Genomic DNA, 144,179 nt, shown 5'->3' with positions numbered 1-144,179 from the left:
GTTCAAGGAGGGCTTTTTCAACATAGGTCATACTACTACCGCTTTCAGGCAGGATGGAACCCTGCATTGGTGGAGGAAGGCATTAACCACTTACCCATTTGGCCAGTTCCCCTCTGGCTCTTTTTATGAGCCAGGAAGAACAAGGATCTAGCATACATGTGGTGGCTCATACCTCTCCAAGGAACCTGTCCACATCCTCAGGGTGTACAAATTGAAAATTATCCAATAACACTGGACAAGCAGGTGCCAAAGTTACATCCACTGCGTCTGTATCAACTATAGCATCCAAATCAAAGCAGATCCAAGCAATTTTGGCTGCAATGTGCTGGGCAAATTGTTCACAGCAGGCTGCCGACAGGTCTGAATTTTCCTCTTGGGGGCCAGTGTGTAAAAGGCCCCTGACCACCTGGAACAGCTCCACTGGACGGCTCTTTGCAGATGCAATAGTAGCATGAAAAAATAGGTTTTTCATGCTCGAGTTGCCACAGAGTAGGCTTTCAAATAGGCTCTCACCTGTGTTCGGTTGGACTCACTCTGAGTTTTCCACCAACGTTGCTCTATTCACCATCTCACTCATTTCATCGCCACCAGCTCCCTAGAAAACCAGGGGGCTGGTGCGGCTGCACTTCGTGAGAGAGGACACTCAGGAGTGATCGTATCCACCACCCTGGTCATTCCCCCATTCCAGAGATTGACCAGGGCTTCTACAGAATCGCCTGCCGAGGCAACAGGAAAATCCCCAAGAGCCATCAGGAAACCATTCAGCCTCCTGGGGCGGACCATCTTATTCGGTCCTCCATGCCTGCAGAGGTTTTGAGTGCCAGCAAGTCTAAAGCCCACCAGGTAGTGAACTGTCTATGACAACGGAACTATAGAAAGTTCCTCCACTCCATCCAACACAGAAAACAAGGTCCAGAGTGTGCCCAACAGCATGGGTGGGGCCAGATACCATTTGGGACAGACTCATGGTTGTCATGGCAGACAGAAATCCTGACAGGGCAGCCTCAGCATAGATATTGAAATCCCCCAGAACAACAAGCTGGGTGGACTCCAACCCCAACCCCGAGACTACCCCGGCTAGCTCAGGAAGGGAGACTGTTGAACAGTGGGCTGGACGGTACACCAACAGAATCCCTATTCTGTCCCAGGCACCCACCCACATTCGAACCCCACAGACTGTGGGACAGGGCACCTGGTCAGGGGGATGGAATCCCAATAGACCACTGCCACTCCACCTCCCAGCCCCCAGGCCTTACCTGTTGCTGGACAGAGAACCCTGGTGGGCAAACCTGAGAGAGGATAACACACCCACCCAGCTTCATCCAGCCAGGTCTCTGTGATGCAGGTAAGGTCAGCATGCTCATCTAGGATCTAGTCCTGAAGAGCAGGTTTTTTTTCCATTCACCGACCTGGCATTTACCAGCAGTAATTTCAACCCAGGGGTCTGTTGCCAGGACCATCCAGGTTATTTGAATTTGGAGACAGTTTAGGGACAGTCCGCACCCTGTTGCTGTTCCCTCTCTTCTTAGGGTGTAACTGTCTTCCCTCTCCATCTCTACCTCTGCCCTGTATAAAATACCTGCATATGGGAAACAATTTGTTTCACTGAAGGTGTAATGGGTGGGAATAGGATACATCTGTCCCAAATAGTCATAAACAATTGACAAACACACTTCAGCCCTATTCGAGCATTCTTTGCCTGGAACTAATCAACATGCCAGGAAGTGGGCTGCTCCGGCCCGGCGACTCCCAGACTCCTAGTCATCGGCGTCCGCCCATGAAGGCTGACTTTCTGAAGAGGAGACGCCTTCTGTGTTCATGGAGCTCGAATGACACGAGTGGTGCAGGACTAATGCACTCCCTTTCCTCGCATCTTTACTGTAGGAAATGAAAGGGTTAATTGAGTTTTAAGATGCCCTTTGTGCTTTCTGTAGGCCCTGCAAGAGGAAGTAGCTGACTCACACATCCCAGAGAGATGTGGAATGGCAGGGAAGGGGGATGGGATTAGGTAAAGGTATCCTGTTTAGAAATGTATCCCACTCCTCTCGTACACAGATTGTGTAAATGTATCCCACCCCCTTTATCCCACCCCCTTTTCTGTTTGTTGTCAGCTGACCTCATGTGAATAAAAGTTGTGTGCAAGCTCTGATCAGGGTCCGACCCTGTTCAAGTCGCACCTCAGTATACTGATACGTGGTGTCCTCTGCAGTGTTTTCTACGCTCGTCTTTCATACCTAAGGTCAGGGACAAGAACCTGCCATATTTCTAACAATTTCTGGTGCCGTGACTCGGATCCGTCCCTGAGCGGGCTGCGGTAGTCCAAAGCTGCGAAGGCACGGTGGAAGAGAAGTCGCGACCGGCTGAGTTCAGCTGTCTCTCCAACGTGGGACCGTGCTTCGGAGCTCTGTAGAACCCGCTGGTCGGAGACGGGCTAGGCTCGAGCCACTGCAGACGCACCTTAAGGGTCGGTCCCAGACGGATGGAGTGAACAATATGCCCAGTGAGTGTGTTTTGTTAGAAACACCAGAGCACCTAGAGGAGGGGGGGAACTCACTTGTGTCGTGTGTGTATGAAGGACAAAAGGAGGACTTTTCGGAGAAAGTCCCACGGTCCGCCTGAAGGTGGAGTTCCGAGCCGCGGTTCCTCAATTACAAGCTGAAAGGCGGATTGAGGCCGGTGAAGAACGAAGTGATTAAAGTGTTTGTGTGAGTGTTTGTGTGAGTTCTAGGACCCCTATAAAAGGATGGGTGGTTCACAGTCCCATCAAGGGGGGGATCCACGCCCTTACAGTGTTGTTTGAAGAATTTTAAGGCTTTTTGTGGTGATTATGGTGTTAAGATGAAAAAAGGATAGGTTAGAACAACTATGTACTAGAGAATGGCCAGTATTGTGTCCTTCTTGGCCAAAAGGGGGTTCTTTCTCCCCAGCACTTGTTAGCGCTGTTCATGTTATAGTGACAGACGCAGGGAGACTAGATCAATTTCCTTATATCGATTCCTTGGCAGACTGTGGTCACCTCTAAGCCACCACCCAAATGGGTGTTTGCCTGCAACCCTGTTATGGTGATCCGTAGAATAAAACCTCAGGAAGAATCATTGAAACATTCTGTGAAAAAGGAAGTGTTTCAGCAAGGAGAAGATGATGATCTTGTGCCTACTCCATATACTATGCCCACGGCCCCCATGGCATCCGCGTCAGGAGAGTGAATCTCTCGCTAGTACCCACTGCCCCACATGGCATGACTCCCAAATGCTCCTTAATTCTTCCCTGCCGGAGATTAAGTCCACAATATTGGCAAGAGCAAGAGTGCAGTTTCTGTCCGGGAAGCCTGGGACCACTGAAAATGAAATTACAGCTGCCCTTCCTACACAAGACCCTGGTTGGGACGTGAATAGTGATGCAGGAAGAGAAAGGCAGCAGAGATATTTTTCTCTGCTACTAGAAGGAATGCGAAAGTCAGCCAGGAAAGCCCCGAATCTCAGTAAGGCCCTTGATATCAGGCAGGAGAAGAATGAGACTCCAGCTGCCTTTTTGGAAAGGCCGAAAACAGGGTTCGAGGAATATACGGACCTTGATAAGAGCCTACCAGAGAATTTGCGTTTAATGACTATGCAATTTATCGGGCAGGCTGCCCCAGATATTCAGAGAAAGCTCCAAAAGACTCCGGGAGCTCTGAGATTGCCCCTGCTGGCCTTACTAGAGATAGCAAGGGGGGTGTTTGAGAGAAGAGAACTGTGAATATGATAGCGGCATTTTAGAAGGAAGGAGAGGGGCAGAAGAAGGGACCAGGTGAATTGTGAAGAAGTCCTTGAGATGTTTGTGGATGGATCCAGCTTTGTTAAAGATGGACAGAGATATACCGGATGTGCTGTAATCATGATTAAACCCGCTCAAAAGTACCTGGAGAAATTGCCCAGTAAATATTCAGCTCAAGCAGCTGAGTTAGTGGCATTAATGAGAGCCCTTGAACTTGGAAAGGGGCAAGAAGTGAACATTTATACAGACAGTTTGTATGCATTTGGGGTTTGCCACGCCCATGCTAGACTTTGGTCCACTCGGGGGTTTGTGTCTTCAAATGGACAGCCTGTACAACCCCAGAGTTTGCTAGAACAACTGCTTTTGGCTGTTAAGCTTCCAGAAAAAGTCTCCATAATGCATGTGCGGGCACACGAGAAGAGCACTGATCCATACCTTCGAAAAGGAAACCAGCTAGCAGATGAGACGGCGCAGGAGGCCGCTAGAAGAAGAGCTGACTGTGACGGACCTCCCAGAAGGATGGAAGGGGCTCCCAGATAGAAGAATTTGTATTCCAGAGGCCTTAGTACACCCCCTTGCTGTAATGATTCATGCCCAGTTGGGGCACCCGGGAATGACAGCCCTGATTGAATATGTTAAAAGGCAAATGTTTTGCCCAGGGATCACCATAGCAGCGAAGCGGGTCACCCAGAGTTGTCAAGTATGTCAGAAGGCTGGACCTTCTGCAAAGGAAGTGCCACCAGGTGGTCGGCCGCTTGCATATTACCCTTTCCAACGAGTGCAAATTGATTTTGCTGAGCTCCCGCCCTCCAAGGGATATAAATATCTTTTAGTTATTGTTTGCCAGCTTACGGGGTGGGTAGAAGCGTTTCCCTGTAGAAACTGTACAGCTCGCATTGTGGTTGTTAAACTGTTACAAGAGATTGTCCCCAGGTATAGAGTATCTGAATGTTTAGAGAGTGACCTAGAGTCTCATTTTACTTCAAAAGTAACACAGGCTTTTGCACAAGCTTTGCAAATTGAGTGGAAGTTGCATGCACCCTGGAGGCCTCAGGCCTCAGGGCAGGTTGAGAGAATGAATAGGACTCTGAAGAGCACATTGCAAAAATTACAAATAGAACTTCAGATGTCTTGGGTAGATGCATTACCTATAGCCCTCACCAAAGCACGGGTTATGCCACGAAGAGGAATTGGAGTGTCTCCCTTTGAGATGCTTTTTGGATTTCCACCCCCCCATTCCCCGGCCACATTCATTAGGAGTTACATAGGAGATAAGAGACAGCCAATTACGAGAACATTTAACTGGCCTTCAGTTATGTCTTTTACAGCTTCGAAAATATGCAGTGACCCGGCAGACGCTTCCCTTAGACGCCCCACTGCATCGGTTCCAGCCCGGAGACCAAGTGTGGCTGAAAAAGTGGAATAAAACAACTTTGGGGTTATCTTGGGAAGGGCCATATATAGTTGGACTGGTCACACGTGCTTGTGTAAAACTCATTGGGTCAAATGAATGGACACATTGTAATAGATTAAAACCATACATCCCTGAGGACACCAACGTAGGTCCCCCTGCCGCAGTACCGGAAGCCGACAGGGGTCCCACACAAGAAGCCAGCAAGGAAAAGGCATATACCTCGAAACATCTTGGGAGCTAAGCTTAAAATCTGTACTTATAGACAATAATACACGAGAAGAATACACTGCAATACCCCCGTGAGAGTAAAAGAAATGAGACGTCACATCATTTTAAAGAGGAAGTGAGTCTCAAAGGGGGGATTGTAGGAAATGAAAGGGTTAATTGAGTTTTAAGATGCCCTTTGTGCTTTCTGTAGACCCTGCAAGAGGAAGTAGCTGACTCACACATCCCAGAGAGATGTGGAATGGCAGGGAAGGGGGATGGGATTAGGTAAAGGTATCCTGTTTAGAAATGTATCCCACTCCTCTCGTACACAGATTGTGTAAATGTATCCCACCCCCTTTTCTGTTTGTTGTCAGCTGACCTCATGTGAATAAAAGTTGTGTGCAAGCTCTGATCAGGGTCCGACCCTGTTCAAGTCGCACCTCAGTATACTGATACGTGGTGTCCTCTGCAGTGTTTTCTACGCTCGTCTTTCATACCTAAGGTCAGGGACAAGAACCTGCCATATTTCTAACAATTTCTAACCCTATATGTAAAATGGCTGAATAGGTTTAGTCTTTCCTGTTAACTGCATCAGGAGCCCCAACACTGAGGCTGAAGAGTTTGACAGAAGTCCCATGAAGGAGTGCAACAACCCTGTTTCTTCCTTCCTTGCAAAAGGAGCGACTTACTATAGCAGTGCATCCTGCCCTCATCCATACTAATTGCACACATTGGTAAAATTACTTATGAACATTCTTAATGCTTTGTCTAATTTAGCAGTTATTGTCTGGTTTCATTCTAATATTAATTGTATTGATCATGTATCTAGCATATGAGTGCTTAAGATGTTATTCAGCCAATGAACCCCAAATTACCTACTGCGTTAAAATAATTCTGTTAGCCAAGGAGGGGCTAGTTACTTATTACCTCTACTTTTGCCTACTGCTCCAAAGGATGTAGGAGCAGGTTTTTAACCCTTATTTGAGGTGAACCTTTGTATTTCTCAATTCCAGTCTAATTACTGATTAGAAATAGTTATCCACTGGCTGTTGCACACTTCCCAAATGTTCCAATATAGTTCTCAGCTCAAAAAAAGTATCAAAATACATTTAGATATGTGTATTTTGTGAGAAAATATAATTAGAACACCATTTTCAGAAGGAGAAAATATGTCTAAAAATACATATTTGAGTACATCATGAAATGCGGATTTAAACAAAAATATTTGGAGATTAATGTGAAAACAAAAAGGAACAAATGTGACCATGCAAAAGTGACACCGTCTTCCCATCGCTATGACCAGCCATTAAAAGATGTTTGGTGAGGGTTTTTTACCCCGAAGCTGAAGATGCTGGGGTGGGGGTGGGGGAGGTAAGTGGGTAGAAAGTGGGGGAGGAGGAAGGAACCTGAGTACAGAGGAAAGAGAGAGAGAGAACAGGAGTATGTGTGAAGAGGGAGGGTGAAGCAATGTGGGGGACAGACGGAGAGGGAAAGCAAAGAATGTTTACTCCTTCCTTCCTTCTTTCCTTCTTTCTTTCTTTATTTCTTTCCTCCCCGCTACAATCCCTTGCAGGTCCCCACTTACCCTCCACATTCCCAATGTAATAAAAACATTTAAAACATTAAAAGTACAATTTCTACAAAAAATGACTGAATGCTCTATATTTGTACTTGAAATGTTAAAGTGTAACCAAAATATTTGTAACAATATATTCTAAGCCTATTTACAAGATTTGTAATAATCCTATATATGTCTACTCAGAAGTAAGTTCCACTGAGTTCAGTGGGGCTTACTCCCAGGTGGGCGGGTGTAGGATTTCAGCCTTAATATAATTTAATATATACCATGAATCACTTTTTAAAGGTGCTTGTTGATAATCACATTGTTAAATAAAGATTTCCCACCCACTCCCTCACTGCAAGGACAAAAGAGCAGACACCGTGTCTTAAATAATCTCTTTTCATAAATTGCCTGGTGGAATAGAGAATAGCAGTAGTCCAAATGGGTTTGGCATCAAAGGCTGGGCTCAATTAAGTGTACCAGAGGATGTATCTCAGTCCTGTGATGTATCAGTGCCAATACAAACATGGAACATCTGAAAACTGTGGCCAGCAGCATATTTTCTAAACCAATGTAGAACCTTTTTGTCACAAGATTCCTCCCTTGGCACCTTTTGAAAATGCACTAACAGCACCCAAACAGATAACCATGTGAATTTCTTTTTCCAATTTTTGCTCTTTCAAAACTGACTAAATTTATTCACAGTAAGGTAAATATTTTTAATGTTTTACTCTGGTTTTAATCCTAGAATAAATCAACCTCCAAGAAAGACAATGAAGATGTCAGATTGTCCTTGAGAAAAGACTGGTATGTCTTGTCATGCTTAGACATGAACAGCAAAATGTCTTTATTATAACCAATAGAAACTTTGGAGTGCATGGCCCGCCTCCCTATTAGGCTATGGAGCCCGCCTTCAATCCTAATGAGGCACAATAAGTAGATTATGAAATGCCTTTTTGTTTTGCTAAGTAGCAGCTTTTCTTTGGAGTGCATCACAAAGGTGTGTCGCTCCACTGGGACCTTTGTGAGAGATCTGCTGATTTGTTCTGTATAGCTGAGCACTGGGGGGTGACGGGGCGAGGGGGGCAAGGCGGGTGCTGGAGCAGCCTATGTTAGACCCTTCAAGAGAGTCTCTTTAACCATTGTATTCTGGGCAATAAAGCTGTCACTGGCTGCTACATGTAAATGTCCCCTGCCTTTGCTTCTGCTCTCAACCTTTTGTAGCCCTGGGAACCTGCTGGCACCTGGGACATTTGTGGTGACCTGAAACATTTCCAAGTTTGATTCACACAAATTAAACAACTCTTACTGGGCCTGAGTGCAAGATCTCCATGTTGGTGCCTTTCCCCACCCCAAAATGGGCTCTCAACAAAAATGTATTCAGACACATGTATTCTGGGACTTCACACTGCACAGCTAGTTCTTAAACACGGACTTCTGGAATGAGTGCTAAAGAGCCTCTCTGCTTTGTTTTGGTTTTCAAATATTGCCACCTGTCAGACTAGTTGGCAGTGGGGTTTCATCTTTGAAGCCAATGGAGGAATTGCTTTATTATCTTTCACAACGCTCTAACAATAGTGCAGAGAACGACCTCAAAAAAACCCAAACCCTTATGTGGACCTTCTCATGGCAAGGGATTTTGGAATGAAAACTGGCCGCCCTGAGAAGATGAACTTTAGGCTCGGGGCAGGGAGGGGGGTTAATTAATGTTTGATGGCACTTTTTAAGTTGTGAAGCTTTTGCTTATGACTTCAGGGGTGCACAGATGGCCTTCAAGCCCTTTATCATGCCCCCCTAAGACTGCAAGCCACTGCCATGAAAACCACCACCCAAAAATATGCCCTCAATTGTTGCCTCTACTGGCAGCACTGAGGAATTGATCAGGGCCTAATCTACACCAAGCAGGATACTGCAGTATGAAAGGAAGTAGTATATAAAAGGCAGGAGCCACACCAAACAGGACATAGCAGTATGAAAGCAGTATAGGGTATGTGTCAATGGGCCCCAACAGTTGTCAGGGCTAGGGTGACCATATTTTGGAAACCAAAAAGGAGGACAATATGCCTGCCCCCAAGGGGGCATGCCCACCAATATGTCCAGCCCCCAAGAGGGCATGCCCACCCAAACATGGCCTTGGTCACATGTCTGATTTCACAGCACACAATTAAGACAAACCTGCTCTACATAACATCTTAATGTTAAAATCACTGGAATAAAGAACAAGTGAGACATTCAATGTATCTGGAATTAACTTCACTCATTCCTGCTTTTGCTGTACTTTGAAACTTTTGCTATACTCTGTGTGATATGGTCTCCCCTTCCCTCAAATATCTTTGATTGCAAATCCTTCACTGGATGACCATAGTCTCACCTTTCCTAACATTTAACACTCTTTCCCCCATTACCTTTCTCATATCTGTACTCACAGATTCAGCATATTGATACCACTGAACAAATGAAGCAGTTGACAAGTACAGAAAAATCTAGTACAACAAACAAGCAAACAAGCATTCAGGAAGAGTATAAACTACTATTCCCCTGCAAACATTAGCCATGGAACAAAATGGACTAAAGGCTAGCACCTCTTAGCTTGTTTCAACTTCAACGAGACATAACAGTCAAAAACAACCAAGAAAAACACACCTACCTCATTGACATAGCAATAACTAATGACAAAAATGTTGCAGAAAAAGAAGAGGAAAAGAGAGAAGAATATACACCACTGGCTATGGAAGTTAAAGAACTATGGCAACAGGGGAAAGTTACAAATATTCCGTTAGTCACATCAGTCACCAGCATCACATCATTTTTTTTATTTTACTTTTTACAGAAAACCTTCAAAAATTAGGCCTACCGAAATATATCCACACCAATATCCAGAAAGCACTCATACTTAAAACATGTTCAATAGTCAGGAAATTTCTGAATCAGTAAAAGACAGAATGTGTTGGCAAAGCCCATCATGTTCACTGAGAAAAACCACCACAAGTAAGAAAAGACAGATGATGATAATGATGATGATGAAGAAGAAGAAGAAGAAGAAGAAGAAGAAGAAGAAGAAGAAGAAGAAGAAGAAGAAGAAGAAGAAGAAGAAGAAGGGGGGCAACCCTGTTAATTTTTTGAAGGATTTTTTTAAGAAGGATGAACAATTATCAGCAATTGTTACAAACTATATGTCATCCCAATTATATCAAACAAATTAGAGAGGAAGGTCTATGGGTCAAAATGCATTATTAAAAAAATGAATTACTATCTTCTAGCACTAGCTAGAGATCCACTTCTTCCTTTGCACTACCAAGCAAAAAGATACAAATAACTCAAGCAAGCGAGCCAAACCACAAAGCACAGAGGAAGGCTAAAAACAACTATCTATATCTATGTTTGGAAAGAATTTCCTTCATGACTCAAAATTCCTGATCCCAAGAATTCCTGATCCCCAGCAAAGGTTTTAGGAAGTCTCACTCACATTGGCATAGGTTGAGCTATTTTGCTGGTCACAATTTTCATCAGTAGAACTGCAATGGAAATAGCTTAATGGAAATGTCTTTATAACTTTTAACAATTTTACTTTGGGCTTTCAGTCTTCAGAAACTGCAGGTGGATATGAAATAACTAACAATTACAGGAGAAGTGAAAAAACCCTTCTCCACCCCCATCCCCACCAAGCCTATCAGCACAAGAGCTAACAGAACCAAAAAAAAAAATCAGTGAATTTATTGGGAAAACTTAGGAAACTTCAAAGCGGTTCTGTGATTTGGATCACTGCTTCAGTATGCTGAATTATCCTTGTCATTTTATGAGGGGGATATGAATTAATGCTATAGATCCTTCAAGATGCCAAAAGGTGTGCAACTCTATGCTTTATAGCTGCTTAAAGTTAACTTAAATCATAATACCATCCTGAGTGCAGCATACAATAGCACAAAAGAGAATGCAAGGAGATACTTGGCCAGATCTACACCAAGCAGAATAAAACACTTTGAAAACGGTTTGAAAACTGCGTAACAGTAGTTACAACAGTTGTCACTACTGTTACAAACCATTTTAAAGCAGGAGTGTAGATCCTGCCAAGCACACTTTTCAACAATCACCACCGTTGCCACCACACTCTCCCAGCTTCCATGTTAACAGCAGAAAGCTTATCATGTGGAATGATGTTATTCTCAAACTCTAGGGGGAAAGGTAGGATTCATGAAATCCACAAACTCTGTCCCTGGACTCCCCCTGATTTTATCCAACCCGTAGCAGTGGAGGGAGCTGGGTGTTAGGCCCCTGTCTAATTTGAGCACTGCTTTTCTACTGTTATAAATCATATTGATTAATGACATTAAATGTGGTTCTCTTTCCCAAATACTAGTGGCCTGATTGCATATATTCTATGCAAGGGTAATAATGTTTCCCCTCTGCTAGAAATGCCTCACCTAATTACTCTGCCTGTTTAACAAGGTATGCTTAAAAAAAGAAAAAAAACACTGACAAATTGCAGCTCAGCGTACTGTAGCAGCAAGCCACCACTTCCATGTGAGCCAGCCACAGTTTCTCTCCCATTGGCTCTGTCTGAGGCTAAACTGGCAAACAAAGGCTGCAACCCAATAATCCTTCCCTGGAAGTAACTCCCATTGAACTCAATGCCTCTGACTTCTGAGTAGATATGCACAGGATTGCACTGCACATACTTGGAGAGATAATTCTCAGTCAACAGATATATGCATCACACTGAAAAACAACTTTCTTCCCTTCAACTTTACTGTCTTTTAAAAATCCCAAAGGAATTAATAGCATGATGATATTATTTTTTTAAAAAAATTAACTTACTGGGTGGCTAGTCGAGAAGGAACTGCTGCACACAGACAACTTGGGGCTTCCTTCTTCTCTGGCAGCCTTCTTGCTTTCTAGGTTGGGTGCCAAGGAGGAGGATGTGTTCCAGTCCTCCTCCACCCCTTCAGATGTGCAATGGGAGAACCTGGGAGCAAGAGGGAAATGTCCCCTGCGCAAAGATCCAGGCAAGCTTCTTCTCAGTCTTCTTTCTGGCAATGGGAGATGTGGGGAAGCAGAAGCAAGGGTCGCCAGCCTATCCCACGCAGAGACCCAGTAGGAAACATGTCCTCCCATCACCTCCCCTGGACTGATCTGGGCCAGGAAAAGGGCCAGAGCAGCACTGGAAGGGGGTGGAGGACGCATTTCTTGCCATGGCGGAAACACGTCTTCCAAGCCCCTCATCCACGCCAATTTGGGCATTTTCTTGGCCTGCATGATCGCATCCAGCAAGAAAAGGGCCAGAGTGGTGCAGGGAGGGGGTGGAGGATGCGTTTCTGGCTGCACTAGAAACGCATCTTCCAAGCCCCTCCCCTGTGCCAATTTGGGCGTTTTCTTGGCCTGCGCAATCACGCTGGCCAAGAAAAGGGCCAGAGTGGTGCTGGGAAGGGGTGGAGAACGCATTTCTGGTGGTGCTGGAAATGCATCTTCCAAGCCCTCCCCTGCGCTGCTCTGGGCATTTTCTTGGCCTGTGCAATCATGCTGGGCAAGAAAATGCCCAGAGTGGCCAAGGAGATCACAAATACTGGACATTTTAATAAATCATTACATTTCCTCCCAGATGCTGGATTTCCTCCCTGTTTCCGGACTTGTCCGGGGGAAACTGAACGGATGGTCACCCTCGTCAGTGCACTTCAATACCACTATAAAGCAGCAGTGTGACATCTGCCTTTTATATACTGCTTTCATAGTGCAATATCCTGCTTGGTGTAGATGAGGCCCAGGTCAAGGTTGCTGGGGTAGGGGGGAGACTGCAGCCTCCTCCCATCCCCAGTGACACCAAAGCAGCCCAGACTGCTGTTTTCCTGCTGCTAATGGTAGCAGTAAAGCAATTGAGATCACTGGGGATGATCTCCTTCCTCCCCCATGGACCCTGTAGCAGATGAGATTGCTGCTTCACGCTGCTAGTGATGGTGCAAAAGCAGTAGTTCCCATAGGGTCAATACAGGTGGCATGAAAGCTCATCAGGGTGGTGGGGTGGGGAGGGAGCCTCCTCCCCCATCTAGGCATTGATGGTTTCACATGGCCAGTAGTGACACAGAAGCAGTGATCTGGAAACCTATGTGTGTGTGTGCATGACTGCATCTCTTCACCTCCCCCTGAAACACCGTGTTTGTATGTGCACCTCTCTCAGTGTGTGTGTGTGTGTGTACGCCCACAAGTATGTGCATGTGTGTATGCCACTCCTGGACACCACCACCACCACCCCACAACACTACATGTGACCCTCAGGGCTGAAAAGCAAAAATGTTGTGCACCCCTGATTTAGAAGGAATTTATCTCCCAAGTGGGGATCACAGCAGATGGAAGGGTGGGGAGGAAGGAGGCTGTCTTACCCCCCTGCCCAGTGCATGCCCTTTCCCTCCTCCCTGCAAACCTCTGCCAGTTCACTTGACTCTGTTGGTTGCCACCAGCACAAAGAGACTGGAAGCTCTCTGGGCTGGAGGACCAAAGCAGGCATAAAAAAATGTTTAGCCTTTGCTAGAAAACAGCCTTCCAGGCTAAGACATCAGCACTTGCTGAAGACAGACAGCCTCTAACAATGGAGTGGATACCCTTGTCAAAGAGGGGCTGCAGGGGCTAACCACACCCACTCCCACTATAATTGGGAGCTTATTAGTAAGACTAACACCTGAGTAGGACTACATTGAGCCCTGGAAGTGTAGCACATCAGGGATAGAAGGCAGGACCCCTTCTTTTGTACCACCCTCCAGACTACAACTCCCACCATCTCATAGCACTAGGGTCATGCCTGGGGGTGATGGGAGTTGTAGTCCAACACACATGGAAGACACTGGGCTGGGAAAAGCTCCGGCTGTTCTACACATTCATGTGGTGCATAGCATTGTCATACCATACCTCTCGCAGAGTACACAATAGTCTGCCTCTCAGACTCAAATCACCATGATTAGTAGGAAAATCAGTGTTTAAAGTTAAGCTAAAATTCAAATCCTTGGCCACTGGAGCTAATAAGAAGATAATCAAGTCATATCTTCTCCACTTTGAAATATGTCTTGTAACCAGAATACACACGTACGTAAGAATTTTGGGGCACCTGGGATTTTACAGTTATTTTCCTATGGATGTGCTAGTTCCCTCATGCTGAGATTCATACCGCACAGTAGATTGCAGTGTTTTCTTGGATGGAGACAACCTGGTTTGTTTTAATCAGTTACTGTTGAGTAAATACAAATATCTGCAGCCACCAGAGCAAATAAGAGGGTGGGGGATTGGCAGCGAGGAGCTGTTTGAATGTTGAGACCATCTGTCCAGTCCTGAAAAAAAAGAATTCTCATTTGCCATGCATGCTAATTAGAGCCATGATTGGCTCAGCTGTCACCTCTGTAGAGCGGGATCACCCAAGCACAATTGAATGTAGCCCCCTGTATGTTTATCAAAGCACATGTTTTAGACATTGCTGTTAGGCACACCAAGATGGGTCTTAACCGTACCTTCCCCACCCCACCCCCAATCCTACCTCTAAACTTAATTAAGTTCAGATGCGATCTGAACTGTTTGCTCAAGTGTCTTTCCCTTTAATACACTTAAAATTACTTATTTCCATCAATAGTCTGCATTTATTTCTGTCCCTTGATGTTTATGCAGGAGGTGTGAGTTTGAAAATATGTCTTTGGTCAGCTCGGGCTCTCACTGTGATTGGGTTTGCATGATTACCATTCCCCACCATAGGTGCCTTATTTAAACCTCACTGGGTTGTGCTGCATGGTAGTGGTCATTCTGAATATTCAACCCCTGATGGGGAGTTGCCATGGTTTATCATGTCGTCCATTCTTGGGAAGCAGGGGTGGTTTGAGGGTTAAACAACCCTCAAATAACCACACAACAAACCATGTTATTTGAGGGTTGTGTAACTTAAATAAACTGGCGGGCTGCACTGATCCTGTGTAACAGCACAATGCCTTCATTCAGACTAAATTCCTGCTCTTAGAAGAACATAATTTATTAAATTAAAATGAAGCCAGGACAAGTTTGTTTTCTTCTTCTGTTCTGGCAGCCATGTTCTCTGAAATAACTTCCCAACAACATTCTTCCCTCCCCAATTTGACCCTAGAGAACTATATCCTATGGTACCCTTTCAATGATAGTTGGTGCATATGCTTAGTGTGGCCTGGAACTGAAGGCTGAAATTTCTGTCTATCTCTCCATCCCAAATACTGTGGGCTGGAAGTCATAGAATCATAGAATGATAGAATAGCAGAGTTGGAAGGGGCCTACAAGGCCATCGAGTCCAACCCCCTGCTCAATGCAGGAATCCACGCTAAAGCATCCCTGACAGATGGTTGTCCAGCTGCTTCTTGAAGGCCTCTAGTGTGGGAGAGGCCACACTAGTCGTTGCCCTCATGCCCTTGCTTGGTAGCTCTTCAGAGGAATTTGGCTTGCTGTTATTTAAAGCAGAGTGCTGGACTAGATGTAGCCAAGATATTTGCCCAAATGGACAAACTGCATTCAAGCCAGAGGGAGGAGGATGTCTGAACCCCAAGCATGAAACCTTGCTGTAGTATCCATTCTACAAAAGCCAAAGTAATCAGTCTGACAGACAAATGACTTGTCCAGGCAGAGGTGGGCCTTGACTCTCACCCATGTCCCACCTCAATAGTTTCTCCTTACTATTATATCATCCCAATATTTGTTGCAATGCCATGGTAAGCTGTACACTGAATTGCTTTCCCCCAACCCCATCTACTTTGAAGGAAAAAAAAGCAAATTCTGGAAGGTGCACAAAGCAATGCTGCTGCTGCGTGCATTATTCTTCATACAATGCTCAATTAACTTGAGGAAATCATTGCCACAAGATGGACATTACTTTAGATAAATTCATAGATGAAGGATAAAAGTCTTTCAAAGGCCATTACCAATGATAGGTAAAGGAACAGCGGCTGTATAACTCTAATACAAGATGTCAAGGTCAATCAGGGATGGCCATGGCTTCATGCCCAGAATATTTATTATTTATTTTATTTATTTATTACATTTATATACCGCCCCACAGCCGAAGCTCTCTGGGCAGTTCACAAAAGTTAAAAACAGTAAACATTAAAAAGTATACAAAATTTAAAACCATCAGAAACATAAAAACAACAGTATTAAAACAAGAGAATCCATTTTAAAAAACAGTTCTGGGGTCCATTAAAAAACAAACTTAGTGTTGTTAAATGCTCTTAAATGCCTGGGAGAAGAGAAAAGTCTTGACCTGGCGCCTGAAAGATAACAGTGTTGGCGCCAGGCGAGCCTCATCAGGGAGATCATTCCACAGTCGGGGGGCCACCACTGAAAAGGCCCTCTCCCTTGTTGCCTATACTGGCCTCTGTTAGAAACAGAATGCTGGACAAGATAGACCTCGTTCTGACTACTTAGGAGGGACTTTTTAATGTGATTGATTGATTACATTTCTATACTGCCCAATAGCCAAAGCTCTCTTGGCAGTTAAGAACCACAACTGAACCCAATTATTGCTCCCCTGCCCTATAGACGTGGAAAATATTTTTCCTCTTTACACATTCATTTCTCTCCCAGATTCCACCTTGCCACTGAATACACCTTTCAGAAGTTAATTTTCCTGTGCAGGGTATTTCTCACAACATTCCCCTCTCCAAAAAACAATTCTCCCCCAGAATCCACTCTTAATTATTTCTTTGGCTTCCCTTCCTCTAAAATACTGTTTTGGGTGGGAGAGGAAGGGGCAGTTTAGATGCCACTACTTGGTCCAGACCACACTTCCAGGGGAAAGGGGGGGAAGGAAGTAGGGGCTGGGAACAGGTCCTCTCCGTGGATTTAATGGGAACAGCAAACGGCAAAGAGGAAATTTTATTTCTATTACAGGTTCTCTTCAAAGCTTTCAGAAATGCAGCCAACAGAGACACAGAAATTGAACAGGAGAAGCTTTCCCTGGAATGCTGATGAAATGATGCAGAAAACTTCACTTGCTTAATAACTGTGGGCTTTGCTAGATGAGGGGTTAGCCCAGGCTGATACCCGGGATCACCCCTGTGCATCCAGATGATGCACAGGGGATCCCGGGTTTAGGCAGGGGTCAACTCTTCCTTGCCCCAGGGTAATGGGCTCCACTTGTAGCCTGGTATTTCCGCAGTCCCAGGCTGAGCCTGGGACCGCGGAAGGTCTAGCCCATTCCACGGCTTTTCCCAGCTATGTGGCTTACTCGCGCATAGCTGGGAAAGGCCGCGCAGGGGGAGATATCACGGCCAGGGGGAGAGATCACGGCCGGGGGTGGGAGATCACAGCTGGGGGGGAGATCGTGGCCAGGGGGGAGATGGGGGCAGAGGGGGAGATTGTGGCTGGGGGGGAGATGGGGCAGAGGGGAGCGGGAAAACTTTTTTTTTTAAGTTACCTTTGTCGATCATGCGCTCCTGCACACCCGGCCCTTTAAAAATGAAAAAAAATGGTGGGTGCAACGGGGCTTTCCTTTAGCCCGTCGCATCTGATGTATAGACTGGGGCGACAGCCCACACCAGTTGCAGCGCAGGCTCGCCCCTCCTCCCGACCGGACTTTCAGGTAGGTCTAGCAAAGGCCTGTGTTTCCAACTGCTCTTAAATACGCAAAAATAAATAAAAGGTGGCAACCATAGTGAGCAATTTAGTCCAGTTTTACTCCACGTAGTGGGCCTCTTGAAGGCAAATGTGTCAATAAATGCACAACAGCTTGGTTTGTATTTCAAAGAAAAACTTATTTCAATGGAAATAATATTGAGATATGAAGACTTGTTTACAGCTTTGCTCTTGGTAATAGCTTCATAATGCAGGCCACTGTTGACAGTTTGCTTTGAAAACTCACTTGCTTACATAAATACGCTCCAGTCAGTTATTATTTGCTTTTTAAACTTTTGTTCCCAATATAACTTATTATTAAACATCCCCTTTCATTAGAAAATGTTGTCTGGAATATTTGTATGTCTCCAAAGGATAAATACAGGATTTTTCTCTCTCTCAAAGAGTGATTCATTTATTCAAGCCTTCAACTTTTGACCTGGACTTTAAAATAGTCACTATGACTGGCTGAATTATGCAGTGAAAATAAATTAGCCTATAAATGTATCTGTTCTGCATGTGAAATGTTTGTTACATTTTAGGCCACGTTCATTTGATATCAGCTCACGATATTTTACAACAACAGCCTACTTGAAACATGCCATGGAAGACATGGCGGCCATCAACATGACATCCACAAGGTGAGGTTTCCACATGGGGGCAATAATGTTTTGAGTTCTTTTCCCGCAAGTTCAGCACATTCCCTGGGAGATGATTCTAGAGGTGCTTCTAGCTGTCTTCTGAACTTAGATATTTCTCATCTAGGAAGTCAGCTAGTACCTCACACAAATGTTCCGTGGCTGTTCATGATAGGAACAATCTTAGGGGAAATCTTGCTGTGTTTTTCTCTATAGATTTTCTACAATGCCAAAATGGAGTCTCCTTGGCAGACCTCAGGGATTTGTTGCCTGACAGAGGAGGCAGGACTGCTTAACATGACAATAAATTCATCTTTGTCCAAGTCAATGAATTTCAGGATCCAGATGAAACTCAACACAATGATTTCAAGAAACTACCATTCCTAAATTTTCAGAAAGTGATTGTCCTGCACAATTGTGCACAAAATACATTAATGACCAAATTTCCAGCATGACATTAGTTCATACAGTGAACACACCTCACTCCTGACCTATGTGTGTTCACTCAACTTTCTGTACAGTTCCTTCACTCATAAAAATTGTACATGTTTAGCCACTGGACATGTAGTATGGGACCCTCAAAAAGTAGGGTCTCTGACCACTTAAAAGGTGTTGACATGTGTACAGTCTGTATGCACAAAAGGCACCTCAGAAAATCCACATGTCCACGTTCAATGTATGTGCATTTGTTGTGTTAGCAGTGCTTTATGTCACCAAGTAAATCTATACACTTTGCCTTAATGGGAAACTCTGGTTGTCTTCCAGATACATATTTCCAAAGGAAAACAATTACCTAACCCCTTTGCTTATGATGTTTCAGTAGTATACTGTAATTTATTCTTTTAGCGAGACGAAGATAATATAGCCTTTCCTTACTACTTTAGAACATGTGGAGGCATGCAAAAGTGCCACCCCATTACTTAAGGCCAATGTTGGTTGGTGGCCCCACTTCTGTCTGCTCTCTTTACTTTCATTAACAAAACTAGGCTCATGGCTCAAATTTGGCCCAAGGCGATAATCATTCCAATTTATAAAAAAGGTGTAAATCTGACCGTTCTAATCATAGTCCAATAAACCTGCTATCAATGGAAAAATAATTTATTTTTACTAAATAAGAGAATCAGCTTGAGACAGAAAACATTTTGCATGAGGAACAAGCAGGATTTAGAAAGGACTGTTCTAACATGGATCATTGTTTTATTCTTTCACTTCTGGGGGGAAAACATTCTATTTCTATCAGTAGCCTTTGCAGATCTTAAACTGGCTTTCAATCTGATGGCTAGAGAGAAGCTATGGCATAAGATAATGACTATGAGCACCATCACACCTCCTTCTTTTCCCCACTTTGAGTCCTCTGTTTCCCCCTCCCTTTCCTTAGCCAGTCAAGCGCTGGGGCACTTTCATGTCTGTGCTTTGTTGGGCTATTTCATCTCATGTAGCTTTCCACCTGTATCGCTACTATGCTGGTGAAATCTCCCACCTCGCCCCCTACATGTTCTCCTTCCTCCTGCAGTTAATATATACAATAGTATGGTAGCCTGAAACTGAAATTACGGTAAAACAACACACTATGCTTTCCCCTAAGATCATATCAAACAACATAAGTGAAGAGAAAGTATTACAATTCGTTTTTGGAGAAGTTTGTGATCAATGTTGGCATGGCAATGGGAAGCCAACATTGTTCTGGTCAGGAAACCTTGACATGCCTACTCAGGAGTAAGAACCATAGAGTCCGGGCACAGGTGGCGATGGCCTTGCTCTCCTTCTCCATGGGGTGTTCACGGTTGAGCAGTTGTGTGGAGAACCGCCCTGCTCTCCTCTTTTGTCAGTGAGACCACCCTTCGACACACACACATACCCAACAAAAAATGGGATGGTCCAATATAGTGCAAGGACAGCAATACACAGGGTGAAGGAGTGGCTTTATTGCGCACAGAGGGGAAAAACTGGACTTTTCCTGCTCCAAAATAAGATGGAAAGGGGAGGGGAAGAGGCGAGATGAGCGCAGGACAAGGATGACATCTTGTGAGTACCACGATGCAAAACCACATACCAGGCATGGTGAGAGTGAGATAAATCACTTGTGTGATGGAGCTCTATATCAATTGATAAAAGGTTGTTTTATCTCACACAACAATCATATTTGGAAACTTCCATACAAAATTGATATGGAGGCCTTATTTCCAATTTTATTACATCACATAGAGAAGCTAGACATGGGTGTATTCTAGCTCCTCTTTTTTAAAACCTCTAAAGACACAATCCTACGCATGTTTAGACAGGCGTGCTGGCTTGGAGTTGTAGGACTTTTTCCTGTCTAAAGAAGCATAGGATTGTGCCCTAAATCACTGATCGTGCTCTGCCTTAACTCCCTTGAATTTCATATATCAAAATTTGCAGAAACAAGGGTGTCTCTACTACTTTATGCAGGTCTCTTCTCTCAAATTCATTTATGGACAGCAATCCTCAGGTTACCCCCACCCACCCACCCATCCTAGCTGCCATGGTGGCTCCTCTTCCAAAGTAACTGTGACATTGGAAGAAGGTTGTGTAGTATGAAAAGTCATAGAAAAGGGTGTGTGACAGTGGGCAGCGAGAGATAGTGGGAAGAGGACAGGCGTGGATCTACTACTACAGGGTAAGTCAGCTAGGTGAGCTGAGACGCCTTTCTAGTTGAAAGTTATTTTTAATGCCTCTGTCATTCTACTTATCCTGCCTGGCTCTTGCTGGAAAGACTTTGGATGAGGATTGTGTTCTAAAGTAATTTTCTAACTATGGTAAGAATGAAGCTTTTTCAATTAATTATGATAAGATCAAAATTTAGTATTTTCAAAACATAATAATAAATATTATTGTGGTCCTAGGAAAACAAGGATCCATGAAATCAAAAAGGGATCCTCGAGATTTCATATGATTTTTAAAGAGAACACCCACAAAACCACCATCCAATCACAGAGTACATTTGTCTCCATGGCCTGAAACAGAAAAACCACAGATCCACCACTCATGGGTGCCGCCACAGCACAAAAACATGGATCCGAGGCAGGGATCGTCATGATTTTCACGTAGAAAATACCCCAAATCACAATCTAATCACAGAGCATATCAGCCTCCATGGACTGAACCAGAAAAAACTGGGATCCACCACTCATTGGTGGTGCAGCTACAGTGCAAAAACATGGATCTGCGGTAGGAATCCCCAGGCTTTCTACATTGATAATACCCCCAAACTACCATGAAATCAAAAAGCGCATCTGCCTCTACAGGCTGAACCAGAAAAATCAGGAATCCATCATTCATGGGTGCCTCCACAGTGCAAAAACATGGATCCGAGGCAGAAATCCTCTTGATTTCATATGATTTCTATAGAGCAGTGCCACTCCCCAAAGTGCAGTCCAATTACAGAGCACAACTGCCTCCATGGACTGAACCAGAAGACTCATGTATCCACTACTCGTCGCCATCTCCACAGTGCAAAACTGTGAGTTTATCTGCCTCTATGGTTTGTACCAGAAAACTCCAGGATCCGCCACTGTGGGTGCCTCCACAGTGCAAAAAACGTGGATTCAAGGCAGGGACCTTCTTGATTTCCTATGATTTTTATGGAGCAAACTCCCCAAATAACAACCAAATCACAGAGCACAAATGCCTCCACAGGCTGAACAAGAGAAATCAGTCTGTGGAAACAGATGTGCTTATCTGATCTGCTGGTATTTTGGAGTATTTTATTTTTAAAAAATCATGAGGATCCCTGCCTCAGACCCCAGTTTTGTTTTTGTTTTGTTTTTTGCAGTGGCCACACCCTCAAATGGCAGATCGCTGATTCTTCTGATACTGGCTGTGGAGGCAGATAAGCTGTGTGACTGGATTGTGGTTTGAGGGATTTGCTGTGTAAAAGTCATATGAAATCATATGATGATAAATTCCACAGTCCATGCATGGTGTGAAGAAGTACTTCCTTTTATCTGCCCTGAATGTCTCGCTGATCAGCTTCATGGGATGACTTAAACTAGGTTCTAGTATTATAATAGAGGGAGAAAAAAGTGTCGTTATCCAGTTTCTCTACACCATCTGTACTCCTCTACAATGTCTCCCTGTACCTGCCTTTTTTTTCTTAGCTAAACAGTCCCAATGTAACCTTGTTGTAAGTAAAGTACACCTTCCAAGGAGCACTTTTTTTTTAACCTGTGCAATCATATTGCTAGACATTCCTGTCTCCCCTTAGTTGCATTTTTTCTAAGCCAAACAGTCCCTGATATTGCATCCTTTCTTATAGAAAAAATTCTCCAGGCCCTTCATCATTTCGGCTGCCCTTTCTTGCATCTTTCCCAACATTTATCTGCTGTGACATAAATAAATCTTCCAATGCAACACACCTGTAAATAGCCTCAGGTCATCTCTGGTTACACCCTCTTGCCTACTGTGTGTGTGTGGGGGGGTCATTTTAAATTCTTATTACTGCCATCCAATCTCCAACTGTTAATCATCTATCAAATGTTCTTTGACATGTGCTCTGTGATTGGACTGTGGTTTGGGGGATTTTCCCTGTAAAGATCATGGGGATCCCTGCAGATTCCTGTCTCAAATCTAATTTTTTGCAATCTGGTGGCACCCATGAGTGACAGATCCATGAGTCCATGGAGGTTGATGTGCATTGTGATTTGATTGTTGTTTGGGGGGGGGGGGGTGCTCTGCAAAAATCATATGAAATTAAGAGGATCCCTGCCCCAGGTGGGGCTGGGCCAGCAGGGGTACAACTCAGGGGTCTGGGCCAATGAACACAACCCTGCTTTCCATCTCATGTGATGGTAGTTGTGTAAGTGATCAATGACTGAACAGGGCTCTAATGACTAAACTTTATAGCAACATGAATTAATCCAGAAATAACAAAAACGGTCCTAGGGTTGGAATCAGGAGAAATAATTTGGGCTAAATCATGGAAATCTAAATATTTTCTCTGAATGTCAGCAAGGAAATACAAGGGCTGCTTTACCAAAGAAGTGTTTTAGTCCTTAAAACCCTTGCTTTGTGACCTTGTCTAATTATGTATTGTTTTTACACACAAACTAAATCTGATTTCTTTACTGAAAGAGGTAACATCTTACATGTAAGATTTTAAAAAAATATGGTGCAAGGCAGTGGAGAATCAGGCTTTGTATGTTTTCAAAAGATAAAGCATACCAGTCCAAATTGATTGCAGATAAACACTGTAAGTTGTACAGAGACGAAGGTGCAGCTCTGAAATTTCCCTGAGGTAACTGCAAACTGTTTGATGCTGAATGTTTCAGTAACCAGGGCCACCCAGCATTCCATTGATTTTTCAAAGCGTTGGTAATGCTTACAGAGTAGAATTATCCAGACTCAAGAGGTTAACATACCTTCTAACCATTCTTACAGTGTGTCACTGGGTTAAATGTACACAATATTTAAGATATACTTTATCACATCGTCCTTCCCTTCTTTTTAAACAGTTCCTGCTTATATAGCACAGTGTGTGTGTGTGTGTGTGTGTGTGTGTGTGTGTGTAGAGAGAGAGAGGGAGCAGGAGCAAAGGCACATATGGAGAGGAGTGGTGAGGAGAGAATTTACAGGATTTCTGGATTTTGTTAACAGCCTTCCTACATTTCCCCCATGTATTTGACCAGTGCCATGCTTCCTGCTGAGGACCTGGGGTCTGGCAGACCTTCTTTAGTAGGGAGTTCCACATGTCAGCACTCCCTTATAGGAAACCTTGCTGCATTTCCATCCACAGATTAACACCATGCCAAGATAGAAACTCAAGCAGGGACGGGAGAACCAGGGATATTTGCATTCATTGAAATTCGCAGAACTTCGCTTTACAGCTTGGTCCAGCTTATTCCCATTGTTGATTATGTTGTGTTTTTTGGTTCATTTGAAAGAGGAAAAGTGCACATTTCAAACAGAAGTGTGCACTTTTGTGTTGCACACTTTCCCCAATTGACTAAAGCATGAAAGTGTGTGTGTGTGTGTGTGTGTGTTTAAAATGTGCATTTCAATATATATATATGAATTTTTCTAACGTGATTGCAAGTTTGGGAATATGCACACTTTTTTTAACAAAAAATGCACTTCTGTTCATGATCAGGGTAGTGAATAGGCCAAGTTCAGATTATTTGCAAGCATAAACGAGATTTTCATACGTCCCTAGCAGCGACTCCTCTGCAGACCTCAGTGGGTGACAGGTTTGTGGAACAGCAGAGAGGGCAAGGCAGGCCAACATGGGAATGACGTCATCTATGCATTATTGAATTTGATGGTGGAACCACACTGCGAGCCCTTCCACTGGGCTTGCAGCTGAGCCACAGTCATAGTTAGACCCCTCTCCATGAGGCCGTAAACTTTCCAGGCTGTTGTTATTAATTTTTAAATGTAGAGTACTTATATACCACCTTTTAACAAAAAGTTCTCAAACTAGTTTACATACTAAACCTGGTCAGCGATTAAACCTTTTAAAAATATCTTCTGGAGTTTTCACAAGAGTTTCACAAGCACTCTTCGGCCACAGCTAGACCTAAGGTTTATCCTGGGATCATCCAGGGTTCGCCCCTGCCTGAGCATTGGATCCCCTGTGTCACCTAGATGAACAGATTTGACCCCTGGACAATCCAGAGATAAACCTTAGGCCTAAGGCTACAGCCCAAGTCTCCTTTGTTATAGAACACCTGGATAAGGCTATTGTCTGTGACAATTCTATGTCAAGCTTATCATGTGGACTGAGCTCCTAGCAATGACCAGGAGCAGGTCCACAGCACTGGCCTCATGCATAAACCCAAAGGCCTACTTGGAACCACTTCACCTCCTGACAGAGAGGAATTTATTGTCTTGATTCAAGCATAAACAGCTTCACATCTTGCACCGTGAGCACTTGGCCCCACTGTTGATTACACACAGAGATGCATCCGATGAAGTGGGCTTGTCCATGAAAGTTTATGCTGAATAAAGCTGTTTGTCTTTAAGGAGCCAAATGTTTCTTTGTTGTTTTTCTTTCACTGTATTGTGCAGTGGGGAAGTATTATTATTATATTATTATTATTATTATTTATTTATATAGCATAGCAGTGTGTATTGAAATCTGTCCACATGCAAAGCTGACTGGAGTCTTTCTGCATCTGTGCTATTATTGCCAACACCATGAAGTCTGCTCCAGCTTCTTATGTCTGTGTAGTAGGTGGGGTAGCATTGTGGAGATGGGTTCCCAATCGCCATGCATGGATTGGCATGCCTGCTACTTGCTGTGCCAGTCTGGTGTGAGTCAGTGGGGTTGCCGTGGATCCTAGAGGAGTGTCTATCAGAGGGGCTATGTTACTTGGTATGCTGTCATTTTCTTCCCAACATTTCTGCTGGAAGTGCTTAGGATGCCAGCTAAGCATTATGCCAGCACGAACTAGCTGCTGGGATGGCAGGCTGATAGGACTGGGCTGTTAGTCAATTAATTTGTTGGGGGGGGATTTTAATTGGTGGGGTTGCAAATTAATGGCAGCAAAACCATTGTAAATGGGGCAGATCACCCACCACATCACAGCAGTTTCTTTCTTTCTTTCTTTTTTAATTTCTTACCTGTTGATTTTAACAGGAGAGAAAATAATTTCAAGTTGGCTTTGGTGTGTAGCCTGGAACTCTGACCCCTCAGGCTGCCTCCACCCCATTCTTGGGGAGCCCCATTTGGGGCCCACCAGCAGCAGAAGTGCTGTTGGCAGTAGATCTATGCCTGCTGAACGTCCCATGGGGGTACCAAGGGGCCACGGGAGGGGTGTGTGTGTGTGTGTGTGTGTGTGTGTGTGTGAGAGAGAGAGAGAGAGAGAGAGAGAGAGAGAGAGAGAGAGAGAGAGAGATTGGGACAGAGACAAAGAGAGGGATCACTAGGGGAAGGGAATGCCCCCCACTGACATTGCTCTTCTCCACTGGAGGGGAACTCCCTAACCATTTCCAACCAGCAGATTTGGGGGTTAGGATTGCTTTGTCACATTTATTTTTGAATCTACTTTGTTTCTGGAGTATTACCATAATAGGGGATGAAAAATAAAATATTAAAGATTACCATTCCTTCTATCAATGTTTGCTTATTAAGTTGTAAGTTATTGTACACCTCCATCAGCATGTTCAGTAGCTTTAGTAACAGCATGTTTATATAAATTTGGTTAAAAGGTTGATTATTAATCAAATAAACATTTTTAGTTCTTTGCCACCCCTAATTATAGGTAGGACAAGGCACTTTTAAATTAAGGTTTCCGGAATTAAAACAGATGGATTCAGTTGAATTACCTCTGAACTCTTCTAATCTTTTAGGGTTTCCAATGTAATTTGGATTTTATTTGAATTCTGTACGTTTGAATTTGAAGAGTATGTCTTTCAATTATATATTATCCCTAAATACCATTTCTGTTTCTTAAAGATGCATTTGTTGCTAAGTTTTTGGTTTCATTCTCATGGTCCAGTTTATTTCATTCCTTTTCTTGCCCCAGAACACATATTACAATGTTTATATTTGGGAGACATGGAACTTATGTGAAAGAATAAACGTGTACGAAGATAGTCAAGGAGTAGATTATCTGCAGAACCTGCTTCTGAAACCCACCACAAGCAGCACCATAGATATTTGTGTTCATTTTGGTATGCATATGCAAATCCACGGAGGCTTCTCAGCTGCTGTTCATTACTAGAGTCCATCCTTCTTTTGAGTCTGAAGTAGAAAATAGATTTCTGTATTCAAAGAAGTTGCTGACATCTTGAATTCATAAACCAAGCAGCAGCACACTTCTGGTATCTGAGGGTGGCCTCTTAAGAACCAATTTTTTAAACACCAGATCAATCTATTCACAGTGCTGGAGTGTAAGATATGTGCATAGATTATATGCATTCAGAATGGCAGCATAGAGTTAGCATAGGAATATCAAAGCAAGGTATAGGTCATAGGCCACAAATTAAGACCAAATCGTTACAGACTTTAGGGCCTAAGGTTTATCCCGGGATCATCCCAGGGTCGTCCCTGCCTGCTCCTGAGATCCCCTGTGTGTCATTCACATGAACAGGGATGACCCTGGGACGATCCTGGGATAAACTTTAGGTCTAGCTAAGGCCTAGGTTAGCATAAGTTAGGACAAGGAAGTAAGTGAGCATATGTAATGGGGACTGGAAATGTTGCAAAACGGGAACCTATGAAATTACAAAGGATGGGATCTGGCAATCTTTTAGATAGGACAAGGTATAAGAACATAACAGATGGTATGGCAACATTGGTAGAAAACAACAGTTCCTTGAAGGTGGTGAAGGAAGGAGGAAGGTATGGGGAGGTGAGAATAGACAGAGATAAAATCAGGGCAGTGACCAATCACTGATTGAAATGGACAACATTAAAGGATGTTACATTTTCTGCCTCCCAAACTGCACAAGGGAGAGTTCTCCATACAAAGAATGCCTCGCTGTCGAGGCTCTTCATTGGGACATTCCATTCCTTTTGGAATGGCCAGCAAGACCTCCTCTGAAGATCTTTAATGTCATCTGGGTGTATATAAGAGAAGGCAGCTTGCTAGATATCCTGGTCCCAAGTTGTTTAGGGCTTTATAGGATAATAACATAACCTTGTAAGATGACAGTGAACAATCAGGGAACAGACCTGGAGCTGTGCAGGTGTGGGAATGAGGTGCCAAAAGGAATGCATTGACCACTGTAGCTTATCAATTTGGAATATCATGGTTTATATTTCTGTTATTGTGGTGATTATAGTTATATTAAATTTGGGTTCCCCCCATTATATTAATTTTATTTCTCTGTGACAACCTGTGTAAGTTACTTTGAGACTGCCTTCTGCAGTGAGAAGTGACAACATAAATTTAATAAATAATGTTTTCCTAATCCTGGTCAAACTGGTTCTTCTTGTCCTTCATTTATTAATTTGGGATAATCTGTTGGGAATCTTACAGAACTCAGTGAGACTTACTTAGGATAGGATAGTACTCCCGACGAATTGTGTGAGTATAGCACAGCAGGAGATTATATATTTTAATTGTGGAAAAAATTACATCCTAGCTTCAAAATATGTCAGTATAATGGTGTGTGTGTGTGTGAGTAACAAGCCTGGTGCCATCGAAGTATTTTTGTAACATTTTAGTTCACAGATAATATTTTAAAAAGCACTTGGTGAAAAGGCTAGAATCGTTCAGCAGCAAAGGTTCTACTCAGAAATGTGATCCACTGATTTCATGTCGTGAGTTCAGCACTATCATACTATTAGATACGGAGTCCCGTCTCAGCCCAAGAACAAAATTGTAACAGCACCAATAAACACCTGTGATGTCCAGAGTCAACACTTGCTGTGGCTTTTTCTCATTGCAATGGGAAGTATATATAACTCTGAATTATTATTTTCAAATCCATTTCATTTCCAAATAAAATGGTTAGCCCAGTAAAATAATGATTACTGAGAGAAATGGCTTTTTGCATCGCTAGCCGTCACATTTCTCTTAGAAGGAGAACTCGCCCACAACGCCCCCTGTTTCCAAGATGCAGCTATCCATTTCCGGAAGTACCGATGTTCTGGTTAATCCAGAAGTTTGGGCATTTTGCATAGCCGTGCGTTGGGAGCTGGCTCGGAACTCGGCGCTTCAGAAGTGCTTCCAGAGAAGCGTGTCGCGCGGAGGAAGCCACGCTCTCGCCAGCCCAGCCCAGCCCCGGCTCGGGCAGGGTGCTCCCGACGGCAGCAGCCCCACCGTCCAACCCAGGGTGCGTCCCGGAGGAGAAGAGCCTGCCCAGAGGCGCCTGAGCCCCGAGGGAGGCGCCAGCTGACCCGGCGCAGGCAGCCAGCGGGCCGGGATCCTGGCGACAGGGCGCCGAGCCACGTGCTGCGGGCCTGGGCGTGGGATCTCTCGCTCAGCCCGACGCCGTCCATCCCCAAGAGCGCGCGGGCTGGTCTGGAAAGCTTCGGAAGGCGGCGGCGGCGGCTCTCCCGCTGCGCTGCGCTGCGCTGGCGCCCAGGGAAAAGCCCGAAGGGGCGCTCGACCAGCGGGGCTTCCCCTTCGCGGCTCTCAAGGTAGGCTCGCCTGGGATGAGCCGCCGCCGCCCTCTCCGGGTCGGGGCGGGGGCCCCTGCTTCGGCTGCGGGGTGCCGGGCGAGAGGATGGGCCTCCCCTTCGCTGCTGGGGACCGTTCGCCTGCCGCCCCGCCCCTGAGTAAGGCGGGGCCGACCGGCAGGCAAGCGAGGCTGCAGCCACAGCCTTTGCCCAGAAGGGTTTGAGCAGCGGCACCGGAGAGCGGCGGGGTTGCAGGTAGGTGCAGCGCCCGGGGCCGGCTGCTCGCGGCGGGTGCGGGGGAGGGGGTCCCCGCCGAGCCCAGGGGCCGCGCCCCCCGCCCGACCTTTCGGGACCCTTGGCTGGAGCCGCTTCAACCCCCCCGCGAGGGACCGTGGCTGCTCTTCGTCCTGCCCAGGAGGAGGAGCAGGAGCCCGCAGGACTTTCGCGGTCCAGGGTGATGGACGCGGCGGCCGGGGGAGGGGGCTCAACGGACGGGCTCTTTGGGTGTCCCTGGACTTGCCGCCCGGATTCTCGTCCTCTCCGCCGCCCTCGTAACCTAGGAAGGACGCCTGACTTCCCCGGCTGGGTCGCAACACGGTTGCAGGGGTTGGGTTCATAAAGAGGTTTAAGCTCGCCTTGGCGCCGTGCGGCCACCCTCAACAGGTGCGCGCCTGTCTGTTTGCTTGCCTCCCTTGCAGCGCGCAGCGCACAGCGCACCGCTTCGTGGGGCAGAAGGCAGAAGCGAGAGACGCCGGCTCCCGGGGAAGCATGCGTCCGGAGGATGGCTGACGCTGGCCCAGACGGCGCTGCAGCCGCTCCCCCGGGCTGGCTTTCCCGAAGCGAGAGCAGAGGAATGAACGCGGTGTGGGGGGCATTGGCCTGCATGTTCCTGGTGGCGACTGTCAGCGGTCTTCCAGCAGCCACGTTGCCTATCTCAGACGCTGAAGACAGGTTCCCAAGAGAGCCGGCAGGTAAGGAAGGTCATGGCACTGGAGGGCTTCGTCTGTCATCTCTCCTAGTTCAGGCCTGCTGTGGGCCCTGCGCTTTCTTGCCAACATGGTTCACTGGCGACCTTAGCGTATGCCCAGGGCCCCGACCTCTGCCACCTGCCTTTGCAGCCTGGTGCTCTGTCAAGCAAGCATGCTGTTAGAGCGAAAGGCAGCTGAGGAAACGCTCCCTGTTTAGTGGCTAATCTACAATTTTAACTGCTGCTACTGTTCGCTTTCTTCACATCCTGCCTTCATATTATACCTGTTTCCATGGGGGGGGGGGATTTGTGTTACATTTGGGGTTGATTACACCCTAATGCAATTGCTTATAGGTATAACTATTTGGTGATAATGAGATACCATGCAGCGAATGAATATTGTCAATAGGGTTTTAGTTAGTATATGGTAAACGCTGTGTTACCACATAATATGGGAACAGGCTTTGGGTGTTCGATTGCCTGAAATAGAAGATTTGGACTTCAGCTCGTAACTTTGCTGTTCAGATTAGTCGGAGGCCTTTGCGCTTTCCTTTCAAATGGCAGGGCAGCCGCCTCTCCTCTCCAACAATGCAGTTCAGTGTTACGAATGTGTTCGCTTTCCCTGCTATTTCTTCAGTGGAGATAAAACTGTGGCTGTTCCCCTCTGCTCTACCCTTGTGCTGTTCCTATATTCTTTTGTATGGTATAAAGTAATTGAGGATGCAGCCTTTGAAAAACAGACTGTTGCCTATGAAAGGTCATTCTACAATAATGGTAGTCCTTATGGTGCCACAGGTCGGTTAGTTGTTTTTGTTACTAACATAGCTATTTCTCTGGAATTTGTTCTCTCAAAATGCACAGTCCCAACTATTTGTTTTCAAAAGGGCAGAATAGTTCCTCTCTTGCACTATCTTTGTGCCGTGCTTTCCCTGAGATGCTTGCAAACTATGCATCAGAAGTATTTCAACACCAAACTACCACTGGCCGAAGGCAAACCCTCCAATAAATAGGAGCACTTCTAGCTGTTGTTTCAGCAGTCAACAAATGGCGTAATAATGTAACTTGTGTGTCTTCCTGAAGATCGTGGGTATTCAGGCAACACAAATATAATATCTGCTTATTAAAAATGTTGTCTACTTTTGAAACTTTAAAATCCTGACTTGGAAGCATACAAGACCTTCCCTTAATTCAAGCCCATTTTCTGATCTGTGTTTTGTGGTGTGGTATCTTTCAGTCTGAGACTGTATTGAAAGCCAGAGGGAGATAAAATTGTATTTGTGTTCTTGGGGAACTAGAAATTGAACTAAGGTATTGCTGCTAAATGTTTTAAATATTCAACTGTTTCCATTTATTATGAGATTAGTTTTTTTTAGAGTTACAAACTCATTGTGGAAAGTTGCTTAAATTGTGAATATACTAGAACGTTCATTAAAATCTTTCTTTTTTCCCTTCATCGGTAAACCGTAATAATTAGAAGAAAAGTTAATGTATGCCATTTGCACACAAGAGCTATTTGCAGTGGGGCAGAGGAAAGTCAATATAGAAAACTGCTTTTATCCTAATATTCCTCACCTGGTATCTGAGGAATCCTAAAGCACACTTCCATGGAGCAAGCCCTATTGAACTCAGGAAAACCTATTTAGTGAACCTACATTCATTGTGCAATGCTACCCATTTATTTGAAAAACAGAGAAGACCAGTAATTGAAGGTAGAACTTTCTTTTACGAAACTTCTATCCATGTCAAGTTTTCATTGTTTCAGATTGAAACATATTTGCCAAAAATATGACAGTGAAGATAAATGTGATTCATAGGAGACTATATCTATAATTCAACCAGATAAATGGTGTGTGTGTTTTAAATCAAATAATAAAATGCTAGATTCTCCTTGTAAATTGGCTAATTTTTCCATGATCAGATTAGTTCAATTATGAAGCAGTATCTCAGCAGCTTCATCAATGTAGATGAATTTTGTATATAAAAGTAAAACTAGTAGCTTGTTTTGTAGAACATACCAGGAATTTACTAATATAATTTGTTGTTGTTGTTTTAATGTAGTATAACATATTCCTCTCTCCTAGTGAGCTATAGTTGTTCAGAGTTGCTCAGGTTTATCAGGGCTCTTTTTAATGAAGTCGTATCATTCAGTAAGGTTTTTGTAATTCAGCCAGCAATTCTGTATACCATTTGACAAAAGTAGGACTTGCTTTAGGACAGGACTACAAGTGACCCTGCTCTCTCATATTGCTGCTACTTTTGGAAACATTGACTGCTGTTGTTCAGGAATACGCGCTTGAATGCTATACTGTTTTTCAGCATGTTAAGATAGGAGGGCCAATGAATTTGTCTTAAATTAAATCTATAGAATCTATAATGACTTTGCTGGAAATAATATCTTTCATTTTTTTTTTATTCCTAAAGAAGACAGCTGTCAACTTCTATGAACTCAGTGCCAAAGATCTCACAGCTTTATGGATTCAAAGGGGCTCTTCATGCAATATGTTGTGTTTTTTAAGTGTACACTTGCAAATGCAGCAAACAGTACAAATTGGCTGTGGTTCATTGCCAAGTATGGCAATGAGTTTACTGCAGTGCAATATGTAAAATGGCTGCATCTGAGTACATCTGTTACACTCCAAATGTTCTCATTTGGGGATGAGGTTTGCTGGAAGAAGTGTACTTTCTTTCCAAGAAATTTGCCTAAAATTGGGGATATAAGAGTGTGCATAAGCTGGTATAGCCCCACCAGAATAAATCACAACAAATGGATTCAATCCTTAAGGAAGAAAAATTCCTAAACAGAATTCACATTTGTTTCAGTTGTTTATAACACTTAGCAACACAGGCAGGATTTCTCTCCATTAATAAGGCTATTAAAGCATTTTGGTGCATATGTGTTTTGGCACAGAAGGATGGCAAGTAGACTTTTAAAAGCTGGCTTGTGGTATTTAACTGGTCATTCCCAATTTTTGAATGAAATAAAGATATTGAAGTTATCTTTGAGAAAAGTTCTTTTGAATGACTTGTATAAAGAAGACAGATATCCAGTGCCAAGCATAACACAAAGGTTTACTTTTAAATCTGTAAATTGCACAGTCACCAGAAAACACTTTCTCCTGGTCAAATGGACGATGGGATTTTGGTTCATTACTGAGGGTTGTTGTTCAGCAGCTTTTGCATTTAACAGTCCAAGACCTTATTTTCCATAAAGGGGCTTGGAGGCATTTTTCCCTAGTGATCTAATTCTCCACACGGGGCTGTGAAGGTTGTAACAGCTACTGCCTTGTGCTTCTGCTCAGCTACATAAAACACACATTGAAAGGAGGCATTCTGGAGGAATGTGTATGTTTGCTAATATGAATACTAGCTATTAGTGGAGGTGGTACAAATTCTAACATCTCTACAGGGAGGTGTTCTGCTGCTAGCGGGAAGAAGGCAGATGGTGGGCTTGTTGCTGAATAGACTCCAAACCGAAAATGCTGGGGCCTCATCAAGGCTGAATTTCTCTCCTCTTCTTTTTCTCAGGACTGCTGCAAGAAGAACAATGTCATTTATTTATTTTTATGAATGAAAGTGGAGAGGCAAGACAGAATTGACCATGTATGTCATTCACTAGCAATGGCAGAGATGATTAGGGAGGTCAGTGAACTCTTTTGCACCCTTGAACATGTGGTCACTCTATTCAGCAGCTACAGAATAGATGTTGGGATAAAAAAGCTCCTGCAATTTGCATTCGTATTCAAATAAAGATATTACTTAGTACGATTGGTGAATGTCAAGTAGTGCTAACTGTGTTGTTAGACAACAGACAGACAGAAATAGCAGTGGCACATTTTAAGATGTCCATAAGGTGTTCTGTTCCAATCACACTGTGACTTCTAAGCACCTATTTTTAAATCTCTTGTATAGAAAGATCCCATTGCCCTATAATGAAGCAAAGTCACACACACACACATATTAAATGTTCTGAACCTGTGCTTGAGATGGAATTTGTTACTTTGCAGCTATAAGCATCTATAATGTGTAAAGAACAACAAACACTTGTGGGAGAGGGTGAACCATTTGAACCATATGTTTGTTTTATTTGAAATAGTTGTACCTCAGCCTTCAGGCCATGGGCATTCAACAGCTTTAGGGTAGTTTAAAAAGCAATAAATATATATAATATTTTTAGACCAGTACAAAATAACATTTTAAAATATCAGTGTTGTACTGGGATTAAAAGAACAACCCCTAAAAGTGTAAAAAAAAGAAAGAAAGAAAGAAAGACAGTGGTGGGTAGAAATCCCTGTGAGGATTAAACGAGAACTGATTTGGACACTAAAACAAGTTAGCTTCCGTTTCATCTGTAATGTGCAGAGTGGGGGAGGGGGTGCTTGTGGGCAGCAAGACTTTGGGAGTCGTGGAGCACTCTGTGTGAGGCAGAAACAAGAACTGCTTCTTTCTCCTCTTGTTGTAATGGCAGAATTGGTCAAGGGGCGCTGGGTGTTCCCATGTGGTTTGGATGCCACAATAACCCAACCTTCCCCAACCTGGCACCCTTCAGATGTGTTGAATACAGTTCCCATAATCCCCAGCCAGTGAGCACATCTTGAGTGTGCCAGGTTGGGGAAGGATGCAATAAACCATGGTTTATCGTGACAGGAATTAGCTACAATGGTTGTTAGGAGAGAATTGAAAGTTTCCCTTCTGTTTTTAATTAACCACAGTTTGTTAAGTCTGAACTCTGGCAGACAGTGGTTATATGTAACTGTAGTTTGTTTCAAACAAGCCAGCTTCAAACCAGGGTTTTGGGCTGTCTTCTGTTAATTTCAGTGGAGATTGTGCAAAGGCATGGGTAGTAGCAGCAGCACTTGGGAAAGCAAAAGGACTCATCCAGAATTTTACATTTTGAGCAGACTTATTCTTGGGCTTTTAAAAAGTATTATATTTAACAGTCACAACTATATTTTCTGTTATGGGATTCTGTGCATTTACTGTACAAAGAAAAGATAAAATGTGGCATACAAACCTTAAGAATTGAAATTACTACTGAATTTCTGTAGTGAGTTTAGTTTGTACACGTGATCATAACGGGGACATGCTTTAAAGATGCTATAAATCACTTTCTTTATAAAACAGGATAACTTTGACATTATAATTGGAACCTCACAATTTTGTAACATGCTGTTGTGTCTTGTGAACAAGATTTGTAATCTTGCTGCTTTAATTATTCTTTTTGGAGCACTTTTTCTTAAAACCACTTCTAATTACATTTTTTGGTTGTTGAAAGACAACATCAGCGTTCCCCAACCTGGTGTGCTCCAGCTGTGTTGGATACAATTCCCACCATCCCCAGTCAGCATGACAAATGGCATTGATTGGCTGAGCTGGTATGGGTGGCATGGAACGTTCCAGTGACTTGAGAAACAAAACTGTCACACATTCATAACTTGAGTTCTGTGAGAAGAGATAGCTGTCAGTTTGCCTGAGGTCTGTGCCTCATACAGGTCTGTGGAAGGAGGAGCTGTGTGTGTCAAGGGAGGGACTATAAAAGGCGGTCCCAAAAGGTAGTGAACCTAATTTGCAAAGGGCAAAGTGCCTGAAGGAAAGGATCTGGGCAAGTAGTGGAGTGAAATAAAAGTTCCTGATGGAAGGGCAGATAGGGAGTCAAAAGCTTTGGGGATTATGAAGTAGGGACCCCGAGGGAGCTTCTGAGAAGGATGTATAGAAGGCAGAAGCCACAGCCAGCATAATTATGCCAATAAACTTGGATGGCCAAGCGGTACATGTTGGTTTGAACTAACCCGCCAGTTCTTTGAATGCAAGCTTCTAGTGTTAATGGATCAAAACCTCACAAGGTGTTGACAACAGTTGTTTTGAGACAGAGGGCAGCTACTGCCTTATTTACCAGCTTAATTTTGAGTGGCTGTATAAAAATGTATTGGTCTCATCCTAATGGATCCCGTTTCCCTCTTTTCCCTCATCCCTTTTTTCTTTTGTCATGTTTTTTTAGATTGTAGGATGTTCTTTTAGATAGCCTATGGGCAGCAACTGCCTTCATTTTTATTGATCTTCTGTAAGCCACTCTGGCAGCGCTTTTGGCTGAAGGGCGGGGTAAAAAGACTTTAAATAAACACATAATTGAAGTGAGTTATCTTGGGATGGTGCGAATGCTACATTTTCCAGTCTGCCTCAAGCTGGCGCTGTTCAGGAAAGGGTCCTAAGTGGCAGGTGTGCTATTCTAAATGCTATGAAGAATGCTTTAAATGTCAATACCAGCACTTTGAATTGGGCCCGGACCTGGACTGGCAGTCAATGAAGTTGTAAAAGGACTGGCGTAATGTGATCTCGCCGGCCAGTCCCTGTTAGTAAACGGGCTGCCTTTGAAAACGGTCCGGAAGCTTCAGCTGGTACAAAACAGGGCAGCCCGTTTAATAACAGGGACTGGCCGGCAAGATCACATTACGCCAGTCCTTTTACAACTTCATTGACTGCCAGTCCAGGTCCGGGCCCGATTCAAAGTGCTGGTATTGACATTTAAAGCCCTAAACGGTTTGGGGCCAGGTTATTTGAAGGAACGCCTCCTCCCATATGTACCTGCCCGGACCTTAAGATCATCTACAGGGGCCCTTCTCCGTGAGTCCGTGCCAAAGGAAGTGAGGCAGGTGGCTACTAGGAGGAGGGCCTTCTCTGCTGTGGCACCCAGCTGTGGAATGAGCTCTCTAGAGAGGTCCGCCTGGCGCCTACACTGTACTCCTTTTGTCGCCAGCTGAAGACCTTTTTATTCTCTCAGTATTTTAACACTTAATTTTAACTTAAATTTAAATTTTACTGTTTTAACTCTGTATTTTAATTTTATATCAATATTGCTGTGTGGTTTTTATCCTGGTTGTGCTTTTCATACTGTATTTTGTATTTGTGCTTTTAACCTGTTGGTTGTTTTATTATGGTTTTAATTTTTGTGAACCGCCCAGAGAGTTTCGGCTATTGGGCGGTAAAAAAATGTAATAAAAAAATAAATAAATAATCAACAGCATAAATCTGCACCCCAAAGCCGAAGCACACTCTCTGGTGCTTTATGTACTCTTGTAGCTCTTCATAGGATTCTTATCCTTTGCTTGATGTTGGCTTTCACTTCAGGTGATCACTACTTAGTTCAGACTGTATAGGTTTAGCACTCTGTTCAGGCTGTAATTCCCTGAATTTGATCTCCTTGGTGCTCTTGAAATTAATGGAAGACGTGTTCTACATTGGCCATCAGAAGTTGCAACATAGGAGCTGATGGTGTGCATGTTGTGTGTTATACATTCACAGCTGGTTAGGGCTGTAATGGTTCTAATTACTTTGATACCTTGTCATAATAGGCACTTTGTTTGTGTCCCATATATTCGTTCTGCAGACAGACTTTGACTGCCCAACTCTCCCGCTTTCTAATAAGCAGGGTAGCTTTGATCAAATAACCCTTCCAAATAAAGGTTAAGCCAGAGTTTTCCTATGCTGGTCTAGTGATGCCCTATAATTTAACAGTAATGATGCTGTGCTTTTTCAATTGCATCTTAAAAACTGCAACTTCAAATTGCAATTAGATCATGATTATTTTCATGAATATTTTGTGAAAACCTTTTAAAATCATAACAAGCAAATTGAAATGCTGAAATGCTTCAGGTAAATGATATAGCATGTTTTGCAAGGAAGATAGAAGAGATATTTTCTTCAAGTAAGCACGTGAGGAGCAGCAGGAACCCAGGACCTAGCCACCCCATTCCCACACCAATATGGCCCCATGGGAGTTAGAAAGGGAAGAAGGAAATGACTTGGAAAAGAATGGAGGTAAAAGGGAAGGCTCTAATATATTATTAGCATAATGTTATAAAGACTGAAGAGAAGCAATTGCATTAATCTTTTGCTTTTAAAGAAACAAAATTTAGTTACACAGAATTGTCGGTAGCAAAGTTTCTCCCAGTGAGAGAGAATGTATGGATAAACTCTGCTACAGAAGGAGACTTCATTTTAAAGAACATTCTAACATGTTTCCTTGCTGCTCTCTGACTTGACTATACCCCTTCCTTTAATATACGGTTGGCTTTTCTTCCAGCACTTACCTTCTGAAAAGGCCGACTTTGTGGGAGCTGCCCTTAAGGACATATGTATCAAAGGATACATTTAATTTCTCTTGAAATAAGGAGATCTAGGTATCCCTGGAACCTAAACTGCTACAATTTTATTGATTGATTGATTGATTGATTACACTATATACCGCTCCCATAGCCAGGGCTCTCTGGGCAGCTTACAGAAATTTTAAAATTGAGATAAAAACAAGTATACAAAATTTTAAACTCTAAAACACAGAACATACACACATAAAGCATTAAAAACCGTTAAAAAAACTAAACGTGGGTGATTAAGATGTGCCGCCATATGCCTGGGCAAAGAGGAAAGTCTTAACCTGGCGCCGGAAAGATAGCAGCGTTGGTGCCAGGCGAGCCTCGTCAGGGAGATCATTCCATAGTCTGGGGCCACCACCGAAAAGGCCCTATCCCTCGTTGCCACACTCCGAGCCTCTCTAACAAGCACCTTAATAGGACTCTATGTCCTTGTGCAGCATGATAGGTAGTTTGGAACTATGGTATGCATTTGCTGTGATTCAGGTATAAATGCAGGGAGGAAGTGCAGAATATTTGGTTGAGTTTCTTGGCTTTCCTTTTTTCTTCTTCTTAAAGGCATCCAAGTTACTAGTCCTCGTGGTTGAGAGAATATGCTTGAAAGAATATTAAGAAAGCATCTTCAAAATCAGACGTGTAGCTGAATCAAATTTCCAGTTATTGGGGGGGGGGGTTGTTTTGCATGTTATTCATAGCCATTACCCCTTTCCATGACTACCAGAACCAGAATAAATTATGCAAAATAAGAAAAATGTGTAGATTTGCTTAATTTGATTGATTTGATACAAATTAGCCTTTCTTGATGTAGAATTTGGATTACCTGGCCATATTTTTAATTGACATAAACACAACCTGATCATGGCCAATCATTTTTAAGTTTCATTTCAACTGTACAGCTTCCCTCCTTGAATTAAAAAACCCCCCTGCAGTCCCTTATCCAGCTAGAGGCTTAACAATTCCGTTGTGGGATTTCTGCCTAAGGAAGAAGTGCAGGTTGAGAATTTTAGCACATTGTGTTGCTTTAATGCCCATATCACTTTATTGTAGGCATCTGTTGTTGTATACACCTAACATTGCTTCTTTTTAAAAATCTCTGTATAGAATATATTGTTTGAGTTGTGTTTTGTTACCCCTTTCTGTAAGGTGTACTCTGGTTTATAGTGCGGTGGAGACGATAGGGAGGTGCAGTTGTCTGAGACAAGGAAGGCTTTATGCATTGAATTTGATATTCATTATAAGTGGCCCTCATAACCTTTGTCTTTAGTCAGCAGGAAGGCTTTGCGATATCAAAAGCAAACAAGAAGTCTGAGATATGAGAAGAGCAAGTCCTTAGGTAAACTTGGTAGTTAAATGTAATAGGTAATCTGATTAAACCTTCCCTGTTTTTCTTTATACTGTGGGCGAGTGCATGTGTGTGGTGAATAGGGATGAACAGATTATGTAAAATCTGTTTCGTCCGTGTTTCATGGTTTGCCAGGCACCTTTTGTTCCGTTGTCCACCTATGAACAGAACTTATTTTGTCCTGTTTGTCCTGTTTGTCCTGTTTCCAAATTTGCGCAAGTTCTTCCCAAATGCACATTTTCACACTTTAGCCTATGGAGAAAATGCAGATGTTTGGCCAGGGGAGTTTTTTTGCGTATTTTTCTATGACTAAATTTGCGCAGAATTCCCGAAAGTTAAAAAAAAAATGTACTGCAAGTTTGCAGAATCCGCCCAACAGGGGAGAAGCTGGCCCACTGCAGAATCCACAGGTCGGACTCATAAAAAATCCAAACTCATTTGGTTCTGTTGCAAATTTCTCTGACATCCCTAGTGGTGAGGTAGTGTTTTGCTCTGGTAATGTTTTACTCTGCTCTGTAATATGTCCAAAAAAAGCCCCACTCAGAATCAGGAGTCAAAGCCTGTTTCTTTCTGACTCCTTGTTTGGAATCTTGTAGTCATTTGAAAGAGCTTCACTTGCATTAGGATGAAAATGAGCGTGGGTATGTGCCATGACACAGGCTCTGAACACCAGACCTCACGGCTGCCACCACTTAATATGGGGCGACGCAGGCTCTGAACAACAGACCCGGCCGAGGCTACTCCCTGCTCAAGCTAAGCACCACCGCTTGATACGCCTGAGGCAAGGGATAAAAACCACCTTCCTCCAAACTATGTGGAGAAAGGGGTTTAAAATAGAGAAGGATTTTTAATATATATAATAATGCGCTGTGAGTTATACCTCCTTAGGTGAATGATTGTCAGAGTGGGTGTTATATGTGTAAACTTAAGATGATAAATGCCAAACAGACACGTGGGCTTTTTGTGGTAGTTTAAAAACAAAACAATCAAAATTTATTTTTAAAAGTTCATAAGCTTTGTTTCAAATAACAACATTTAAAAACCCTTTTGAAGCCTTTCATACAATCCTATCACTCATTCACATTCGCGTTTTCCTTTTTCTCACACAATCACTCTTGAACTTTCTTTATTCTCAGTATTGATTAAGATACATCCACTACGAGCAGTACACTGACTCTCAAATTTCCCAGAACTTAAGTACCATAAACACAGAGAGCACTACAGACTCTAAGAGTACCTAACAAGTCTCCCTGAAAAGTTTTTCTGAAAAGATCTCTCAATCCCCTCAGTCATTCCCTTATATATCACTCCTCCCCCCTCCCAAGACATTCTAACTCCGCCCACTCAGGCCAACATTCTACAAACCACAGACTTACAAACTGCAGACAAACATTTGGAATTGACTTGTGGGGTGTAATACCACAGTATGCACCCTCTTATTTTGCTAGGATATGCAGCCAATCCTAGAAGATGTTGCTGATTAATGTCTGGGTTTGGGAATAGGAGGAACTTCACTTCCTCACAATTTCTGAAGAAACATCTCTGCTGAGTAAGTGCTTCTGAACAGGTCTGTGGGTCGGAATATTCCTGCCAGTTGCTTCATACTGACAACTAGCTAATCCAGAGCAGCTGACTGGGTAGGGCTCCATTTCAAGATTATTTATTATTTATTTATTTAAAACATTTGTATCCCGCCCTATAGCATTAAGATCTCAGGGCGGCGTACAGATAAAAGCATACAGTATAAAACAATAAATATGCACAGTTAAAAACAAATTAAACCATGAACCAAGTTAAAACAATACATAATTTAAAAGCAGTTAAAACAGTTAAACAGTAAAACAGTTACACATGAGTAGGTCCACAGGAAGGAATAGCTGCAGCCTGTGTTCTGAAAGAAGCAGCCTGGAATCCTACCCAATGATAGTTCATCACCTGTCATCCGCTGAAGTGGTAGCTGGAACCCCACAAGAATGTCATTGTTCAAAAATCTACTTCCCAGATCTGTTATTGTATCATTCAAACACCTCCTTGCTCACCATGCTCCTCTCACTTTCCTTGTTCTGTCCCTTCCTCTGTCAACTCCATCTGTTTGATATTCATGGAATTATTTTTTTCAAAAGCATCCATGCTTTGCTAGAGCTGACAAACTGGGGAAAACTCTTGCCTGTCATTACAAAATCTCTTTACATGGATCTACCCATGAGTAAAATCCAAGGCTGGATCTTGTCAATAGATCTGCAGATAGTGAGATCTTAAACTTGCTATCTGAACCCAACCTAGTGAGCCATTCTACATCCAGTTGAAGGCAGGTCTGGAACAGATCATCTGAATGGGAAGGCTGGAGATTCTACTGCTCCTCTTTGCAAGTGCAAACATATCTATGGAGAGAAGCAGCAGCCTTTTGCAGAAGGAGGGGGGAAATCAATCCTCTGGCTAAAAGAAGATACGCATGGTGTAAACCCTTCCCATGATTGGATCTTCAGTAAGGTGTCATCCAACAGAGCAAGTGTGGGTAAACAGGCAGGGCTCCAGGTTGCCTACCCCTGCAATAGAGAGAGAAGACTAGATTTGTTTTTGTTGCCTCTTAAAGAGGGCCGTGAGGCTGACCAGTGTCCACTTGATGAAGAGCAGCACTGTTGTCACTTTGCCTAGAGCACCCAAGAACAACTTTTGTGAACTGCCCAGAGACCTTTGGCTACTGGGCAGTATAGAAATGGAATAAATAAATAAAGAACATCTGTCTGCTTCTAGCAAGAGCAAATTTAGTTTGCATACCCCCCTCTCTTCTGAGTTAGGAAGGCCAGAGAACCTACAAAATCCTGGGACCAGCCCTGGATTAACTCAAGTGCTAAAATGTCATTGCAACTTTTATTATGAGGCAAGAGACAGTTAAGTAATGCTCTGTCCTTGCATATTAATGCACATTCTTAGCAATATAGATGTGCCACTAAACATTCTGCAAAATACAGAATCAGAAATAAAAAAGATATAAAGACTTACACAAGTTTTGGCATAAATTAAACACTTCAATCTAGTTATGTTGAAGGTTTCCAGCTTGAGAGAATGCCTGAAAGAAATGTTGTAAAAAAATTGTGGGGAGGGGTTTGTCAAACAGCATCAGAGAATGTAAAGAAGGTACAGAAAATTAATATGGCCTGAACCTGTGCATCTGTGCTGGAGATTCATACAGATGGAAATGTTGGCCTTTTTCAGCTTGTCGAAAGTGAACGGGGAGAGAGAATCCCAAAGCAGAGAAAACTGTCAGATCTGTTCACTCCTATGAGAGACCTCACCGCCATCACCTCCAGATATTTTGGCTTATTCATGCAATCCAGGTGGTCTTGGTTTAACTTCCAGGATAAGAAATTCTAAACTTGGTGGTTAGTTACTCTGAAGTAGAGAACGGGTGGGCACCAGGGGGTGACTGTAGAATGTTAGTTTAAGCCCCTGAATCAGTGCCAGGAGTTCCGCTTCAGCAATGCAGGAGTTCTGTGCTTTGAACCATTTCAGGCTACTATAGGAAACATTGGTGATACAATACCCTTGGGTACCCTTCCTAAGATCAACAAGTTCCTAGGAAGGTTGCCATCGGTTGGCTCTCCATAAACAGATTACTGTTCAATCTCTTTTTGAATACCAAGTAGTGTTGGAAATGCAAAGCCTCTCAAACATAATGTCTGACTCCTTTTCAAAGCTTTACTCATTGGTGGCTTCTAGGCTTGCTGTGTACAGAGCACAATTTCCAGTTGACATCAGAAGGAATAGGTTTGATGTAGCAATCGTTTGGCAATATCGGTGAACTGGTTACTCTTGAGGAAAATCCACAACTCTAGATGTTTTAAACAGCCAAGGCAAACTTTTTGTTGGCTTTTTAAAGTAGTTTTTTTAAAAGATGTTCATAGTGTATTTCCCCAGTCTTTAATATTACTGAAAATTGGGGGGGGGGTGAGGGGGAGAGAGATTGTTTATCACTGGCTTCGCTTGCTTTGTGATCCTTGTTCAGAACTTAAATGTAGATGCCACATGATCAACCATCTAGAGGTCTGTGTTTGGACTGCAAAAGCAAAGGGGATGGAAGAGCGTTTGACTTGCATGCTTCAGTTAGCTTGAGTCCTGTGCTTGAGGGAGAGGGTCAGTCACTGTCTCATCAGCAGTTTTCTCATTTCCATCCTATGGGTGTCACACAGTATTAACACTTGGTACTGCAGTTTGAGAGCTGTATAATATAGCAGAGAAAATGCTGATATTCCAGGGAGTATAATTAAATCAAAGCTGAGCCTCTTCCTTGGCAGTCCCCATGCTTGGAGGAAAAAGGGCAGTTGAGCCATACTTCGAATTTGAAAGTCCTGTTGCAATTTGCATAGAAATAGAAGGCTGTGGCATTCTAATGAATGTGGTAGCACTCTGTGTGCCTTCAGCTAAAATACAAAGGAGAAGCCCTGGTACATTATGTACTTTCAGAGGAGAATTCCCCAAACTTCCTTAGAAAACAAGCAAAGCTGTGGGGATGAAGGCAAGCATTTTGGCTTTTTCTTTTCCTTAAGCCTGGTGTTTACTTTTTCAAAAATTGCCCAACTTTATTTTATTTTTGTGCCTCACATATCTTGAAAAACTATTATTTAAAAATGTTAATTTTTCTGGCAAATGATGACTAGCGCTGCATTGTTGTCATTGGCAGACCTGTAGCTTAGCTTGCAAAGAGCAAAAGGGACTTGAGAGGAAAACAAATATTTGGGAATGGGAAAGACGATCCCGTGGCCTGTTTTAACTCAAGAGAAGTAGAATGAAATTTGCAGTCCTATTTCAGACTTGTTGCAGAACGTAGCCTTGTTTGAGGAATCCTAACACCTGTTGCCTATACACATTTTCTTAGTTCCACTATTTGGATTACTGTGTGTTTGCAGTGACAGAAGGGCACACCACGCAGCAATAGAATGGAGAGTCAGGGCAATAGGTGCAAGGAGATTTATGAACCAATTCTCAGGTTTCCTAAGGCATTTCAAACATTGTGTTTTACCCCTGCTGCAAAAGATGTTCAGATTTTATGTAGGTAGCTTTGCACATAGAAATTGCAGTGAAATGGAAGGTGAGGCAATTGATGTTATGAACCAGTGCTTGGGCAGGGTAATATTAGGCTGAGGGCCAATAAAGTGAGGCTCAACCCAAACAAGATGGAGGAAATGGTTCATCTCCCTGACTGAGTGGTGTTTTCCCTGTTTTTGTAGGAGTTGCACTTAGAGATGTAAAATTTCTGGAAATTTTGAAGCCAGGGGTGGTGGTGGAGTGGTGTGTGTGTGTAAAATCGGTAATTTTCAGAAAAAATGAAAAAGTGCAATATTAGCACTTTTACACATTGAAAGTCACTTTGTTACTTTAGGAACATGAAATGTAATTATGTGCAAGTTCTTCGTGGTCTCTGTGCATCACACATATGGGCTCTGCGCCTGCGCAGGGCCAGCTTCGGAAACTTCTATAGCTGAAAACGTTTTAGGCGGGAACCCCTCCCCCACCATCCACTGAGCATGCTCAGGGGTTCCCGCCTAATCCCCTCAGTTCTCTTCAACCGCCTGTAGGGTCAACAGCTTGTGGAGACTTCTCGTGTGTGGTATACTTTACCTCAGCTGAAAATATTCTATTTTCTTTCTTGTCTTTTCTCTCCAGTTTTCTAATCTTTTCTATTTAGTTATATATATATATATATATATATATATATATATATATTTAAAAGAAAAGAAAAAGAAGAAGAATTTGTTTGTTGTTAGTTAGCCTTGTGGCTTATGGCACATCAAGGCCTCTTCAAGAAGTGCTCCTTTGGGGGCTGAAGATCATGCTAACTGACGGACATTCCCTTTGTTTGCTTTGCTTGGGGGACACACATTGTGGAATCTTGTGTGTTTTGTCTAAAATTCTCGAGGCAAGCGAGAAAAAACCGATCAGACCGCCTTTGGGTGTTGTTCTGAAAAAAGGCGTTGGAGGCAGTGGAGGTACCGAGAGGATCTTGACGCTCCAAATCTCCTATTATAATTGAGTCTATGCCCCAACCTCCTCCCGCGCGGAGTGAAGCCTTATTGGTTCCCCCTTCCTCCTCTCAGTCCGCATCAACAAAGGCGGCAAAGAAGATTTCTAAGAGAGTGAGAGAGCATTCTGGGGCTGACAACCCCAGAAAGAAAAGAGCAAACTTAAGACGGAAAATGGGAAGAAAAAACCGTTGAAACCGACTTTGTCGGTACCGAGGAGCCCGGTACCAAGGCATCTGACAGGGCACAGGAGCCCGATGTCGAGTCTTTCATTGCAAAGGTCTCCTCCGGAACCGATAAGCCCGATACCGAGGCTATCGCTACCGAGACCATTTTCGATACCAAGATGGGCGACACCATCCGCACCACCGGTATCAAAGTCTCCGCCCCAAGCCGGGCACGGTATTGGCTCACCGATACTTTCTCCGCTGCAGATCATCACGGTACCGACAGATGATCCCAGCGTAAGAGCATCGATTTCGGAAGGCGAAATTAGAAGTTCCTCCCTGGATAATACCGTACCTGATCAGGGTCCCAGTTCCCCTCGGTACTGAGAGGAACCACAGCCCATCGATACTGGCGGACGTTGGTACCGACAAGTGCCCCAGCAAACGCCAGTCGATACCGAAGGCTATCGATACCGACACACGCCTCCTTACAGATGCGACCGGGGTCGTTCACCGGCTTTAGCTCATTCAGGTCTTCAATATATGACCTATGACGAGCGACATCTGTCCCCTCCAAGAATGTGGGACTATTACGCTGATTGGCAACCTTGCTAGTATCCTCCGTATTATTACGAGGATTGGAGACACAGAAGGCACCAAGATTACTATTATCAGTATCCGTAGGAACGGCAACACGAGCCGTACCCGCGTTTCCACCAACCACCCTCCAAAGCGATCTTCCCTCCACCCCTCCCAGAGGATGTCTTGGCCATGCCACCACCGTCTCTACCATCGGTACCGAGGCGCGCTCCGCAACCATTGCAAACCGCAGTACCAACCGCTTCGGTACCGTCAGAAGCATTGCAAACGTTGCCTACATTAGACATGGGACTGGATGTTCCATCGGAGGAGGATTACCAATCGGACTCCTCACAAGATACATCACCACCAGATGACCTCGTGATCACTGTAGACGTGGTGTCCCCTTCAGAGGACTTAGCACACTTTACTGATCAGGTACAAAGAATGGCAAGGTCCCTAGGGACTCAAATATCCCAACCTATAGAGAAATTTAATGACCCAGTTTACGATGATGTATACTGTGGGTCATCAACCCCAGTGACTATTCCATATTTGCCTGTGCTGCTGCGCACAGCACAACAATCATGGAAGCTGCCCTCCTCTATGCCACAACGTCGAGGAGGCTAGACAACATATATTTATAAGATGCAGGACTAAATTGTCCCGTTCCTATTTACATACAAATAATGCACCAGTGGATAAAGAAGGCCGTAGGTTGCACGGCCTGGGGAGAAGAGTATACTCTTCTACAGCTTTATCCCTTCGTGTGCTTAATTACCAAGCCACAATGGAAAAACGTAAGCTCTTTTTAAGGGGGAAGATTACATCTCTCCAGATTCTTGCCAGATGACCAAACGGAACTGGCAGATGTTTTTGTATTGAGGCTATGAGACTTTCTCGACAATAGCTTAATACAGCACGCCATGCTACGGACTGCGCCTCAAAGCCATGGTAGTTTCCATTGCGCTACGAAGGCATGCGTAGCTGAGGGCTCAGCTGTTACAGCCACAATGCATCAGCACAGTTACTTAGCTCTTCCCCATTCCACCCCCATTCCATGGGACATTAGGAGATCAACTTGGGGAAGATGAGTTAGAGCATAAGAATAGACCTGATTCCCTTCAATCCTTTGAGGACTATCAGTCGGTCTCAACATTGCTCTCTTCTGCATCACCTACACAGGGCAGAACCTCCTTTGGAGGACTTATACCACTTCCCGGTCATTGAGGATGACCAGGCTTGGTATTGAGACACATAACTGGGAAAATAAAGTGCAGGTTTTTGTATCTCATGCTGTATGTACTGAGAAGCCAACTCCAGTGTCGATATTTTTCCTCCCAGCACTGCTTCTGACAGTTAAAAATTCCTGGAAGGGCCCTTCTTTGATGGCTCTGACATTGGAAAGTGCAGAATCTTTACATAAGGTCCAGTAATGGACATGGGGTTTTTTCTTTATGCACCCATGTTCCAATTCTATATTAGTTCTGTTAGCCCCAAGGGGAGTTTTCAGAACATATTCATCTGCTTTGGGCCCCAGAGTCATACACTTTCTAGTTATGATGTCCAGATCCAACTTTTCCTCTTGTCAGCAACTTTACATGACCCGTCACTTCACTGTGAGTTGAGAGCGATGGTGCGCGCTCTGGCGCTTCGCATGCATACCTATGATTAGCAGGTCTCACTCTGTGAACTAGATTGGGGACCTACCATTCGATGGTGAAGGATTGTTCAATCTCATCGCTCATCTCGTTTCCTGCATCAGAACCAGCAAATTACGGATGACACACTGTCTTTCTTAATGCTGCTTCTCAACAAGGGAGTAGGTTTTGCCCCATACACATAAGTATGCATACTTCCATATAGCCATTCAGAACACTCGCCAGAGGTACCTTGGGGTTATCATAGGTACCGATATGTCCCAGTTTGGGTGCGTCTATGGACCTAAGCACAGCCCACCGAATGTTTGCAAAATATATGGCAGTTCATTTGCCTACACAGGGTGAAAGTCTACCTATATTTAGACAACTGGCTTCTCGTGGCATCTTAGAAGAGGATGCTATCGAAGACAGTGGGACTAATCCTCAATTTATTGAGCTCTCTGGACCTCATAGTAGAAACCACAATATTAGACTGTCAATCCTTACCCCCTGATATATGGGACATAATTCTAGCAGCTAAGAAACAAGCGACTAGAAAGTCATATGCTACCAAATGGGAAGCTCACTCCTCCTTTGCACTAAGCAGGAATGAGAAACCCCTTTCAGAGCCTATTTCCACCATCCTCACTTTCCCTTTTTCCTTGTTAAAGGAGGCCTTAAGTTTCCTCACTTAGAGTTTATCTGGCAGCGATTCTGCCTCACATTTATGGATTCAGGGCTGTCCGGTCTTCACTCATCCACTGGTTAAGCGCTTTATGAAAGGGATGAAAGATACAGTTCCACCCTTCGTTCCTTTGTTCCGCAATAGAGCCTTTCCGTGGTGCTCAAAGCACTGTCGGCCAAGCCTTTCGAACCGTTGGCAAAGACAGATTTGCCTTTACCGACTTTTAAGGTGGCATTTCTTGTTGCCATAACGTCTGCTAGATGTGTGTCAGAGTTAGCGGCACTCCGTATGGACTCACCTTATACGGGTTTTCATGCCGACAAAGTGGTCCTTAGACCGGACCCAGCTTTTTTCCAAAGGTTGTTTCTCCTTTCACCTTGGGCAGGATTTTACTCTGCCAAGCTTTTTCCTTGCGCCGTCAACTCTTCTTGAGTCGACACTACATACGCTGGACAGAACAGTGACTCTCCGGAGATCCCTAAGATTTTTTGTTTGTTATGGGTCAAACAAAAGGGACTCCAAGCATCTCTGCAGAGGATATCTGCTGGGGGGGGGTTTCAGTCTATCAAATAAGCCTATGAACTTGCTGGCCCCCCACTGAAGGGGAAAGTGCGCTCTCACTCCACCAGAGGAGGGGCCACTGCTACAGCTTTTGAAAGAGGTATTGCCATACCAGACCTCTGCAAAGCGGATATCTGGTCGACACCTCTGACTTTTGCCAGTCACTACCATCTGGACATCAGAGCGCGTAGAGACTGTGCCTTTGGGCATGCCATCTTATCGGCAATCCGTTGAATTTTCATCCATTACCTGACACCACCCACCTCCGGGTAGTCAGCTTGTTATTCGCCCATATGTGTGATGCACAGAGACCACGAAGAAGAAAGACAGGTTGCTTACCTGTAACTGTAGTTCTTCGAGTGGTCATCTGTGCAGTCACACAACCCTCCCACCGTCCCCACTATGGTGTCATTATTTTTTGATCACCTGGTGGTTCTCCTCAGTGAGACTGTTTAGGCGGTTTCAGGAACTGAGGGGATTAGGCGGGAACCCCTGAGCATGCTCAGTGGACGGTGGGGGAGGGGTTCCCACCTAAAAGACTTTCAGCTAGAGAAGTTTCCGAAGCTGGCCCCGCGCAGGCGCAGAGCCCATATGTGTGACTGCACAGATGACCACTCGAAGAACTACAGTTACAGGTAAGCAACCTGTCTTTAGTATGGCATAAAAATTATCACATTTGGTATATTCAAAGTATCGTATTCAAACAATTATTATGAATTGAATTTACTTTTAAATTTTTTACTTTCCCCCCTAACAAATGGAGCAACAAGCTCCTGAACTGTAAGGAACCTCTTTGGTTTTGCCAGTTTATGAGGAGCGGCGAAAAACAATTAAAAAAAAAAAACCAGGAGAAACCATCAACATTAGTAACAAAGAAAATTATTTATGTCTTAAACATTTTATACCTCATGCTAAAATAAAACATTCCATACAAAAACGGCCTCAGGGGGGAAATGGTTTTTTTTTCTGAATTTTGTCAGGTTTTTTTAGGGCCTTCACATCTCCAGTCGCGCATTTCCTTCTAATGCAGGGGTGGGGCAACCTGTGGCCCTCCAGGTGTTTGGGTTTGCGACTCTCATCAGCCATAGCCAGCGTAGCCAAACATGAAAGGTGATGTTAGTTGTAGGCCAAAACATCTGGAGGGCCACAGGTTGCCCGCCCCTGCTCTGAAGATTCAAATGTATGGATTGGGGGGTGCTCTTGGGTATATGATTGTCACTAGAAGCACTGGGACGCTCATTGGCTTGGAATGCCTTTTATTAGCTTAGGACGATAGACCATAGTATGTCATATTATGACATCATATTATGTCAGTCTTCAGGCTTTCATTACGTGCTGCTGCTTGTTTCTGTCTGACCTGTTCTATTGTCATTTTTATTTATCGTTACCTTGTATTTTATAGTTTCAGTTTATTCACCACCCAGAGAACCTTGGTTATTGGGTGGTTTAAATATGAAACAAATTATAACTTTGGATGTTCTTTTCTCACATAAAAGGACCCCTTTCATCCATTTTTTAGGCTGCAATCCTATACACTAGGCATGTGCTCCGCTCCTATTAGAAGCGCAGAAGCAGGAGCGAATTGGCCTGCTCCGCCTTGCCCAGAGGCGGAGTAGAAGCGGACTGCGGACCCCTAGAAGCAAGGCGAAGAGAAGCGCCCATTTTTCGGAGCTCCTCTTTCAGACGGACCGCTCCGATCGCCATCTTGAAACATTTCGCCCATAGATAACTGGGTTGTTTTTGAAGCTATCGTTCTGAAAATTCTTGTGCTTAGACAGTCGTGGATGGGGGTCATTTTGAGACTACTCTCACCTCTCTGCGTCGTGCGGGTCGCGTGCTATATTTTTAAAAAAATCGGGTCAACAAACAGGGACAGCACGGGTCAAACGGCGGTTTTCGCCCATAGGATTGCATTGCGGAAAAGGATTGGGGATAACTGGGTTGTTTTTTAAGCTATCGTTCTGAAAATTCTTGTGCTTAGACAGTCATGGATGGGGGTCATTTTGAGACTACTCTCACCTCTCTGCGTGGTGCGGGTCGCGCGCTAGAATTTTTTTAAAAGTAGGGTAAAGTCGGGAAAAAGATTACCTTTTCGATTGCTGAAGGGCAGAGTCAACTCCCGGTCATGATCACATGATCTCCCAAAGTTGGAGGAGGGGATAGGCAAAACGGGTAACTTGGGATTCTGGGAAACTTCTCTTTCTTAGTCTGAACGGACTTTTCCCAGTGTTTTTTAAAACAGTAGCCCCACCAAATGCACAAACACAGCCTGTGAAATCATATACTAAGCCAATAATAAGAGATAGAAACACAGCACTGCTACCCACCCTAACTTTGGGGAACAACTGAAAAGATGTGGTGCAAGGGGATGAGCTCCCCTAGGGCATCTCATTGTGGATGTGCCCCCACTCTCTCCTGTACTTGGAAGGCCATCAGAGCCTTCCAAAGAGAGTAACCCGGTGGAGCAATGCCTATCATGAGTTGAAGTGAGCGGTCTACTTCTCTTAGTGGTGGAGCGATGCCTATCATGAGTTGAAGTGACAGTTCCACTTCTTAGCGGTGGAGCAATGGCTTTCATGAGTTGAACTGACAGCCTTGCTTCTTAAAAGACTGGTCACTACTAGGACCAGTCAAATTGGCAGCTGCTTCCCCCTCCCCGGGCACATCCCCCTATTACTGGTAAAAGACAGATATAACCTTTTTTAAAAAAGTTATTCTTGTTGTTTATTCAGCAACACTGCTGCTTTTAATTCCACCCCTCCTTCGTTTATTTATTTATTTATTTATTCCATTTTATATGCATTACTGGCTTATCCTTGGCTCACTTCCTTATGCCCCCAGAAATGTCTGCTGCCTGCCTGCCTGCCTTCCCTCTCTCCTCCCCTGCCCGCCTTGCAGGGATGTTGTGTGTGTCTGGCTTTGACTCAGGGGAGAAGTCCTTCCTGCGCTCACTTGGAGTTTTGGAAGTTCCAAATCCATTTTTCAAGTGTGGAAGAAGATTCATATAGGTTGATCTCTACTCCCCAATTCATGGCATGTTGGGATTTCCTTTGAAATGGCCCCATTGAGAGGTCTGCAGGTTTAAGCCCCGCCAAAAAACAGGGGATGATGGGACTGCCTTGAGTCTGGGCGTGCATCTGTATCCCTGGATAAGCTATCATGGTGGTGAGTTTGAGGTTTTACTTTCTAACGTTCAAATTGACGGAGCTATGGAAAGGGGTGTGAATGGGGTGTTGGATTTTCATAAATTCCCCCAAAATCAGGGGATGATGGGACTGCCTTGAGTCTCGACGTGCGGCGTATGTATCCCTGGATAAGCTGTCATGGTGGTGAGTGTGAGGGTTTTTTTTAACGTGCAAATTGACGGAGCTATTGGAAAGGGGTGTGAATGGGTGTTGGATTTTCATAAATTCCCCAAAAATCAGGAGATGATGGGACTGCCTTGAGTCTCGGTGTGCGTATGTATCCCTGGATAAGCTGTCATGGTGGTGAGTTTGAGGTTTCTAACGTGCAAATTGACGGAGCTATGGAAAGGGGTGTGAATGGGGTGCCCGATTTTCAAAAATTCCCCAAAAATCAGGGGATGATGGGATTGCCTTGAAACTTGGCGTCCATGTGGACACATGGATAAGCTATCATGGTGCCGAGTTTGAGGTTTCTAACGTGCAAATTGACGGAGCTATCGAAAGGGGTGTGACTTAGGGTTATGGGTGGTGCGTTAGAGGTTAGAGCCCCACCAAAAATCAGGGGATGATGGGACTGCCTTGAGTCTGGGCGTCCATGTGGACACATGGATAAGCTGTCATGGTGGCGAGTTTGAGGTTTCTAACGTGCAAATTGATGGAGCTATCCCAAGGGGTCTGAATGGGGTGCCCGATTTTCATAAATTCCCCAAAAATCAGGGGATGATGGGATTGCCTTGAAACTTGGCGTGCATGTGTATACACCCATGAGGTGTCATGGTGCCAAACATAAGGTTTCTAACTTGAACCAAAAAAAAGTTGTTTACTTTTTTAGCTTTCAATGCAACCCTATGGGGGGTAAAAACGGAGCTCCGATCGGGATCCGGAGCTCCAAGCGGAGCGGAGCGGAAATGGGCGGAGCGGGGGCGGGGCGAAGCAGCCCGATCCGAAAATCGCGGATCTGGAAGTGAAGCGGAGCGGGGGGGTCCATGCACACCCCTACTATACACACATATCTTTGAATTCAATGGGACATACTTCTGAATTGTCATGTTTAGATTTGTGTTGAAAGTGTTGAAGTTCTTTTTTTAAAAAAGTATCTTTACTAAACTCATGAACAGAAGTTATGTTTTTTTTTAATAAAGGAATGTTGGAAGATGTTGGGCCAGGATTTTGAGGTGTTTTTTTTAAAAAAAAATTAATTGGGTAAGAAAAAACAGCCTATGAATGAATTGAAACAGATGTTGGTTGTCACTACTTGCATAGGAGAGTAAATTTCATTTTGCAACTAGGATTGTTGTAGATGAGCCACGAGACAGGAAATAGTCTGCTGCCCTGAGCATATTTGTTTAAAACATGTTTGCCCCACTTTTCAGCTGTAAAGGCCCCCAGAAGGTCTTACAGAAGTTCAATAATAATAATAAACAAGTTCAATAATAAACAAGTCCCTTCCCTTAGGCTTACAATCTAAAAACCATGATTCAAAAGGGGAAAGGATGGGGAGGGAAGAGGGAAAACAAGCAAACTGAGGCATCAATTTTTAAAGTTATGTATCTAATTAGAATTGAAGAAAACATATGAAACTGAGACCATTGTTTCATTTAGCTCAGTACCGTTTTCTCTGGCTCGCCAGGATCTCAGGCAGAAACCTTTCCCAATCCTACTGCCTGATGAGATCCTTTTAACTGGAGATGCTCTAGAAAACTTAAGCTCTGCCACTAAGCAATGTACCCTTTCCTGTACAACAAATGAGGCACCAGAGATCCCTTGGAACTAATTGCTTCTCAAGTCAACAGCTGCATCCTGCTGTTGCCCATTCCCCCTCGTGTAAAAATAAAGAGTCTTCAAAATGGTGCCAGCGCTCCATTGTAATCAATATGTTTTTGCTAGAGCACCAACTATTCCAGAATACCATCACCATCTTGGAAACTTCCCTGGCCACCAAATGGGAACGAGTGAGAAAAGGCAATCAGGTGCAGGTCACAGCAGTGATTGACTGGGGCAGGGAAGGAACAGACTTCCTTTTCCCAACTGCTTTCCTCCCTAAATTCCAAACAAGAAGGAGTAGATGCGGTTTGTTTTGAAGAAAGTCATTTCTCAACCAGGCAGTGGGGAACCAGCATGTCACTGCTTCTGGTCAGCCGTTGTTGTATTTATCAACAGAGAAGTACCAGGAGTTGAGCTTGCTTGGGAAATATGCAATTCGTCAGGGATGTACTGCAGTGCTCCTTAATCCTAGATGTGTGGGAATAGGCTACTGTTCCATAATTATGAGGGAAATCAGATGTCACATGCTCAAAAGTCCTCTTTATTTATTTATTTATTTATTACACTTATATACTGCCCCCATAGCCAGAGCGCTCTGGGCGGTTTACAGAAATTTTTACTATTCACATATTCCACAAGTCAGCACTGGAAACAGATTCCTGGTAGAGAAGAAACAGGTAATTGCTGGAGGAATGAAGGAAGGAGATGTAGAGGAAGTAGGCAATCTTTGAAAGTTGGTGTGAGGACTGAAGGGCAGGAAAGCTGGACCAGTACAACTTGATGCCTATGAATGGAAGGAGACACGACAGGAGCCAAGGGAATGGGGCAATTGAGACTATGGATAGAAGCAAGGGAAGGCAGGATGGAAAACACAGGGACCAAAGGAAAGGAACTTTGTAGAAATCCACTGAGAATGGGCAAGAGAAAGGGGCTGCAATGATAGGACCATATTTTATTCCTACTGTTTGCTGAATATAATTCTGAATGATCAAGGTGTTGCTAACGTCTTTTCACTCTGCATCTCTCTCATAGATTATTTAAGGAGTAAAACGGCTCTCCTCGAAGAATTGGTGCTTGGAAGTGGCGACACCCTCAAACTCCTGTGCATTACACCGGGCTCTTCTGTGTCTGTCTTCTGGTATAAAGATGGCACTGGGATTTCACCTACTAATCGAACTCAAATTGGCCAAAAAATGTTGAGGATTATCAATGTGTCTTATGATGACTCTGGCCTGTACAGCTGTAAACTAAGGCACTCTGTTGAAATGCTCAGGAACTTTACAGTACGAGTGACAGGTGAGTGGAATGATGTTAATTGTTTTGTCTTCTAACATTTCTCCTAACAATTCACACATTCGTCTTTTCCCCAAATCCAAAATGTCTGTCTTGATCAAGAATTCGGGGAGCTGGTGTACTTATTCCCTCCATATTGTCAGTAAAGTTTGTAACTCTGTTTGGTCTATTTAGGTTACACCTTCCTGCCTGAATTGAAAAGCATAAGAGAAGCCAAAGGCAGTTGAATTCACCCAATTCTGGAACGCCCCCTGTAGAACAATAAGACAACCACAAAGCCTTACAGGGTTCAAAGCAGTTGGATAGATACGTGAATAATATTTCTATTCTTGCAGCCCAATTAAATTGGCAAAGCATTTCTCCTGACCTACCCCACACTAATCATAGTTTTCACTTCTTACACCCCACCCTTGATGAAAGTTTGCCATAACTAGAGAGATAATTGTGACTGTGTGTGTGTAGTTTTGCTCATACATATACATCTGCTTAGGAAAAATCCAGCATCTCCTCATTCACTTTCACCCCAGAATGTTTCTACAGCACATTAGTCATGTCTCTTTGTAATGTTTCAAGGGGAGTTGCATGTCTGGACAACACACAACCAGGAACTTCGGCCAAGTCTGGGAATGCAGGAATCTCTCTTACCTATTAATATGTGAAGGGGGTCTGATTGATTTCCTTTCGAAGTCCAAATATGGTAATATACCTTAATCCTGAAGAGGTGTATGATTTATTTATTTATTTATTTATTTACATGTATTTTTTACACCCAGTGGTTGCTGTAGTGCTTGGTAGGAATATTTCCTGTTAGAGCATAAGAAAAAGGGGGTGGGGGGATGGAGGCCATCCATCTAGACATGGATTGTAGGCTTCCTTTCTGATGATTGTCTCTTTATCTGTTAGCTGCCTTGGGAGAGCTTTGGGCAGCTATACATTTTCAAATAAATAAAACCAAAGGAAGAGATGGGAAAGACCAGCAGAAGAAAATTGGGAAGTGACTTGTGGGGCTGTTTTGGCTGGTGAAGATTACATATTGGAGATTTCCTGGTACTGGTTATCTGTTGCATAGCTATGTTGTGGGGAGCTATTTTAAATTCGGAACACTTTCTGCAGTTCACCTGCTTAGTGCTTGTACAAGAATATAATGTAAGATCAGCTGTTACTGGGACTGGATAATGTTGAAATTGTTTCCTAGTTCCCACACAAAAGTTTGAAACAATACTCAAGCAGTAATAATTATAATAATTGTTATTTGTGGAAAATCAACACCCAAACATGCAAAGGGTAGATAACAAGTGACATAAAAACAAAATATAGCTTGGTGAGTTCCTTCTCTCAGGAGGATGGCAACATTATTTTTCTAATTTACATTGAGGTCATGAGAAACTTAGGGCCTTGCTAGACCCCGCTGGATAAGCCGGCAGGGAGGCGGGGCAACGGCGTGTTAACTTTAGCGCACGCCGCCCCGCCTCCTAGACGGCCGACGCGCAGGGACGACGGAAGCCCTGCAGCGTCGGCCATTTTTTTTTGTTAAAGGGGCCACATGCGCCCCGAAGACTGCGGACAAGGTAAGGGTTTTTTTAAAAAATTAAGCCCCCTGCCCCCTCTTTCCCCGCCCTCCCTCCCCCTCTCCCGTGTCGCCTTGTGCCAGCCCTCCCTCCCCCTCATCGCCCTGTGCCAGCCCTCCCTCCCCCTTGTCGCCCTGTGCCAGCCCGCCCTCCCCCTCATCGCCTTGTGCCAGCCCTCCCCTCTTGCCCCCCACAATATCTTACATGTTTGTTGTTTTCTTTCTTTCAAGGTGATGATGGGACAGTGTGGAATTAAAGAGTAGGGTAACCCTAATCCAAAGTTCAATATCGGATAGGTCTGAAGTTGTTTGTTAAGGTTTTTCTCAATACTGTTTAAATCCTGATATTACTGATTTGTAATAACCCGAGGGCTAACCCAAGGATTGCAGTCTGGATTTCAACTGACACCATAATGTGGCTTTGAATGTTGTTCTTCTAGTGTATTGTCAACAAGGCATGGATAATCAGAGAGACCTTCCATTTTTTGCCAGTCAGCTGGACTGCAGGGAAAATATTACTATTCCAGGATAACTATCCCAGTTGGGGTGACTGAGATGGGCAGGGGATTTAGCCTTTAGCCACCCACCCCCCGCCTCGTGATCTTAATGCAGCCGAGATCACTGTTTCCCTGTTGCTAATAGTGGTGGGAAACAGCAATCCTGACAGGGGTGACTATGGGCAGGGAAGGGTTTAATTCCCCCCCCCATGTGATCCCATCTCAGCAGGCAAGCAGAGAAGGGAAGTTTAAACCCTTTGTAGTGAGATGTGGTGTGTGTGTGTGTGTGTGTGAGAGAGAGAGTGAGAGAGAGAGAGATGTTGTGTGTATGTTGGGGTAGTTTCTCCACCCATACTGAATGCAGCTCTTGGAGCCAATAAGCTTTCTTAGGGCGTTACTAGACGAGGCTCTAGCGCGCGTTACCTTCCGCAGTCACGTCGAGGCTTCCAGATGACGTTCACGAGGATCCGCCGTTATCCCGCGGTGAAGCCTCTTTCTCCCGACTTTAAAAAAGTGAGTTTTAGGGCGCCTTTTCCTGCTGTCCCGCGGTAATTCGGAGTACGTGTGGGAGGATGTGAGGTCACTGCGGTCGGCACTGGTCAGGAAAAGGCGTGCTAAGGGGGAGTGGTCAGCGGCTTCGGTCAAGCCGCCTCCGCCATTTGCGCGCAGTCCACCAGCTGGGGCAGCGCGGCGGAGCGGCTTTTTTTTATTATTTCCCCAGTGACAGTTTGCGCAGGAACGGAGGAACGGAAAAGTGGCTGGTGACTCCTTGCGGTGGGCAGCTACCGTGGCCGCATAATGGCGGTGCTGTACGCTGCCTGTTAGTGTGGGTACCAGGCTGGCAGAGGGCAGAGCTGTTTGTGGGCTGCTGCCATGGCTACGGCCAGATGTGGGTTGGCTCCTTGGGATGGGGCACAGGGCACAGAGGCGGTCATCGCCGCCGACACCTCAGAGGCATGATGGGAGATGTAGGCACAGAGTGGCCATGCAGACGATTGACCTCGGGTCATATGACACCCGCCACGACCCCCATCAGGAAGTGAGCGCATCAATGTTGACCCTCAACAGCACCAGCAGCACTTCGGCTGGCACTGGCACTGCCGCCGCTGCCGCCGCCAGGGCCGGCGGCGGCATCGCTGACGGCTGCGCAAGTTTGCGGTCTTTCGGACGTGCGCAAACCGTGCAGCGAGCGAAAAAAAAAGCCGCGGCAATCAGGCCGGTGTGGCTGCGCAACCGTGCTCGCGGCGGCAGCAGCACAACCGGCGCAAACTTCCGCCACAAATCGAAGGCAGGTGTGGAGCATGAGGCGTCACGGCTGAACGGGAAAAGCCGCTTTCACCGCTCCTCAACGACGGAACACCCGGTAGGTCTAGCAACGCCCTTAGTCCTAGAGTAGAGGATTAGTGTCTGAATGGTCTGAAAAAGAGCAAACCTACATCTCATTATTCTCTTCTCCCTAATAATATCTAGTAATATAAAATGTGAAACCTGATTTGTCATGCTCAGTTTCTCACCCCAAAAAGCAGCAGCCAATGAAATGGGTGAGGGAGACTCAGAGTGTGATGTTACATCTAGGCACTTCATACTACTGATGTATTGTTGTAAACTGCCCTGAGAGCTTTGGTTATGGGGTAGTATAGAAATGAAATTGATGATGATGATGATGATGATGATGATGCTGTCAAGCTCCATCAAGGTTGCTGTCAAGCTCCACCCTGAGAGAAGATGAAACAAATGGGGAGAGGAGATATTTAGCATTTCTGCCTTGAGGTAACTTAAGACAAACAATCTTTTCTTTCCATTACCAAAAGGCCAAAAGCAAAACAAACCCCTTTTTGCCCAAACTGAGATATGAGGATATAATCCTAAATATATTTACATGGAAATACGTTGATTGAAACAGTCCAGCAATGGTCACATTGGACTGGTTTGCATATGAGAATATTATTTAACCCACTGGAGATTTTGAATATCCAGCCTCTGTTGAACAAACCTCTGAATGACGATGCCCGAGTGGGAATTGATGTGTCAGGGGATCCCCTTGGGCTCTGCGACTCCTCACATACCATGTTGTGTGAACCATATCATTATGTGGATCCTTCTCATTTCCATCTAAGGAAGATAAGGGGGGAGAGAGAGAAAAGTGGGTGCGCGAGGGTGGGTCTGTCTCCTTACTTGCCTGCATGAGATGGGCCCAGCCCCTACCATTACCAGCATGGCAGCCTGGAAATGCACTGAGGCGGCCCTCAGGATGAAAAAAAGCTTCTCACCTCTGCCACAACCGGTCCACACACACATAGCAACAAGAAGTGTGGGAATAATCTGCATCCCAAAAACATTTTCCAGTCTGTTTCTTCATATAGGATAGTTGCTGCTGTTCTTTTAGATACAAAAAGGGAATTCAACAAAGGGTTTTGTGGCACCTTAAAAACTAACAAATGATGCATCTGATGAAGTGGACAGTATCCATTAAAGCTTATGTGTTAGTCTTTAAGGGGTGCAACAGGCTAAGGGCTGCCCTTGTGGAAAAAGGTAATTGAAAGGCAAATATCTAGATGACTCAGCCTCAGGGTATGCAGGAGAAGGTAAACAGAATGGGGAGATAAGCACAGTGCACTAAGCAAACACAGGTCATCAAGCTGAACACAATTATTGCAGGGTCTCAGTTAGGCATGAAAGTCAACATGAAGGCAGCAGGCTTAATGATTCATGGATGGGTATTGAAAGTTCACTCCATACTGGAATGAACATGTATCTTGGACATCTTTAACACATAAAGGGCCAGATTCATATTGAACATGAACTACACGCATGATTAGCACCTGATCGTTAGAGGGCAATTTTGTACTTGACCCAAGAGAGTGAGTATATGCAAGCCTGGGTTTTTAATTTGATAGGGTTATCATAGAATCATAGAATAGCAGAGTTGGAAGGGGCCTACATGGCCATTGAGTCCAACCCCCTGCTCAATGCAGGAATCCACCCTAAAGCATCCCTGACAGATAGTTGTCCAGCTGCCTCTTGAATGCCTCTAGTGTGGGAGACCCCCCACCTCCCTAGGTAACTGGTTCCATTGTCGTACTGCTCCAACAGTCAGGAAGTTTTTCCTGATGTCCAGCTAGAATCTGGCTTCCTGTAACTTGAGCCCGTTATTCCGTGTCCTGCACTCTGGGAGGATCAAGAAGAGATCCTGGCCCGTCTCTGTGTGACAACCTTTTAAGTATTTGAAGAGTGCTATCATGTCTCCCCTCAATCTTTTCTTCTCCAGGCAAAACTTGCCCAGTTGTTTCAGTCTCTCTTCATAGGGCTTTGTTTCCAGTGGATTTGTTTAGTGTGGATTAATTTTAAGCCACTTTGAATGTTTGGCTGAAAGAGAGGTTATAAATTTCTTGTTGTTCACTGCTATATGTTAAAGTGACAATATAATCTGAGGGATGGAGTTCTTGCATCATAAAGTTGTAATTCCAGCAATTATGCATGTATGGGGTGAATAGCAGTTGCCCCTGGGCAAGGAGCTGAGTGGTACACTAACACTACCCCACCTGCAGTAACCTCTGTCCCCCCACCCCACCCCACCACTCCAGGTGCTTGGGCAGCCAAGATGTTTTTTTCGTCCTTCTCTTGCCAGGGAAACATAAATGCAGTGCTAGGGTGGCTCTGTGTACTTGCAAGCTCTGTTGATCACTTGCTCTCAGCCTAAATAGTCTGTTGTGTTACAATTAGAGACCAAGCATACATGGATAATGCATGGTTATTATGATATTAATACAGAAAGTAGAAATAACAGGCTCTTCTTTAGTTTTGGAAGATACTTTTGGAAGATGATGATGATGATGATAATATTTATTTGTATCCTGCCTTTTGCCCAATACTGGGCCTTTATAACAAAAAAAATTGTATAAAGCATTTGTTTGTCCATTTATGCACTTTCCATTTATGCATATATAGTCTAAAGAGAGTGTAACTAATCTGCCACCATCTAACATAATCACAACAGTTGCTTTACATCTTTTGAAAGGGGGGCTTTTAAGGTCCAGTTCAAGGCCCCCCGTGCCTACTCTAGAATAATAATAATAAAAAAAGACTAGATACAGATTTAAAGTAAAGCCTGTTTTGGCCAAAAGCTGATCACAGAAAGTTTATACTGACTGTGTTTAGAGCAGTGGTTTCCAAACTTTTTCAGGTCACCGCCCCCTTGGTTCCACAAACTCATGCCCAGCGCCCCCCTACCCTACCCTATAAAAATAATTATTCAGAATAGCGGGTTTCAACAACCCACTAAGGAAGATAATAACAATAAAATTCAAAACACTAACAATTAATTGAATACTTTATTCAAAATCCAGTTGGTGTGCCCTGCCACGCTGGCTGCAAACAGAGGCGTTGCTCTCTTTTCCCTCCCTCCCTCGGCAAGCCTGGGGCGGATGCTTCCCATTTAGAGGGGATTCCAGGAGTTGAAGGACTTTTTTCGGTCTAAACATGCATAGAATTGTGACTTTAACTTATCATGTCACACTAGCATGAATACAGGAATCAAATAGGATTTCCTTCTTCAGTGGAACACACTTACTTAGGAGTAAACACCATTTTGTTATAGGAAAGGATAATGTATTTTAATTAACATTTTAAAATAATTATCTGCCACCTGGTACAGAGTTTTCCTATGGAAAACCTGGCTGGGACTGGAGTAGAGGGGCACTAATTTTACCGTACTTATTGTCTTTCAATATGGTTAAATATCCCACAGTTACCTTGCTATTCTATTTCTACAATTCATTTTCTCCTGTCTTTTCTTCACCCTCTCTTCGTTTTCAGGCTGAATCCTATGCACATTTACCTCAGAGTAAGTTCTATTGATCTCAGTGGGGCTTACTTCTGAGTAGACATACTTAGGATTGTGCTGCAGCTCTGTTTTTATGGTGACACAAGATACACACATACCATGTTTACCAAAAGAACGCTTGAAAAAAGGGAGTTGGACACCCTGAAATAAGCAAGGGCAGATAGGAATGGTTTCAGCAAGCATTCTGGAAAAAGGTGCTGCTGAATCTTCTTTAGCCAGGAAGGACCTGGGGAATTGCAATTCTCTCTCCCTCCCCCTTTTCTTTTCTCTCCCAATCCTGTTGTAGTCCAGATTTTTTGGGGGGTGGGAGCAGACACACAGACACACAGCATCTCTGTCTCTCTCCAACCCCCCATCCCCTCAAGCCTCACAATAGCTGCCAGGCTCATTAGGACAGGAGGGCAGCAGCTCAGAGGGGAGGTGGCCCCAATCTGCAACTCCCAACAGGGAAAGGGAGCCTGGTGATACCTTGCAGCAGCACAAGCAGTCCTACTCCCCACCCAGCCGGCCGGCTGCGGTTCGTCCTCCACTTGCTCCTTCCTCTCCGCCGCAGAGTTGCTGCTCCTGCCTTGTGCAGCAACTATTGCGAGAGGTCTGCCGGGGCAGCTTGTAGGAGGGGAGCAGCTCTGGCCGAGGGAGCGAGCGAGCAGGCAGCGGTGGCTCCAGCAGGAAAGAAGCCCTGGACCCTCCTAGGTAGGAGAAGAGTGGGGGGCAGAGCAGCTGAATTCGCCGCTGTTTCCTGCTCTGCTGCCTCCTGTGGTCACTTCCCCCACCCCCTACTTCTGGTGGGGCTGCTGTGGGCTTGAGATAGGAGGAGAAAGCAGCTGCCTGAGTGAGAAAGTCCTTCCTGAGCAGGAGCATGTGGGGAGAGCAGCTGAATTTGCCGCTCTTTCCTGCTTGGTCCCTGAGTTTTAGGACCTTCTGGAGAGACCACCTTGAGCGCCCCCCTGCCATCCCTTTGCCTCTTAACACCCCCTTATGCAATCCCACCCACCCCCAAGGGGGCAGTGACGCCCACTTTGAGAACCACTGGTTTAGAGCTTTGGCACAAATTACAGTACTTGGGATAGTGCAGGGTGCTAGTGTTGTGTGGTGCTGGCACAACTTGTAGCATTGCTGCTAAGTCAAGATGTTGCATCAGCCAACTAAACCTGGTGCTGAGTTGACTCCAGAAGGAGAGGGAGTGGGGGGTGAGCTCTGCCCCTCTTGCCGTTGTCATTGCAGCTGGTGCACCCTAAGGGGGTGGGGTGGGGGGCAGGGTCACCAGAGGCAAAACACTCTTTTGAATCTCCAGCAGCCCATGGTCCAGCAAGAGGGAAGAAACTGAAGCACAGTTTCAGCAACAACAACCCCCATTGCACAGAGAGTCAAAGGACTTCAAGATCCACACAGATGCACAAAATCATCACCATAATCAACAACATCAGTCCATTGCAAAAGGAACCATGAGAAAACATGCCTGCACAACTGTCAGACACAGAAAGTAGGTCTTTTGAACCCAGCGGCAAGTTCTAAGAGTATCCAAACTCCACCCCTTTGCATTTTCACCCTAGAGCCTCCCCTGCACCACCATTCTACTGTAACAGTGAGAAGCAATACAGCACAAAATTCCACTTAATTTTGACAAAATTTAAAAACCATTAGAGACATAAAAACAGTATAAAAACAGCAGCATCCATTTAAAACAACAATTCTGGGGTCCATTAAAAAACAAACTTAGCGTTCAATGCTGTCCAGTGCCTGGGAGAAGTCAGAAAACCATGCCCCCACAATTACACACACCACATTTATTGCAGTGACACACAGACATGTGTGAACACACCCCTAATTTATGCCCTCAACAAAAGACACATACACACATCTTCACTCCCAGCCACCCCCAATGTAAGGTACACACACAAATCTATGCACACCCATTGGAAGTTAAGATTGACTCCTCATGTAGGCGGAAGGCTGCTTCCACTCACACAGTGGGGCTTCCCCTCCTGTCGCTCTCCCCCCCCCCCCCCCCCCGCTCCTGGTTAGCCCTCCAGGCAGTTTCCCAGCTCTTCAGAGCACATTTGGGGAGCTGCAGGGAGAAAGGGGAAATCTGTTCTGCCAACATTTCCCTTCCACTGGCAGAACAGTACCATTGGATACGACCCACAGTGCCCTCAGGTTCTAATTCAGATTGAAACGTTACCACGTAATTAAAAATAACTCAGTGGAAAACTTTTTCCCCCTGTGTGCAGTGGCAGTAACTTTATGTCGTGTAACGGAAAGAAGAACTGATGAGTTCTGAAAGTAATATGTTGGTGTATATTGTATGTCTTCATTGCCACACCCTCATCAGTTGTTTCTAAAGAAATCTGGATTTACGAACCTCACAAGAGAAGAAGAAAACATTCAGGCACCGAACAGTAAAAACATCTAGAGATGTTTTCATGTTACCACAACAGACTGAAAATATTGAGTCCAGGTAGCTGTACTGGGGCAATAAACATGATTTTGCTTGTATTTTCATCTGCAGTCCTGCTGAAACTTAATATGCCCTGCTCTTGAGAACAGGGGATTCTAAAAGTGAATATGATTCTGCCAAGTAGAGCACTGCTGATTTCTGCAATAAAACTACTTTTGTGCAGGACATTGATAAGTAACCTACTTAAAACTAGTTTAGGCCATTCAAAATCTGGGAAATTGAGTGGATTAAAATATAGTAATTAAAACCATTAGAGTGTGATTTAACAGTTTAATACAAGGGGATTTGCATTACTGATCTATGAGGCCACAGCTAGACCTAAGGTTTATCCTGGGATCATCCCGGGTTCGCCCCTGCCTGAGCACTAGATCCCCTGTGTGTCACCTAGATGAACAGGTTTGACCCCCGGACGATCCAGGGATAAACCTTAGGTCTAGCTATGGCAGTTAATTAGTTATTTGATGGCAGTTAATTAAGAGCAGTGGCTGTTCTGTAAAGTGTTTGCGGCCAGAAGCAGATATAGCTCCCCTCAGCCAGTTCATTCTGATATCTGCATGGATTTTTGTTTGGGTTTTCGTTGTTGTTGTTTGGGTTTTGTTGTTTGTTAACCTTTTTTCTAGCATGCTTTGCTATTTAAATACTAGTTCAGTCAGCCCATTTAGGCTCTTATATTCTTTAAAAACTCTTTCCGGATAGGGAGTGGCTTTGTGGCTGGCCGGCCATTGAGGCAATGTGCAATTGGCAGAGGAAGAACTGGTGGCGGGTGCTTTCCCTAGCAATGCAGTCCAGCCCATTCTGCAAGCTGATGATGAATCTGTTCAAGCTGAGCGTCTACACTCAAAGCTGAGGAATGTCATTAGGCAGTCAGAATTGGGCTTCTGTTTCAAAATGCTGTGTGGCCAAATGAAGCTGGATAGATGATGAGCCAGGAATGGGCCCACACTCTGCTCAGCACACAGATAGGTTTCTCTTTCAACGGTTCTGTCATCTGCTTCCTGCATTGCTATTTTGTAAGCCCCAGTTTTCAAAACTGGCTTGATTTTAAACAACATTTTAGATATGTTGAGGGCTATGACTTTTTTTTATTCAGTACAAGAAATAAATACAAGACAAGCCAGTGTGGTGCAGTAGTTAGAGTTTTGGGCTAGGACTAGAAAGATCTGGGTTCTAGTCTCCACATGGCCATGAAGCTCACTGGGTGAATTTGGGCCAGTCACTGACACTCAGCCTAACCTACCTCACAGGGTTGTTGTCAGGATAAAATGAAGAGGAGGAGGCCATGTAAGCCACTTTGGCTTCCTTGCAAGAAAAAAAGGTCAGGATATACATGTAATAATCTCTACCTATAAAGTGGGAAGTATGTGTGTGGGATGTATGTCCAAAAATGTTTACTCACTTCTAGATGAGTTAAAAACTTGAAAGTTTACATCCTGATAGGCCTGGTTGTACAATGTACCCCCAAAAATCTAAAACCACGGAATTTTGTGTCTTAAGTCTTTTTAAAGAATTTAATAAAAACCAAGGTTTACGCTAATAGCTCCCAGCATGCCTTGGGCGGGAGGCCAGATTTACCGGCCTTTGGCAGCCATTGTGAGTGCACAGGCGGGTTGGTCTTGAGCAGTCAACCCAATTCCACATAAAAGGAAACAACATTAATAAAAATGTTGACAAGCACTGGGCCCAGGACTGAACCCTGCGGTACCCCACTTGTTACCTCCCCCACATTTGAGAAGGTACCATTGATTAGCACTCTTTGAGTCCGATTCTGTAGCCAACTATGGATCCACCTAAAAGTTGTTCATTTAGCCCACTTTTAGCTAGTTTGTCAATCAGAATATCATGGGGCACTTTGTCAAAAGCATTGCTGAAGTCAAGATATATTATGTCCACAGCATTCCCACAGTCCACAAGGGAGGTTACCTGATCAAAAAATGAGATCAGAGTCGTCTGACAGGATTTGTTCTTGATAAATCTATGCTGGCTTCTAGTAATCACTGCATTGTTTTCAAGGTGCTTACAGATTGACTTCTTAATAGTCTGCTCCAAAATTTTCCCTGGGATGGATGTCAGACTGACTGGTCTGTAGTTCCCAGGGTCCTCCTTTTTGCCCTTTTGGAAGATAGGGACAACTTTAGCCCTCCTCCAGTCATCCGGCACCTCACCTGTCTTCCATGATTTCGCAAAGATAATAGAGAGTGGTTCTGAGAGTTTTTCCGCCAGCTCCTTTATTATTCTGGGATGCAGTTCATCGGGCCCTGGAGATTTGAACTCGTTCAAAGAAATTAGGTGTTCTTTGACCAATTGTTTATCAATCTCAAACTGCAATTCAGCTTGTACTTCACTTTTTCCAGGGGGGTCAATATATCATATATATTAGGGGGGGGCGAGCAACACCGGGTATATCAGCTAGTTAAAAATAAATAAAACAGGTCTTCTTTTTACTGTGTTTTTTTAAAAAACAAAACCCAAAAAAACTTCTGTTGTAATGTTGCCATGCAGTTTTAATGTGCTTCTGCTGCAGAGCTTTTGAGGGTGTTCATTGTGAAGGTACATATTGTAAAGCTATAGAATCATAGAATCATAGAATAGCAGAGTTGGAAGGGGCCTACAAGGCCATCGAGTCCAACCCCCTGCTCAATGTAGGAATCCACCCTAAAGCATCCCTGACAGATGGTTGTCCAGCTGCCTCTTGAAGGCCTCTAGTGTGGGAGAGCCCACAACCTCCCTAGGTAGCTGATTCCACTGTCGCACTGCTCTAACAGTCAGGAAGTTTTAAAAGGGAATATTTGCTGTTGCCTCAGTCTGAGTAAAAATTTCATCCTTTTAGTTGCTCAACTTTTTCTTCTGTGGACATCTGTGTGACTACTATTCCATGAGGCCCTTCTTCAGGCAGATTCATGCACCTGCTCTGTTCATGTCCCCTGTCTTGATCTCGTGAAACATCAGAGAACTTTTTCAATAAAGGGCTTCTGATCACCCTCTTCCTATTATCATACATATGCCCTACCAAACGGCTTTACCTTTTACAGCTTTATATGGTAGTGGAATTTTGTTAGGTTTGTCTTACCTTTTAGGATAAGATTGAAGGGGTATTGTCTAGGCTGACCATATTTTAGAAACCAAGAAAGAAGGACAACGTGACTGCCCCCCCAAACATGGCCTTGGTCACATGTCTGATTTCACAGCACACAATTAAGACAAACCTGTTCTACATAACATCTTAATGTTAAAATCACTGGAATAAAGAACAAGTAAGACATTCAATGTATCTGAAATTAAATTCACTCACTTCTACTTTTCTAGCTTTTGCTGTACTTTGAAGCTTTTGCAATACTCTGCATGATACAGTCTTCCCTTCCTTCAAATATCTTTTCTGACTGCAAATCCTTCACTGGGTGACCTTTCTTAACATTTAACACTCTTTCCCCATCACCTTTCTCATATCCATACTCACAGATTCAGCATACTGCTACCACTGAAGAAATGAAGCAGTTGACAGGTGCAGAAAAATCTAGTACAACAAACTAGCAACCAAGCATTCAGAAAGGGTATAAACCACTATTACTCTGCAAACATTAACCATGGAACAAAGTGGACTAAAGGCTTGTTGCAGTCACTTCTCACCCGCACCTCTTGATGTGTCTCAACTTCTGGTTTATCAGTGAGAAACTAATCTAAAAATTTCTCATTATACCTCTGGTTCATTAGCCATGTAAACAAGACCATGGTCAGCAGCAATACAAAGAAAGAAGAGATGCCCATTATCATAATGCTAGACAAGGATCTTTTTTGGAAATCAGAATAAGATCCCTGGGTTGGGGGTGCACTTTAATGTTAATCATTTGTTAGATCAAAGCAGAATTAAGTGAAAAGAATGTATGTTTATTAGTTTGTTTAACAGAAAACCTTCAGAAACTAGGCCTACCGAAATACATGCACACCAACATCCAGAAAGTAGTCATACTTAAAACATGTTCAATAGTCAGGAAATTTCTGAATCAGTAAAAGACAGCATGACTTGGCAAATCCCATCATGTTCATCTAGAAAAATCACCACAAGCAAGAAATAACAACAACAACAGATTTCCAAAATCTCATTGATTCTTCTGGAGGTGTACTGGAATAAGTGCTATTTAATTTATTCAAAATGATCTGGAGTCAGGGTAAGCAATTTGCAGATGATGCAACACCCAATTGCACTGTGAAATGCTTGTACTGCAGGAGGAGTAGGCAGCCTTTGGGGAAAAGGGGGTGAGGGTGGCGCCAAGGGCTCATCTACACCAAGCAGGGTATTCCACTATGAAAGCGGTATATAAAAGCCAGGAGCCACATGACTGCTTTATAGCAGTATTGAAGTGCACTGCAGGATCAACACTACTGCTTTATAGTGGTACTGAAGAGCCCTGACAAGTGTTGGGGCCCATGACACATCTACACCAAGCAGGATATAACACTATGAAAGTGTTATGAAAGTGGTATATGGTATGTGTCAAGGGACTCCTGCAATTGGAAATAGTTGAAGACTCTGCCTAGCTGATCTAGACCTCTGTTGCATTGTCAGTGAATGCACAGTTGCATGCAGGGTGCAGAAATAAAAGCAGAACACAGGACATAAAAACTTTATTGGGATAACATTTGTTGGATACAAGCCAGTCAATATGTTCTGATTATGGAAAACCATTGCAAGAATGAGTTCAAAACTTCCAGAAAGTGTAATTTCCATTTTCTATTTCAAGAATCTCCGTCATCAGGTGATGATGAAGAAGAAGAAGATGATGATGATGATGATGAAGATGATGAATCTGAAAATGGAGGTAAATATCTTGGGCTTGGGACACAGAGTCTAATCCTCAGCAGTGAAACTTGCTTGGAACTGATGGAGCTTGAGCTGGCACAGATAAAAAGGATTGATGTGTACGCTTTAGCGATTTCAGTTTGTTGCTTTTAACTCAGTGTTTTTATAATATCTAAAGCTGAGCCAAAACTTCTCAGTGTTCCATAAACATTTTCTGTGTTCTATACCTGGGAGCTCTGTTGGTTTTGAGTGAGGGGGGGGACCCTCTCTTTTTTGGCTAAGTTTCAGCGCCCTTGGAACTACCCCAGGAAGAGGATGAAAGCAATGTTGTCCTGTGCTTTGAATTGATTCTTCCATTTTCCTGAAGGAAAGTGGGAGAGGATCCACATTGGCATTGCTGAAGTATTGCTCTTCAACAATCAGTTGGAAGCGCAATTATAATTGTGGTTCCAAACTGCGCTGGGATGTTGTTGGACTGCAGCTCCCATCAGCTTTAGTAGCACAGCTAATGGTGAGAGCTGATAGGAGTTGCAGTCAACAGCCTCTGGAGAGCCAAATGTTCCCCATCCTTGCTGTAATGCTTGTCCCCATAGCAGAGACAAAAGTCCAGCCTTACAGCAAGAGAATATACATCCATTCCGTGCAATAGAGCTTATTTCCTAAAAAGTATATGAGGGCTGCTGCCTTAGCTGCGTATGTGAAGGAAAACACAAGGTTTCCCATCCCTGAAAGGGCAGAAGCAATAGGGCAGTCTGGGCTCTTCCAGTGCAGATGTTCTGGCAATGGACACTTGAATTAGGCTGGACAAAGACATGCAGGAGCCATTAGAGGGGCATTCCTGGGTGAATGGGGCTTCTTGCTAACTCCACCAAGCCAGATGGAAACCCACCAAGTCCCCAACCACCAAGATCTATCTAATCAGCTAATCACCCCCTGCTGTGTCTTTCTGTTCTCTTTGGAGCTATAGCAAGGGAAGACTTCGGTGTGCCCTCGCCACAAGGAAAGAGAAAGTCATCAATTAGGCAGGAGCCTTTTTAAAAATCAGCATGTCTGAAGAGCTTCCAGATTGCATTGGGTAGTGCAAGCCTGGGGGAAGGATAGGTGCTCACTCTTGTAACAATAAATATTTCTAACAGCATCCAGAACAGCTGTCTACTTAAGGAAATTACGGAAAACACCGGTATTTCAAATGTAACTGTGTTCAAAGGTAGCATGAACATTTAAAATAAAAATAATTAATAATGAAAGAATGTAAACATAAAAGCCCAGTTGGCTTTGCGATTTATGGACAATGGTGACTTGGTGCAATTCAGATGGAGTCCTTTACAAGCATCACGCGTGCTGAATTAGTGCACTCTTCTCCTCTGACAACTTTGCGTTCTCTGTGGTTCTTGGCCACTGAGCTCAGCTTAGTGCTGAAAATGGAGGTGGGGCAGGAGCATTCAGACGGTCTGATGCCAGCCTGGAATAACTATTCTGTCTAATTTCCCTGAGGTTACGTTGGAGTCATATCAATTCTGTTAAGAATTAGGTCTCATTCACAGTCTCTTCTAAGAATCACTTTGTTTTTATCTGTCATTCATTTTAGTTGAGAATGGTTTTGCTAAAGCTCACCTTAGCTGTAGCAGTTTAGCTGCCATTTTACATATTAGATCACATCCCACACTTGCTAGCTGATATGGCATATTTCTAAAATTGCTCTGCTTTGTGTCTACAGTTGCTCCTTATTGGACCCATCGTGAGAGAATGGAAAGGAAGCTTTTGGCTGTGCCGGCTGCAAACACTATTCGCTTTCGCTGCCCAGCTGCTGGCAATCCTTCTCCCTCCATATACTGGCTGAAAAATGGGAAAGAATTTAAAGGAGAGCACCGTATTGGTGGGATCAAAGTAAGGCATCAGTGGGCTGATCTTTGATCTGTTTATTAATCTCCAGTTTTGTTAATCTCCAGGACTGGCACATCTAAGTTTTTGCTCATTGAGCCGCCTTGAAGTAATAAGTTTATGACCTACCATTTTCATGTAACAGATACTTTCCTTTCTAGTATGTGCCTAACAAAAAAATCTTTTCTTGTAACACACTCATAAAGTAGGGGACTCTTCAGGGAGGACAGGAGAAAGCACAGGCTATTCCAACATAATCGGAAATGCAGAAACAAAAAGGGAATAGCGCCTATGGATGGAAAGGATTCTCCAGTGGTGGTGACCTACAGAGTGTATGTGTTCCTGCTTGAGACCAAGCTGATTGCACTGTTGGAAGAAATAGTAAGTGTACTTGAGCGCCGTGTGTCCATCCTCCAAGGAATAAGAGAAATCAAAGATTCCTTAGACAGAACGGTGGAACTGCAACAGCAACAAGAAGCACAGGAGGTGGAAGAGCAACGGCAAGTTGAAGCAGAAGTGGAGTATGCTGAGATGAGAGGAGGAGGAGGAGGAGAAGGAGAAGGAGAAGGAGAAGAAGAAGAAGAAGAAGAAGAAGAAGAAGAAGAAGAAGAAGAAGAAGATAAAAAATACCTAACCCTGCACAGAAATACAGGTGGATGAGCATGGAAGCCCCATTGAGAGCATCTGGATTAAAATAAACGGAGCAAGGAATAAAAGGTGCATGCTAGTCAGACACTACAACCGACCACCCAATCAAGGAGAAGACGAGGATGAAACTTTTGAAAAGCAAATTGCCAGTGTCTCAAGGAAGTACAATGTAGTAGTGATAGGGGACTTCAATTACCCCAATACCTATTGGGAGACAAATTCTGCCAAAAGTGGCCCCTCCAAGAAATTCCTGACGACATGTGTGGTTGATAACTTTCTCCTACAGAAAGTGGAGGAAGGAACTAGAGGATCGGTTATCCCTGACTTGATACTGATCAATAGGAATGATGAAGCAGTACGACAGTGGAACCAGTTACCTAGGGAGGTTGTGGGCTCTCTCACACTAGAGGCCTTCAAGAGGCAGCTGGACAACCATCTGTCAGGGATGCTTTAGAGTGGATTCCTGCATTGAGCAGGGGGTTGGACTCGATGGCCTTGTAGGCCCCTTCCAACTCGGCTATTCTATGATTCTATGATAAGTGGCAGTTATGGGAACTCTGAGAGGAAATGACCAAACAATTCCAACAAGGAAAAAAGATAGAAGACAACAGAAGAAACCAATGTGGCTCCACAAAAAGCTTAGAGATGACCTGCAAACAAAAAAGGACACATAGGAAATGAAATGCAGGCCAGGCTATAAAAGAAAAGTGCAGACAGGTAGCACAGAAGTGCAAGAATGGCAGCAGGACGGCTAAAGCTGAGAATGAGCTGAGATTAGCGAGGAATGCTAAAAGCAACAACAAAAGTTTTATTCAGGTACATTAATAGTAAAAGACAGAGGAAAGAAATGGTGGTTCAACTGCTTAGTGGTGATGGCAAATTGATAACAGATGACAAAGAAAAGGCTGAAGTGCTCAATTCCTACTTTGGCTCAGTCTTCTTCCAAAAGCCACCCCATTCAGCATTAAAGAACTTTAGGATGTTTTAAGGATGTTTTAATCATGTATGGTATGTTTTTAATGTGTATTTTTTATCATTTTTTTTACTGTTTGTTTTATACTTTGAATAGTTTTAGTTTTTGTGAACCACCCAGGGAGCTTTGGCTATTGGGCGGTATAAAAATGCAATTAAATAAATAAATAAACGCGGGTCTATGAGGCTCCACTGGCAAAAGTGAAATACAAGCTGAAGGGGCAGGACTGCAGTTTGAGTTTATTTGAACGAGTTCAAATCTCCGGGACCTGATGAACTGCATCCTAGAGTAATGAAGGAGCTAGCGGAAGAACTCTCAGTACCGCTGTCTATCATATTTGCAAAATCATGGAAGATGGGTGAGGTGCCGGATGACTGAAGGAGGGCTCACATTGTCCCTATCTTCCAAAAGGGCAAAAAGGAGGAACCTGGGAACTACAGACCAGTCAGTCTGACATCCATCCCTGGGAAAATTTTGGAGCCAATCTGTAAAAATATTGAAAACAATGCAGTGATTACAAGAAGCCAGCATGGATTTGTCAAGAACAAATCCTGCCAGACTAATCTGATCTCATTTTTTGATCAGATCTCATTTTTTGATCCTTGTGGACTGTGTGAATGCTGTGGACATAATATATTTTGACTTCAGCAAAGCTTTAGATTTCTGATTAGCAAACTAGCTAAAAGTGGGCTAAATGGAACAACTTTTAGGTGGATCCAGAGTTGGCTACAGAATTGGACTCAAAGAGTGCTTATCAATGGCACCTTCCCAAACTTGGGGGAGGTAATGAGCGGGGTACCGCAGGGCTCAGTCCTGGGCCCAGTGCTCCTCAACATTTTTATTAATGATTCAGATGAGGAGGTGCAGGGAACGCTTAGCAAATTTGCAGATGACACAAAATTGGGTGGGATAATTAATATCCTGGAAGACAGAAGCAAACGGCAAAGTGATTTTGATAGGCTGGAGTGCTGGGCTGAAAACAACAGAATGAAATTTAATAGGGATAAATGCCAAGTTCTACATCTAGGAAAAAGAAAGGAAATGCACAGGGAACTTGGCGGCAGGCAATACTGGTCTGCCACCAGGTCCCCTGGGATGCAAGATGGAGAACCCGGGGGGGGGGAGGCAAGGGGGGTAAAGTAGCTTATTTGTTCAACTCTGTGGGCGATAGAGTAGTTTATAAGCTACTGTGTCATTTATGCGCCACCATGCTTTAAAGTGACGTGTAAACTCTACCATAGTTAGCAGCTATGCCTTTTTTCTTTCATAATCTAGAGTAAGTCCTTGATCAGGAAACCAGTGTGTGAGGTAGAGAAGCTTTAACCCTTTCCTCCCTCCCGCAGTCAAGAGCATGGTTGGGACTCATGTGCTTTATCTAGAGTGAAAAAGCAAAGGCTGCTAGCTTTGACCTTAAAGCAATTTGTGCTTTGGCCCTTTAAGTTTGCTTGGCAAGACAGTCGTTACAAGCTAATCGTGATTAAGTGTTTTCACACTGGTGGGTAATACTTTAACAATATTGGGACAAAAATTGCTAGACATTAAGTTTCTAAAGTTCAGAGTGTACTTAAAAGATTAAACTTATTTTATTATTTATAAAATTTATTTACAAAATTTATTTACAAAATATGCTGCTCCATATCTAAAACAGTTTCCAGAGCTGTGAACATAACAACAAAAACCAGTAACAACAACAACAACAACCACCTTACTATGACATCCTGATTCCTCAGCCTGGACACCATTGCATTTCACACATTGTTTTGCATTTGCACTAAATTGCTTCCAGAAGATTCTCTGCTGCACGTTCATAGGTTTTCCTTTAAAGTTCCCAACCCCATTCATCTGGCATTATAAAATGGGCACAGTCGGGGGATGTTTCAGGAGACTTTTCAACCGTTTGGTGTAAGACATTATTTATTGCCATTTACTTTTGGGTTAGAATCATAGAAAAGCAGAGTTGGAAGGGGCCTACAAGGCCATCAATTCCAACCCCCTGCTCAATGCAGATTAAACCCTATATTACTTAGCTCTAGGCTACATATTTATCATAGTAGGAAGAGGTTTTTGTTGAGAAAATAAACTTTTGAAAGAAGAGTTTTTACATGAAATTACCATTACCATGAGTCCCAGTACTGGGAAAAGGTGGGATATAAATAAATATAATAATATAGTAATAATAATTTATAAAAAATTCCTTGTTTTTTCAAAGCTTCTTTGTATATTACCAACAAAAGATTAAAGATATTGGAGTTCAGAAGAAAAAAAAATCATTTAATAAGAATTCTGCAATGGTCCCTGAAAACAAGATGGATTTGTTGTTGTTCTTTATTTCCCTCTGCAGCTACGACATCAGCAATGGAGCCTTGTCATGGAGAGTGTGGTTCCTTCGGACCGAGGCAACTACACCTGTGTTGTACAGAACAAATATGGTGTCATTTGGCATACTTACCAGCTGGACGTTCTTGGTAAGTGTCCTTTCAGCCTGAGTGCATCAGATAGTATTCATAAGCTGGATAGTGGGTGTGAAGTAGTGCTGATTCAGGTTCTTCCCACACTAGGCCTCCATTCTAGAGACAGGAGAAAATACACTCCGTTTTTATTTTAATGCTAACCCTAACCCTAATTTTGCACTTTTAAATCAATACATGAACAAAAACTTCAGTGTTCTCCTCTAACATTCACATTTCTTCAAATTTTGTAGTGGAGCTTTCCAATAAAAAATGCATACAGCAATTGGAATATTAGAGAAAAGTGCACATAAAATATATGTCTGGTGGAAATAACTTTAACAAACCATCTGCAAATATTTGAATCTAACCAGCATATCATAAAAGTCCCTTTTGAAAAACTCACAGCATCTTTACCCAGGGTCTTCAGGTTTATCATGTAAGCATTACATGTGGCAACTGGAATGAATCTTGGCTTTTTAATGGAATAGGATATGTATATAATTAGTGTGTGTGTGTGTGTGTGCGTCTGTGAGCGTCTGTGAGTGAATGAGTGAAAGCTTCGGCATCTAAAGACTCAGAACGCTTTGTCCATATGGCCATAACCTGAAGGATAATTCAGAAACTTTCAACCACTCACACCTTACTTTTTTCTCTTCTCCGCAGTTTCCATCTTCCAGCATTCCAAGCTGCCATTCTTGGTATCCATTTAATGTCACAGCTGCTGATGAGGGCAGAAGCCAAAATGTTTAGCACTAAATATATTTTGTAATCATTCTGTTGTTAATCATGTATTTCTCATATATTTTTACATAAGGCTGACTGCATCCATAGTGGATCCAGAGCCTCCTTGTTGCTTTACTGTTGTGCCACTTTACACCTCTCTTTCTGTGTGTGTGTGCCTGTGTGTGTGTGTATACACACACAAATCTCTAGTGGACTTAACCACATAGGTTGAATACAGCAAAACCTTCAAGCAAACTTACACAGTTGTGAGAGTTGGACACAATGTGCCCACCCTGTCTGAGTGAAGCCATGCCAACTGGCATCCCTAGGCATGGCTTCTGCCATAGTGCAGTCCTTTAGCTCCCTGAGGAGGCCTGCCCACTCCATCTCCCTGAAGAGGGGCTGCCCCACGGTAAGGGAGGGGGACACTAATCTCCCCTGATTTTAAACTGTTGACTGCAAAGCTGTGTGCTGGCTAAGGAGGTGTGTCCCTACTTTTTGAAAGCTTCAACTACATGGAAACATCTTGATTAATGAATGCATTTTTAAAACAAAATAACTCTGATGTGTGCACCCCTGGGGTCCCCTTAGTATAAATGCCAAGCTTCATGTGTCTAGTTTTCATGTGTTGTGGGGCTATGGCACTGACAAATGGATGGACAGGTAGAAACACATTCTCTTTTATGTATGTGTGTATTCTATAAAGAGAGAGAGAGAGAGAGAGAGAATCTCTATTTGTCATGAATATGAAGAGCAGCCTGAAAGAGTATGGGCAATGCCTGGTCAGATTACAAAAACCAATTGGAAGGCTGTGGTTCTTTACCATGTATAGTTAGTTTTTTACCCTTCACCACCGGTGGCGATGTTATGAGCATTGTTCCTATAGCCAGCTATTATTATTCCCAACAATTCTACATTCCCTTGTCAAAAAGTGAAATAAAATATAGCTTCTAGATTTTTCAGTATCTTGAGGCTGGGGGTGTGTGTGGTGGAAAATAGTAAATTAGCCAATACTAACACACTTGCCTTATTTTTTACAATTAATTCAGTATCTAATAGGCAGCCAGTGTAGTTCACACAGTACAGGCTTAAGGCACCCCACTTACCATCTGGGTTGCAGCATTCTGCACCAGCTGCAGCTTCCAAACCAGACACAAAAAACAGCTCCACATAGTAGCCTAATCGAGAGGTTACCAGTGCATGAATCACAGTGGACAAGATATCCCTGCCCATGAAAGGGTGCAATTGGTGTAACAACCAAAGCTGGTAATAGGCACTCCTTGCCTCAGAGCTTACTTGAGCCTCCATGAATAATGATGGATCTAGGAGCACCCCTAAACTGCGTAATTGTTTCTTCAGAGAGAGAGAGTGCAACCATATCCAGGACAGGTAAACTTTCCAAATCCCAGCTTCAAGAACCACTTACCCATAAGGTCCCTGGTTTTTCAGGATTCAGCTTCAATTTATTAGTCCTCATCTAACCCACCAGTGCATCCAGACACTGATTTAGCACATGCATGGTCTCTTCTGACCTATATGCAACAGAGAAATAAAGCTGAGTGTCATCAGAATGCTGTGCCCCAAATCTCCTGATGGCCACTACCACTGGCTTCGTATAGATGCTGAATAACTTTGGGGACAAAATAGTATGCTGTGTCCACAGCATAACTGGTGGCATGTCAACTCAGTCACCCAATACTATACCCTGTACCAGCCCTGCAAATATGAGTGGAACCCCACAGAATGGTGCCTCCCAATGTGCAGAGATCATCCAGGAGGATAAATGATATCAAAAACCATGGAGAGATGGAGTAAGAGCTGTAGGGTCACACTCCCTGTCCCTCTCCTGAAGAAGGCATCCATGAAGGTGACCAAGGCTGTTTCTGTACCAAAACAAGGACTGAATCCAGATGAAATGTGTCAATAAAAGTCTTATAGAAAGAGGTAGTTTGCTGAAAAAAATGCTGCTTCCTAATTAATTACCAGGAAAGCGTAAACCCACCCTTCTCTTCTTTTCTTATAGAAAGATCACCCCATCGTCCTATTCTCCAGGCAGGATTGCCTGCTAACCAGACTGTGGAGGTTGGGAGTGATGTCAAATTCTACTGCAAAGTATACAGTGATGCTCAACCTCACATCCAGTGGCTAAAACATGTGGAGGTCAATGGAAGCAAATATGGACCAGATGGGACTCCCTATGTCACTGTTCTAAAGGTCGGTGGATAGCTACACATCTCCACTAAGTCTGTTACGCTCTATAACTTGACAGTTATGGATATTTATGGAGCCTCTTGATGTGAGCATTATTGACACAAAAGGTGTACTTTAAAACCAGACAATATCTACAATGTTATATAACATTCCACCTGCCTAGTCGGCAGTTACATTTGAGGAGAGTAATTGCTGGGTAATATAATATTGAGTCCTACCTCACCTGTGATGAGCTGGTGTTGCATAGTGGCTAAGAGGCAAAGCTATAAGTCTGGGAAGTCCCCAATTTGAATGTCATCTTTGCCATGAACTTCAGTTGCAATATGTAGGATTATAACACTGACTTAACTTTACAGGGTTGGTGTAAAGGTTCTTGCAGCAGCCCATAGGCAAGTGTCTAGCGGTTGAGGCAGCATCCTCCCAGCACCAGGTGAAGACCACCACTCTCAAAAAGACTGGGAGATGGTGCTCCCCAAAATATGCAGGAGTTGATTTGATTTTTACAAGTAATCATGGCTCTGTCCTACGCAGTTGGGAACCTGCTTTTGTCCAGGTGTAGTAATCAAACCACACTTCTGATATGTTGCTGGGACATCTTAGCAAGTATCGACTTCTTGGAACCTAAATATGACAGTATCTAAATACCTCATGATCTTTATGAAAGCCCAACGCTAGCATCTGGGCAGTGTGAGCCTCGGCTATATGGGAGTGGGCAAATTGGGCCAAGCCCCAGACATGGTCCTCAGTAAATCGCAGGAGGTTGCTGAATCTTCGAGGACATGGACCCTAGAATGATTCGTTTTAATTCTTTTCTGTAGTCTGAGTGATGCAACCAAGCTCCTGACTAAACTGACTGATGCAAACGAGTAAGGAAGGCAACATGAAGTCCAGCCTGCCCCAACCTGGTGCCCACCAGGTATTTTGGACTATAGCTCCCAGGAGTGCTGACAATTGGGCATTTTGTTTGGGGCTTGATGAAAGCTGAAGTGCAAAACGTCTAGATGGGGGCAAGTTGAGGAAGCCTGGTGTAGATGACATTAGAATGAAGGTTAGCCTTCAGAGGCTTCCAGGAAGGCCTGCTTGCCCACCATACGTCCGATCTCCCAAGAAAATGTGAAAGGACATTTCAGTAGCAACACTTGTTGACTAATCAGGTGCAAGTAAGCTCAGAAAAATGCAACAATTTTAAGAGGACTGAGGGTGACCATTTTAAAACACATGAGAACCTTCAAATTAACTAAAGACAGCTTTTCAAACAATCTGCAGCAGAGGCTGCTTTTTAAAAAGGGGGAAGAAAAGGGGCAGGACAATATGCAATTCCCCAACAAAATTGGATTCCTTTTGCTCGTACGGTTACCTTTTTGCTAGATCAGTCTAGAATGAAGTAATCTCTGAATTTTAAAAGATTGGCAAGGTGGAGTAACAGGTAATCTGTGCTGTCTGTCTAACATGTGATGGAGAGACATTGTTTGGTTTACTGAAGTTCAGGTTTCTGTCTATTCTGCAGTCTTGGATCAGTAAAAACGCTGAAGCCGATGCTAACCTAAATCTGTTCAATGTGACAGAACAAGATGAAGGCGAATATCTATGTAGAGCCAACAATTTCGTAGGCAGAGCCGAAAATTCATTTTGGCTCCATATTCACAAATCAAAACCAGGTAAACCCTTGACTCTGTCCCAGAGGCTTAGCAACTGCAAGAATGAGCAGTAACACTTTAAGGTGCTAGATATTAAAACTAATATTCATTTTGTATTCTGTTCTGTTGGCTGATGCTATATGTCCTGACATTACTACTTTTCTTTTACTACTTTTAGAATAATTAAATGCTTTAAAAATCAGTTGCAATGAAAAATCCCCACATTGATGACTGTCAATCAGACTTCGCTCACTTCCCATCTCTTTCCCCATTTGGTTGCATGTTACTGACTTGACTCTTCATAATCGTTTTGCCCCCCATTTTCTCATTTCATTATTCATTGAACTGTGAATGTCTTCGGTAGATGAAGCATCCGGTGTTGGATGCATTCTTCACATCTGGGAAAGAGGAGAAAGCTTTTACTCTGTCACAAAAGCCTCTTGGGCTCCTTTTTTCCCAGTTTTCTTCAGGGATGTTTCAGTAATTGGAAAGTAAATACATTAAAGTGGCATCTGGCTTCAAAGGGGGGGGGGCTTTTGAGAAAATACAGTTTCTGACATATTTCAGATTTTTTAAAAATGAAACTCTCTTTTTTGCTGTGTTTAACTCCTCACTTACCTCAGCTGCACTTTGAGCGTTGCTGCCTGTCTTTGCTGCTCTCTCTCCCCCTCCCCTCCCCAACACCCTCCGTTCCTGGCCATACTAATCAAGAGACAGTCATATTGTGGAGGCAGCTTTTCATTCTGATGCTTTTGCTTGCATGCGTCATTAGTGGGACAGAGTAAGAGCCTGGTGAAGGGAGCTCTGCTTTTTACATGTTGTGGTAGGGAATGAGGATAAACCACTGGCACGTCAAAAATTACAACCTGCTGTGGAAATTTGCCTGAATGTCTGTGTTGCCTTCTCTGGGAATTTGGCTTATCCTGTGTGTTTCCCCCCTTCCTACTCTATCTTTCTGTGTTTTTCCCCCTCTTTAGACAGCAGGTGTTAACAAAACGGATAAGGAGCTAGAAATTCTGTACTTGCACAATGTTACTTTTGAGGACGCTGGGGAATATACTTGTCTTGCTGGGAACTCTATTGGGTTTACACATCATACTGCTTGGCTGACAGTATTACCAGGTACTTCTGCTCTGTCACTTTTTCCTTTCCCTCTCAAAGGGGCCTTAGCACCCATTTCCGAAATGCCAAGTTCTTGAGCAGTAGATGAGTGTTAATTTTCAGCCAGTTTGTGTTCAGGCAAGGGTGATTGTCTTCATGCACCAAAAGCATATTTCATGGTTTCTGTGATACGCAAACATAATATCCAAGGGTTCAATCCAACTGTGCCCCATAAACCACTGTATGCGCAACATAACTAGTGCTTGCCAGGGCAATGGCTAAAAGTGGCAATTCACTGCCAAAATTTGGCAGCAAATTGCCGCTTTTAGCCATTGCCCAGACAAGCAGATTTTGGCAGTGCTGTTGCCACTTTCCCCCATTGTTTTACAAAGCGCTAGTTATGTTGCGCAAGCATTGCTACATCATTACCGTTAGTGCTGGGGCACAATTAGATGCTAGTCCAAGTGGCACTAAATAATTTATTTCTCAATCCAGAGCAGAGTCCACATTCACGTGGATGGGTGTAATGCCAAAGCAATTTCAAAATGGTGTTTAACTATTTAGATATAATAGAAATTTTTACTTGGTTGGAAGTGTGCCAGAGCTTGCATGTTCTGAGGTGTTGGTTTCAAACCATGTCCTGCTTGAACATTTGGCGTTTCTAAACCTTGACTGTATGAATAGGGTGGCTTTTTATATCATTGAATTCAGTTAAAAGTGCTACTTTGGCTGGATCGTGCTCATACTCCATTTTGGAAAACACAAAGGCCTTGGTTCTGAAGCCATAGAATGGCTCTCAGCTCCCCACTAGACTGTGGGTCTGAGCAAAATACTTCTTCCAGACCCCACACAGCCCCAGGTGCTCTACTATCCCTGGGTTGGATGTGAATGTTAATACTCTATGCAAAATGGATGCCACCATTATGGCAGCCACTGGGAATATGTGCTCTGTGAATTCATTCTCTGTTAAATAATAGCCTTATCTGTGTTACCTCCCTAGAATCTCTTGGGGGTACCATTTCATGCCAGCAGCAATAAATGTTTATTCAAGCAGGGATGTAGTGCATGAGGCAGTTCAATTTCAAAAATCCAATTTTGCATTTCAGTATTTTTCTTTTAATTAATACCTATGTTTCAATTGGCATCACCATAAATATTAACTGAATCAAAATACACTTCTTAACCTGCATTTTATTTCAATAGTTAGTAGTTCATTAATGCACATGATAGAGAGTGACTATTAAATTCCTAGAATAATTATTATTATTATTATTATTATTATTATTATTATTATTATTATTTATATAGCACCATCAGTGTACATGGTGCTGTACAGAGTAAAACAATAAAATAGAAAATTTAATATCAATAAATAATATTTGATATCTCTTAAGTTGAAAACATTCCCTACAAAGGTCTATCAGCAGCAACTTTTTCTAGAAAACTTTATTAGGTTTTATAAGCAGTGGTGATGGTGACCTCAGAGAATCAGGCTCATTATAGGGTTTAGTTATTACTGGGTAATGGAACATCTTCTATATAGTAACTTGAACTCAGTCCCACATTGAAAAACAACTCACTGCTCTTCCCAGTGTCCCAGGGACACAATCCTGCATTTCCTTTTATGCAGACTTGAATATTCCTATATTACTAGAGCGTTTGAGAGTTTTAAGTGCGTCGGTAATGGAGTGTGTGTTTTATATACACTCCGTATATAACAGGCCCAGCCACAGTAGTCCATGTGCTTGTAACTTCCCAATTAGACTACTGCAATGCACTCTGCATGGGGCTGCTTTTGAAGACAACCTGGAAGTTGCAGCTAGTGCAAAATGCAGCAGTTAGACTGCTCCTCACCAGAGCATCCTATAAGGACCATATAACACTGGTCTTAAAAGAACTGCATTGGCTGCCTGTATGCTTCCAGTCAGAATTCAAGGTGTTGGCAATGACATTTAAAGCCCTAAATGGTTTGGGAGCTTGGTACTTGAGGGAGCGCCTCTCCCTATATTTGCCTGCCTGAGATTTGAGCTCTGTTGGAGGAGCCCTCCTCTGCGTCCCACCAGTACGAGACACACATTGTGGCGGGACATGGGACAGGGCTTTCTCTGTTGTGGCTCCCCAGTTGTGGAACACCCTTCTCCTGGAAGCCTGACTGGCGCCAACACTGGCTTCATTCTGGTGCCAAGTTAAAACATGGCTCTTTATCAAAGCCTTTGAGGGCTAAATTCTCCATGGTTAAACATAGTTTTAATTGTTTTTATTGCTTTTAAAAAATTCTACTGATGTTAATTTGTTAACGATTTAGTACTTTTTTAGTTGTGTATATTATTTATGTTTATATTGTTCTGATTTGTGAACCGCCCAGAGAGCTTCGGCTGTTTGGTGGTACAGAAATGCAATAAATAAATAAATATCTGTATGCCACCCTGAGATCCCAGTGATATAGGGCGGGATACAAATGTTTCAATCAATCAATAAATAATAGGCAGAGTACAAAAATCTGGTGTTCTGTAGAAAACGTAGGAATTCTGATCCTTGGCAATTGGAGTTCGGCAAAGTACCAAACGAAGGCCGAACGAACATTGCATTACACAATCAGCCCCAGCATTGCACATAAGTCCTAGCACAGGAATCAGCAACGTTTACTACCAATAATACAATAAAAATGAAAGAAACTTTCTATTATGTGTGATTACATATTCCCTGTCATTTTTATTATAAATGAAATAACTCAGATGTAATTATAACTGAACCAAATACTTATGCAAGATTTACAGTGTCTTTATAATCCACAATATAGTCAGGTTTCTTCAGATTTACAAACTGGCTAATGTTTACATGAATTCCGTATTGCAACATGACAAGCCTGAATGGCACTTAGGCTGACAAAGACCATTTTTTAACACAAAAACACCTTTGACTTTGTCGTTTAGGCCCTTTCTACACCGCTGTTTTTCCCCAGGGTCGTCCCTGTGCATCCAAATGACACACAGGGGATCCTGGGGATGATCCAGGAGAAACCCTGGGAAAATGGAAACAAGAGTTTTCCCATGCAGGAGATGTGTGGGTGCCTGCCCATGCTTTGTCCCACCTCCTTACGAGTAAACGCAAGGAGGTGGGAAACGGGCGCGGGGTGCAGAGTCGGGGAGTTTTGTTTTTGTTTTTTTAACTTACATTTTTGTTGGAGCACAATTGCGATCATCTCCCCCTTTTAAAAAAATAAAAAATACCGGGCGCAACATCCCTTCTTCCTCCCGGGATGTCGCGCACGCACATGGATCCAGGGGGAGGATCTTGCAGGATCCTCCCCCGCCCTCCCGGAAGGCCCTGTCATGTAGAAAGGGCTTTAGTCTTGCAGTGTCATTTCACAAACACTTGCCAGTTCCAATGGATTAACCTGCAGCAATTGATCAAAATGAGATATAACCTGTGCCACACATTGCCACCTCTGTACCAGGTACTCTGTGCAATGCCTATACAATGTATGGAGAACAGATATTTTGTACTTTGCCAAGTGTTTTGGGTTGTGATCTAGATTTCTTAGCTATTCTCTGAACTGAAACGTATATGATGCTACTGTCACCCAACCCAGCTCCTAATCTATGTCTCTCACTCCTCAGCAGAAAAGCGAGTTGCCGTGGAGGACTCCAGCTCTCTTTACACGGGCATCCTCAGCTTTGGGACTGGCTTTGTTCTTTTCATATTATTGGCAGTGGTGGTGGTGATTTATAGAATTAAAAGACCACCCGAAAAACCTATGAATGCCACCACTGTTCAGAAAGTCTCCAAGTTCCCACTCAAGAGACAGGTAACAGAAAGTAGATACAAGATTACTATCGCCCCCTTTTATCCCTACCTTCCTTTTGTTGTCTTCTAGGTCAGAAACTTGTCCCGATTATTTATGCCTATAGAAGCTGTAAGCAAGATATTTGGACACCATTTCCAGAAGATGGATTTATCTTGTTTAGTCTTTGCTTTTCTGAAAATAAATATAAACAAATAGCGTGAAGTGTGATCTTAAAATCTTCTGGTGGATTAAAATGTTATAGTTTATACAGTGCCTTGAATAAGTATTCACACATATCCCTTGACTTGTCCATATTTTGTTGTATTAAAACCTGGAATTAAAACAGAGTTAATATTTACCATTTGATTTACCCAACATACTTAACACTTTGAAGGTGCAAAATATTTTATTGTGGCACAAAAAATAATTAAACAAAAACAAACTGACACTTGTTTGTTGCATAAGTATTCAAACACACGCACACCGAGTCAATACTTGATAGACGCACTCTTGGCAGCAAGCACCGCTGTGAGTATTTTGGGGTATGTCTCTACCAGCTTTGAGCATCTGGGTACTGCAATATTTGCCCATTCTTCTTGGCAAAATTGCTAAAGCTCTGTCAAGCTGGATGGGGACTGTTGGCGATCAGCAATATTCAAGACTTGCCACAGACACTCAATCGGATTGAGGTCTGTGCTTTGACTTGGCCATTCTAAAACATTCAGATTCTTGTTTTTAAACCACTCCAGTGTAAATCTGGCTGTGTGTTGAGGATTATTGTCCTGCTGAAAGGTGAACCTCTGCCCAGTCCCAGGTCCATTGCAGAATCAAACAGGTTTTCCTCTAGAGATTGCTCTGCATTTGGCTCCATCATCTGGGGAGTTTTCCGGCTGATAGGGCTGGCTCTCCTGTCGAAACCCTGGTTGATCTGTGGAATGCAGAAATGACCCGGGCAGTTGACAGGATTGCTCCCGAGCGCCCTCTCCTGAGTAGAGCTCGTACGGCTCCGTGGTATACCCCAGAGCTGAGAGCGATGAAACAAAATAGGAGAAGGCTTGAGGGCAGGTGGAGACGAACTCCTAGTGGATGCAATCAAATATTGGTAAGTGCCTATAGTAAGGCATATTCAGGGGCACTGAGGGCAGCAAAAAAACAATACTTTGCTGCCACTATTAAATCTTCAATTTGCCGCCCAGCGGAGCTTTTTAGAGTTGTCCGGGGGCTATTACATGCTGGTCCCAAGGACACGGTAGAATCATCTGAGGCCCGCTGTAATGAATTTGCTAGGCACTTCCAGAATAAAATCTTTTGCATCCGCCAGGACTTAGACTCCAGTGTTATAGCAGGTGAATCTAGTGAGGTGTCCAGAGTACAGTCTTGTCCTGTAATCTTGGATGAGTTTCAGTTGGTACAGCTCGAGGATGTGGACAAGGTGCTTGGACAGGTCCGCGCAACCACCTCTGTACTGGATCCTTGCCCCTCTTGGCTAATAAAAGCTAGTAGGGATGGAACAGCCGGCTGGGCCAAGGAGGTGATTAATGCCTCTCTACGAGAGGGAGTGGTCCCAGACCGTCTGAAAGAGGCGGTAGTGAGACCACTCCTGAAGAAAACTTCCTTGGACCCGGAAAATCTTAGTAACTACAGGCCGGTAGCAAATGTTCCATTCCTGGGCAAGGTCCTTGAGCGGGTGGTGGCGGGCCAGCTCCAGACACTCTTGGATGAGACTGATTATCTGGATCCATTTCAGTCGGGTTTCAGGCCCGGCTTTGGCACGGAAACAGCCTTGGTCGCCCTGTATGATGACCTATGTCGGGAGAAGGACAGGGGGAGTGTGACTTTGTTGATTCTCCTTGATCTCTCAGCGGCTTTCGATACCATCGACCATGGTATCCTTCTGGAACGTCTGGCTGAGTTGGGAGTGGGGGGCACTGCATTGCAGTGGTTCCGCTCCTACTTAGGAGGACGGCTCCAGAAGGTGGTGCTTGGGGGACATTGCTCGGCCCCGTGGACTCTTCAGTATGGAGTTCCGCAGGGATCGGTCTTGTCCCCCATGCTGTTTAACATGTACATGAAACCGTTGGGTGCGGTCATCCGGAGTTTTGGAGTGCGCTGTCATCAGTACGCTGACGACACGCAGCTCTACTGCTCCTTTTCATCCTCATCAGGTGTGGCTGTGGATGTGCTGAACCGGTGCTTGGCCGCGACAATGGACTGGATGAGGGCTAATAAACTGAAGCTCAATCCAGACAAGACTGAGATGCTGCTGGTGGGTGGTTCCTCTGATCGGATGGGGGGTGTTCAACCGGTTCTGGATGGGGTTGCACTCCCCCAGAAGGAGCAGGTTCGTAGCTTGGGGGTTCTCCTAGAACCATCTTTGTCACTTGAGGCTCAGGTGGCCTCGGTGGCACGGAGTGCTTTCTACCAACTTCGGTTGGTGGCCCAGCTACGCCCCTATCTGGACAGGGATAACCTAGCTTCAGTTGTCCATACTCTGGTAACTTCCAAATTAGATTACTGCAATGCCCTCTACATGGGGCTGCCTTTGAAGACGGTCCGGAAGCTGCAGCTTGTGCAAAATGCGGCGGCCAGATTGATAGCTGGAACAGGGAGGTTTGAGCATGTAACACCGATTCTGGCCCGCTTGCATTGGCTGCCTATATGCTTCCGAGCCCAATTCAAGGTGCTGGTCTTAACCTATAAAGCCCTACATGGCTTGGGACCACAATACCTGATGGAACGCCTCTCCCGACATGAACCTACCCGTACACTGCGCTCAACATCTAAGGTCCTCCTCCGAGTGCCTACTCCAAGGGAAGCTCGGAGGATGGCAACAAGGGAGAGGGCCTTTTCAGTGGTGGCCCCCCGACTGTGGAATGATCTCCCCGATGAGGCTCGCCTGGCGCCAACATTGTTATCTTTTCGGCGCCAGGTCAAGACTTTTCTCTTCTCCCAGGCATTTTTAACAGCATTTTAACAGCATTTTAACAGCATTTAACAACGTTAAGTTTGTTTTTAATGGACCCCACAATTGTTGTTTTTAAATGGATACTGTTGTTTTTATACTGTTTTTATGTGTGTGTGTGTGTGTTTTTAAATTGTATACTTTTAATGTTTACTATTTTAAAATGTTGTAAACCGCCCAGAGAGCTTCGGCTGTGGGGCAGTATATAAATGTAATTAAATAAATAAATAAATCTTGCCCTCAGTCCTAACCAGCTTCCCAGTCGCTACCAATGAAGAGCATCCCCACCACATGATGCTGCCACCACCATGCTTCATCGTGCGGAAGGTGTGGTCATTGCAATAGTTTAGCCCAATGTGGTGACCTCTTTAACAGTGAAGTGAGTCTTAGGAAAGCTGAGCTGTGGGGCCGCCCTGTGCAATGTAGATATTTGCTAAGGTGCAGGGGGAGGCAGGACTGACCCTGATGGGAAGTCGTGGAAACTCCCCCGTCAGAGATAAACACTTGAGGAGCAGGCCTAGGTTCTGGTGGGCTCTGAGCAATGCTAGTGGATACGCTGTTTGGGGTTCAGAACCTTCAGTGAGTTGAGATGGATGACTTTATTTATTTATTTATTTATTACATTTCTATACCGCCCAATAACATGTTAAAGGTAAATTTCATTTTTTATCTTCTCAGCTGGTTAAAGACTACCTCTGACATTGAGAGCTGTGCTGACCTAGAAACTTTCATCTTAAGACAAAAAGAATTATGTATCTAGTTTCTACAATGCTGCTTACTAAATGAAATAAAGATTAGTTCCAAATCTTCACCTCATGCTCTTTAGCCAATTCCTTGCTGTGACTTTGTGTACTTGTTAGAGAGGCTGTTGGCAATAACACCACATTTGCTCTATTCAAGCAGGTGTCTTTGGAATCCAACTCTTCCATGAATTCCAATACGCCACTGGTCAGAATCACTCGCCTTTCATCCAGTGACGGACCAATGCTAGCAAATGTCTCAGAGCTTGAGCTGCCTGCAGATCCCAAGTGGGAATTGGCAAGATCTCGGTGAGTGAAATACGCTGCAGCTGTAGTTTTGAGCTGTTTTGCTTGTTAGTTTTTCATGTGCTCATGTCTTTGTTTGTGTCTGTCATTTCAGCCTGACTCTAGGAAAACCATTAGGTGAAGGCTGTTTTGGTCAAGTAGTGATGGCAGAAGCAATGGGGATTGATAAAGAAAAACCAAGCAAGCCTATCACAGTAGCTGTCAAGATGCTGAAAGGTACTGAGAAGATGGAATGGTAGGAGATGGGACCCCGTATGCCTTGGTGCTCTGTAGTTGTTATTTTCACTCTTGCACTGATTCCCTCTGCATTGGCTTCTCCTGGGTTTCCTCTCCCTGGCCTGCCTCCTGCTGTGCTATCTCTCCAGTTTTCTGTGCCTTGTTTAGCTTGTCCATCCCTTTGCTAAGTTATCTCAGCTCTTTATATTCTTAGGCCAGGTCACTGGGCTAGTCACTTTATTTCATTCTTGACATTTCTCCAGTTTGACCTCTCAAATGCTCTTCACATTATGTATTTAATTTTTAGTTACTGAATAGAAAGAGAGGAGACAATAAAGGGTGGGTGGGGTGAAATTGAACTACAATTTCAAATAGGTTGCTTGCAAATGCCACTCCATGAGTGATAATAGAAGGTGCCCCCTGCCCCCCCATCCTTGAAGCAGAAGGTACCATTTATAGGGGTGCTTCCTACTGTAAGGGTTTTGAGTCCTTGTAATTGTTTAAGCCCAACAATAGCTCTAGCGGCTTTGATAATTTTGCTTCTCCGTGTGAATTGCTCTTCTCCCCCTTCCCTGTGGCTAGAACAGTGATCAGTGCTCTTATTTAGAATGCCAATCACTTCCAGACTGTGAGACAGGAAGCATCCTTTGCAACACCAACTTGGAATTCCTGGCTTGGATAGGAGACAGATCATGGGGAGGGGACAAAATAGCAAGCAAACCATATTGAATACTCTATAAGTATGTGCTCCACAGTGTGAGCAGTCCGGTTACTGGAAGGCTGTATACGGTATTGAACAAATTCCATGTATGGCACTCGATAAAAAGGGTTTCCCCACCACCACCACTGATTGCTGCTTTTCCCCTTCTTTTCTGTATATTCTATAGATGATGCCACAGACAAAGATCTTGCTGATTTAGTGTCAGAAATGGAAATGATGAAAATGATTGGGAAGCACAAAAATATCATTAATCTCTTGGGCGCCTGCACACAAGAAGGTATGTTCCCAGACCATGTGCTTGTGGAAGTTCATGAAGTCGGTCACATACATATATGGATGTACGGAATTTGTAAAAATTGTTCTGCCTGCATTTCATGGATTGCCAGGTGCCTTTCATTCCATCATCTGCTCATTGACGGAATTGGATTTTGTTCCAGTTTCCCAAATTTGCAGAGACTTTTAATTTTACTTATTTTTCTACAGCTAAATTTGCATAAAATTCTGGGAAGTAAAAGAAAAAAAGTGGGGGGGGGAGGTTCAGAAGTCTGCAGAATCCGTGCAACTCGGGAAAAGCCGGTCCACTGTGGAATCTGCAGAGCGGATTCGTAGAAATCTGAACTCCTATGATTCAATTGCAGATTTCTTTGACATCCCTTCCTGCAAACCCCAGCCTGGCCTATTTTCTGCATTTACAATTGGCATGCAAACGTTGCATGTCCTTGCTCATTCTATGGAAGGCCTAGATGAACTATTTGAGCTGTGCAGGCAAAACTAGGGGCAGCTTTGTGCACAGGGGGTGTCCTTTTGTAGCCCTTCCAGACTTGCCTGCATGTGAAGGAGAGTTAATGTGCTGATCAGGGGTGAGGATACAAAATGGAGTGAACTTCCATGTGGTTGTAATGTATAAGGCAGCCTATGAGGGTGGAGTTATTAGGCTATTTAAAACCTTGAGCAGAAAAGGCTTTGAGAAACAATGTGCTTCCTTCCTTACGGAACATGCTGAGTGAGGCCCAAGGGAAATGCTTCAAAAATAGTAGAACCATTTCAGGAGGATCAAAACATATTTTTTTTCTAGTTTGTACCTTATTGTCAACTGTATTCTCCCAGCACTCAAAGACCAAGGCCGTTTCTACACCTGACTTTTTTCCCTGGGATCGTCCCGGGGTCACCTTTGTGCATCCAAATAACACATAGGAACGATCCTGGGATAATTATTTCCTGGGATAATCCTTAAGTATAGAAAGGGCCCAAGTTGATATTACTGAATAAATGTGATTCTTCTCTTCTTCCCTGATTGCCAAGCATTTATGTGACGGTCTTGAAGTTGTTAATCTTGCTATAGGATGCCCCTGTTTTAAGAGGCCACCATGCAGAGTCTGTGTGTAACAAGGAAACAATCCCCTCTTTCTATCAGACGGGCTGTTCTTCCTATAGAGATAAGCAAAGTGACTTGCTCCATTGCCAAGAGATTGAACTTCCTAGTTCTTTTTAGACCAAGGTGGGGAACCTTTTTCCTATGAAGGGCTGTTGACCTATGGGAAAAGTCAATCAGCCAGGTCTGATGGAGGGCAGAGTTTTCATGATTGCATCACTTGCTCTGTTTTTGAATACCTTCCTGCCATTGCCCTGGTTCAGACAACATGCTAAACCATGCTGCTTAACCACAAAATGGTTTATTTATTTATTTATTTTATTACATTTATATACTGCCCCATAGCCAAAGCTCTCTGTGCGGTTTACAAAAGTTAAAAACAATGAACATTAAAAACAGATATGTTTTTAACTGTTATGGTTAATGCATTCCTTTAATCATTTTGTGGTTAAGCAGCAAGCTTTAACATGTTGCCTGAACCAGGCCAATGTCTGGAAAAAGAGACTTTCTCTTAACTCTATGTTCTTTCTGTTTAGTGGCAAGAAGGTATGGTGATAGAAGGTATCACAAGATTGCTCCCAGGACTTCTATCTGTTTTCTGACTTGTTAAATTGATGTGGTGTTTGCTCATTCCAGTATTAAAGCTGATATAAGTATTTTAGAAACATCCATCCTGGAACTTCTAGGTTCTGAGGGGAGAGAGATGCCAGGGTACAAATGTTTTCTTCCCACTCATCAGATTGGGAGTTTGTAGATTGGAATGTGGATAATAATTATTATGGATTGTGGATAATAATTATTTTACTCCAGGCCCTCTCTATGTTCTGGTGGAATATGCATCCAAGGGGAACTTACGGGAATACCTCCGAGCTCGTCGGCCACCTGGAATGGATTATTCCTTCGATACCTGCAAGCTGCCTGAGGAACAGTTAACGTTTAAGGACTTAGTTTCCTGTGCCTACCAGGTGGCACGTGGGATGGAGTACTTGGCATCTCAGAAAGTGAGTAGCAAACAGCTTTGCAAGAAATATAGTCCCAACAGTTACTTTGTATTGCTATCTGAGAAAATCTATTTTGTATTGATAAAGTGAAGTAAGAATTATACAAGTACTTTAGAATTTTTAGTAGTATCTGCAGATAGTTTTAAGGATTCAGGAAGATCATCCACTAGTGAGTTGCTTGGCATCATCAGCAGGCTGATTTTTCAATCTTTGAATGAAATTTAGAAATGCACGGGCCTATGTGGACCCTGAATGAAAGCAACATCTATCTTCCACACCCTTATTAGCAGCATCTCTGCCCTAGGAGTATTGAGAGTACAAAAAAAACCCCACAAAAATTCTAATTACCTTTGTATAGCTGGGTTCACATGTCACTTTAAGCCATAGTGGCTTATAAGATACTCACAGTAGGTTATAAGCATCCCCACACAATTGGGTAAATAAGCTACTATGCGTAGCTTATTTTCCCTGCCCTCGCCCCTCCTCCCTCTACAGTCCTCCCACTCAGCAGGTGGCAGCAGTAAACCTTTAGACATTTGTAAAATTGAAAATCACTTTTAGAGGTTTACCTCATTTTAGATCCTTACACTTCAAAGCAGCTGAGGCACAAGAAGGAAGTTTGTTGATAAATGTGGATGGAAATCTGGAGAGTAAGTTTTAGCACTGTTAGCATGTGCACATAAACACAGATGTGTGATTAGCTGACACTGTTTTAAAGTTCTTGAAACTAGAGTCATGGTGCACAATGGGGAGATTATGAAGGGGAAATTGGCAATAGATCCAAAGCAAGCTTTAGATACAAAGATACATGCATTATTACAAAATATAAAAAGATTGATTAGTATGCAACTTTGGTACAGAATAGGAGTGAGTTAGATAATCAGCATTCGGCCTGGACCAAGAGCTTTATTTGGGGAACATCACAGGAAGTAAACATCACTTCTCAGCAGTGTTGTGAATCTATCCAATCCCAAACTGAATCTAGCCAAAAAGTGTATTGTGCCCAGGATGGCTCTCTTTCCCTGTAACATCTAGAAATACAGCATAGTTCTGGAGAGTTATTTCTGCTATCTGTGAATCAAGGAATACTTCCGCATGGTGAAACAATCCACAGTTAACAAAGCCATCATCTTATCAATGGTACCTTCTCAAACTGGGGGGAAAGTAACGAGTGGGGTACTGCGGGGCTCAGTCCTGGGCCCAGTGCTCTTCAACATTTTTATTAATGATTTGGACGAAGAGGTGCGGGGAACGCTTAGCAAATTTGCAGATGACACAAAATTGGGTGGGATAGCTAATACAATGGAATCAGTTACCTAGGGAGGTTGTGGGCTCTTCCACACTAGAGGCATTCAAGAGGCAGCTGGACAACCATCTGTCAAGTATGCTGTAGAGTGGATTCCTGCATTGAGCAGGGGATTGGACTCAATGGCCTTTTAGGCCCCTTCCAACTCTACTATTCTATGATTCTCTCTAATTTTTCCTACTTCCACCAATAGGTTACGCTACAGGAAAGCTTAAATTCAAAGTAGCCTTATTAATAGAGCTAGAAATAAACTCTAATGTGTGTATTCAAGGTACCTTGATGTGGATTAATTCCCATTTAATTGGCTTGAACACACAGTTAAGATATGGATTTTCTTTTAGCACCTGTTTATGTGTGGGTGATAATGTTAGGTTTGTACTTTGATTACAGAGTCCTTAATCCAGAGTAAGAGTGTGATCTTACATTTGCTTTCTAGTTCCCATTGCTTTGTGGAAACAACTAGACTGCGTACCTGTGGGGAACCCATAACGGGCAAACAAAGAGCTGCTGCACTTGGTGCACAGGCTGTGTTGCTGTGAAGCACTTCTGTACCTCAAACAAAGCAAGGGATGGAATGGGCATCCCTCATTGCCTTTGCTCTTGAATGATATGGCAGCTAGTAGGCCATAAATGGCAATTACTGTTTTCCATAAACATCTTAAATTAACCCATGATTCTTGATTTGCCCATCCCTTTGCAGTGCATCCACCGAGACTTGGCAGCTAGAAATGTCTTGGTCACTGAAGACAACGTGATGAAGATTGCTGATTTTGGACTTGCCAGAGATGTTCACAACATTGATTATTACAAGAAAACAACCAATGTGAGTGAGAAGCGCCCAAAGATGAGGCAATTTTGGCCATTTGAGGTGTTGGACATCTAATGAGCAAATCACTTTGTCTTGTATTCTTTTTAAATATTTGGCCAAGTGAAAGTGAGGTATTGGTTTTGGCTGCATGTTTTTCTTTTCCTGTTTGAAATTCAAAATCTCATTTGCCTACTTTTAGATAAAGAGGGAGAGTGCAATAAAGCCTGGTAAACACATTGGCCTGGTTCAGACAACACTCTAAACCATGCTGCTTAACCACAAAATGTCTGAACCAAGCCATTCTCGATATCTTCTATCTTTGAAGCTCCTAAACTAGCTCAATCTAGTCAGCTATTTTGAGAGAGTCAGGCAAGAAACAAGACATTTCTTGTTATAACCTTAACTGTCCAATTTACAGAAAATGTTTCTGAACAAAAGCTGAAAATTAAAATATATCATAAATATGGATTCAGATCTATATTCTGAAGTGAGGCTTCTTGAGCCACGTTATTTATTTTAATTTGGGAGGATTCTCAGCCTGGGCTGCAACCATAATGTAGCTGCCTTTCAAACCAAACGTGCCTTGAGCAAAAGGACCAGTACATCCATAGCAAATGACGAAGGGCAGGAGCCCATTGGGATGCACAAGTGACTGTTGAACCACAGGGCTCTGGGACCTATCAGTCAACTGCCCGAGTGCTCAGACTTGTGAGATATCATGAATGCCAATAGCTCCCCCCACACCTCCAAATATATATTTTACGCAATGTGGCAGAGCAGAATTAAATGCATTCCTGACACCTATTTTGTTTCCTCTTGCAAACAAAAAACGTGAATCAACCATCCTTCTGCAGGTGTAGGGTGCAGCCCCTTTAGTTCCTTCTGCTTGCCTTGATGGTTTGACCTGGGCCAAGCTGCTCTGCCATGCTGCTCCAGTGGGCCCCTTTAAATCGCCCCCCATTGGCCGCATGACACAATTCAGCACAAACATTCTGAAGCCTCCAACCGACCCTGTTGCTGGGGAACGTGGGCGGGAGGGTGCTGTTGACACGTGTCTTGCTTGTGGGTTTCTGGTCGACAGCTGTCTGGCCACTGTATGAACAGAGTGTTGTACTAGAGGGACCCTTGAACTGATCCAGCATGGATCGTCTTATGTTCCCTGATTACAAACAAATGGGTTTTGGGGGTCAGGAAGCTCTTATCTTCCCCTAGGTCAGGCTTTTTTACTTTTTTCTCAAATTTTCACACTCAAAAATAAATTCTACCATAGCCTATGCACTAGAAAATCTCTCCATAGACCTACATCTCAAAGGGCAATACTAACTTCTCTCCATGAGGCCCTACATGAGGGGTGAATCCTTTTCCCTATAACATTCCATAATAAGGTTTGTTACGCACCAAACCTAGCTAATCTGCTAGAAAATTATGTAGCTATCTATGCGCAAAATGGTGTTCCCAACCATAACAATGGATGGCCCAACTGGGCCACCCACAATCAGGAGGTATTCTCTTATGAGTCTTATAAGTTGCTAGCAGGAAGGCTGTGAGGCACAAAGTAGATTGAGGGAATTATCTGCAATCAAATATTTCATAGGAGAATGGGCTGGTGCTAAAATATGCAGATAAGTTTGAATCAAACCTAATATACAGGTGTTGCAGTGTCGATGACATGATGCTGTCTTCAGCTGAGATGGAAGATATGACCTTGTCCCTCCATCCCAAGGCTAACTAGGCTCTCTGGACTTACTCCCATCGTGTGTGGCAGTGTCCAGAGTTTTGATGCTGCTTTCCTTTGGGGTTGGCTTACTCCTGAATAAGGCTATATCTTCTGGAAAGAAAGAAGTTTGAAAGGACCATGTGCCATTCATGCACAAATTAGCTCAACTTGTGTCTCGTCTTCCTCCCTCCCTAACCAGTAGTTCAGTGGTACTTCCAAGCAATTGGTGGAGCACATAATGACCATGTTTGTAAGAAACTAATTTCCCCATTTCTCCATTTATCTTGGCATTGTTTTTGTAGTCCCAATGTTACCCATATCCCACACAACCTCCACACTTTTTTTTTAGATGTTCAGGTAATTTATGCTTAACTCAGAAAATCCTTAAAATGCTACTAAAAGACAGCTGTTTGTTTTTAGAAAAGGAATTGCTTGTCATTGTTAACTTTCCACCTGAATCAATAGCATGTCTTCTTTTATCTTGAGCTTTACTTAGAAGTGATGCCTCCGGGCATGGAGGAATCAAGCAGCCAAATATTTACTTTAGGACAAGTTTTGAATTCTGGTGAAATCGGTCTGTGATTTCGCAGGCTGCTCATGCAGTTTGCAAACTGGAAGCATTTCCATGTTACACTGCAATTGTGGCCGTGAAGCTTTTGCCACTGCAGTGTGTCTGTGTGTCTATCAGGGAGATAGGTAAAAGTTAGGGTGTGGGGAGAGGGTTAGGATTGTGTGGAGAAGAGAGAGATGGGTAGCCGAGACAACATGGAGGAAGGACATTGTCTCATAGCCCATTGACTGGGGTGATGTTAAATAAATATTTATCAAGCCTTGACTGTTTCTAGTCACCTTAAACTGTGAAGGAGTTTACACCAGAGATACTAATTGTGGTTTGGAGGACAAAATAGTGTGGCTTTTCCATGATCGTTATTGCATTGCATAGTGATCCCATTTGCTTGTCCTGGTCAGTAACAGAAATGTTTCAGTAGAAGGTTCAGGTGGTGCCAGGTTGGCTGAGTGAAATTGCTGATGGATATTTTCCTTTTATCTCCATAATTACAGGGCCGGCTGCCTGTGAAATGGATGGCTCCAGAAGCATTATTTGACAGGGTCTACACTCACCAGAGTGATGTGTAAGCATTGTCCCCAATTTCAAACAATGAAAGCGAAAAAGCAAAACACAGAGTCATGGGAACAATCGTAATACTTAGCAGAAAAAAAGATCCTGCAATCCAGTGAATCTGCATGAATAATTTGACTTGTTCTGTTTACTGTCACTAGTGGAAGACTTCACAAAGAACAGAGAGTAATAAATGGGCTCATCTTAATTTCAGACTTAGTGCCTGGAATTTCTATTGAGCTGGATCAGCAGAGATCTGCAAGGGCTTAGTAAAAACAAATGACTCTGGACATTGGTCACATGCTATAGATGACTTGTTAGTTATGCACGACTGCACAGAAATAGAAGCAGAAACCCCCCCCCCACACACAAATGTCATTGAATTTTAAAACTTTGGGTTCACAGATGGTCCTTTGGAGTGCTGCTATGGGAGATCTTCACTTTGGGAGGGTCTCCATACCCAGGAATTCCAGTTGAGGAACTTTTCAAACTCCTAAAGGAAGGCCATCGCATGGACAAGCCAGCAAACTGTACCCATGATTTGTAAGTTGACAATGTTGGGAGAGATTGTTCTTAATTCATTTTCTTCATTTCTCATTCTATGTCTCTAAGCTTCACTTTGTTTGGCCTTTGTTAAATGTTGTTTAGCAGTTCCTGCTATGAAACACGCATACGCAAAATGAAGGTGTTTGTCAGTCACGTTTGATGGTTTTATTCCCCTGATGAAGACAAACTCACATGCAGCAGCTACCTCACATGATGTGTAATTGGAGCCCAATTACAGATCATGGCCTAGTGGCCAGTCCAGGCTTATTTCTTCCTGGGCTTTGAAGGTTTCTGAATGATGCCTTCTGTAAGAAATTATTTTTCTTACAGAAATATACAAACATATATTATGTTTGCATTTCACCTGACTAGCAGTTATTATTAATAAAGAGAACGCACTCCATACTTTATTGTCTTCAGCAGCATACAGTATTTCTTTGAGGCAATTTTTTAAAGGTAATTTGTGTTGGTGAATACTGATAAAGTACTGAAAACATTCTAACTGCTGCAGATGTTAAAACATAAGACCGTCCCTGCACACAGGCCCTCCGTTTAATAGGCATTTATGCAAAAGGAAAAAGGAGGGAAGAAGAGAAGCAGCAGCTGCACTTTTACTGGCTGGTGGATGGGGCTGGATTGGTCTTCCCTGCGCCATTATGGTCTTCCTGGGAGGCAGGGGGCACAGTCTTCCAGCGATGCTCCTTGACAAATAGTTTGATAGTTCTACCTGTGGCTGTACACATGCACACACATACGCACATGTACATGGAGCTGTGTATAAAGATACATGAACACATTGAACAGTTCCAATCCTTCTGCCCATTGTTCTATCACTTGCAGAAAGTTAGTATAATATTGTGCAGTTTTCTATCTGACCTAACTTCAGCTTTGTAATCTTGTATTTCTTTTTGAGTACAAGTATTTGGAAACTATCAGTTTTAACCACAATCCCAGCCACTTCTCATATGTACTGGTGAACGGCCACAAGCTTTCCAAACATTTCATTTAGTATTGAGCTCCACATCTTCTCACCTCCATTCTCCCAGGTACATGATTATGAGAGAATGCTGGCATGCAGTACCTTCACAGAGGCCAACTTTTAAACAGTTAGTTGAAGACCTGGATCGAGTCCTGACCGTGACTTCAACTGATGTGAGTGTCTTTTCCTTTCTTATTATGGCCTTTAGTCTGTTGAGTAGTTGAAATTTACACCTTGTATCTAAAGCGGGAGTGGAGAACTTGTGGCTCCCTAGATATTGTTGGACTCCAGCTCCCATCAGCCCCAACCAGCAGGACCACTGGTTATACATGATGGGAATTGTAGTCCAGCAACATCTGGAAGGCCACAGGATCCCTACCTATGATCTAATATTTTAGAAGCTCAGTAGTTTAGAAGCTCATTATAGGGCTAGGATCTCTTCTCAATCTTCCCAGAGTGCAGGACACGGAATAATGGGCTCAAGTTAAAAGAAGCCAGATTCCAGCTGGACATCAGGAAAAACTTCCTGACTGTTAGAGCAGTACGACAATGGAATCAGTTGCCTGGTGAGGTTGTGGGCTCTCCCACACTAGAGGCATTCAAGAGCCAGCTGGACAAGCATCTGTTAGGGATGCTTTAGGGTGGATTCCTGCATTGAGCAGGGGGTTGGACTCGATGGCCTTGTAGGCCCCTTCCAACTCTGCTATTCTATGATTCTAGTTCTAAGAGTATGAATAGTGAGCATTGCTTCAGTCATCACCACAAGGTAATACATTTTCATTGTTGTAATGCAGTTAGTTTATTTGCAATGTTTTTATCCAACCTTTATTCCTGAGGTACTTTACAATATAATTAAAGTCAATGCATTTTTTTAAAAAAAGCAAAAGACAACTGACATTAAATAAGAAAGTACAGCATAAAGCCAGTAAACACAAAACAATACAAGAAAAAATAAAATCAGAAAATTTTATTAACACCAGTAAAATATACAATAAAATTCATGAATACAATTAAAACCCTGCATAATAGCAGTCTAACTGACATTTAAAAGCCATTTAATAAGGTGCTAAGCAAATAGCCAGAGGAAGGGTGTTCCAGAATCAAGGGACCACAGCTGAAAAGGTGTTGCCTCCTGTGGCCACATACTTCATATCCATAGGTGGAGGCTCTCCGAGCAGAGACTCTGAGGAAGAACTTAATGACTGGGCAGGTTCACATGGGCAGGTACCTTGTGCAGTGTGCTTGTAACTGAGTAAAAATGAGACAGTTGTGATACTTTGATTCTTGGACACAGTGACCCTCCCCACAGATCTTCATTTGCAGATGTACAACCTAGATGTAGACTTTCTAAAGCTAATCTGAGCAGAAGGAGGAATGAGATATTGCTACAAAAGTATTAATAGGTTGTCTTCTCCCTTTATTACCCCATATGCAATTGTTCTTCTTCCAGGAGTATCTTGACCTGTCCGTGCCTTTTGAGCAATATTCCCCTGCAGGCCAGGATACCCAGAGTGCCTGCTCTTCAGGAGATGACTCTGTATTTGCACATGATCTTCTCTCAGATGAGCCCTCCTGTCTTCCAAAACAACAAGCAAATGGCACCATCAGGACATGATGAGAGACAGAGCTGCGAAAAAGAGACTCATGAATGTATGTTTAGGAGAGGTTGAGAAAAAAAACCCCACAGGAGTTCTGCTCCATAGCACAGAAGTATTGTTGCGAAGCCATGGCACATAGCATGTTCCCCCATTTTGTTAAAAAAAAATCAAAACAATTAAGCACTGTTTGATCTGCGAGAACCTTTGCAAGGTAGGAGCACCCAAACAGAGTGTTGTATCTAGAAGGTGCTTAACCTTCAACCTTGAGTCAAAATACAATCGTCACCATTGTGTGCCTGCAATTCTGGGGTGGGGTAGTGGGGAGAGAGAGAACGTTACAACCTGCCTTTTTATAAGAAAAGTGTGTACAGAATATAGAGATACTTTTCATTAAAAAAAAAAAATCAGTACCAGAATCTTTTTGGTGGAGTTCAAAAGCCACGTTGCCTGCAGAGATTAATACCACAGACGTAGAAACCTTTTTCAAAATATATATTCATCATCTGCTTTGAAGGAATTTTAAAGCCATTCTGAACAGTTAGTCACTCTTAAAAAGAATTAGTTCTCTTAAAAGGTTGCCTTGGTTTTTCCACAGTCGAGAGTAACTGCCTCTTGCACTAGCAGTGAGAATGGAATAAATGAATATATGCAGGCAGGATAGAACACAAAGGACTGGGGAGTGTTGCAAGCTGTAGTAAGTTGAGAGAGGGTTGGGGGTTCATTTTTTATGTATGATCATGCTGTGATTAATTTGTTCTAAATTCTTCCTAGTATTTGCTTAAAAGCCTTAAAAATCATAAACCCAAAGTCTTGCTATTCCCAATATTTATTTACTTATTTTCCACTGTGTAAAAATTTCAGATTGGAGCCTAAAAGTCCTCGCAACAAATTGCTACAACCTTTTGCCAGAAATATAGCAGCATTTTCTTTCTCCCAACAAATACTTGGAGAAAATAATTACGGGTACCTGTAGGCAAGCGCCTTTTAACATATCAAAAAGTTCTATTCACTAGAATTGTGTATATATCTATAAATATATATTATATTTGTGTGTATATGAGTCTAAAATATTAATGCAGCTGAAAGCAAGACTGAAAGAGAATTCTCCAAATAAGGTTTCCTGACTAGGATGTAGTGATCTAGGCTAAGAGAGATTTCCTTTATCTTGCCTGCTTTTTTGTTTTAAAAATTATATCGTAACATCATGTATATTTGTAAAATTATTTATAGATATTAACAGATTTGTTCATTGGTTTAAATAGTTTAGTATTAATGTATACATTTAGTTTTCACCAGATTTGAAGTTTTAATTTATTTGAAAGTATGAGAAAATAAATTAATCAGTATTTTTCTTCTAATTTTATGGGAAATATTAAAAGAATGTATAGCTGTACAGCCATTTAACAGTTGCTTTTAATACAATATTTTCTTCTTTAAAAAAAGCAAAAAATGTTTTTCCTGGATTGTAGTCCATATAAATTTGCATGTATTCTGTAGCACATTAGTGTTAAATCCAAACAGACAGCAGCAGAGAGTATTTTTATTTCAGTGCAAGAGCCAAGAAAACTTGCATCACTTTTACCACTGTGCATTAAAGGGGTGTGTGAGTTGCATTTCCCCATTTTTTGAATGAAGGTATTCTTTGTGGTTGATTTAATAACGAGTATGCAGCAGAGCTGAATGCTGACTGCAAGCAATTGTGTGTTTTGAGTGTCTCTTACAAGTCCTATTTGCATTTTCATGTTTGAGAAATGAGGACAAAATAAAGTAATATTTAAATTATATATGTAGGGGAAGTTTTGATTATTGTATAGTCTTTGAGCCTAACATTTTGTTTTGGAAAATGCCAAGGTGGTTTTTCTTTTGTTTTTCTTTTTTGAAGCTGTACATCCTAGATAACTCTGTCAAAACATTCTAGATAACTAGGAAAAATAAAGAATGGAATCTACTATTCTATGATTCTATGAATAAGATACAGAAGTTTGTATTTGCAAGGAATTTTTTACTACTACACAGAGATGGCTGTAGTCATTCCAATGTCTTCTCTCTACAGATGAGTAATTTCACTAAAGTAACACAATGGCTACCATCCCCGTTTAGAATTCATTTTGTAAACACAAGGATTTTATTAAAATAGTTAAATTATAGATTTTAAGTTTCAGAGATTTTTTTAAAAAAATAGATTTATATAGATAACTACTTTTTTGAAATAAAGAATTATAATATTTTCTTACCATGTATGCTAGTTTTGTACATGCCAAGAAACTGAAAAATTGCTAGCCCAATCCAGTACAAATGTGTGCCTGTTATTATAAAAATATATGCATATATATAATTTATTGAGTTTTTACAAAGATGTATTTGGTTGCAAAATTGTTGATTCTTTAACATTTCTTATATAAATTTTTAGCCAGAAAAAAGCTTACTTCTTTATATCTTTTTTTCCTGCTGATGTTGCAAGCTACAAGTTTGCATACCTTGAGATTTTGATGTGCACCTTCTTGTTTTAGTTCTTCTACTTCCTGTATTTTGTTTGTTTGGCAGCTGCAGCTGATGTAAGTTGTAAAACACAAAATAAATCTATTCTGCCTTTGTTTACCTGGCCCTAATAATAATAATAATGATGATGATGATGATGATGATGATGATGAAGGAGGTTGAATGAAATCTTTCCTCTCTTCTCACTCCTGCAATTTTAAGAGTCATTTTAAGAATAAACCTTGCGTTTTCAAATAGTAATTCATGTCTCTCGGTGTATCAAAAGATTACATTAGAAGAGGGGCATTTTAAAAGCTGTGAGCATTTATCATATAACAGGGAAGCGGTAATAGAGAGAATACAGGAGCAATTCACAGCACCCTCTTCCTGTGCTTCTGCACATTATGCAAAAGAGAATCTTGGCATCTCCTCATGAGAGAGAGCTGCACATTGCTGCTGGTGGTGAAGCGCCTACATCCCACATTTTAGAAATAATAAGTCTGCTTGGACCAGTGGGAGAAGATCCCACTACAGGCGGGGTGGGGGGCGGCATTGCCCACTTTGTTTCCACCATGTCAAGACAGACTATGCAGAGAAGTCTTCCCCTCTGCAGTATTGTGGAGATCTGGTGTGGCATGAACTCCAAGTCCTTCCCCTAAACACAATACCTGCACATGGAACAGGTAAGGAAAAATTTAGGCTGGAATTCTAAGACAGTTTCAGCCTAACTCTAACCTGCAATGTTAACTGTGAATGGGCACTACTCCTCATTCACATTTATCCTAAAATCCTGAATTTCTCCACTGAACTATCACAAACTTTGACATCAAATTCTGCCAGCTGCCTTCTAGGCAGAACCTTACCTGCTCTAACATGCCACTAGAATCCTCTATTATTTCTGTGGGAACATCTTATACAATACACTAGCGTCAGAAACTTTCGCATATGCATTATATTTTTATCATTACACTTTGCCTACAGCAATATTCAGTTCGCATACTAAATTGATTGTTTAATAAAAGGAAAACATTAAGAGTGTGCACTGGAACAGCTATATTCGATTTCCCCAAGCTAGTGCCCTCCAGATGTTTTGGACAACTCACATCAACCCCAGCAAGCAAGGCTACGGATGCTGAGCATTGTATTCCACAACATATGGAGGGCACCATGTTGGAGAAGGCTGTACTGTATTATGAAGTGGAAGGAAAAAAGATGTAGATCTTCAGCGCAGGTAGCACACCTTGCCATTCTGATGAGCTATCTAAACCTTGGCCATACTAGTAATGGTTTCTGGGAGTTGAAGTCCAAAACTTCTAGAGATTATCTTATGCCCACTCCTGATCTAAACCACTGAAGTAAACTACAAATAGTTTTGCTTTCTCAAAATACTCCACTGACACTGGCTACATTGTTTTCCAAGGTACTTTGCACTAAAAGAAAACTTGGACTTGGGAATGCAGACACGAGCACCGCCTCAACTTCTCTTCAACCCCCAATGCAAGGACCAACACTGTAAAAAGTGTGGCTGCACCATTCAGACATTGGTTTTCATCTTTTATAGTGCTGCATCAAGCAGGTTTCGGTCTCAGAAATGGTGAAGACCTGTTGTGGATAATGATAACCTGGTGAGTGAGAAAATCAAAGATGGTGTCATTGGAAAAAGGAGAACTGCACAGCTATTGCAGATTACTGGCCAATATGTGGTTGCAGGACCCGGGAAGTCATTTTGCTGCCATTGACCAGGACCATTTCAGCTCCCTTTAAGTGCACAGGAAAAAGCCTGGAGAGTTGCAGATATCCTATAAGGCAGTGGTTCCCAAAGTGGGCGGTATTGCCCCCTTGGGGGCGGTGAGATTGCATAGGGGGGCATTAAGAGGCAAAGGGACGGCAGGGGGCGCTGGCAGGGGGTGCTAACAGGCAAAGGAGTGGCAGGGGGGCACTCGAGGTGGTCTTTCCAGAAGGTCCTAAAACCCAGGGACCGAGCAGGAAAGAGCGGCAAATTCAGCTGCTCTCCGCACACCGTTCCTGCTCAAGAAAGACTTTCTCACTCACGCAGCCACTCTCTCCTCCTATCTCAAGCCCACAGCGGCCCCACCAGAAGTAGGGGGTGGGGGAAGCGCCCACAGGAGGCAGCAGAGCAGCAAATTCAGCTGTTCTGCCCACTCTTCTCCTGCCTAGGAGGGCCCAGGGCTTCTTTCCTGCTGGAGCCACCGCCGCCTGCTCGCTCGCTCTCTCGGCCAGAGCTGCTCCCTCCTACAAGCTGCCCCGGCAGACCTCGCGATAGTTGCTGGACAAGGCAGGAGCAGCAGCCTTGTGGCGGAGAGGAAGGAGCATGTGGAGGATGGCGGGCGGCAGAGCAGCTGCCAAGAATAGCAGTCAGCCGGCAGGCTGGGTGGGGAGCAGGACTGCTTGTGCTGCTGCAAAGTATCACCAGGCTCCCTTCCCCTGTCAGGAGTTGCAGATTGGGGCCATCTCCCCTCTGAGCTGCTGCCCTCCTGTCCTAATCAGCCCAGCAGCTATTGTGAGGCTTGGGGGGAGGGGGGGGTTGGAGAGGGGGGGCTTGGAAGAAGGGGGTTGGAGAGAGAGAGAGAGAGAGAGATTTATTTATTTATTTATTTAATTACATTTATATACCGCCCCACAGCCGAAGCTCTCTGGGCGGTTTACAACATTTAAGAGATGCTGTGTATCTGTGTGTGCTCCCACCCCCCAAAAAATCTGGACTACAACAGGATTGGGAGAGAAAAGAGAAGGGGGAGGGAGAGAGAATTGCAATTCCCCAGGTCCTTCCTGGCTAAAGAAGATTCAGCAGCACCTTCCTATCTGCCCTTGCCTATTTCAGGGTGTCCAACCCCCTTTTTTCAAGCATTCTTTTGGTAAACATGGTATGTGTGTATCATAAAAACAGAGCTGCAACACAATCCTAAGTATGTCTACTCAGAAGTAAGCCCCACTGAGATCAATAGAACTTACTCTGAGGTAAATGTGCATAGGATTCAGCCTGAAAATGAAGAGAGGGTGAAAGAAAAGACAGGAGAAAATGAATTGTAGAAATAGAATAGCAAGGTAACTGTGGGATATTTAACCATATTGAAAGACAATAAGTACAGTAAAATTAGTGCCCCTCTACTTCAGTCCCAGCCAGATTTTCCATAGGAAAGCTCTGTACCAGGTGGCAGATAATTATTTTAAAATGTTAATTAAAATACATTATCCTTTCCTATAACAAAATGGTGCTTACTCTTAAGTAAGTGTGTTCCACTGAAGAAGGAAATCCTATTTGATTCCTGTATTCAGGCTAGTGTGACATGATAAGTTAAAGGCACAATTTTATGCATGTTTAGACCGAAAAAAGTCCTTCAACTCCTGGAATCCCCTCTAAATGGGAAGCACCCACCCCAGGCTTGCTGAGGGAGGGAGGGAAAAGAGAGCGAATGCCTCTGTTTGCAGCCAGCATGGCAGGGCACACCAATTGGATTTTGAATAAAGTATTCAATTAATTGTTACTGTTTTGAATTTTATTGTTATTATCTTCCTTGGTGGGTCGTTGAAAACCACTATTCTGAATAATGATTTTTATAGTGTAGGGTAGGGGGGCGCTGGGCATGAGTTTGTGGAACCAAGGGGGCGGTGACCTGAAAAAGTTTGGGAACCACTGCTATAAGGGCTCCTTGAAGATGACCCTTTCCCTTCATCCATATTCTTAAGAAGAAATAACTAAATAATATGAAAGTGCCACTAATGGCAGCCTGTATTGCACTTCTGAATGAGTTAAGAGTAGTGATGATTCCTGGATAGAGACCACCTAGCCCAGGGCCCCCACCAATGTGCCATCCGTGTACCCCTGGATTTTTCCCCCTGTGTTTTTTTTAAATATACATACTCAGATTTCTATGGAATGCATACTACTTGCTAGTGCATACATTGGCTTCAACCAATGCAGAGCAAATACCTAAATAAGTGTGCATTTGAAGGCGTCAGCTATATGAACTGCTTAAGGATTTGAATATATTAAGTGGTATAAAAGTATTCTATACACTTTGTATACACTGTACTTAAATAGAACTTAATGCTGTTTTAGAAAGCAGAGTTCATTTGATGCTGTGAGGAATCCTACACCTTTGCAACGACCCAGGCTAATCCTTGCTGGATTGTTTTATGACATTTATTACCTACCATTCTTCCATAACAGAATTCAAGCTGGCCTGCATGGGGTTCCCAAGCAATCTCCCATCCAGGCATCACCCAGAGCCTGCCCTTACCTTCAGCCCATGCTCTGGGACACCCTCTTTCCTCCCCGTTGCAGTGCTATGCCTTAAACGGATCACCCAAATGTGAATGGGGCTTCACAGTTACATGGGAAGCAAAGCCACTGTGCACCAGTGGGAAGCCGCCTTCAGGGCGCTTGACTCCCGAAGGCACCGCCTCCCTGTCCCCATGTTTCTGCAGCTGCTGGCCTAATTGGAAAATAAGCACATGGGTAAGATTGATGCCAACTGCCGCTCATTATTCCTTTCAACTGTTACGTAGCAGCTGAAGACTCCCTCTTCTTGGATTAGCTTTTGTACAGCATTTTAGAAACCAGTACACATTCTTTATCTTTAAAGAAGGTTTTTTAATGACGTTTCTATACTGTCCATTCATTTGCCGAAGCGCTCTGAGCAGTTTATAACACAAAGGTTAAAACCAAAAAATACAATAGCATAGTAAAACATACGTTTAAAACAAAATAAAACCAAAATACTAACTAAGATAAAAGCCAGCAACAGTGCAAAGATCTAAAACTGCTCTAACACATTTTTTAAAACTGAAGGGCTAAAAAGCCTGAGAAAATAAAAAAGATTTTCACATGGCACCAAAAAGACCACAATGTAGGCACCAGGCTAGCCTCTCTGGGGAGATCATTCCACAACTGGGATGCTATCACTGAAAACACCCTCCTCTTCATAGCCACCCACCTCACTCATTCAGTGGGAACATCTGGAGAAAGGCCTCTGAGGATGATCTTGGGAGTCTGGACAGGCTTGTTTGTTTATTTATTTAAAACAGTTATATCCCGCCCTATATCAATAAGATCTCAGGGCGGCGTACAGATAAAAGCATACAGTATAAAACAGTAAATATACACAGCTAAAAACAAATTAAGCCATAAACCAAGTTAAAACAATATATAATTAATAAAACTATTAAAACAGTTAAAACAATGTGCCAACTTAGTGAATTCAACCTATATGGCGCCAAGCTGTTTAGGTGTTCGTAAGTTAATTCCAGTGCTTTGATTTTAGCCCAGAAATGGACTGGCAGCCAGTGCAGATCATAAACCATTGGTGTAATATGATCATATTAGTCAGTCTCCATTAACAATCTTGTTGCCCTATTTTGGACTAGCCAACATTTCCAGACCTTTTTCAAAGGCATTGCAATAATCCAAAGAATGGGGTCTTGCCTCTCCTATGGGAAAAGGGGCATTATCCAATTGCTACTTGAACAAGCTATTGCTACTAGAATCTGTTTCTAGCCACACAGGCCTTAGCTAGACTTAAGGTTTATCCCGGGGTCGTCCCGGCCTGCTCCCAGGATATCCTGTGTGTCATTTACATGAACAGGGATGAGCCCTGGACGATCCGGGGATAAGCCTTAGGTCTAGCTAAGGCCATAGTCAAACATCTTTGAGGACATAGCACAACCCTGCATCCTGTCTTCCAGGCAGGTGGAGTTTACTTTCTCCCCAAATTGCTAAAGACAACAATGAATTAACCCTTCGCTACAGGCATTATATTTTGGTTCCTTGCTCAAGGATATATTTCACCTTCTTTGAACTAAATCATGGTCCAAGAAGGGTAATGTGTGCCAGCAGCAAGCTCTTAAACTATTTCTATTTGCTTTGCAATGAATTTGCCACCGGCAGAAGTGGGAAAAGCCAAGTTAATTAATGTGCTGTAGGTTTATGGCAAAAATTACTTTCAGTTCATCTGTACATATTGACAGAAACTGATTTATGAAATATGGCTATCATGACTGCAAAAGAACAATGGACATTATTTTTCTCAGACCCACTACAGTAAGTTTTATTTACTCAAAAAAGAAGAAGAAAAGAATTTACAATTCCAATGTACAGCAAGTTTAATGATTCACCCAAAGTCATACCTACACTGATGTAGTCTGGCTGTCACCCCAAAACTTTTTCTGCTGATTGGTCTCCAAGGTACAGTGATAACTTAATTTTCTTACTTTTCATGTCAGCACTACATCCTCATTGGGGCCATGGCTGCTGACATGGTAAATAAGGGTGCTGTCCATACACCAATATGCTTAATGTTCGGATACAATGTCTGAACGGAACAGTGGGAGAATATGGGGAGGGGGGGAAAGGGTTTAAAATTTACATTATGTTTAAGACTTAAAGAGAATTTCTACAAAATGATGTACAGCTGGTATATGTCTCCTGTAAAGTTAACTAAAATGTATAAGAGTGTCTCAGAAAACTGTTGGAAATGAGAAGGAGGTGGAGGAAACTTCTATCATCTTTGGTGGACTTGTAAAAAAAGCCAAAGCTTTTTGGATTCAAATACATTCTTTAATTCAAAAAATACTAAAGACTAATATACAAATGAAACTGGAAGCTTTCCTACTGGGACTAATGGATAAACAGTTAGAGAAGGGGGGAACTTTATTTCTATATATGACAATGGCAGCAAGACTATTGTATGCACAAAAATGGAAGAACAAAACAACACCAACAACGGACGAGTGGATGTTGAAGATGCTGGAATTAGCAGAGATGGCTTCAAAATTTCCAGTTATTTTACATTTCTACTCTGAACAGTCTTCAAAACTTAGACCAAGATGGTAGGACTTTTGCCAGAAGAAAAAGCTAAAGATGTGTGTCAGCTTTACGCTTGGGAGCATTAAATGCTGTGTTTCCAATTGATCTGACAAAGTGGTGCCATACACATGTTGAACATACCTGGGGTGTTTATTACAGGAAGGCATAGCGTTTCAAAAAAAAAAAAATACATACAAGAGACCACTGAGGCAAACAAACCTTCTTGTGGACTTAAGTTACTGGGAGAGGCCCATTTCTAAATCCCTGTCCTACTGAAATAAAAACTGAAGATATAGGGAGCAGGGTCTTCTCAGGATTAGGACCTTCATTATAGAATTCTTTACACAAGGGGGCTTATTAGGTGTGGTCTTGCATGGTTTCAGAAGGCTGGCAAAGACATTTTTATTTCATATGGCGCTTAGAGTAGGGTGACCATATGAAAAGGAGGACAGGGCTCCTGTATCTTTAACAGTTGCATAGAAAAGGGAATTTCAGCAGGTGCCATTTGTATATATGGAGAACCTGGTGAAATGCCCTCTTCATCACAACAGTTAAAGCTGCAGGAGCTATACTAGAGTGACCAGATTTAAAAGAGGGCAGGGCACCTGCAGCTTTAACTGTTGTGATGAAGAGGGCATTTCACCAGGTTCTCCATATATACAAATGACACCTAATGAAATTCCCTTTTCATTACAACTTTTAAAGATACAGGAGCCCTGTCCTCCTTTTCATATGGTCAACCTACCTTAGAGAAACTGTACAAGAATGATTAATGCTGCTGAGATCATATTTTGTGATTTTGGTTTTTTTGATATTTACTTTTAATCATATAATATGAAAACATACATGTGGACTACCTCAAAAGCCGCTTCAGGGAGGTTTTGCCGATGCAGCCAACCACCCTATGTAGCAGGGAAGTGCTGCATGCAGAAGGTGCACCTTGGGGCAGGTCAGCTGACAATAACTGGTCCAATCAGCAGCCATGACATTCCTGTCCCCAAGAAGAGCACAGGCAAGCTTTGCAAAAGGTCAGCTCACAAGTGGCTCCTTAGTTCAAATCGATCATCCAAGGGAGATACAACCTTGAGGGAAGAAGCTGAGGTGAAGGGGCGCGCTCTTGCTGGGACTCCTTCATATAACATCTCACTCCAGATCATATGTAATTACCTTGATTCATTCTGAAGATATTCTGGGGTTTGGCAAAGCACATCTTCCTCTCTAAATGCTGCTGTGAGCCTCTCTAAACACAATCTAGGTCAGTGCTGTTAGATTTAGAAGGGAGGGAGAACAAGTTCAAGAAAACTGGAGAAAAGGTTTGGAGAAATCAATCCAGGAGCAGGCACCTCCTACTAGTCCACACAACCTGCTCTGCTGCATACATTAAAGGGCACGTCCATAAGTTGGGCAATGAGCCGACTGTGCTTTGTACAATTGTGAATTTTCTCTTCAAGATCGAATGCATGGAAAACCCATTTTCAATCAGCAGATGTTGTTCCTGTAACTTTTAACTTTGAAAAAAGGGTGTGTGAGCCTGTGTGTGAGCCTGTTGATTGCTCCAAATGGCCTTTCAAATCAACAAACTACTTTGAACAATTGTAAGGTGCAAGAAAAGGCATCTGAAGCACAGAGGAGGGGCAAGACAGACATACTTAGCCTTTTTAATGCTCCTGAGTATATCAGTCAGTTGCACAGGGAACAATGGAGACATGGGCATGAGATGGGGGAGATGCGCGGTGGCTCCTATTTGCTGGTATGTCTGCATGTACCAAAGTAATTGGAGAGAAATAGCTTTTCATTTAGATATATACACTCAGTCCTGTTAGCCATAAAACTTACATCTATTCAAAGTACCCTTCCTGTACAGGGACTCTAATAGATAATATTGGCATCCATTGCTGATTGCAAACCCTACATCAGCATCGTCAAATGTCAATAGTGTCGGCGTGCCAGTGCAGGAAACAGTTGGCCTCACAGGCCCAATATTAGTCAAATGTATTTTCTGAAAAGTTGCAAAAGCATCATTACTCCCATCACTCTACACCTTGGGCAGACCCACACAGAGGCTTCGGGACGCCCTGAAGGCGCTTTAGGGCACCCCGAAATCGATGATGTACACCTTACCTTAACCGTTTCAAGAAGAGGCGGAGGAGGAGGAGGAGGAGGAGGCCCTGCATCGCCCCTCGCGGGGACGGGATGAAGAGTTGCCGAGCCTGGCAGCTTCGCTGGGGAATCAGCTACCGCCCACCTACCCGCCGGCCTCCTTTTGCCGGCAAAAAAGCCACCCGGGCTCTATGACCCAGGCGGAAGCCGCCGCCGCCGGCCTCCTTTTGCCAGTAAAAAAGCCACCCGGGCTCTATGACCCAGGCAGAAGCCAGCGGCGGCTTCTTCCGCCGAGCTCTCCAACCCGGATGGGCCCGGGTGGCTCTTTCGCCAGCAAAAGGAGGCCAGCGGGTAGGTGGGCGGCAGCTGATTCCCCAGCAAAGCCACCGGGCATGGCAACTCTTCATCCCGTCCCTGCGAGGGGCGATGCGGGGCTGCCGCCTCCTCCTCCTCCTCCTCCGCCTCTTCTTGGAACGGTTAAGGTAGGGTGTACATCATCGATTTCAGGGCGCCCTAAAGCACCTTCAGGGCATCCCGAAGCCTCTGTGTGGATCTGCCCAAGCCTAGTTTACCCCTACAGTCGATCAGGAAGAGGCAGGTCTGACATTCAGAAATAATAAGTAAAACATTATTTTTAATATCGCTTTTCAGCCCGGTTCCACAAAGTGGTAACCAAGAATTCAAATATATAAACAAACAAATAAGAATAATTGGATTATTATTATTTTTTGTAATTTTTTATTTTAAAACACAAAATAAACATCTTACAAAAAAGAAACAACACAACATACTACATACATTTTGAGTAAATGTTGAATACATATATATGAGTAAATATTATCTATAACCTATCCTATCATACAATATAAGCATTCTTAACATATAAGTGCACCCCCCACCTCGGGATCTATTCCTGCTTCCAAAATCTCATGCTTTCTTCCGCTGGCGGTTTCCCACTTCCCTTAGAAAACACAAATATTAGGAACTGTTTCCAAATTCCTTCAAACTCATTTATTTTGGTTATACCTTTCCTCCACTTAATATTACAAGTCAAATTATCATTAATAGCTATATCCCAAACTTCTCTATACCATTCTTCAATAGAATATTCCCCCTGAATCTTCCAGTTCCTAGCTACCATCAATCGTGCTGCAGTCAGCAAACTCGATATCAATTCTTTAATTTCTTTTCCACATTTTAAATCTTCAAATAGTGACAGTAATGCAATTTTTGGTGTTTGCTCTATTTTTATTCCCACTATTTCTTCAATTTCAAAAAACACCATCTTCCATAATCGTTGTACATATTTGCATTCCCACCACATATGTAAATACGTTCCTTTTTCCCCACATCCTCTCCAACAATTTGCTGAATGCTGATTATTTATCTAATTCAATCTAATCGGGGTTAGGTACCACCTCCACAAAATTTTAAAATAATTCTCTTTTATTCTCACTGACATACTTCTCAACACTCTTTGTTTCCACAGTCCCTCCCAGCTCTGTCGCCCTATTTGTACCTTCAAATCTGTCTCCCATACCATTTTTCCTGAGCTATCCATTAGCCCTTTTTCTAACAATATTTTATATATTTCACTCATTAACCCTTTTAAGACTATACTTCCTCCTTTACCTTTTTCCTTATTTACTATTAACTCCTCAAACTTCGTCATTTCTCTACAAACTCTATTTTCTTTAATCCACTTTTTATTCCATTGTTCTAATTGCCTAAACTCTAACCAAGATAATTTTTTCTCCTTTAACAGCTCTTCCATATCTTCTCTTGTATTTATATCTCTTAACCAATCCTTTAATTTCATTTTATTTTTCTCTTTTAATATTTTGCTTAATCTACCCTTCAGTTCCTCTGGGAAATTCTTTAACATTATTACCGGTGACAAGGGAGAGTTGCTCGGAAGCAACTTCCCTTTAAATTTACTCCAAATTTCCCATTGAAACCTCAGGAGTGGATTACCTATACTTTCAACCCACTTTCTCCCTCCTTCCTTAAAAAAAACATTTTCCAAACTCATCTCTACATTACATATAGTTTTATCCTCCATCCAATCTAAATCTCCTACTCCTATAATTGCTTCTACAATATGTCTTAACCTATTTGCTGCATAGTATAATTTTATATTTGGGAGACCCAATCCTCCCTTTTTTTGGCTTAAATACCATTTATTCTTATTAACCCTCGCTTTCTTATCTCCATTACAATATTTGTTAATAATATTTTGCCAACTTTTTATCTCAGCTTCTGAAATTTTTATTGGTAACATCCTAAACACAAAATTAATCTTAGCTAAAATCTTCATTTTTATTAATGCTATTCTTCCAAACCAAGATAAATTTAATCTTTTATATTTTTCCAATTTTTCTAATACCTCTTTTTTTAACCTCGTTAAATTCTCCTTTTCTAAATTATCTAAATTTTTTGTAATTTTAATTCCCAAATATCTAATCTGTTCCTTAACTCTCATTTCTATTCCCTTATGTTCCCATTCCTTTTCTTCCTTCTTAGTATGATTAAACAAAATCATCTCTAATTTAGACCAATTTATTCTTAATCCTGTAACTTCTTCAAATTCTCTCAATTGTTGTTTAATTCTATCTATTTTTCTTATTGGATTCTTAATAGTCAATAGGGTATCATCCGCAAACATGTTCAATTTTATTTCCCTTACATCTCCAATTCCTTCTATCTCTCCATCATCTCTTATTGCATTCGCCAATACTTCCATAACCATTACAAACAGGACCAGCGAGAGCGGACATCCTTGTCTTGTACCTCTGGCTAGTCGTATTTTTTCAGTGAGTCCATCGTTTACCACCACTATAGCTGCATTTTGGGAATATAACTGTTCTATTATAGTTTTAAATTTATTTCCAAATCCCATTTTATCTAAAATAATCTTTAATGCCTGCCAGCTCACACAATCAAAAGCCTTAAAAATATCCAATGCCAAAATTCCTGCCTTGATCTTTGATTTTTTTATCGCATGTATTACATTTAAAACTCTTCCCACTAAACTATGCATCTGCCTCCCCGCCACAAATCCACATTGATCTTCTCCTATATATTCTGATATAAATTTATTTAACCATTTCGCCAAAATAGATGAAAAAATTTTGGCATCCTGATTTATTAATGAAATAGGTCTATATGAATCGGGGATAGTCAAATCTTTGTCTGGTTTTGGAATTAATATTATCAATGAATGTTCCCATGATTCTGGTATCTTCTCTCCTAATAATATAGCGTTATAAAGTTTCAATAATTTTGGAAATAATAACTCCTTAAAAGCTTTATAATATTCTGGTCCTAAGCCATCTGCTCCCGGTGATTTACCCACTTTCAAATTATCAATTACATCTTCAACTTCTCTTTGAGTTATTACCTTCTCCATTTGCTCTTTATGTACTATTTTTATTCCCTTCTTTATATACCTTCCTATATAATCCTCCAACTTCTTTTTTTGAACTTCTTTACCTTTATATAATTCCTGATAAAATTTCTGATTTTTTTTTATTTTATCCTTCATTGTATGACAATAATTCCCTTGATTATCCTTCAATGCTCCTATCCCGTTTCTCGCTTTTTCCTTTTGTGTGAGCCTGGCAAGCAATCTAGAATTCTTATTGCTGTTTTCAAAATACTCCCTTTTCATGTACATTAAATTTTTTTGAACCCCCTCTAAATTTAAATTTTCTAATTGTTTCTTCTTAGCTTGTATTTCTAATAATTTATATTTATTTTTACCCTGCCAATATTCTTCCTCCAAACTTCTAATTTCTATCTCTAGCTTCTCCTGCTCTGCATGCTGTTGTCTTTTTAAATTACACATTTCTCTAATACAGATTCCTCTTACTACAGCCTTCATGGTGTCCCAAACGACTGACCCAGCTGTTCCTCCCTTTTCATTAATTTCCCAGGACTCTGACAATTCCCTCTGAATTTTTTCTACCACTTTATTATATTTCAATATTTTTGTGTTCATTTTCCACCTATACGCCTCTTTATAATTCTTAATTGCAAATTCTAAACTTAACAATGCGTGGTCAGTTACCTTTATTACCCCCATTTCCATTTTACAAATCTTAGTTGCAAAACCTTTTGAGACAAATATATGATCTATCCTGGATTATGTATGACGAACTGGGGAATAATATGAGAACCCAGGCTTAGCCCCATTAAGTAAACGCCAAGAATCCACATAATCATTTTCTTTTACTAATTTATTCAATATAGTAATATCATTCCTCTTTTCAACATTAGTGGGGTTTGACCTGTCCCATCTGTTGTCCATAACCATATTAAAATCCCCAGCTAAGATAACATACCCCTCCTTAAATTCTTCTATTTCTTTAAATAATTTTATAAAAAACTCTCTATGTCTCTCATTTGGGGCATAAACATTAATTAATGTATATGCCTTTCCTTCAATTTTACCTTTTATCATAATATATCTACCACTGTCATCCTTTTTTATGGTTTCTAATATAAATCCACTTTTTTTAAAAATCAAAGTGGCCACTCCATTTTTTTTTGAAGTCCCCAATGACTTTTCATAATAAGCTAGCCACTTGATTTTTATCATATTTACATTTTCGAGCCCTTGATGTGTTTCTTGCATCATTATAATATCAGATCCTTCCTTATTAAACATTTGTTCTATTCTCCTCCTTTTCATGACTGCCCCCAAACCTTTAACATTGAGTGTTGATACTTTTATTTTTTTATCCATATTCACCCTTTTGATGTCTCTTCCGATCCCTTGTGCTCTGAAACTCAAATTCACATACATAAAAACACAAACACCATAACAAAACCCTTATTCTAACCCATACCATCTCCCCTTCCCCCCTCCCCTCCCCCCACCTCTTTCCCCCCCCAAATCCCCGTAAGTCTAATACTCCAGCCATCTACTTTAGGGGGAGGGGGGAGGCAGTGCTGCGCCTGGCCGGCAAGGTCTTTATGTTTAACATTTTTATCTACAATTATCTCATAATTATCTCATCCAGTTAACAATTCTATTACATTCCAGATGCCCCAGCCTCATCTCCCCCCCACCTGTTTCCGTCACACCTGCTTCCTCATACAGACCCAAGCTCTTCAACAACTCCTTACCCTGATCCAAAGAAGTTACTCTGTGCTCCCCCCTACCATATGTAAATCTTAAGAAAACTGGATAACCCCACGAATATGTAATTTTTTTTCTCACTAATATTTCAGTTATTGGCTTGACACTGCGTCTCCAATTCAGTGTGTGCTGACAAAGATCATTATAAATTTGCACTGATTTGCCTTTATACTGTAGCTGGGCCATAGCTCTCAGTTTCTTCATAACTTGCTCTTTTTTATAATAATTGCCAAATTTCACCAAAATATCTCTGGTAGCTCCTTTGTAATTTTGCCCCCCCACTCTATGGACTCGGTCCAATTCAGAGTCCTCTAATTGCAAATCAGGCATCATCTCTTTAAACCACTTCAAGATTATATCTCGCAGATTTTCTCCTTGTGTTTGAATTAAATGTTTTATGCGAAGTGATGAATGACGGTTTTGATCTTCTAAAGCTATCAGCCGTAATTCGTGGTCCTGGAATTGCACATTAGATGATTTTTCAAAAGCCTCCTGTCTCTTCTCGGTTAGGTCTGCTCCTGCCTCCAAATCCTTTATTGCCTTGACATTCTGCGTAATCTTATCAGCTAGCATAATCATGCGTTTATTTAATTCTTCCGTTTGCTGATCCATTTTTTTTTAAAATGATTGCATTGTTTTCTGCAATAACACTCTTGATTTCAGCTAAGGTGGCTGGCTGGCTGCCAGCTGATTTTCCACCTTTGGCCATTTCTGTTTTGGTGTCTGTCTCTTCCTGCTCTTCTTCCAAAGCCAATCCTTCCAGATGGGGGAGGTTATGGTTACTGGGTCTTTTTTTTATCCACTTAACTTTTGCAATTTCCTTTTTAATCTTTCTTTTTATATTTGACATAGGACATGAATCTTCTCCTTAACATCCGGCTCCCCTTCTTGGCAGACTATTTTTTGCTCTCTGTGCTTCCCGATACTTAATCACTCTTTCTTTTCTGGGGGGGGGGGAATTTCACCACACATCAAGATAGCATTCACTGGGGGAGACCGAAACAACTATAAACACAGTCCCGACAGCACCAAACAGCCGTCTCCCCACCAAACGCTGCCAATGCTCCGAACTGCAGTCCACCTCCCCCCCCTTAAGCTCAATTTAGCACACCATCCGTCAGTCAGTCTGTGCCTGGATTACTTTCACTCTATAGAGCCAGTGTTTTTTTACAGGTCTTCGCTTTCCAATAAAAGTGAGATTCACCATAAATCAAGTCCACGTCTCTAACAAAAACAAACCATTAGCTGCCGTACATTCCGGTGCCTAGCAATTGGTTTCACTTTCCAGAGACGTTCCTCCAGCCACTTCAAATCTCACTTTTAACTCACTTCAAATTTGCACCGTTATCAACAACATCAACAGTTAATATTCTTAGTCCTTTTCCATCGTGTTCCTTTAAGATTTATGCCCTTTTAAAAGGAGATAATTGGTTTAAATCTGAACTATCAGCATCTCAAAAACAGCAGTAGCTGGGCAAATGGCAGGGCAATGCTGACAGTGTGAGGGAAGCTGCCGGAGGCTTCTCTATGTGCCAAATATTCATGTAAAGCAGCTCCCTGTGCAGTTTGGGTGGCTGTCATCACATCCTCACAACTAACGAAATAAAAAGAGAATTCATGAAGGGGTGGAGTGGAGTTGGGGGAAACAAGCCAAACTGCATAAGAACCCACGGCAAAGTAAAAGCTCATTGCACAGAGTGGCCTCAATGGGGTTGTATTTCCAACTACCATGCTATGGGTTGCACATGTGAATTGGGCCTCGGTTGTTTTATAATACTCAGCACCTCTGAACACATTGTCCTAACATCCTCATTTTGCCCAGGTATGTAGCATTAGAGTGTAATTCAGGGGTAGGGAATCTTTTAGGGTGTGTGAGCACATTTGGCTAAGAGAAACTGTTCCCGGGCATTACTACAAAATGGCTGCAATAGGAGGTGCAGCTAGTCACAAAGGACAACTAACTTGACCAAAAGGTGGAGTATGAGCCCCAACACTAAACGATACTTTTCAACCCATAGGCTGGATTCAGACAACACAATAAGCAACGGTTGCTTAATTAGTCAACCATCAGTTGAGTTGCTTATTTGTGTCATTTGTCAGGCAACACACAACTGATGGCTGACTATTTTCCTGAAATAGTCAATAGAGAAACACAGCAGACTGCTCTGCTGACTATCCTGACAACCATTGCTCCGTGTGTCGTGTGGAGGGCTCCATTGATTACTCTCCCCTGTCTACAGAGTCATGAGGTGAGAGGAGCAGAAACCCAGCTGCTGTAGCCCCACGGGGCTCCATGGGCAAGGGGAAATAATCCCGTGCCGACGAGCGCTTCAGGAGCCCCAATTGTCCCATCCCTTGGCGAGGCATCTCCATTGGGGCTCCTGAAACATTTGCCAGCACAAGAACATGCCGTAGGAATACGGCATCACCAGTCATGGCCCCCCACATTTTGCCAGGGATGTGCATGTCCTGAGCCCCCACCCCCAATCCATCTGGAGATCACCTCAAAGGGATAGAAGGAGCGCCTTCCATCCCTTCCAGGCAATCCCCAAATGGATTGGGTGGGAGGGGGGCAAAGGATGCCTCCCATGGCTGAACGTGAAACTTGCAGCCATAGCAGGCACCCATCTGATGACATCGGAGTGATGTAGCTGCTATTGCCACAAGCAGCTCTGATCCTTAGGCGTTGGCTCCTCTCCTCTTTCACCTCAGCTGACAGGCCATCCAGTGCTAAGGAGATGGGATTCATCTGCTGTGGGGAGCTTTGTCTCTCCTCTGGCCTTCACTCTTCCCTCAGTAATGGGATGCCAGTAAGGTAAGCACTAACTAGCACCACATTCAGTGGGGAGAGCCTACAGGTGCGGTCGGAGGGATGACAACTCCATACAGAGAAGGCAGCCCCCTCCACAGAGCGGCACTTCTGTGTCACCCAAAGGTGCACATGGATTTGCCATCTGTCAAGTTGACTATTTCCTCTCCGCTGGCTAAAGTGTCTTCCAACGCACCCATAGTTTTCAGTGCCAACAGCAATCTAGTGCACAAAAGCTAACCATTTTCTTCTTCCCTGCCAGCCAATTCATCCCCATATCTATTTTTCTCTCAGTTTATATCACCACCCAGACACTCTCACCCTAGCTCAACTATCCACAGACATGTGTGCGCTCCTGCCCCGCTCTCTCTCTCTCTCATGCACACCATATGCCCTCAGCCAGCCAGCCCCTATCCATTTACACACACACACACACACACACACACACACACACACACACACAGAGCCATGTATCCATCAGGAATACACACCTGTCCCTCCTGTCTCCGCCTCACTACAAGTGCACAAAAAACCCCACTCATTTTCAGCATCCCCCCAAAATACCCCTTAAAAAACGCAACCCTCTCCAACCCCCAGGATGCGCCCAGCTACCCCTTGTTCTACCCTCTCTCCTGCTGGCTTACCGGACTCCTCCCACCAGCTTACCGCTGCTCTTCCTAGACATCCGCTCTGCTCTTCCTGACCCTCTGTTTTCTTTAGCCCCTGCCCCATCCAACTTATCAGAAACGACTGGATTTTCCTTTTCTTGTTTCTCTTCTCTTTCTTGGAGGCTGGGTATACTGGAGAGGTAAACACAGGCCCGCACCCACCCACCATCTTCATTTCCCAGGAATATCTCGGAGCCCCACATGTGGCCTAGAGGCATTCATGGAAAATGGATGGCAGCGACTGCAGGCTCTTACTTTGCTTGGTATTGATCCCCATTTTTGGTCCTGGGCCCAGTGCTTGTCAACACTTTTATTCATGATTTGGACGAGGAGGTGCAGGGAATGCTTATCTAATTTGCAGATGACACAAAATTGGATGGGATAGCTAATATCCTGGAAGACAGAAGCAAATTTCAGAGTGATCTTGATAGGCTAGAGCACTAGGCTGGACATCAGGAAGTCCCTAGGGAGGTCATGGGCTCTCCCACACTAGAGGCATTCAAGAGGCAGCTAGACAGCCATTTGGCAGGGATGCTTTAAGGTGGATTTCTTCATTGAGTGGGGAGTTGGAGGTGATGGCCTTACAGGCCCCTTCCAACTCTAGTTTTTCATGGTTCTGTGACTCTTAGCCTAATAGCTAACTCTAGTAGCTACAGAAGTGAAGGTGTGGGTGGGGTGACCTAGGTGTGTGTTTTGGGGATGGAAAGAATAAGAGTGAGATCCTCTTGGAGCTGGTTTCCATTTTTTGTTGTTGTTTAAAAGACTTCCCCTTCAAACAAACAAATTTGGGGATGAATGAGGGGGGACTTTAAAAATATTTCACACGTTCTGAAAGAGAAATATTGCAGAAGTAGTTTAATCATAATCATAATAAGTAACATAGATCCAAAGATGCTTCTGCACAAGGCATTAGTGAAGAATTGCCATGCCTTAGTCACTTACTTTCTGCAGGGTGTCCACATGATGTCATCATCAAATTATTGTCCTCCTCTGTTTTTCGGGAGCTTCTTCCTTCTTTTCTCAAACCACAGAAAATCTGACTCCAGCTGCAATCCTAAATCAATTTATTAGAGAGTAAGTTCCACTGAGCTTAGTAGAACTTACTTCTGAGTAGACATGCATAGAATTGCACTGTTATTTTTCAAAAAATGAACACTAGCGACATATCTACATATAGATGGGTTTTTTAGTGCTGCTCTTCCATTGTGGTTTTGACATGCTCAGTAATCTATTGGGTAGTTTAATGTATCATACTTGGTACTAGGCATGTGCTCCGCTCCGATTAGAAGCGCAGAAGCAGGAGCGAATTGGCCTGCTCCGCCTTGCCCAGAGGCGGAGTAGAAGCGGACCGCGGACCCCTAGATGCAAGGCGAAGAGAAGCGGCCATTTTCGGAGAGCTCCGGTTTCCGCGGTCCGCTTCTATCGCCATCTTGAAAGATTTCGCCCATAGGATTGCATTGCGGAAAAGAAAGGGGGATAACTGTGTTGTTTTTGATGCTATCTTTCTGAAAATTCTTGTGCTTAGAGACTCGTGGATGGGGGTCATTTTGAGACTACTCTGAGCTCTCTGCGTGGTGCGGTTCACATGCTATATTTTTTTAAAAATCGGGTCAACAAACAGGGACAGCCCGGTAAATCGGCAGTTTGGGGTTTTTTTGTTTTTTGTTTTTTTGAAGCGATGACAGGCACATTCAACTCCCAATCCTGATGAGAATTGATGACCTCATGAAGCATCCTCCAATCCCAGCGTTGGAGGGGGGACTAAGGCAGAGCCACCCTGAGACCTTTCTGCTTTGTGTCTCTTTGTGGGTTGGCATTCGTGGAGAGAGGAGTTAGTTATAGGTGCTGCTGCTGTGTTTGGACTTTGGAGATAGATAGGATTTAGCTTGGCGTGTGTGTGTGTGTGTGTTTGCTTCTTTCTGACTTTTAGCTTAGTTTGCTCTGTGTTTTTCCCTTACTTTGATTTAATATAAACTTTATTTTTAAATTTTGGAGTGTGTGTTTGTTTGGTTGGTTGGTTGTCCCCCCTCCCCTCTCTTAAAGCCTGACTGTGTTTCATCTTCCTTCTTCCTTCTATATACAAAAAAATACAAAAAAATACCAAAAAAAAATTATTCTCTATTTCTTCTCTCTGTTACTTGGATTCTGTGTGTGACTGTTATTGTGTGAGTGTGCTGTGTGTGCAGTGCACTGTTTGTGAAGTGCAACAGCCACAGATTGAGCATTTCAAATCCTGTTTGGGCAAAGCATACACACACTTCTTGTCCCATTTCCCTACATACAGTAATATTCTTATACATATTATTATTAGTATTAGTATATTCTTATACATATTATTATTAGTAGTAGTAGTATATTCTTATACATATTATTATTATTATTAGTATAATATCATCATGAGAAGAAGGAGCAGGCGCATGTCTGTGGCGGGGCATGCTAAAAGCAGTGTTCAAGGCAAGGCTCAGGCTGGCACCAGTAAGCAGGCTGCCTCTCCTGCTGTGAAAATCAAACGGGCAACTCCTTGGCTGGCTGCTCCGCAACAGAAGCAGGACAAGCAGCAGGCAGAGCCACTCTCTGCTGCAATTTGTGCCCGGCGTTCTCTTTTTGAGGGTGGGAGCAGCAGTGCTATTAGAGGAGGAGGAGGAGTATCCCCAACTCCTTCATTATCCTTTGAGCCCACGAGCCTGCTGATGGACCTGTCTCCAGACCTCCTAGACGAGGTCCTCAGCACAGTGGAGGGGGAGGAGGAGGCGGTGGTCCTCCAGGATGTGGGGGCTGAGGAGGAGCAGCAGCAGGCCGAGGCTCTCTCCCCAGTCTCATCCCACACCTCTTCCGCTGCAACCCCTGTTTCTGTGGCAACACCAGAGAGCTCAGGCGGGCAATTGGTGGTGTCACCACGGAAGCGAAAGACAAGCATAGTGTGGGACCACTTTGAGTTGGGAGCGGATCCCCACTTTGCTGTCTGTCGCCACTGCAAACTCACCCTAAGCAGGGGTTCATCTACAGGGCATTATGGAACCAGCAGCATGAAGATGCATCTTCAGAGGCAGCACCAGTCGATCTTGCTGGGGAAAGAGGTGGGCAAGGCGACTGGTTCCAGGGGAAAGCCGAAGGCTGCTGCTGCTGCTGCTGCTGGTGGTGGCACTGCCACTGCCACTCTAAGCTCTCCATCTCCCATCCCCACAAGGGTTAGGCAGGCAACCCTGCCGGAAATGGGGTGGGGGAAGTATGGACCCACAAGATGGCGTTTTCCAACGCCCACCCAGATCACCACCTACATCGGTGAGATGGTGGCGTTGGACGACCAGCCATTCAGCCTCGTCAACAACGCAGGCTTCAAGAGGCTGATGGCACTTGTGGTGCCATACTATAAGCTGCCGTGTCGCACCACCCTTAGCAGGCGAGTGGTGCCTTCCCTGTACCGTTCCTGCAGGGAGTTAGTGCTGGGTCGTCTGTGCCAGGCAGAGGCATGGATGGTGCACTTCACCTCAGACATTTGGTCCAGAGAGGGCAGAGTGCACGCTTACCTGTCCCTGACGGCTCACTGGTGGGCAGCCGTGGGGCAGGAAGCATCATCCAGCATTAGAGGGACTGGCAAGGTGGGCTACTGCTGGGCCCTCCTCCACACGCAAGTGATGGACCAGTCCCACACGGCAGGGGAGATTACGGAGGCCATGAACCGCATGGTGGATGGGTGGCTAGCTGGGCAGAAGGTCACCCGCGGTTACATGGTCACGGACGGGGGAGCCAACATGGTGAAGGCGGTGCGCGACGGCGGATTCGAGGGCGTCCGCTGCATCGCGCACATCTTGAACCTGGTGGTGAGGGATGGCCTTGGGATGGGCAGCAAGGCCAACCTCGGTCCCCTGTCCGGTATCCGTAACCTCCTGGAGAGCTGCAGAAAGGTGGCAGGGCATTTCCACCACAGCGTCAAGGGCAGTCGCTTGCTGCGGGAGAAGCAGGAGGAGTTGAACCTCCCGCAGCACAGGCTAGTGCAAGACGTGGTGACACGCTGGAACTCCACCTACCTGATGCTGGAGCGTATGGTGGAGCAACAGCGTGCCATCCACGACTTGTTCAGGGTCAGGGACATGGGCGTCCACCCAGCCCTGAGCAAGCAGCAGTGGGACGCCATGTCCCAGCTGGTGGCGGTCCTCAAGCCGTTCCTTAAGGCCACCAAGACCCTGAGCACTAGCTCTGCCCTCCTCAGCTAGGTGATCCCTGTATGCAGGCATCTCCAGAAACAGATGGGCGAGTTTCTGGAGTACAAGGATCCCGTCACCGGAGGCGCTTCGAGCCCGAGGTACGCAAAGCGGTGACTAGGCTGAGGGACGGCCTGACGCAGAGGCTGGAGCCCATCCAAACAGACAGGGTCCACATGTTGGCAGCCATGTGCGACCCTCGTGTGAAGGATGGGCTTTGTGGGCCAAATAGCAGGCAGCACTGGGTGGAAATGCTGGTGGGCGAAGTGCGGGCGGCACGGGCCAAGAGGGTGGGGCAGAGTGAGGCAGAGGAGCAGGCCACCACTCCCCGCAGCAGCAGCCTCACCTGCATCCCTCCCAGCAGCAGCACAGGCCAGGGGTATTGGGCAGAGGCTCTGCACGCCGTGGTTGGGCAGAGACCCTCCCCAGCCACCGGCCAGGATGACGCTGCAACCACCGTGCAGCGTTACCTGGCAGAGCCCATGGAGGAGTGCACCATGGACCCCCTGGCCTACTGGTCATCCCGCTGCCAGATTTGGCCGGACCTGTCGTGGGTGGCCATGGATCGACTCAGCTGCCCACCCACCAGTGTTCCAAGCGAGAGGGTCTTCTCTATGGCGGGCGACATAGTGACCCCTCACCGCTCTCGCTTGGAGCTGGACTTGGTGGAGCAGCTGGTCTTTCTGAAGAGCAATCTGCCCCTGCTGGGATACCCCACCCTCAAGCCCTCGTGGGAGTGACAGGCAGGCTCCCCTCCCTTTAATTCCACCCCTCCTTCGGTTGGCAGGCAGACTACAGTTCAGGCAGGCAGGCTTTTTCTTTTTATTATTATTATTATTTATTATTATTATTTAGTGGCTGTGTTTCAGTTCACAACATCAACTCTGAATCATTTGATTCGTCTCTCTCAGTAAGGTCATGCCTTCTTCGCCTTACATACAGGCAGGCAGGCTGTAGTCCTTCTACAATTCAGTTCACTCCGTTAAATTCAGGCTATCTCTTCCTTACTACCACAGTAGACGACATAGCAGGCACTGCCAGGCTGAATCTTCCCCAGAATACTTCCTGCCTGGTGGGCATCATGAGCCTCTACAAAAGCTGTAGGCAGAGTTTGTCACTGTCCGTGTGTGTGTGTGTGTGTGTGTGTGTGTGTGAGACTATGTGAGGGCAAAGCACCACACTCGATTTCATTTCATTTCTGTGGCGTCTGGTACAGCTTAGTAAACTCATCCGGATAGTTTTCCACCCAGTTCCAAAAGACTCCATGATTGACTGCATGTGTTTGGCTGAGGTGCAAGCAGGGGGCAAGGCAATGCCTGGCACCACCACCCCTAGCCAGGCTGCCTCTCTCCAGCAGTCCACGGGTTGCCCTTTGGAGTGCCCTGGGAGTGGAAGACGTATTCCCTGATCCAGAAGTATGGTTTTGAGAAGCAAGCTGTCACTTCAACTCATGAGCCTCTGTGCAAAAGCTGTCATTGTGTGTGTGGTTGTGAGTGTTACTGCAGCTGCCTGTCTCACTGCAAAAATGAAACAGGAGAGTCCTTGCCTTTGAGAAGCAACCTTTCACTTCAACTCATGGAAGTCATTGACTTCAGCACAGCCACTACTGTAGAGGCTGTGGTCCTCCAGGATGTGGGTGACTCGATCAGTGTGCTGATTTTGAGAAGCAACCTTTCACTGAAACTCATTCACTTCCCCAATTGAGGGAGGTTAAACTCCAGCAGTCCACGGGTCGCCCAGTTTGGATAGCTCGGGGATCAAATGGAGTACTCGATCAGTGTGCTGATTTTGAGAAGCAACCTTTCACTGAAACTCATTCACTTCCCCAATTGAGGGAGGTTAAACTCCAGCAGTCCACGGGTCGCCCTTTGGAGAGCTCAGGGATCAAGTGGACTACTCGACCAGTCTGCTGATTTTGAGAGGCAACCTTTCACTTCAACTCATTCACTTCCCCTATGTGCGCGAGCCAAGCTCCAGCAGTCGACCGATCTCTCGTAGCACAGCCACTAAGTGCATAAGGACAGTTTAAGTTTTCTGAGACGTGAGCTCTCACTTCAACTCATGACAGCCATTGACTTCACCAGCTTACTGTTCTTCGTGTTGTCCTTTCCCTGAAGTGGAATTAGTCGCAGCAGCTGCTCGAGCTTCTCTCCCCGGTCTCATCCCACCCCTCTTGCGCTGTAACCCCCTCTTTGAGAAGCAAGCTGTCACTTCGACTCATGGACTTCCCCTATGTGCAGGAGGTACTCCAACAGTCCACCAATCTCCCGTAGCACAGCCACTTAGTGAGTACAGACAGTTTAAGTTTTCTGAGAAGCGAGCTCTCACTTTACTTCATCTTGAAGCTCAGTCATTGGATGCTCTGTTCTCTCTTCTCAGTCTCATCCCACCCCTCTTCCTCCTCCACTGTCACCCCTCTTTGAGAAGCAAGCTGTCACTTAAACTCATGGAGTTCCCCTCTGAGAAAAAGCTGAGCTCCAATAATGCACTGGTCGTCCGTGGGACAGCCAATTAGTGCGTACAGACAGTTAAAGTTTTCTGAGAAGTGAGCTCTCACTTCACTTCTTCTTGAAGCTCTGTCATTGAACAGCCACTATGGTGGATGCTCTGTTCTCTCTCCTCAGTCTCATCCCACCCCTCTTTGAGAAACAAGCTGTCACTTAAACTCATGGAGTTCCCCTCAGAGAAAAAGCTAAGCTCCAGTAATGCTCCGTGGGACAGCTCTCGTAGGAGAAGCTGCAGTGCATACGCACCAGTGCCATGGCTTTGAGAAGCCGAGACCCGTCCCAGCCACCGGAAACAGGAGGAAAACTCCATCAGTCCACGGGTTGCCCTTTGGAAGGTCCTGGCTGAGGCTTGGTTTTTCCATGTCATCCAACACTTCCACTTTGCATCCAGCAGCAACGTTAATGCTCCAAGCCTGCACACAAATCTTCCACACTCAAAGTAACTGCTTCAGTAACTACTAGCTCCTTTTTGCCCGCCTGCCTACCTGCCTGGGAGCCGTCCTTGTGAAGTAGCTGGATCTGCTGGGACTCACTCCCCCAGAGATCTATGGCATACCTGTGCAAGGTACCAGCTCCTTTGAGCTCACCGGCCCATGCCTGCCTGCCCATGCCCACCCGCCTGCCTGCCCATGCCCGCCTGCCTGCCTTCCCATGCCTGCCTGCCTGCCCATGCCCGCCTGCCTGGGAGCTGTCCTTGTGAGGTAGCTGGATCTGCTGGGACTCACTCCCCAATTGAGGGAGGTTAACTCCAGCAGTCCACGGGTCGCCCTTTGGAGAGCTCAGGGATCAAATGCACTATTCGTGATCCAGTCTGGTGATTTTGAGAAGCAAGCTGTCACTTCAACTCATGGACTTCCCCTATGTGCGGGTGGTACTCCAGGAGTCCACCGATCTCCCATAGCACAGCCACTTAGTGCATACGGACAGTTTAAGTTTTCTGAGAAGTGAGCTCTCACTTCAACTCCTCTTGTAGTGCGCCAAGTTGAGCACAGCCACTACGGTGGATGCTCTGGTCCTCCAGGATGTGGGTGAGGATTAGTCGCAGCAGCTGGTCGAGCTTCTCTCCCCAGTCTCATATGGAGCAATTAAAGTGATGTGAGAAGTGAGCTCACACTGCAACTCATGATAGTTGTTGACTTCACCACAGCCACTACTTAGGCTTTGCCCAGTGGTTCAGCAGCAAACAAGCAGTCTTCTGGTTGCTCCGTAACTGTTCTTCCACCTCTCAGAAGAAGACACTTGACACTGGCAGCACGTTCGCTTTGCTGCGCATACGGTGCTCCTGTCTGGAATCATGGCTTTGAGAAGCAAGCTGACACTTCAATTCATTCACTTCCCCAATTGAGGGAGGTAAACTCCAGCAAGCCACCCATCGCCCGTAGCACGGCCACTTAGTGCGTACGGACAGTTTAAGTTTTCTGAGAAGTGAGCTCTCACTTCAACTTCAAGTTCAGACACTTGAGCACAGCCCCTACGGTGGAGGCACAGCTGGCCGTGCCTCTCTCCCCGGTCTCGTCCCACCCCTCTTCCGCTGTAATCCCTCTTTGAGAAGCAAGCTGTCACTTCAACTCATGGACTTCTGAGAAGTGAGCTCTCACTTCAACTCATGAGAGTCATTGACTTCACCACCAAAGCCACTTCGCGGTGGATACTGTGTTCCTCCAGGATGTGGGTGAGGATTAGTCACAGAAGCTGGTCGAGCTTCTCTCCCCAGTGTTGTCCCACCCCTCTTCCGCTGTAACCCCCTCTTTGAGAAGCAAGCCGTCAGTTCAGTTCATTCACTTCCCCAATTGCGGGAGGTACTCCAACAATCCACCGATCTCCCGTAGCACAGCCACTTAGTGCGTACGGACAGTTTAAGTTTTCTGAGAAGTGAGCTCTCACTTCAACTCATGACAGCCATTGACTTCACCACAGCCACTTCGTGTTGGATGCTGTGGTCCTCCAGGACGTGGGTGAGGATTAGTAGCAGAAGCTGGTCCAGCTTCTCTCCCCGGTCTCGTCCCACCCCTCTTCCGCTGTAACCCCCTCTTTGAGAAGCAACCTCTCACTTCAACTCATGGACTTTCCCTCTGAGAAAAAGCTAAGCTCCAGTAATTCACCGATCACCCGTAGCACAGCCACTTAGTGCGTACGGACAGTTTTAGTTTTCTGAGAAGTGAGCTCTCACTTCAACTCGTCTCGTAGTGCGCCGAGTTGAGCACAGCCACTACAGTGGATGTGCATGCCCGCCTGCCTGGGAGCCATCCTTGTGAGGTAGCTGGATCTGCTGGGACTGACTCCCCTGCAGATCTATGGCTTACTTGTGCAAGGTACCAGCTTTTCTGGGCCCGCCAACCCATGCCTGCCTGCTTTCCTCCACCCAGGGTGCTACTGTGGTGGGGCATCTGCCAGGACTGACTCCTCGTCTGCTCTGCCTGCCTCTCTGCCCGCCTGGGAGATGGGCTTTGCGGTTCGTGCCCAGCACCCTCCGGCACGCTTGCTCCCAGTCGTCCTCCTCTGTGCCCCTCAATGCGAAACTGCTGGCTTAGAAAGAAACAACCAGCCATCTTTGCCTCACTTCCTCCTTGCGCCCGCTTACGGGTTGGTTTGCTATGCATTAGCGTTAGTGCTCAAGCCATCCTTGCGGCACTACAATGCATGCTGCCTGCCTGCCTGCCTTCCCTCCCTTCTCCCCTTCCCGCCTTGCAGGGATGGTGTATGTGTCTTGCTTTGACTCAGGGGAGAAGTCCTTCCTGTGCTCACTTAGACTTTATCAAGTTCAAAAATCCATTTTTCAAGTGTGCAAGAAGATTTAGGGTTATCTCATGGCATGTTGGGATTTCCTTTCAACTGGCCCCATTGAGCTGTCTGCCTTGCAACTTTAAAATCCCTGACATACTGGAGTGTCGGATTTTCAAAACTTCCCCTAACATCAGGGGATGATGGGATTGCCTTGAAACTTGGCATCCATGGGGACACATGGGTAATCTGTCATGGGACCAAAGGATAGGTTTCTGACGTGCAAATTGATGTAGTTGTAGAATGGGACTTGATTTGGGGTGAGTTTAAAAAGTTTAAGCCGTGCCAAAAATCAGGGGATGAAGGGATTGTGTCCAGTCTGGGCGTCCATGTGGACACATGGATTAGCTTTCATGGTGCCGAGTTTGAGGTTTCTAACATGCAAATTGACGGAGCTATGGAAAGGGGTGTGAATGGGGTGATTTTCATAAATTCCCCAAAAATCAGGGGATGATGGGATTGCCTTGAAACTTGGCGTCCATGTGGACACGTGGATAAGCTATCATGGGGCCAAGTTTGAAGTTTCTAATGTGCAAATTGATGTAGTTGTAGAATGGGACAATTTGGGGTGAGTTAAGCCGCGCCAAAAATCAGGGGATGATGGGATTGCCTTGAGTCTGGACATCCATGTGGACACATGGATTAGCTTTCATGGTGCCGAGTTTGAGGTTTCTAACGTGCAAATTGACGGAACTATGGAAAGGGGTGTGAATGGGGTGCCCGATTTTCAAAAATTCCCCAAAAATCAGGGGATGATGGGATTGCCTTGAAACTTGGCATCCATGTGGACACATGGATAAGCTATCATGGTGCCGAGCTTGAGGTTTCTAACGTGCAAATTGACAGAGCTATCGAAAGGGGTGTGAATTAGGGTTATGGGTGGTGCGTTAGAGGTTAGAGCCCCGCCAAAAATCAGGGGATGATGGGACTGCCTTGAGTCTGGGCATGTGTGTGTGTCCCTGGATAAGCTCTCATGGTGGCGAGTTTGAGATTTTTAGCGTGCAAATTGACAGAGCTATGGAAAGGGGTGTGAATGGGGTGCCAGATTTTCAAAAATTCCCCAAAAATCAGGGGATGATGGGATTCCCTTGAAACTTGGCATGCGTGTGTATACGTCCATGAGGTGTCATAATTGCCAAACATGAGGTTTCTAACTTGAACAGAAAAAAAGTTGTTTACTTTTTTAGCTTTCAATGCAACCCTATGGGGGGGGAAATGGAGCTCGGATCCGGAGCTCTGAGCGGAGCGGAGCGGACATGGGCGGAGTGGGGGCGGAGCAAAGTGGCCCGATCCGCAAATCGCGGATCTGGAAGTGAAGCGGAGCGGGGGGTCCGTGCACACCCCTACTTGGTACATCTTCACTACTTCCTTTTCAGTGGAGTTATTTTATCACTCCCCCCCATTAATTATTTATAATCAATCTATTAATTTGAACCAAAATACCTATAATTTAAAACTATAAACATAACAGCACAACAGCATTAAAAAAATGTTCTAGCACTAATTATAAAGAAATCATTTTTTAACAATTGCTACCTTTTCTGTCACTGCCATTTTAGCCATGTGGGCAGTGGCATCTAAAAGCACACCTAGAACACTTTAAAAACAACAACCCACAAGTCATTACAAAAATTGAGCAATCACACTTTAATAAGTGGTATAATATAAATTAAGTAACTGGTTTAACTTCTTTTTATTTATTTTTTAAAGGCAGCTCAGGTACCTTTTGATTCCCTTCCTTATGTCGTGCCCATTGATGTATGGAAGAAACATAGTAAGATGAACACATAGACTAGGTTCAGACAACTTGATGACACACACTCAAGTGCTGAGTAGAAGTTGAGTGTGGGTTGTCATTGAACCATGAGTTATCTGTGTTGTCTGAACCCAGCTGCATTAACAAACCATACAGCCTGTTCAGATGTGCATAGAGGGTGGTGGGCGGGTAGGTAGGGGAACCATAGGGAGGTGTAATGGAACCATGATAAGCTGGCCTGTCACGTGAAAGGGAACTATGCTGCTCCCCGTAGTTCTGCTACCCACCCACCCCTCTGTGGTTAGAGCACTCACCTCCGTGCAGTTTAACCACACATCCCGCCATCCTCCACATGCCAAACAGGTGGGAAAATGGCCGCAGCAGCAAGAGTGTCACCGGAAGTGGTGGTCACTCTTGCCAGTGCACTCTATGGTTGCTGCCATTTTTGCAGTTTTTCACCCAAACAACACTGAACACTCATAGGGATCCCATCACACAACACACATTTTAGAGCAATCCACAGTGGGTTAGCATGTTGTCTGAACAGGTTGTCAACCTATAGATTGTCAACTATAAAAAGAAATGCAGGTTGCTTACCTGTAACTGTAGTTCTTCGAGTGGTCATCTATGCATTCACACATATGGGCTCTGCGCCTGCGCGGAGACCTGAACCAGAACCTTCCATGGCTTAGGGAAACGTTTTTGGCGGGAACCCCTCCCCCACACTACTGCGCATGTCCCTGGGGTTCCCGTCCTTACCTCAGTTTACAGGAGTCCGACATTGTGCCCCCATAAACATGAGTGTATACTAAATAAAGTCAAGTCAATTATACATTTAACTGTGTCATTTGTAAGTATCACACCACCAAGTGGGGATGGTGGGTGGGTTGTGTGAATGCATAGATGACCACTCGAAGAACTACAGTTACAGGTAAGCAACCTGCATTTCTTCATCGTGGTCTCTATGCATCACACATATGAGCGAGTAGCAAGCTAACATACCTTGGAGGTGGGCTGGTGTATTATTTCAAGACTTCTGAGAGCACCATCTTTCCAAACGAGCAGTCCTGTCTGGAGCGAGTGTCCAAGCTGTAATGCTTGACAAATGTGGAAGGGGTGGACCAGGTTGCAGCCTTGCAAACGTCCCGAAGTGGAACACCCCTGTTGAAAGCCACAGATGTTGACATCGCCCTGGTTGAATGAGCTGTCACGGGACGCTGTAGCTTCAGCTTGGATATAGAGTAGGCAAGTTCAATTGTCTCTACAATCCAGCGTGACAACCGCTGACATGACACTGGGAGTCCCTTATAAGGCTCTCCATAACATATAAACAATTGTTTGGTCTTCCTGAAATTATCAGTCCTCGCTTTATAGAAAGCGAGAGCCCTCCTAACGTCCAGCATGTGCAAAGATGCGTCTGCAGGCGTCGTAGGATTCGGGAAGAATGCCGGTAAGACAATCTCTTGGGCCAGATGAAAAGGTGTCACCACCTTAGGCAGGAACGATGGGTCTGTTCGCAACACTACCTTGTCGTTATGAAAAATCGTATAAGGCGCATCTATCCGTAGAGCTCTGAGCTCACTTGCGCGCCTTGCCGAGTTATGGCAACCAGGAACACATTTTTGAGGGTCAAGAGTCTCAAATCCGTTGTGGCCATGGGCTCGAACGGTTTTCTTATCAGCGCGTGCAACACGACTGATAAGCTCCATGATGGTATGATGTTCCTAGTTGTTGGCATAGTATTTTTAAGTCCCTTTAGAAATTCCTTCGAGGTGGGGTGAGTGAAAGGCAAGAACCCCTCCACACCGTTGTGAAAGGCTGTGATGGCAGCTAGATGGACTCTAGTCAACGAAAGTCCTAATCCTGCTCGGTACAGTGAGAGCAGATATTCAAGAATCACTAAAATAGGACAAGTCTTTGCTGGTTGATTCCTTTCTAGTGCAAACTTAGAGAATCTTTGCCACTTAGCCGTGTACGATTTCCTTGTCGAAGGCTTTCGTGATGCCGCTAAGATGTTTTGCACAGTCAATTGTACGGTATGGAGGGGTGCCCCGTTATTCTCCACGCCGTCATCTTGAGCGTCGACAGGTCAGAGTGTCGAACCTTGCCCTGGTGTCGAGACAGGAGGCTCGGTATCGACGGTAAGTTGATGTAGTCCCCTCTCGACAGTTGAAGGGCGTGAGGGAACCACGGTTGTCGAGGCCACCAAGGAGCGATTAGAATACAGTCTGCTTTGTCTGCCTGTATCTTGGCTATGACCTTTGTGAGGAGTGGAAAAGGGGGAAAGATGTAGAGCAAGCCCCCTGTCCACGTTCTTGTGAAGGCGTCTCCTAGCGAGTTCCTTCCTCTTCCTGCTCTGCTGCAGAATCTGGTACAAATTGTGTTTTCTGCGGTGGCAAAGACATCGACAGCAGGGTGGCCCTAGTACCGAAAGAGATCGTTCCTGACTTTGGTATCGAGCTCCCATTCATGGTCGACGTGAAAGGACCTGCTGAGGGAGTCCGCGACGATGTTCTCCTTGCCCGCTACGTGGATCGCGGTCAGGTAAGTTTTTCTTTTTATGCATCAGTTCCAGATTCTGAGTGCAGATCGGGTCAAGGGGTGTGACCTCGTTCCACCCTGTCTGTTTATGTAGCAGACTACTGTGGTATTGTCTGTTGCGATCAGGACATTCTTGCCCTCGATGATCTGAGCAAAGGTTTTTAACGCATTTTCTACTGCCAGGAGTTCCAGATGATTGATATGCTCCTCTTCCTGTTGAGGAGGCCATCGACCTTGGGCGGTGTAAGAGCTGCAGTGAGCTCCCCATCCCGTTAGAGAGACATCGGTTGTGATCATTACCGACAGTGCCTTCCGCTGAAAGGGAACTTCTTCAAATAAATTGTCCATCGACAGCCACCATTTCAAGGACGCCCGTACCTGTCTCGGTATCGAGAAGTAAGTTCTGCGGGCGTTGCGTCGAAGATCGAATGTTCTCAAAAAGCACCCTTGAAGGACCCTCATTCGCAGCCTTGCGAAGGTGATCACAGCGGTGGTCGCTGCCATCAAACCTAACAATCTCTGGATTGTCCATGCCGAAGGTGTTGCTTGAGTTTCGATATCGAGAATAAGGTCTCGAAGAGTCTTTGCTCTTGCCATAGGGAGGTATGCTCTTCCGTCCCGAGACGATAGAGTCACTCCTATAAAGTCTATTGTCCTTTGAGGAGTCAGTATGGATTTCTCCTCGTTGACCCATAGTCCTAGAGAATCTAGAAGGTTGAGAGTCGTGACTATGTTCTCCTGGAGCGTATAGCTGTTCTCTGCCACCAGAAGCCAGTCGTCTATATATGGATAAATGTGAATCTCCTTTTGTTGTAGATGTGCGCATACAACCGCCATCACCTTTGTGAAGACCCTCAGTGCTGTCGCGAGGCCAAAGGGAAGAACGGTAAACTGGAACTGCTGGGCGCCGATGGAGAAACGCAGGTAAGTTTGATGCGACTTCCTGATGGAGATATGGAAATACGCATCCTTCCGGTCTACCACCGCAAACCACACCCCCGTATGCAACAGCTGGAGAATAGAGGCAACTGTTGTCATACGGAACTTTTTCGGGGTGATGTACTTGTTCAACTGCCTTAAGTCCATAATCGGTCGAAGACCCCCATCCTTCTTCGGGACCGTGAAGTAGCGCGAGAAGAACCCTTGGTTGATCTCCTTCAGGCGAAATGGCTCCCTTCGCTAGTAGGGTTTGTACCTCGAGCAGCAGAGGAGGGGACGGCGCTGTTACTTTCACCCCCGAAGAGGGAGGAAGGGCATCGAACTCGATGGCATACCGCGTCTCGATGATGGTGAGCACCCAGGAGTCAGATGTTATGGACTCCCATTGATGGTACGTAAGTGTTAGACTGTTGGTAAAGGGTAGTAGGCCTGGGGCAGGGGAGTCAAAGACGTTGCCTTTTGGAGAAATCCGGCTGACGTCTGTTTTGTTGGTATCGGCCTTGGTAAGGCCTCTTCCTTTGCAGTTGTTGCTGCTGTTTGGCAGGCTGTTTATCATATTGTGGCCGCTGCTGTAATTGCTGGTAAGGCTGCCTTGTCCAACGCCTCTGTTTATATTGAGGCGGAGGTTGCGAGAACCCCATCTTTCTAGCTGTGGTTCTTGCTTTATAGATAGAGTCTAGGGACTCATCAGTCTTGGTGTTGAATAGGCCTTCGCCATCGAATGGCAGGCTTTCTATTCTCGACTTTGTCTCATTGGCAAGATTAGCAGATCTTAGCCAGGCATGGCGACGAAGTGCAATCGAACCCATCATGGACTTCGAATGCGAATCAGTTTGATGTCTTGCAGAGTTGAGTTGTAATCTTGCTATGGACATAGCTTCGGACTGGAAGATCCTGGCAAGTTCACGCTCGTCATCGGGAAGATGGTCACAAAGGGAGCCTATCTTCTCTCAAAGAAAAATTTGATATCGCGCCATAGTGGCTTCATAAGCTGAGGTGCGTATTCCCAGTGAGGAGGAAGCATATACTCTTCTTCCAAGGTAGTCCAGTTTCCTACCTTCCCTATCAACGGGGGCTGAATGTATCTTGTTGGACTTGCCCTGAGCCGATTCAACAATTATCGAATTCAGCCTTGGATGCTGGAACAGGAATTCCGCATTGGCCTCTTGAATTTTATACATTGCTTCCAGCCTCTTGGAAGTAGGTTGAGAGGCGCAGGGTGTTTTCCAAGAAACTTGCGCCGTGCGTTTCAGGGTAGGCGGAAAGGGAATTGCCACAGTAGAACTAGCTTCAGTCCTTAACACATCGTCTACTTCTGCAGGTTGTTCGATGTCCAGGCATAACGACTGCTCCATCCTGAGGATGTGATCCGAAAAACTACCCATATCCTTGGAAGGGGAGGCAGGATCATGGGTGTTTACTATGTCGTCGGGTGACGGCATCGAGGCTGCGACCAAGACCAACGAGTCTGAATCGGACCTGTAGTTGTCATCAGGTGAGTTTGACACCGTAGTCTGCATCGTTGTTCGGATTGGCTGCAGCGCTTGATCATGGCGCGGTGCCGAAACCGATGTAGTAGCCCTCAGTATCGAGGTCTCAGCAACGGTACGGTGCCATGATGTCGTTAGTGAAGGAACTTGAACAATCCTGGTAGGGCAAGGAGGGGGTCTATATCACTCCTTCTGCCCATATCCATCTGGATAATATTCTTGGGGTCGATAGTACTCCCAGTCATACAAGTCCTGTCTATGATAACCCGAGTATTGGGAAACTTGGTCATAATCTGGTCGAGAGGGTACAGGCCTCTCCTGATGAACAAGCGACATCGGTACCGTAGGCTGACGTGCTTGCTCTTGTTCGACAGCACACGGTATGGAGACGGCTGATACCGAGTCACGGATCTCTCCTTCCGACATTGAACTTCTGGCCTTCGGTATGGGAGTCGGTACCGATAAGTTTCCCGGTACCGAGGCTTGCTTCGGTACCATAGTCGGTCTCGATGCGGTAGCGGGCTTAGGCGATACCGTTGTTATGGTCGCAGCCCTAGAAGAGGAGTGTTTGTCGACATCTCTCCTTTTCTTTTTCTTCTTTTTCTCCTGTTCTGCCGATTTTGGGGTCCACGCCTTTTTCGCAATCTTTTTGGCTGCGGATACCGCAAGTGATTGGCCTGGCGTCAGGGGTATGGCCCTGTTTTCCGCCATCATCTCCTCAGTAACCACGAAGGACTGGATTTCAGGGTTGCGGTCCCTGCTCATTGTCCTTGAGGAGGATTTTTCCACGTGCTTTTGAGGCGTGGGTTCGGTAGCCTTCAGGGCTTTTCCCCACAGCACGGAACAAAGCCTATCCGCTCTATTTTTGCAGGTTTGTTTCGTAAAAGCCATACAGTGATGGCACTGCTGAACTTTGTGTCCTTCTCCTAGACAAACTACACAAAGTGAATGTCCGTCCTTCGGCGGTAGTTTAGCACCACATTTCACGCATTTTCTAAAAGGGGCCTTCACGGCCATGCGCCAGAGGCGCCTGCGATCAAAGATCGCTCGAAATAGAAGGAGAGAGAATAATATATATATAAATTAAAGTTTGAGGATTTTTTTTTTTTTTACAGAGAGTAAAGAGAAGAAAAGGAGAAAAAGCTACGATAATTAAAGATTTTCCAAGAGGAAAAAAGAGTTCAGAGAAAAAATGCAGAGGAACGGTTTTTAGGTCAGTGCACAATGGCGGACGACGAAGAACTGAGGTAAGGGCAGGAACCCCAGGGACATGCGCAGTAGCGTGGGGGAGGGTTTCCCGCCAAAAACGTTTCCCTAAGCTATGGCAGGCGCAGAGCCCATATGTGTGATGCATAGAGACCACGATGAAGAACCCATGATTTTATGTTGGGTTGTGAACTATAGGTTGTTCGTAGTTAACAAACCATGGTAATTGCTGCAATTCACTGAATTTTGCAGTGGTGGGGATTGGGGTCCAGGCATCATCTTCCAGTTGTAACCATACCACTTCTCACCACTTCTTCTGTCTTTTCTCTTACTGTGGAAAATCTGTTATGGAAGAAAAGATGGAATAGCTATAAAACGCCTTCCAGTAGTTAATCCTAGGACCCCTCCCTCTGTAAGTACTCCAGGTGTTTTAAGGATAAGGTTTGCAAAGCATTGTCCAACATCTTCCAAATACTTCTAATAGCATAATACCAACAAACCTGCAACAATGATTATACAACTAATAAGTTGAGACCATATTGCTTTCTACACCTGTTCAAATACATATGTGCGTTTGTTCCAATAAATTTTAGAATTTTAAATTCAGTAGAATTATGTAGTTGTACAAGAACGGCCATGTAATCAGACTTGAATACCTGAGAGTGGCATGTAAAAACCACTGCCATGGGGGAAAAAGAGGACAGCAAAGTTAAGCACAGAATTTGTCGAATATATCCACAACAACCCCCAGTTCATTCACTGCTGATGTTTGTGCATTGCCCCTTAATATGGAATACTTTGAAAAGTATACTAAGCATCCCATTTTATTCACTACTATTTTAATTTGTATCAGAATAATCTATGATAAATACTGCATAAAAACACCCTTCCTCTGATATGGCAACCTGGATGTTTTAGTTTTGTTTTTACATTATATGTATGAACATCACATCACCAGAACCTTTGGTTTTTAATTATTTACGTGTGTGTGTGTGTGTGTGTGTGTGTGTGTGCATATGTCAACATCTTTCTGAAGAAAGGTAACATTAATATTAAATTGTTAAAGGCATGTTGTTTCTTGCCATACATGCATTGTGGAAATATCAAGTCCACACCCAGTTATTTTAAGGGATCAAAAATAAGTTTGGAAAGTGGAACCAGCCCACATCAAAAGAGAACCCCACCCTTTGACTCTGCCTAATTAAAGAATGAAACTGCCTGGGGGTTCTCAAATAGTTAAAAAGTAGTGCACAGTGCACATGGGTTGGCTACACATAACATCAGAACAAAAGTTAGAGAAATTTCAGCTAACAGAAATCCACAATACTTCGATCTTGTTTGTGGGCATTAATATATATATATATATATATATATATATATATATATATATATATTATTTTTTTCTTTTCAGATTTACATTCTGATCTCTGTATTAGTGAATATTCACACAGGACCATACTGATTAATGCTTAATAATAAGCAGATTCACAGTCTGGATCACCATAACAAATAAATAATAGAACAGGGGGCTCTTTAGTAGTGATGGATGAATCTGTTAATGTCGTTTTCCCTTTGTTTCTCCTCCCCCCCACCCTCAGTCTTAAGTTTGGTTTCTCCTGGACTCTGAGAACTTTTTTTTGAAGTTCACGTGAAAATTCATAAACACTTTTGCATGCATTTCTTCTAACACATGCATTCTGTAGGCAATTTGGCCTAATATATGTAATTTTTGCAAACAATTTTCCTTATATGCATTTTGAACAGTATTTTCTCTAATATACACATCTTTATATTTACTTTTCTCATATATATATATATATATATATATATATATATATATATATATATGATTCAGAGAAGTGTGAATTCTGAAGGATAACTGAGTTTTTGGTTTGATGTATTGATTCAAAATCAAAATGCTCACCGAATTAATTTCTTCCCCATCCTTATTCTTTAGTTGGTCACCTTTAAGAATGTACACACAGAGAGCTGAAACAAGTGCAGTAAAGAACAACTGAAATGATCAGGGGACCTATGAGGGAAGGTTAAAACAGCTAGGATTGTTCAGCTTGGGGGAAAAGGAGGTCAAGGGGAGACCTGATAGAGGACAAAATTATGCATAGTGTGAGGATAGGGAGACATTTTTCTCCCTCTCCCATAATACTAGAATCTGGGGTCATCCTATCAAGTTGATTGGTGGGAGGTTCAGAGGCAGTAAGCCTATATACTCCAGTAGCTCGGGAACATGGGTGGGAGGGTGTTGTTGCACCATGTCCTGCTTGTGGGTCTCTGGTCTGGTTGGCCACTGTGTGAACAGAGTGCTGGACTAGATGGACCCTTGGTCTGATCCAGCATCAGGACACTTCTTATGAGCTTAACAACACAAGTAGACACATTACATTAACAGACATATGTACGTTACAAAGACAAGCCCAGCATTTTCCATGGGCAAGTGGGAAACGTCCTGACGGATACCAGTTAGTGAATACTCTGGAGTAGGGCTCTTTATAAAGGGTTTTAATCCAATTCATAACTTTTGAAGGAATGCCATAGGGCCACATAACTTCATATAAAAAAACTCCACCTTCTCTAAAGTCTTCTCTGCATCCAGCGACAAGGCCAATTCAGGAGCATGCCTTTATCTCCTTGTCTCCTAGAGACAAAGCTGACTGGATTTGAATGGAGAAAAGTGGGCACCACTTGTTAAGTTTTGTTGCAAGTGCTCTTGCAAATATTTCTTCCATCTACATTTATGAGGGTAGGTAGACGAAAGAAATGGACCTTTTTCTGGCTTGGGGAAAACTGAAAGTGATGCTTCAAACACTGGTTTTGGCAAAGCACCAGATTCCCATATTGTTTGGGTGATCTGGACCAGACAAAGCATTAAGTCACTACTGAATTGCTTGGAAATGCAAGAAACTCTTGTTGCTTATTTAAAACTTGGAAGGTATATTTTACTCAAAAATGTTTGAGATAACCACTGGTGGAGGAGTATGATCAACAGAGTAAAGAACTGAATAAAACTGTTTAAATTGATAACTGATTGCCTTAGGGGTAACATGAATATGTCATAGAATCATAGAAAAGCAGAGTTGGAAGGGGCCTACAAGGCCATCGAGTCCAACCCCCTGCTCAATGCAGGAATCTACCCTAAAGCATCCCTGACAGATGGTTGTCCAGCTGCCTCTTGAAGGCCTCTAGTGTGGGAGAAGCCACAACCTCACCAGGCAACTGATTCCATTGTCGCACTGCTCTAACAGTCAGGAAGTTTTTCCTGATGTCCAGCCGGAATCTGGCTTCCTTTAACTTGAGCCCGTTATTCCGTGTCCTGCACTCTGGGAGGATCAAGAAGAGATCCTGGCCCTCCTCTGTGTGACAACCTTTTAAGTATTTGAAGAGTGCTATCATGTCTCCCCTCAATCGTCTCTTCTCCAGGCTAAACGTGCCCAGTTCTTTCAGTCTCTCTTCATAGGGCTTTGTTTCTAGACCCCTGATCATCTTGGTTGCCCGCCTCTGAACACGCTCCAGCTTGTCTGCGTCCTTCTTGAATTGTGGAGCCCAGAACTGGACGCAATACTCTAGATGAGGCCTAACCGGGGCCAAATAGAGAGGAACCAATACCTCACGTGATTTGGAAGCTATACTTCTATTAATGCAGCCCAAAATAGCATTTGCCTTTCTTGCAGCCATATCGCACTGTTGGCTCATATGTCCTAAATTATCTTTGCAGGCACGTGCTAGTTTTAGTTTAAAAGCTAGCAACTGGCCCACTTTTTCACCTCACTCCCAATAGTTCTGTTTAATACAGGTGAAAGCAAAGTCAGCCTGTGAAGAAAGTAGTTTATTGATGTTATATCTAAGTTTGTTAGGAATATGTAGCTGTGATTACATGGTAAGGTACAAATTGAGATTCAAAACCCTGATGCAATTTCCTAAACACCTTTATTTAATTCAACTTATTCATATTTTCTACATTTGCTCAGAGAGTTACCAATGTTGGAGCAATAGAGCCTGATGGCCAATCAGGTTCTCTGCTCAGAAGCAGGAGACGTATTGTGAGCAGCTGTTCCTTTGGTATTCCAGTCCAGATATCTGCTGGGTTTTTTTACTGAAACAAAACAAAGAGGGGGGGGGGGAAGGAACATCACACACACACACACACATTGGAAGTATCTATTTCAATTGGCTACATCATTCTGGAAAAAAAAATCCATAAATGTGTCCATTTGCAAATGGCAAATGTACCACCTGTTTAAATGTTGATAGTGTCCTTAAGTCCTGAATCTATTGCATTATAGGAGGTGAGCATTTATCCTTCCAGTATTGCTCTTACAAACACTGTTTATTTGTTGTTTCACCCATCATGGTCATACCAACTTTACAGATGCAATACAAGTAAGCATGCAAAAACTCTACAATACAAAAAGTAATATACAAAAAGATACTAAAAAGGTTTTCATTAGAAGGTGCCCACAAATAGGTAAATGCTCATTTTAATACAAAGCAGTAAAATAAGAAACACTAAGAATTTACATTAAAAGGCCCATAAATGTATAAAAGTTAATACTACTGATATGTTAAAACTTCATGTTAAATTTCATCATTACAGTTCACCATATTGACCTCTATGAATCTTTTTCTCAACTTTTGGGCAGCCACTGTGAATCTTGCAACTCTGTCTGTCACAAATTTGCCAGCATCAGAGAGCAAATATATAACTTTAACTTGATCATCACTGTCAGATATATCCCTTAAAAGATTCAAAATCATTTTTGTCCTGGGTTCCTTCCAGTATTGTATTATCAGTCTTTTGGCTGTCAAAAGGATGTGGAGTATTGATTTACACTGATCATGCGTTAACTTCCCAAAACAGGTACTTAATATAAAATAACATGTACATCAGTAAATATTAAAGTATTATACCATTAGTCATTTCCAAAACATGCCTCTGTTCCCTATTTTAATTGTCAGGCTCTTCCAAAGACTTAGATTCATATGCATATATAGGGTCTTTTCCAATTGGTTTGCCTACTATGCACCCAGGTGAGTCTGGTGGCTTTGATTACAGAGGAGTAAATTTAAGTAAACCCTCAAAATCTATAACACAGTTCATCAGCTGAGGTAGAGATAGCTCAGAATTAGAAACCAGGATCATTGCACCATCTGCATATAACATCAGTTTAAACTCATCATAGTGAAACATCCCTGATATCTACTGCTTGCCAAACGGTACACATCAGGCATTCCAGAGCCACATCAAAGAGGGCTGTGACATGAGCAGATGCCCAGGTTTCTCCCTGCTCCAGTTTCTATCTCAGAAACTGAGAAGCAAAGCCCTCAACACCCGAGCTTCAGCCGTTTCTTTCTCTGTATTCCAGAGATATCCAATAAGCTTTATTGGTTCTCTTAACATACTACAGGAGATGTAACAAGGAAGTATATTTAATAATGGTAGCATAATAAGTCAATCAACATGGAGTTTTTAGAAAACAACAACAAAGATTTATTTAAAATACAAAGAGAGAGAGAGATTATTAATATTAATCAATGCTTCATCTTAAATTCCCTATCTACTCTTCCCCTTCTAAAATCCTATACACAAACCCCACTTAGACGTTATTTGTTCAATTCCTAAGCCCTAACCCTCCAACTGTCAGATCTCCCTTTATATAACCTTAGAATCTTCACACACATACCTTTCTTCATTCAGACCTCTGGAACCCTTTCAACCTACAAAAGGGGTTATTATATAGAATCATAGAATAGTAAAGTTGGAAGGGGCCAATAAGGCCATCAAGTCCAACCCCCTGCTCAATGCAGGAATCTACCCTAAAGCAACCCTGACAGATGGTTGTCCAGCTGCCTCTTGAAGGCCTCTAGTATGGGAGAGCCCACAACCTCCCTAGGTAACTGATTCTGCTCTAACAGTCAGGAAGTTTTTCCTGATGTCCAACCGGAATCTGGCTTCCTGTAACTTGAGCCCATTATTCTGTGTCCTGCACTCTGGGAGGACTGAGAAGAGATCCTGGCCCTCCTCTGTGTGGCAACCTTTGTAAACCACTCAGAGAGCTTCGGCTATTGGGCAGTATAGAAATGCAATAAATAAATAAATAAACCTTTCAAGTATTTGAAGAGTGCTATCATGTCTCCCCTCAGCCTTCTCTTCTCAAGGCTAGAGATGTGAAGGCCCAGAAAAATTCAGGGTGGGGGGGAATGTTTCTT

At 43.8% G+C, this 144,179-nt stretch overlaps 1 protein-coding gene across 3 annotated transcripts; it reads left to right on the top strand.

Moving 5' to 3' along the window:
* Positions 1-29,180: 29,180 nt before the first annotated feature.
* On the top strand, positions 29,181-103,133 carry FGFR3 (fibroblast growth factor receptor 3). 3 transcript variants are annotated; one of them, XM_063125916.1, is made up of 18 exons: positions 29,181-29,222; positions 29,900-30,172; positions 55,288-55,551; positions 69,650-69,727; positions 71,426-71,595; positions 75,552-75,675; positions 78,407-78,597; positions 81,209-81,353; positions 84,953-85,140; positions 88,985-89,130; positions 89,222-89,343; positions 90,231-90,341; positions 92,247-92,437; positions 94,444-94,566; positions 97,331-97,401; positions 97,794-97,931; positions 98,981-99,086; positions 100,364-103,133. In XM_063125916.1, the coding sequence occupies exons 2-18, from the start codon at positions 29,983-29,985 to the stop codon at positions 100,526-100,528; spliced, it is 2,523 nt and encodes an 840-aa protein (XP_062981986.1). In that variant the 5' UTR covers positions 29,181-29,222; positions 29,900-29,982; the 3' UTR covers positions 100,529-103,133. The 3 variants fall into 3 exon arrangements, with proteins under 3 accessions (XP_062981986.1, XP_062981985.1, XP_062981987.1); XM_063125915.1 differs by lacking the exons at positions 29,181-29,222; positions 81,209-81,353 and adding exons at positions 29,436-29,456; positions 80,102-80,252 and having other exon boundaries at positions 88,982-89,130; XM_063125917.1 differs by lacking the exon at positions 29,181-29,222 and having other exon boundaries at positions 84,956-85,140; positions 88,982-89,130.
* The last annotated feature ends 41,046 nt before the right edge of the window (positions 103,134-144,179 follow it).

The sequence above is a fragment of the Elgaria multicarinata genome, chromosome 5 (genome assembly GCF_023053635.1).
Source record: "Elgaria multicarinata webbii isolate HBS135686 ecotype San Diego chromosome 5, rElgMul1.1.pri, whole genome shotgun sequence".
Classification (NCBI taxonomy): Eukaryota; Metazoa; Chordata; class Lepidosauria; order Squamata; family Anguidae; genus Elgaria; species Elgaria multicarinata.
Note: the sequence above shows the minus strand (reverse complement) of the source record. Positions and strands in the feature narration are given on the sequence as shown.

Excerpts from the sequence above, each read along its gene's own strand:
- FGFR3 (XM_063125915.1), top strand. The coding sequence starts at position 29,983 with ATGGCTGACGCTGGCCCAGACGGCGCTGCAGCCGCTCCCCCGGGCTGG. Across the intron at positions 69,728-71,425 it reads TGATGAATCTGAAAATGGAG|TTGCTCCTTATTGGACCCAT; the intron begins GTAAATATCTTG and ends TTGTGTCTACAG. Across the intron at positions 97,932-98,980 it reads GCAAACTGTACCCATGATTT|GTACATGATTATGAGAGAAT; the intron begins GTAAGTTGACAA and ends CCATTCTCCCAG.